The 144,179-nt window shown below is 39.3% G+C and overlaps 1 protein-coding gene across 1 annotated transcript; it reads left to right on the top strand.

Annotated features, from left to right (window-relative positions):
- The first annotated feature begins 44,288 nt into the window (after nucleotides 1-44,288).
- cpxm2 (carboxypeptidase X, M14 family member 2) lies at nucleotides 44,289-141,993 on the top strand. Its single transcript, XM_003218602.4, has 14 exons — nucleotides 44,289-44,847; nucleotides 56,114-56,215; nucleotides 72,772-72,881; nucleotides 76,315-76,454; nucleotides 89,549-89,633; nucleotides 90,770-90,920; nucleotides 96,511-96,599; nucleotides 103,087-103,210; nucleotides 110,512-110,708; nucleotides 115,398-115,577; nucleotides 121,916-122,213; nucleotides 138,085-138,224; nucleotides 139,515-139,614; nucleotides 140,917-141,993. The coding sequence occupies exons 1-14, from the start codon at nucleotides 44,523-44,525 to the stop codon at nucleotides 141,186-141,188; spliced, it is 2,313 nt and encodes a 770-aa protein (XP_003218650.3). The 5' UTR covers nucleotides 44,289-44,522; the 3' UTR covers nucleotides 141,189-141,993.
- The last annotated feature ends 2,186 nt before the right edge of the window (nucleotides 141,994-144,179 follow it).

The following is a 144,179-nucleotide window of genomic DNA, read 5'->3' as shown; positions in this document are numbered from 1 at the left end:
ATTCCGCCCTTCTCACCCTGAAGGGGACTCAGGGCGGATCACATTACACATATAAGGCAAACATTCAATGCCTTAACATAGAACAAAGACAAGACAAACACGGGGCTCCGAGCTGGCCACGAACTCATGACCTCTTGGTCAGAGTGATTTGTTGCAGCTGGTTGCTCAACAGCCTGTGCCACAGCCCGGCCCAAAAAATCCCAGAATGGTGCTTAGTGTGAGGCAGGGCTTGTACACAAAACACAAGACTGTATGATCCTGTGATTTTTTACTTTTATAGAACTTACATTTTTACAGGTACAAACCTGCCCAATTTCTTGTCTGCAGCTATTTATAACGTCCCTCTGTAGATTAGTCTGCATGTGAGTTTGCTTCCATTTTGGGACTTGTTTTCATATGTATCGACATTTGTGTGCATCTTTGTAGACATTTCTTTTAGTACAAATTTTTGGTATGCATATTTTGATGGGAAACTGCATTGCAAAATTCACATCTGTGTGAAATCAAAGGACAAATATCTTCTGGTTTGTACATTAATTTAGGAAGTGCAATTCAGGTCAGATCATGGCAAACCAAACAAATATCTTTCCAATATCAGGAGGAATCTTTCTTCTCCAGCCCAGTAACTATTATCCTCTCTTCCCCTGAGAGTTACATTGGCATAAGTGACTGGCAAAATCTTCTGGTTCTACATCTATATATCATGACTGCCCCTCAAAACTTTCTCTTTATCCTTGCATAACTGTTGCCTGAGAAATCTGGCGTCTCTGTCTTGTCCCTGCCAACTGTCATATTTGTGTCCAATATAGAAATTCACTTCTGGCTAGAACTGACCCTGATTTATATTCTCTGCCAGTTTCACATCACCCTTTGACTTTGTAGTCAAGAATTCATCTGGGTTTGACTGGCATCTTTCTCCAGCACTGCCTTACAAAACCACTCTGAAATTGCGAGTGTCTGTTTGCCTTTTCTAACATTGTATCTTTCTAACATCCTAAAGTTGTTGCCCGTTGAATTTAGTCCTAATCTTGGCATGCTCCTTAATGAGATTATAGACAACCGTGAAAAATCTATTAACTAAAAAAGATGTAGTTTTATATGGTTGCCCAGGGACGGAGGTTGGAAAGAGGTTCGGCCACCTCAGGCTTCTCCTTGTGCTCACGCAAAGATAGGCTGGACATGGAACTTTCTAGATCAGGGGTCCCCAAACTAAGGCCGGGGGCTGGATGCGGCCCTTCAAGGTAATTTACCTGGCCCCCGCCCTCAGTTTTATAATATATTTTTATATCAGTTTTAATAATATAATATATTGTATATACATATAATATGGATACTAATATTATGTTACACAATCTAATACTAATAATAATACCATATAATAATATTAATTATATGTTATATATTACATATAATATTACAGTATAGTGGCATAGTTCAATATAGTAATATATAATGCTAATATTGTGCTATGCTAATAATATAATATATTGTATGTACATACAGCTGCTCTGAGTCCCCTTCAGAGTGAGAAGGGTGGGATATAAATGTAGTAAATAAATGCAGTAAATAAATAATTAATTTTAGACTTAAGCTCGACCAAAGTCTGAAATGACTTGAAGGCATACAACAACAACAATCCTAATTAACTTGACTATCTCATTGGCCAGAAGCAGGCCCACATTTTCCATTGAAATCCTGATAGGTTTATGTTGGTTAAAATTGTTTTCATTTTAAAATATTGTATTGTTCTTTCATTGTTGTTGTTGCTGTTTTGCACTACAAAAAATAAGACATGTGCAGTGTGCATAGGAATTTGTTCGTTTTTTTTTTCTTCAAATGATAATTCAGCCCCTCAACAGTCTGAAGGATTGTGGACCAGCCCTCTGATTCAAAAGTTTGAGGACCTCTGTTCTAGAGACTGCTTGCCCTGCATCACTAATTTATTTCCTAGCAGAGGATGTGGAGTTTATTTAATTATATGTTTACAAGTATCAGCTCTCATACACATTGCACTTAACTGTGTCATAATGCATCTAGGCCAACACAGGTTAAGATATCTGACTGTAGCTTGAGAGGCAGAATAACAGATTGATTTCCCCAGTTTCCATTTCCATGGCATGTTCCTCCAGTACTCTAAATTATAGGGCAAGGAAAAGCAGGATGAATCAAGCAAATGTAGCAACAGAGGCTGCGGAAAGGAAGAAGAGGACTTCCCTATTTCAGATGGATTTATCTACTGTGAGTTCTGCTCCCCACATCAAATGCATACTGAATCCACACCATTATTTCTGACTTCAAACACACAAAGAGAGCAAAATTTGTTTATTGACCTTGAGTAATAAAAAGTCAGACCCCTTCAAACCTCAGTACAAATAAACATCAATCTGCACTGCAATTATCATTTATTATGAAGGCAGATACATACCATGAACATGTGCTCAGTTACCCAGGATACCGTATGGTTCCTCTTGGAAATCACTGTGTGAGATGCTAAAGCAGGGGCAACATGCTGTTTTAAATTAATTAGTCCAATATGTGAAAGCATCTACAGAGTAGGATAATAGAGGGACAAAAATGAAATCTTCTCTTGTCTCACTTGATGACTATGAAATTGATTATTAAAAGTTTTAATAGATATAGATATAGATATAGGTAAAGATAAAAGTTTCCCCTGACATTAAGTCCAATCGTGTTCGACTCATGGGCTTGGTGCTCATCTCCATTTCTAAGCTGAAGAGCCGGCGTTGTCCATAGACCCCTCCTAGGTCATGTGGCCAGCATGACTGCATGGAGCGCCATTACCTTCCCACAAAAGCAGTACCTATTGACCTACTCACATTTGCATGTTTTTGAACTGCTAGGCAGAAACTCGGGCTAATAGTGGGAGCTCACTCCGCTCCCTGGATTTGAACCACCAACCTTTTGGTCTGCAAGTTCAGCAGCTCAGAGGTTTAACCTGCTGTGCCACCGGGGGCTCCATATGCCCCAAGACAAATGGCCTGACATCATCTTGGGCAGGAGTGGGAATCATACAGATTCCCAAATATTGCAGGACGGCATCCCTCACCGTCAGTTATGAAGCCTAGTAATCTTTTACAAGAGCTATAGGCCAACAGCCTAGGTTTTCCAACCCAATGCATGCCTTCTCAGCAGTCTCATCCACTGAAATCAACAGGTATAGATTTGATTAAAGCATCCACTTTGTTTATGTGTAACTCAAATGAGGAATGTTCAGATGATGAAACAGCAGTAGGGATGTACTGCTAGAGTCTCATAACTAATATCCTGTTTCTGGGGAAACATCCTGTCTCTAACACCATGCATTTGGACTGCTCTGCTCCAGCCACAAACTTTTCTTGTTTAGGGGTTCCTTTGCTGACATTTGTACTCAAGGTGTGGGCAGCAGAAGACAAGAACAGCCACATAGACCTGATCCTTCACTATATGAGTGTCCAATAGGCCTATGCGATCAATGAAAACAATGTTTAAATTGTAATTTAATTTAATTTAATGGTTGAAGGCTTTCATGGTCGGAATCACTGGGTTGCTGTGAGTCTTTCGGGCTGTATGGCCATTTTCCAGAAGCGTTCTCTCCTGATGTTTCTCCCACATCTGTGGCAGGTATCCATCCCCGAGGATGCCAGCCACAGATGTGGGCGAAACGTTAGGAGAGAAAGCTTTTGGAACATGACCATACAGCCTGAAAGACTCACAGAAACCCAATGTTTAAATTCTGATTGCTAAATTAAGGGGGAACAGCAAATTGTTTCTAAAGTGTTTCTAAAATATCTGTTGGGGTCTGTATCTTAATTATAATGATATAATGACATTTTTGATACTTTTCATGAAGTAACTGTGCAAGGGACGGAGCTTCCAGGGCTCCTTTCTCCTTCATTTTTAGAGCTATCAGGATGACACTTGCTACAATGGTAGAACACACTTACCACTTTTACATACTGAAGTTTCAGATTGTTTTACTCATCCACTGATTTTTGGGAATTTAAAAAAGTTTTCTTAACAACAATTTAAAAAAACTAACTAAAAGAACTATCTCATTGAATTTCTATTTTCAATGATACAATATAACCAGGGCATCATTCCCTCCCAAGTTTCAGAAAGATTTGCACACCCATGGATTTTTAGGGAATTTTAACCAACATTATTATTTCCCTGGAAGAACCCAGAGGCCATGCAGTCCAACACCTTTTTGCCAGGCAGGAAAAGCACAGTCAATTCTGGGAAATGTAGTTTTGGAAGCTGAGGACCTATGTGGCAGATAATTCAAAAGGCCCAGCACTACACTATATTTTCCAGAATTTTGCTCGCTTCCCGAGTTGAAGCAGTTTCTATGAGAAGTGCTGGGAGTGACACTGATGAGGTTGTGGATGAGATGGATTGGACAAAAGTAACAGAAGTGGGTGAGGAGCCTACAAGTAGTGGCACATTCAGAAGATCTGTTGAGAATGAAACTTGGAGGGAAGATTATTTGTCTACTGTTTGGGAGGATGTAAGTAGAAGCAAGAGAAGGGCTGCTTGGCAGGCAAGGCAAAGAGAAGCTCGGGTAGCACAACTGGCAGCTGAGCGTGGGGTGTTGTCTGATTCTAGTCTGGAGGAGAATGCAGGAGCAGCTGAGGGTCGGGCATTGGCTGATTGCAACTCTGAGGAAGGTTTGTAATAAAAGGAAAGTTGGTTGCAATAGGGACCTTGCGACTGGCAAAGTGTATGCTGGGTTGCATGTTATGCTGGGTTGTGATTCCTGTGAGCCCTGTGATTCCTGAACTTGGTGGATTCTTTGGGATGTGCTACTGTTCTTGGTTTGGACCTCGGATCACTTCTGGACATCGTGTTTATTCTTGTGCCTTGACTTTGGATTGGACGTTTGGCGCTGCTGCTGTTTCCTGTTTGTTGTGGATGACCCCTGGACTGCCTTGACCATGACTTTACTTCATCTTGGAGTTTGTTTGCTGAAACGATAGCGAGTGTTTCTCCTCTGACGGGTATTTTGGTTAGTGGTGTTGTAGATGAAGGGAGAGATAACGCAAAGAGAGATCCTTCTGAGAGGCCAAAAAGTCCGGTTTATTATTTCAGCTGAGTCTTTGGAAGTGGAATCTCTTCCAAAAAGCAAAAACAGAGAGACGATCAAGGCGTGGACTTGCCTTTTATACATTTTCAGACAAAGAACATGCTTTTACATACATCTCGTCGTTAGTACGTCACTTCACATGCTTACATACATGGACATAAATATGCACAATCAGCATTTTCCTATCTTAAGTAATCTTAAAAGCATGTAATAAGTCACAGACACCAAAAGAGAGATCCATCAAGAGGTCACTCTTTTGAGCTGTATCTTTATTAAACTATTGTTACTTTGTACCTGGGACTGACTTGGTGGTATCTGTACCTTGACACTTTGTATGTACTAAACGTATGAAATACATATGACAAACAAATTACAAAGTTTTGCACAGCGCTAGTGCCCAATATATGAGTAAATGATGGGTGAGTGAAAAGTTGCTGAAGAAAAAATTCAACCCAAATACACCTACTCATTTTTATCTCAGAGTGCACAGGGCAAATCTCTGCATGGTATATTTTATTTTTATCCTCCACAGCCCAGCCCAGTGAATTAGTTAATAGCTGAATGAGCAGCTTCGTATCAGCTTGAGATCATCCAATGAGTGTTGTGGCTATTCAGAATATTCAATCAAATTGGCCATAAAATCATACTGGAAGCACAGAGGGAAGACTTCACTAGGCATTTTCTCTGCCCCATATATGCTTCAAGTAAGAAAAGTAAAATTCTGCATTATGCAAATAATATTTTATGTGAAGGATCCCAAAATGGATCCCTTGGCTAATATGTGTGCCTACCACATTGTATAACTGAGTGCATGCTAGAATGTGCAACCATGTGCACATATACATTACATGCACATTAGGATTGCAAGTATCACTCTGCTTCTGTAAACTGAACACATGCATCCCATATTGGACTCAATTACCCAACAGTTCCTTTTGGGGGACCTATGTATGTGTAAGAAACTAGCAGGACTCCAATCACTGAAGTCAGAATGTGGACTGCTGAGCGAATATCACGGTTTGAAGAAATATCACACCACCATTTGGACAGAAAAGGGGAAAAGGAAGGAAAAAAGAAGAGGGGCCGACCAAGGGCAAGATGGATGGATGTTATCCTTGAAGTGACTGGCTTGACCTTAAAGGAGCTGGGGGTGGTGACGGCCAACAGGGAGCTCTGGTGTGGGTGGTCCATGAGGTCACGAAGAGTCAGAAGTGACTGAACAAATAAACAACAACAACAACATATTTCATTTGTACTCCCATAGCAGCACCCTCTGGGGTTGGTAGCTTGGTGATGCCCTAACCTTTTTGTTTCAGAATTCTGAATATTTCTCTTCAAATCTATGGATTCTATAGGATGTTGCCATGGCAGATAAAATGGAATCATAGTGTCCCAACTGTGTAATACAAAAGGGCTCAAGGTATTACTATCTAGAGTGCTGCTTTTTAAACTGTGGGTTCTGACCCCAAATGGGCTCCCTTTAGCTCAATGTTGGCTTCTCAAAATTAGCAACAATAAAAGGTTTCTGGTCTGGAGAAACTGCATAGACTGACCTCTAGGCGAGCTATAGTCCCTGCATGTTGATATTTCACTTCTTTTTCTTCAAGTCCCTCTTTTCATAATGCCTGAAGGTGCTGGGCTTTCCTGTAACAACAAAATTGTCTCTTGAGCTAAGGTTTCTGTCATTTGGCTTCAGTTGTCATGACTATGTTCCAAGATTAATGCTGGGCATATTCTCTGGTAGTGAAAGCTGACCCCTTGTTGTTTTCTAGCTTTAAATAAGCTAACTAAAATGTTATGTCTATTAAACCTACTGTATATGAAGGGAATGACGAGTTGGTTAAGCCCTTATTAAATAGAGGTTTATGCACAGAAAGCTACAGCTGTAAATGAGGCTTTAAGACCATGATTTGAGGTTCCTTTTCTCCAACTTGCAACATTTCAACAGATGTATTTTTAAAGAAAGCACATGGGCTGAAGACATAATAAAATGACTTCCCTGCAGCAGAGATTCCAGATTTTCAAAATCCCCATGGACATGTTCAATGAGGAGTGCAAAAGTAATCTAAACTATGTTTCATTTGTTAATCCATGTAATTCAAGATTTAAAATACCATCTGTCCAGTGTTTACATTCCATGCAGTGCTCTGAAGTGAAGCCCTATTAATTTAGGTGCATAGTTGAGGAAAAAGGAAACAAGACTTGGAAGTTATACCGAAACAAATGAGACTGTTTATAGGATGAAGACAGTTATAAATAGTAACTCGTAATGGTGGATTTTGTGTGTCCACATGGCATATTGGTCACCTGAGATTTGTCCTAAAGCAATAAGATGAAAATCAGATTTTCCATTCTAGTGATCTAAAATTATTTATTTATCTATTTGTCTGATTTACATCTCACCTTTCTCCAATGAATTAGACACTAGAAAAGTTGTAATTATATGGTACAAATACATTTAAAGCATAAAATGAATAAAAGCATAAAAACACTAAAACCTAATTACAAAACACAGAAATGAAAGAAAATGTACATTACCACCAAGAAGGAAAAACATTTCTATAGCAGGAAAAATAAAAACCTGGATTAGAAAAAAGTATTTGTCTGCCATGAAGATCCCACGATTCCATAGCATCGAGTCATGGCATTTAATGTGGTGTCAACATGCATTAATTCTACAGTGTATTAGAGTCCTGCATGGCACTTATTTTCATCTGGCACTCAGATGCAGTGTTTCAGGTCTGAGTCTGATCTAATTTGAATGAATTCAAACAGCAAGCCTGAAGTGAGTTTTTGGAATCCGGATCATTAATCCTGACTTGCACTTGGAAACAAAAAACTACTATTACTTAATCATTTATTTTATTTTCTCATACACTCACGTGAAGACACAACATATCCTAAAGAGATTAATCCAATTGTTGAAATCTCTCAATATCATTTTAATTGACAATATATCAGACAGAATATAAGCCTATGACTCTATCACAAGCATAGATGGGCAAACTTGGGCCCTCCAGGTGTTTTGGACTTCAATTCTCATAATTCCTAATGGCTGGTAGGCTGTTAGGAATTGTGGGAGTTGAAGTCCAAAACACCCGGAGGGCCCAAGTTTGCCCATGCCTGCTCTATCATCATCATCACCATTTTTTCTCCTGTATGACTTTTAACATCTTAATAGCAAAACTTTGAAAGTTAGCATTTTTTAACGCTTTGTAGTTGGCCCAATAAAGACATCAGTGCTTGTAGCCTTTGTATTTTATAATCAAATATCTGTTTTTCTTGGTACATCATTTTCAAATATTAATTACCTGTGATACATAGTACACCCTCTGGAATTAATTTGACATACAGTGTTCCCTCACTTATTGCTGGGGTTAGGTTCCAGGACCACCCACAATAAGTGAAAATCCGTGACGTAGGGACACTATATTTATTTTAATATTTATACATTATTTTAGTAGTTATACACTATTTTAAGTCTTTATCAACTAATCGTGTGTTGATAAATAGCCTCCTTCTCCTCCTGTTGCCGCTTGGGCTCCTTTTCTCTCCCTTTGACTTCTTCCTCCTTTCCTTAGGCTGTAAATTATAATTTTTTATGATTTATAATAGTCTTTTAGAGTTTATTAAAAAACCGCAAAACAGCGAATCCTCAAAAAGTGAACCGCGAAGTAGTGAGGGAACACTGTATCTAATTATTGGCATATTAGCATGAGATTATATTTGCTGATGAATCCCAAAAGGAGTTTTTAATTCTGATAATATTTTACATATGTTTTAAGCATCCAGTAGAGGCATACCAATATCAGGAAAAAAAGTTACATACATTAAGGGTGACTATACACACACACACACACACACACAGTGCCCATATTTCACTTGGCTCCTCCGCTGTTGGTTGTGATCTAGTTCCAATTCAGTTTGGATTGGGTTATAGTGGATCTAAGCTTCACATCTAAATTGAACATTGGGAATTCAGATCACTAGGGCCGGTTCCACACAGGGGAAAAGTCCAGTCTGACCAGGGTTTAAAAAAGCCGGGACAGGCTGGGCTTCTGTCCCACACAGGCAAAAACTCATGCTTTCCTAGGGGGGAATGTCCAGATACCCTGACAGACCTTCAGGCAGGGCACCCAGACACCACCAAATCCCCCCATAAACACCTTATAAAGCCTTAAAAAGTAAACAAAAAATTATTTACCTGGCCACCATTAACCTGTTGCCGGTCCTCTCCTGGTACACAGAAATGATGTGTCAGGAGAAGGGGGGTCAAGAAGTGATTTTCTTCCTTCTTTCTACATGCCAGGAGGGGGCTGGCAGCAGGATAATGGTGTCTGATAAGTATTTTTTTTTAACTTTTTAAGGCTTTTAAAATGAGTTTTGGGGAGGGGGTGGGTTTGTCTTGAGTTTTCCAGGCTCCAGGAGCCTATAAATCCAGAGACAGCTGTGTGGATTGGGCCTGGAAGCTATGCATCATGATACCCGGGCCCAATCCACACAGTGCCCACAGCTGGAAAAACCTGGGTCTTCTGAAAGACCTGGGTCTTTCCACGTGTCAGATTAATTCAGCACAAAGTAGAGTTTTCCTGCTTTGTGCCAAATTAATTTGCTTTTACCTGAGGCGTTATTTATCCGTAATTTGTCTCTTAATTAAAGATCATAATGTAAATAACAGGCAATTGCAGACGGTATGGAAGCTATTTCATCCAGATGAGCCCACTTTCTCGGCCACATCAGATCATTTGAGGCACTATTTCAGCTAGGGGGAGAGAGGTTGATGTCAGGTTTGGGAATGAAAAATCTCCTGAAAATCACCCCATTTCATTTCAAATTTTGGTGAAACTTAGGGCTTCCATGACATTCTGATGCTGTACCTAGGAATCTCATGGACAACATGTGGACCATGGACCATACTCTGCCCATTTCCAAGATATAAAAACAACAGCACTAGTATTTACTGCTTTGTTGAATCAAAATGTGAGTGCTGTTTACTTGATAGAAGAACTGAATGCATACACATGTACACAATTATCTTCTCACCTAGGCTGAGGGGCATCTTGTGATACTGAACCCAAAAGCCTTGAAGGTATTGAACCATTTCGCAATCATTATTAAGACTAAGTAGAGATGCATGCTTCCCAGTTCTGAGGATGCCTTAACTTACCTTCATTTTCTGGAGACCATGAATTCCGACCTCAGATGACCCAGAGGAAAACAGGTGGAATTTGTAAAGATACAGACAGGATAAATAAAAGGAAGACCTAATCATGCAATCTGTCTCTGCTTCTATTATTGAATGCTTTCTCTCTTTCCCACAGCACAACTCCCTTCACTTATATTTGAAATTAAGACAGAATGTACAAGGCTGAAAAAGTTTTCTGCATTATCGAAGATGAACTTTCACAGAATGGGAAGTCTTCTGAACAAAACAGTAAGTCTCTGTGCATTTGTTTCAGCAACTAGAAAGAACCATGCTTATCCGGATTGGTTTCCATGCTCAAAATACAGAAAAGCTACTTAATTAAAAGCAGCTTCAAGAAAATAATTCAACAAACACTACAGCTAAGAAATCATTAAAGATCCCAATATAATAAACATAGGAATGTTTTGTGGTTTTCGGGCTGTATGTTCTAGCAGCATTCTTTCCTGACGTTTTGCCTGCATTTGTGGCTGGCGTCTTCAGAGGATAAATCCTCACTAAGCCTAGAGGGACATTTTGACATCTAAACACTGGTTTGTTCTACAAATAGTGCAACCACACAACACTCCAGTGATTCCAGCCGTGAAAGTCTTCAACAAACTATACACATAAGGTAAAAGTTTTCCCCAGACGTTAAGTCCAGTTGTGACCGACTCTGGGGGTTGGTGCTCATCTCCATTTCTAAGCTGAAGAGCCAGCGTTGTCCGTAGACACCTCCAAGGTCATGCCAGCATGACTGCATGGAGCGCCGTTACCTTCCCCCCGGAGCGGTACCTACTGATCTACTCACATTTGCATGTTTTCGAACTGCTATACACATAATAAAAGTGAAAATATGTATGTGTGTATGTGGCAGGGGTGCCCACTTACACAGATTTCCTTCGGCCTCCACAAACAGCTTTAACCCACAGTGCTGGAGAGCATTAAAGTCCTCCTTCCACCGACATTGCAGGTTACAGTGATCACCACATCCCAGGGTTCCTTTCTCTCTCCATTGGTGTGGAATTTATATGAGCTCGCCCACTGCCTCCCCCTTAATCCATTCCTAATGTTTTTTATGGCACACAGCAACTGAACATACTAGGGAGTGAGGTTTGGGGAGAATTCACCATGATGTACAGGAGCTGTAGGAACTGGGATGTATAGTTCACCTGCAATCCACCAACATTATGAACCTTACCAACGATGGACCTGGAACTAACTTGGCACTCAAACCCTACATGGCTAACTTTGCATATTGGCGGGGTTTGGGGGTGATTGACATCCAGGAGTTATAGTTCACCCGTATTCAGAGAACACTGAACCCATCTGATGACGGGTCTGGACCAAATTTGGCGCACAAATTCAACATGGCCAATTGGGAATACTGATAGACTTTGGGGGTGATTGACTGTTAGCTGTGGGAATTATACAGCTCACCTGTATTCCGTGAGATCTCTGAACCCCAACAATGACAGATCTGGACCAAACTTGGCACATGGACCCAACACTGCCTACTTTACGTACTGGTGGAGTTTGGGTGCTTGACCTTGGCATCAGAGAGTTATAGTTCACCCATATTCAGAGAACAATGAATCCAGCAAGTGATGGATCTGGACCAAACTTGGCACACAGACCCAACATGGCCAACTGTGTATACAGGTGGGATTTGGGGTGATTGGCCCATGGTTTTCAGAAAAGAGTTTTAAAGATGGGGTTAAAGCTAACCTTAAAAACTGAGCCCTTGAGTGCTCTAACTGGGGGTCAGCTGTGACCAGCAGTGCAGTGGAATTCGAAGAGGCATGAATGGAGGGCAAAAGGGAGAAACGTGCCAAGAGGAAGGCGTGTCAAGCCAACCCTGACCAGGACCGCCTTCCATCTGGAATCTGATGTCCTCACTGTGGAAGAACATGCGGGTCAAGAATAGGACTTCACAGTCACCTACATACCCATTGCCAAGACATTACACCTGGAGGACCATCATACTCGGATAACGAGGGATCGCCTTAGTGAAGTGAATACATTATTAACACCCATTGGCACACAGCAGATGTAATGAGGAGGCATTCCTCTCCCAGACACAGCTTAGATTCCCACAGTAGCTATCATTATTAATATATATATATTAATCTAGGGTTTGGGATGAGTTTGGGAGAGGAATGCCTCCGCATTACATCTGATGTGTGCCAATGGGTGTTTTTATATATATATATATATATATATATATATATATATATATATATATAGTGTGTGTGTGTGTGTGTGTGTACACACACACACACATATATATATATATATACATACACACATATATATACATAAAACACTGATTGGTACACATCAGCTGTAATAGGAAAGCAGCCCTCTGTCAGTACCTGCTTATTGTTACGGGGCAGAAACTAAAAGAAAACGAAAGCAAGCACGATGACTGACGATAGCATGAAGGTAATGAAGGAAAAAAATTGTATTACATCTCTAGTAACTATATCTTTGAAAAAAAATGCCAAAAGAGAATGGAGACACCCTAATAGCAGCAAATATAATAAATTTTATCCAAAGTTTATTTTGCCAACTACTCACTTCAAATGTTTGATGCACTTTTGACCCTGCCTCCCACCAATTACCCAAACCAGTCTAGATCCAATTGCTATTCCCAAAGCAGAGATCAATTCAATCTATTGGATCTCATAATTTCCAATTGATGCAATAGGTATAATCAAGCTGGTACTAGCTACTGAATTTAGGTAAGTTTCTGCACCTCCCCAGCGTTCATGACTCACCCAAGTATTAGTGAAACAGTACATCCCTTTTCAGCTGCGTTGATTCTTTTTCAGGGGACGCTTGTCCTTATAGATGTTTTTAATTTCAAACAATTTGCTTGGGAATTGACATTAAGCTAATACAGAAAATCCATTTTTAATTGAATCCACCACTTGTTTTATTAACTGTGTCTATTCAGACATTATCATAATAGAGTATTATAAGAGCATTACAACAGACTCTGCTGGCCAATTTGGGATTTGTGTTTGGGACCTCTCATTTTAAATGTTTGAACTGATTCATGCTTTAATTGTTTTTTAATGATATATGCTGTGATGTTTTATTTAAAACATTTTAATATTTTTCAAAATAAATATTTTGTTTATTTGAAGAAGTTTCCATTGTAAGTGGTATAAAAACCAAGGAATAAAAAATAAGACATAAAATCTGATGGTGATTGTTTCCAGGTAGTTTTGTGTGGTGTTTCTACAAATGGCGATATTTCCAGGTTCCAATGATATAACTAAAGAAGTCAACCATTTAGATTGTTACTTGGATAAGATACTGCCATTTATCTTCTGATATGCTCCCCTTCCTGCAACTCAAGTGTTCTTTTCCAATTACAGAAGTCAAAGTTGCCCACTTAAGCGTTAGACACAAATAGATCAGCGTAGAAAGTATCAAAAGCAGAAAGCATAGAGCCTGTTGAAGCTAAAATGAGAAAATATAAAATAAAGCATATTTGTCTATAACTGCTAAAGCTGTGATTTCAGTATCCCAGTGGAGTATTTCAGAAGAATTCATGGATGGAGAGAAAAGATTGTCCACAAATGTTGTAAATTGTCACATAACATTTATGGCCTGATTTTAATTACATATATTTCTTGTGAAAAAATATGAAATCAATGTTATTTTAGCCTACTTCAGTCAACGTGGTCACCTTTCAATTAGATTAGCCTTGTGACTGGATTCTTATTGGCGACATACATGTGTGAAACTGGCAGAGTGACTTCATTTTTTCTTGGCTGACTGTAGATCTTCAGCTGGACACTGTCTGGTTGCTTTCTTGTCTCTGCCTTTACCATAAATGATCATGATTGTGCCCTTGAGAGTGAAGGTGAGCAAAACAGAAGCGCAGAAAGTTATACTTGATTTGTCCTGATGCAGGATTGTAGCCTGTATAATTTCATGCAATTGTGATGGTATGGAGATTAGAAATATAGATTAAGCACACCACCTCCAAACCTTTCCTCGACATTACCTCCCATGATTTCTCACCATGATCCCAATCAATCAGAAATCAAATTATGAACATAGCACTATGACTGTATTAGGTAGCTAAGAGTTGTTTACATAATGCTAGAACCAATCATTGGTAATTTTTGCTTAGACATTTTATGGTGTGTCCCCCCTGGACAGGTAGGACAGGAAGGGAATAAAAATCTGTGTGAAATTCCACCACCTGTTTCTACTATTCCTTGTTTTCGATTAATATAACCATCAAGATGTCTGAAACATCATTGTGGACTTCATTGTGGGGAAACATGATTCTCTTATAAGGCACCCTCCATACACAAGTGTGTACACATCTTGTAAGGCCTCACCACATATGAAATCTGGTACATGGAGCCAAAATACAAGTAGCTAGCTGCAGTGTGCTTAGGCCTGGGAACATGTTCATCTGCCCATAAATGAAATTTATGAGCCAGCAACATGGCATTTTACTTTTCAAAAGGAATTGTTCAAGTCTTCCTAGAAATCCAACTACTCTTGAAGGCAAGAAAATACATGTATGAATAGAATTAATTTTGACCTCATCCAAAATTTGCCTCTTGGTCACGAACTATTCATCTGGTTTCTCTTACTATAGTATTTCAGGACATTTGTCTTGTTTTTCTGCTTTGAAAATGAAACGCAGCATCTTCTATGGAATCTTAGTAGATCTTTGATGTTCAAATAAATAACAGCAGGCTCTGTCTTATGGCGGGGAACCAACAAACATTAAGCCAATTAACAGCCCGAATCTATTACTTGTAGGGATTGGCTATGTTTCCATATGAGTTCTACTATTCTTTAATAAGCAGTAAAGATCACACCAGGAAATGTTTTGCTTTCAAGGCATCTGATCCATCGAGTCTGTAATTTCACCTTTCCAGACAACATTTTTCAACATGATGGCACAAGTCCATGTTTAATGACTGTTAAGTCAGATTTGAGCCATTTGCTACACAGCTGTGAAATCATATTGCTATATGTAAACTTGGAATCTATTTTCAGTGCTTGTTGCCAGACATGTAAAAACGTATCTGAAAGGAACTGTAGCATTAAAACAAAACTGAGAATATTATATTTCTTGTTGTTGGTGTGTCTTCATTTTATTGCTTATCCTAAGGGAAACGTATCATGGGGTTTTCTGGGGTTTAGAATGTGTGCCTTGCCTAGGCTCTGCTAGCAGGCTTTCATGCTCAAATGAGGATTTGAACCCTAGTTGTCAGATGTGTAGTCCAACATCCATGGCTCCCAGCATGGTGAATCATTGCACAAATTTACAACATATGCAATGATTCTATTTGCTGAAAATATTTGCAAAGGTTGGAATTGATGGGGTTGTTGTGAGTTTTCTGGGCTTTATGGCCACGTTCCAGAAGCATTATCTTCTGACATTTTGCCCACATCTATGGCAGGCATCCTCAGAGATAGTGAAGTATATGTTAGAGATGTGCACAGATTTTTTTCTTTGTTTCCTTCGTGCTATCATTTTGTTTCGACTGTTTGTCTACACAAAACGAATGATGACATTTTCATAGGAAACAAGAGGTGACATGAAAATGAAAGCCGCACAGTCATTTAATTTTCCTTTCTTTTCTGCCCCGTAACAATAAGCAGGTACTGACAGAGGGATGTTTTCCCATTACAGCTGATGTGTACAATGGGTGTTAATTATATCTATCTATCTATCTATCTATCTATCTATCTATCTATCTATCTATGGTAGCTAGCTACTGTGGGAATCTAAGCTGAGCCTGGGAGATGAAAGCCTTTGCATTACATGGAAATGGCTGATAATATAATATAATATAATATAATATAATATAATATAATATAATATAATATAATATAATACACTAGCTAGTTACTCTGGGAATCTAAGCTGAGCCTGGGAGAGGAAAGCCTCTGCATTACATCTGATGTGTGTGCCAATGGGTGTTAATAATAATAATATTAATAAGAATAGTACTCTGGGGAAGATCCAAATGTTTTAAAAGTTGGTGGGCTAAAAGGGATCGAAATGCCCTCTGTGTATGGTGATTTTCACCCCTATAGCCCAAAAACCGAGGGGGGGGGGTGAGCCTCGGAAGCCCTCCCATTTCCGCCAATGGCACAAAAATTTTCATGTTTTTCAAAAATTCGTGTCGTATAGGTCGTATTTTTGTTAGTGGGAACCAAATACGAAAATGAGACGACACGAATGAAACTACAAAAAACAAACAGCAATTCCATACAAAAGCACAACACTAGTATATACCTCACAACCTCTGAGGATGCTGCCATAGATGTGGGCGAAACATGGCCATGCAGTCTGGAAAACTCACAGAGAACATACAGAGAAAATGGCAATACAGCCTGGAAAACTCACAACAACCCTGTGATTCTGGCCATGAAAGCCTTTGACAACATGCTGGAATTGATCTTGATAAGCATACTCATTTGATTCATAAACATTTTTAAAAAATGTAATGGTAGATAGGGCAAGTGTTGTCATCATGATGGAAAGTGAAAGGGTCTGACTGGCATCCTGTTCATTACATATGGGACCACAAATTGGACTTAGGAGCTTTTGGAATTCACATATATGGTTGCTAACAAATGAATATAATCCCTCCAATCTATATTTTTTTCAGCCAAGCAAAAAATTTCTGAGGAGCTATGGATCAGGACGATGGGAAATGTTGCATCAGTGCTCTCCCTGTCACAATGTAGGATGAGAGAAGCATTTGTGTCAAAAGCCCCAAGGGGTCTCTGTTGATTCCTGTCCTTAATATACCTTCCAACTCGGAGAGTACTGCAAGCATCATTTCCCACTGCTTTGAGATCTGTTGTCATAGTTACAGGCTCTCAGCCTATGCTTCTTTCTTTATATCTGATTTGTATCAGCATAGTTCTCAAAGTAGCTTACAGTCAAGGAAAAATGCAATATCCTTCAAAACAGAGCCTGGATACCAATTGCACAGCCACCTAGAGTCACCTTTTGTTGCAGAATACACACAGACCTAAAGGTAAAATGTAGGCATTTGATCACATTGCCAACTCAGGAGTGTGAAACCATATCAACAAATTTCAGCATCCTGTCATGTACAGATTTTTTAGTCCCAACAAATAGTTATATTTTGCTATTGGGGTGCATTTTTGTCCCAGTCAAGCAATTCATTATCTTTTGTGGTCAAGACGAAGCTAGTGTGAATGTTTATAGGGAAAAGAACACCATTCCCTTCTCAAGTAGAGGAAAAATGGAAAAGCAACTATAAATTGAAATGGCATCACCAACATAAACAATCTATTGTTTTCTAATACTGGGATCCTGTTGGTGCACTAAAAGGGCATAACTATACTGGTGTAAAGAGTGGTAATGGGAAGGAAAAGACTGTATGTGTGTGTATGTATGTATGTATGTATGTATGTATGTATTTATTTATTTACAGCACTTCTACCCCGCCTTTCTTAACCCTGAAGGGGACTCAAGGCAACTTTACAACATAGGCAACAATTCAATGCCTTTAGAAAATGGTGTACAATAAAAACATTTAGAATAGAGTTGTAAAATACAATTAAAACAATTAGAAGTATTTAACACAATACAACGTAATAAAGCAGGTTTCAAAGCAGGTATTGAAGAGAACCAGCATTACTGGAGATTAAGTCCTTGACGGTACAATAGCTTATCCAACCTTCGCTTATCTAATTTACTGGATTATCCAATGCAGTCTGCCTTCTGCCCGGATCCATAGCTGTTTCTCTAGGCGGCAAGGACAGAACTTTTTACAGATTTAACTTCCGACAATGTTGTTTATTTTATGCAATTCTATCTTTATTTGTAGTCAATTTGTTAGTAGCCAATGTTTTTATAGTCAATGTTTTCAAACATTGCAATGTTTTGGTGCTAAATTCATAAATACAGCAATTACTACATACCTTTACCATGTTTTGAACTGCTTTTTCTTTCAATGATGTTTTTATGCTTAATTTGTAAAATTATTAATGTAATTTGACATTTAATAGGCTTTTCCTTATTTATTTATTTATTTATTTATTTACATCACTTTTACCCCGCCTTTCTCTCCAAGGAGACTCAAAGCGGCTTACAGTAAATAGGCAAAAATTCAATGCCTAAAAACAATGTACAAACAACAATTCATATAAAACAATCTACAAAACAAAAGTTCATATAAAACAGGTACCATTACAAAATAAAATCACATTATATAAAATTTTAAGATTAAAATGTCCAAGATTCCTTAATCCCGCCTTGTTATCCAACATTTTCACTATCCAACATGTTGCCACCCCCCCTCCCCCGGTTGTGCATGAAATCCACAGGGATAATAAACATGGCCTCACATTAGTGTTGCTTCATAGTGAGTGAGGAAAGTAATAGATCAGTGTCGTAGCCACAGTTGCTTTTGCATTTTGAGTTCTGATTTCTGAAAGGGTTATTAAGTGAAAATGCTCAGAGGAAGCTCAGGATTGAGTCTTTCAGAGGATCTTTGAAAGTGATCATAATCTAATGATGACGCATCATGAAAGCTGATCAGAATCTTAAGACAATTTACCCTTAATAATAATAATAATAATAATAATAATAATAATAATAATAATAATAACTTTATTTTTATACCCCGCCCCATCTCCCCGAAGGGACTCGGGACGGCTTACATGGGGCCTTGCCCGATAAAACAATCAAAAATCAAAACACAGCAATAAAACAGTTATCCAATAAAAACATCAATTACAGTAAAAACAATCGTTAAAATCAACATAAAACATACAATATTAACACTAATTCATAGAACCCAGGTAACGTGCAACATGTGCCGAAATGGGCCGAAATGGGGAAGGTAATTTCACAGTTAAAATGGACAAAGTGCAATATAGCATTGGCAACACCTCAAGAATGGGGCTATTATAAAATGGGCAGATCGATCAGTCCAACACCAGATTAAGTATCAAAGGCCTTTTGAAAGAGCCAGGTTTTTAAGCTCCTACGGAAGGAGAGGAGGGTGGGGGCCTGCCTGATCTCTCTAGGAAGCGGGTTCCAAAGCTGGGGGGCCACGACGGAGAAGGCCCTCTCTCTCGTCCCCACCAACCACGACTGCGAGGGTGGTGGGAGTGAGAGGAGGGCCTCCCCCGATGAGCGAAGAGAACGTGCGGGTTCGTAGGGGGAGATGCGGTCTCTAAGGTAGGTGGGTCCCAAACCGTTTAGGGCTTTGTAGGTGATAACCTGCACCTTGAATTGGGCCCGGAAAGTAAACGGCAGCCAGTGGAGCTCCTTAAACAGAGGCGTTGAACGTGCCCTGTAATTCGCTCCAGTTAGAAGCCTGGCTGCCGATCGCTGTACTAGTTGTAATTTCCGGGCGGTCTTCAAAGGCAGCCCCACGTAGAGCGCATTGCAATAGTCCAGTCTAGAGGTAACTAAGGCATGGACCACCATGGTCAGATCAGACTTCTCGAGGTATGGTCGCAACTGGCACACAAGTTTTAGTTGTGCAAAGGCCCTCCCGGCCACGGCTGACACCTGATCCTCAAGCGTCAGCCCCGAATCCAGGAGGACCCCCAAGCTGCGGACCTGCACCTTCAGGGGGAGTGTGACCCCGTCAAGCACAGGTTGCCACCCAATACCCCGATCGGCCGCACGACTGACCTGGAGGACCTCTGTCTTGTCAGGATTAAGTCTCAGTTTGTTCACCCTCATCCAGGCCAACACAGCGGCCAGACACTGGTCCAGAATCCGAGGGGCTTCCTTGGATTTAGGTGGAAAAGAGTAGTAGAGTTGGGTGTCATCCGCGTAGAGATGGCACCGTACTCCAAAACTCCGGATGACCTCTCCCAGCGGTTTCATGTAGATGTTAAAAAGCATGGGGGACAAAATAGAACCTTGTGGGACCCCACAGGTCAATGGCCAGGGGTCCGAGCAGGTGTCCCCCAGCTTCACCAACTGGGAACGACCCTCCAGAAAGGACTGGAGCCACTGGAGTGCAGTACCCCCAAGGCCCATCCCAGAGAGCCGCCCCAGAAGGATACCATGGTCGATGGTATCGAAAGCCGCTGAGATGTCCAAGAGAACCAGCTGTCCAGCTCCCTGCGGAGGTAATCCACCAAGGCGACCAAAGCCGTCTCGGTACTGAACCCAGGCCTGAAGCCAGACTGCGATTGGTCCAGAAAATCCGTATCTTCCAAGAATCCCTGGAGCTGAGAGGCAACCACTCGCTCCAAGACCTTGCCCAAGAATGGTAGGTTAGAGATTGGCCTGTAGTTACACGGATTGGTCGGATCCAATGAGGCCTTCTTCAGAATAGGCCTTACCACTGCTTGTTTTAGGCTAGATGGAAATTTGCCCTGCCCCAAAGAGGCATTAATTATTGCCACAAACCAATCAACTAACCCACCACTGGCCTGTTTTAAAAGCCAAGATGGGCAGGAATCTAGGGCACAGGTAGTCGCCCTCACCGCTCCAAGAATCTTGTCCACATCATCAGGTTGCACAAACTGAAACGAATCCCACAAGATCGAACAGACAGATGCCTCGGTTACCTCACCTGGCAATGCATCAAGACTGGTGTCCAAGTCGGAACGAATCTGAGTGACTTTGTCTGCAAAATGGTGAGCGAACTCGCTACACCGAGTTGCCAAGGAGTCAGGTGCCCCCCCCCACCCTGAGAAGGGTGGAGGAGCTCCCCAACAACTCGGAACAACTCAGAAGATCTATTTGTTGCAGACGCGATGCAGGCAGTCGTGAAAACCTTCCTGGCTGCCCGCAACGCTGCGGAATAAGCCCTAATAGCGGCTTTAGACCATGCTCGGTCAGAAACGTTGCAAGTTCTCCGCCAGCGCCACTCTAGTCTCCTCCCACATTTCATCTCTGCCAGCTCCCTGGTGAACCAGGGAGCCGGGGCAACTCCACGCAGCGAGAGGGGACGTTCGGGAGCGATCATGTCAATAGCCCTGGACAACTCGGTATTATAACTAGCGACCAAGGCATCGACGGGATCGTCAGCCTCCATAGCAGACAGAACCCCAAGAGACGTCAGGAGTCCCTCAGGATCCATAAGTCTCCTGGGGCGGACCATCTTAATGGGTCCACCACCCCTGCAGAGGTTTGAGGACACGGTGAGTTTTAAACTGATCAGATAATGGTCAGACCATGACAATGGAAGAATAGTTTGCTCTTCCACTCTGACCAAACCGTCGCCCACAACAAAGACCAGGTCGAGTGTATGACCAGCTTGATGGGTGGGACCCGATATTACTTGGGACAGCCCCATGGTCGTCATGGCGGCCATGAATTCCTGAGCCGCACCTGTCAAGGTGGCCTCAGCGTGGATATTGAAGTCACCCAATACCAAAAGGCGCTGGGAGCCCAACACCACGCTAGAGACCACCTCAGCTAGCTCAGGTAGGGAGACTGCTGTGTCGCGGGGTGGACGGTACACCAGCAGAATCCCCAAACTGTCCCGGGTACCCACCTTCAAGTGGAGACACTCAAACCCAGCAGATTGCGGAACGGCGCATCTGACCAGGGCGATGGACTGCCGAAAGACCACCGCAACCCCACCTCCCCGCCCTCCAGGCCTGGCCTGCTGATGCACCCCGAAACCCGGAGGACAAAGCTGGGTAAGGTTTACCCCACCCAGTTCATCCAACCAGGTCTCGGTGATGCAAGCCAGATCCGCCTGCCTATCAAAGGAGGGAGATCTCTCGAAGCAGCTTGACAAGGTGTTAAAAAGCAGGGCTTGTGGGCAGGGTATGGAGAGGGGTTGAGCAGATTTAACTGAAAGCGAATTTACAGGGGAAGAGGACCTGCACAAAGGGTTAAACATCCTGTTTGACTTAGCCGGGGCTCGGGTATGTGAGGGCAGGTTGGGCATAAGAGGGCGAGTCGAGGGGTCTACAATTACCCTTCTGATGGTGATACCCCAAGAGTTCAGCCGGGATCTGAGAGCCCATAGTTCTTCTATTAACTGCTTGTCCTCAAAGGTGGTAATGAGGTGAGTCGAGTGATCATAGGATTGGAAGTCCTTGTAAAGCCAAGAGATGGTCTTAATCTTAATTTCTTTCAGGCTCCTAGAAAGAATTTGGGCCAAGGACCTCCGAATCCCTCTTTTTGAGGTCCATCTGCCTCTATTCAGTTGAAAGTCTTTGATATCAAATGCCAGTTGTTCCACTTGAAACGGATGGTCATAATGGCATCCTGCAGACCAGAGGGGAAAGTCCATCCCCAACGAAGTGTTCATTATCTGCTTTGGTGCTCCCGTTTCAAAATCCATACTCTTATCTTTTCCCTGTCCATGTTGTTCACCAGACAGATCTCCTCGTCCCTCAGCTTCCCCATTGTCTAGTATTTCATCCTTGCTACCCTTATGTTGTCCAATCTCTCCCTCTCTGATCATATCTGAGGGCCAACTGATCTCCATTGAGTTATGTCCAATGATATTAATTCCCTCCCCAGGGGTATCATGCTGAGGAAGGTTATTTGCCATCAACGAGAATCCTTTAAGAAGAAGATCTACTTTAGGTGTTGTCTTAAGTTCAAGCGTAATTAAGAAATGGCTTCTGGAAGGGCCTCTAGGTACACAAAATGGGCCACGGTTCTCCAAAGGGCAGAAGACTAGAAAAACGAAGACAGCAAGGTCATTCTTAGCTGATCATATCAAAGAAGGATGAAGAGACCACCCACAATACAGAATTATTCCACCACATTTCCTAGCTACAGTCTATGGAATTCTGGACTTTTTAGTTTTCTATGTCAACAAATTTGTAGTTTGTAGTAGCTTCAGAGCTCTCTGATAGCTCTGTCACAATATGACAAATACTAGAATTCCATAGCATTGGGCCATGGCAGTTAATATGGTGTCAAACTGTCATCCGGGCTGGGCTGTGGCGCAGCTGGTTAGTAGCCAGCTGCAATAAATCACTACCCCACCCCCTCTTCCCTACCCGCCACTTCCCTCTCCCATTTTTTGAACCCCACTATTTTAAACCTGTATGCAAAAATACTTAATAAAAATTATTTTAAAAAAATAAATAAATCACTACTGACCAAGAGGTCATGAGTTCGAAGCCTGGGTCGGATCGAGTGCCCGACCATTAAATAGCCTAGCTTGTTGTTTACCTAAGCAACCCAATTGCTTATGCAGGGAGGCTAATTTAACTAATTTACATCACCATAAAAATGTCCAGCAGCATGCGTGTGGAAGATGAGGAAGTACTCCATCAAGGACTCGGTGTCAGAGTGAATGATGAATCAGCAGCTTTCCTGTGGCCGGAATTGAGCATACCCTCATGAAGCTGGAAAATGTTAAATAGCCTCTGTGTCTTTGTCTGTGTGTGTCGTATGTCCAATGGCATTGAATGTTTGCCATGTATATGTACATTGTGATCTGCCCTGAGTCCCCTTCGGGTTGAGAAGGGCGGAATATAAATACTGTAAATAAATACATAAACTGTTATAATTCTGCAGTGTAGACACAACTTAGAGAGATCCTGATGTTGTAAGTAGCAAGGATAGGTAGATCTGGTAGACATCCATAGATGTTTCACTAGAAAGCAGTAAGACAGTTCTGTCCCCTCAGCTAACTCTCTTGGGTGCCCTATTCTCAGCAAGAACAGAGTTGGAAACTCACAACAAAATAGTAATAATAAACAAAAAAGGAATGTAATTGTATTGAAGATGAGTAACCTAACTTCTTCCAGGGTCTGACTAACAAATGATTGCTTGAAAGAACTGATGGAATCTTGGAACTTAACTGGTTTTCTCTTGATTTCTTCTGAAGAGATCCTTTTTTCTAGCCTCTTTTCTAATAATAATAATAATAGTAAAAAAAGGTAAAGGTTTTCCCCTGACGTTAAGTCCAGTCATGTCTGACTCTGGGGGTTGGTGCTCATCTCCATTACTAAGCCGAAGAGCTGCCGTTGTCTGTAGACACCTCCAAGGTCATGTGGCCGGCATGACTGCATGGAGTGCCGTTACCTTCCCGCCGGAGCGGTACCTATTGATCTACTCACATTGGAGCTAACAGCGGCCGTTCACGCCGCTCCCGGGGTTTGAACCTGGGACCTTTCTAATAAAAATAATAATAACAATAACAACAACAACAACAATAATAATAATAATAATAATAATAATAATAATAAAATTATATCCCACTTCCTCTCCCCAAAGGGACTCAGAGCAGCTCACAACAGTATAAAATTACAGAATACACAATAAAACAAATAAAAAAAAAGATATTTCAAATTAAATAGATATTTCTGTGTCCTTTGTCTGGCTTTGACTTCTGTTAACACCTCCTGTTAAGTCTCTTTTCTTCTTTAAACTGCAGACTTGGTTTCTCAATACTTAACCTTGTTTCTCCGACTCTCAAACTTAATTTCTTCAATCTTTGGCTTCTTAAACTTTTGATGGAGTTTCTTTAATTTTAGACTAAGTCTCCTAAATTTTAGACTTCACCCTTAGACTTCAACCTAAAACTTTGAACGTGAAAGATATTGTAGTCTCCAGGCTCCTTAGATTGACATAGGCGTTGCTAAGGAGGACTGCAATGTGTTGTCGAAGGCTTTCATGGTCGAGATCACAAGGTTGTTGTATGTTTTCCGGTCTGTATGGCCATGTTCTAAAGTATTCTAGAGAATACTTCTAGAACATGGCTATACAGCTTGGAAAACATATAACAACCCCGAGGACTGCAATCTCTGCCTCTGGGGGATTTCTTAAAGGAACAGAGTCTAATTAAGATTCCCTCCCACAGAAAACTATACAAAAAGGAACTAGACCCATTCTAGTTATCTTGGTCAGATCTTCAAAGTCTTAATACTTTAGTTTTCTTTAGAAACAAAATATGGTCTTCGGCTTATCTTACGTTTGTTTATGTAAACCTCAGCCCTGATATTGGGACCTTGCACATGACAGCTGCTCAATGAAAGCATTCTGATGACCATTCAAGTAATGGAATAGAATAAGAGGAATTCTACCAAAAACTGAGGTATGGAAGTATTATCACTGAGCTAAAAATATATTTTCCTAGATAATATATCATCCAGAACAGGAATTACTGGACAACCTGTGGCAACAAAATCATAAGGCACAAGCACGGAAGTGTAAGAATGAAATGGAAATTTACAAATTCAGCTTATTCTTTTTGAACCAATTTGAATAATTGCAGTTCTCCCCCTTAGTAAAGGTAAAGGTTTTCCTCTAACATTAAGTGTAGTCATGTCCGACTCTGGAGGGCGATGCTCATCTCCATTTCTAAGAGCTGGCATTGTCAGTAGACATCTCCTAGGTCATGTGGTCAGCATGTCTGCATGGAGCACCATTACTTTCTCGCTGAAGCAGTACCTATTGATCTACTCACATTTGCATGTTTTCAAATTGCTAGGTTGGCAGAAACTGGGACTAACAATGGGAGCTCACCTCGTCCGTGAATTCGAACTTACGATCTTTTGATCAGCAAGTTCTGCAGCTTAGCAGTTAAATCCACTGCGTCACCATGGCCCCTTGTCTCCTCCTTAATGAAAGTAATTCCATTCAAAAGTGATGGAACTGCACCTGTGGTAGTGAGAGTTAACCGTACTGCATCCAGCATAAGGTAATTCTAAATACTTTCTTTTTCATGAGAATGTGGAATTGGCGCATAGCTCTAACAAAATATATTCCTACTTAGAAACATCTGGACAAAATAGTTCTGTAGTATTTGTTGGCAGTTGGCAGAGGGGCATCTATTTCTGTGTACTGGTATTTTTTTGATTTGGGAATATCGTAACATGTACTTAAAAGAATGGTTTTAAATGGTTTGAAGTTGCTCCGAGTCTGTAAATATATAAGGGCAAAAATGAAATAAGTGTCAGACAATCTGTAAACTTAGGTCTCCAAACAGATATATATTTTCTGCTGCTGCAGCTTTCTTCTGGCAAGTCTGTATTGTGGAAGGAGATTTTGAGTGGCATTAATTAAGTCGGGTCAGTGTGTTGGGTGGCATTCAGCCCTTGAAACATACCACTTTGTAGAGGAATTTGCTTCTCTTGGGATCCTAAAATAGAACTGCTATATTCTTTCAAATATGCCAGAAGAAATGTTAACTGCATTTACAGCCTTTGTGAGTACATCACATGCACCCCAAAGAGTGGAATGTTCCCACTTTTTAAAACACTTGTTTATCAACATGGGTTGTCTAAAAATTTGTGGAAAAATTACATATAAAAATAGGGTAGTGCTGTAAAATATTCAGTCTACCTGTCCCTCAACTATTTGCTGCAGGCTGACTCAAAACACCTATGAGCTCTTTCCCTTAGGCATTCTGAGCTATTAAAAATAATTGCTCAAATTATGCAATCCAAGCTCTTTCTTTCTCTCTTTTAAAAAATTCAGATGGTGATGGTATCATTGCATAGGAAAAATTTCAAAGAACCAGGACAGGATATTTTTGTTTCCATGGCAATTGGGCTCCTTCATTATGTGCAAGTAAAAAGACAATAGAATGACTCACTGTATAGGTCAAGAAATGTTAAAATAGAGGGAACCCGCAATATAATTTCCCCCGTCAGGGTTTGTGTACACTTGTGAATAATAAATGAATGTCAAGGTTAATCTGGAAGCATAGTGGGTGCACCGGATATGCATCATTACCCCTCAGAAGAGTTACAATTTTTAAAAGATGGGTCTCCTCCTTCATTTTCAACCCCACAATGGAAATCTACACATGCAAATATACTAGTGCATCAAAAATTGCTGGTCGAAAGCAGGACTGGGGCAAGTTACATTTTGGGCCACAATTCCCAGAATCCAGAGCTGTTAGATAGGGATTTGGAGATTAATAATCAAAACATTTTTATTTTATTTTATTTTAGCACCACCCACAGATGCAGGTGAAACATGAGGAGAAAATGTTGCTAGAACATGGCCGTACGGCTTGGAAACTACAAAACATCCCAACCTTTTTATAATCTGGGCCAAAAGTGAGCTAAACATTGTTCTTCCAGCTAGGGCAGGAATTCAAGATATCATTTAGTAGTTTTGTTCTATTAGCACTGACATTACTTGAACTGAGATCTAGACTGGATCTACATTGCCAAATAATGAAGTTTGATGGTTAGCATAGACCAGTGGTTCTCAACCTGGGGTCCCCAGATGTTTTTGGCCTACAACTCCCAGAAATCCCTGCCAGTTTACCAGGTGTTAGGATTTCTGGGAGTTGAAGGCCAAAAGCATCTGGGGTCTCAGGTTGAGAACACTGGCGTAGACCCATATGATGCAGTTCAATGCAGTTCAAACATGGGTCTACACCAGTGGTTCCCAACTTTTGGTGCTCCAGTTGTTTTGGAAGTCAACTCCCAGAAATCCCAGCCATCTTACCAGTTCTTGGGAATTGTGGGAACTTAAGTCCAAAACACCTGGAGGACCAAAGGTTGGGAACCACTGGACATAGATCACATAATACAGTTAAACTGTATTATTTGACCATGTGGATCCAGCCATATAATAATATAGATTTCTTTCCATTCTGAAGCGAGTTGGGTTTCAGCCACCAGGAAAATTGATTTTAGAGTCCTAGTTAGTACCATGCCCAAAAGTTAACAGGCACCCAGTGGCATGAAATAGTTACCTTGTATTAATGACCTTTTGCATTCACTTTGCAGTTTGGGACTGGAACCAAATGAAGATATGCGTTTTTTCTGAACCTTGAATAAAGAAGTTGCTACAGTAGAGTCTCACTTATCCAAGCTAAACGGGCTGGCAGAAGCTTGGATAAGCGAATATATTGGATAATAAGGAGGGTTTAAGGAAAAGTCTATTAAACATCAAATTAGGTTATGATTTTACAAATTAAGCACCAAAACTTCATGTTATACAACAAATTTGACAGAAAAAGTAGTTCAATACATAATAATGTTATGTAGTAATTACTGTATTTACGGATTTAGCACCAAAATATCACGATATATTGAAAACATTTACTACAAATATGCGTTGGATAATCCAGAACGTTGGATAAGCGAGTGTTGGATAAGTGAGACTCTACTGTATTTGTCTTACCTGTTAGTACAGACTTCTAGGCATTTCTAGGGCCCCTTCCACACAACTGAATAAAATCCCATATTATCTGCTTTGAACTGGAATATATGGTAGTGTGAACTCAGATAACCCAGTTCAAAGCAGATATTGTGGGATTTTTTTGCCTTGATATTCTGGATTATGATTCACTTCCATTGGATGCTGGCCACACAATTGCATTGGTGAACCTAGAGATTCTTAGGAATCTTCCAGACAAGACCTATATTCCAGGATCTGATCTCAGGTTTTCTGCTTTAAACTGGATTATATGAGTCCACACTGCCAGATAATCTGGGATAAACAAAACCTGGAATCAGATCCTGGGATATAGGGCCTGTCTGGAAGGGCCCTTAGAGGAGTGTTGTCTCTCAAACTTCCTAGGACCTGTAGCTTGACCAGAGGAAGTTGAAAATAAAGTCATACTGGAGGACCTAGATGTTCCTAGAGAGATTATTTTAATTCCATGAATAATCAAATCCGCTAAAATCAAAACTGCAAATGTGGAGGGACGATTATACTAATAGCGAGGTGTGGGAAGATGGGGCTCAAGCTTGCACGCTTTGATTTTCTTGATTTGCTTCTGCACTTTAGAGTCCCGTCTTTGACTTGCCTTGCTTTGTGGGAAGACCAAGGACTCCTCATATATCCAGCTATGGGAAATTTGTTGTCTGTGAAGGGAGAGTCTGGGTAGAAATTGTTTTGTGTCCCAATTTTACCTTTGTTTGTGTGCCCTTCCACACAACCATATCACCCAGAATATCAAGGCAGATAATCCACAACATCTGCTTTGAACTGGATTATCTGAGTCTACATTGCCATATAATCCAGTTCAATGTGGATTTTATACAGCTGTGTGGAAGGGGGCAATATCTGCTTTGAATTGGGTTATCTGAGCCCACACTGCCATATAATCCACTTGAACATTGATTTTATACAGCTGTGTGGAAGGGGCCTGTGATGAGATATTGGACCCTTTCAGCAAAAGTGTAGGCATGCTTTTCAGCTTTGTACCACCTATCTGATCATTCACCATCAATAAATCCTTAGTGATAGCAGCAAAGTATGTGAGTGTTTGGTACTAAAAGAACCCTTGGAGAAGCCTGGAACTAACAGCCACTTCAAGAACAAGAACCTTTATTGTTTTTGTGGATCTACTTTGCCCTTTAGGGCAGTGGTTCTCAACCTGGGATCCCCAGATGTTTTTGGCCTTCAACTCCCAGAAATCCCAACAGCTGGTAAACTGGCTGGGATTTCTGGGAATTGTAGGCCAAAAACATCTGGGGACCCCAGGTTGAGAACCACTGCTTTAGGGGAAATCAAGAAAGTCCTTCAGAAATTGATGCTTACCTACTTCCAAACTTGCAGTTCCTTTGATTCCTTTGAAGGTCCTTTCTTACTTCTGAGCAAAGCAACAGAAAATATTGCAAAATAAGTGCAAACTTGGTGTGATTGTTTGCATCAAGATACTTTTCATGTGCAATTGAAGAGGACCACAGGTGTTTCTGTAAATCTGTAAAAATGACTGTACATTGGCAAATTTCCACAGAAAAGTCTGGTGTGGTAGTTAAGTGTGTGACTGTGGGACTTTGTCCACTGAGTTCATGTTTCTCTTGAGCCATGAAACTATTTAGATGACCTTGGGCCAGACACACATTTAGCCTGATCTACCTGAGAGAGTTCTTGTGAAAATAAAGTTAGAAAGACCATGTGTACTGCCTATAGTTTAATGAAGGAACATCGGGATATAAATATATCCCTCCCTCCCTCCCTATTTTATCAATAAATGTGTATATTAATAATAAAAGGAGAAATTGCATAAATATTATTAATCATGGGCCCAGAATCCATCTTTCCCCCTTAAGCTAGGATGTTTAGAAACTATATCATTCTCTATAAATAAAAAAATCCCAAATAATTTTGGTAGTTTTTGAATCGGTCCTCCAGGATACCTCTAAAGTATGCTGAGACTGGAAATCATGTAATTGAATGCTATTTGGTTATATTTGCAGTTTCAGGTAATCACGGTCCTGCTGGAAATGTACTACCTGCATATATTTGGGGGAGGGATGTCTATTTGTATTGGGCTATTACAGTTGCTATCTCTGACAGAATGGGGTTAAGTAGGATACTTCTGTACTTTACATTGCTATTCCCATTGCCAGCTCTGGGGAGAATGGTCTTTCCTATCATGCTCACTGTCACTTGCCTACACTATTTCAAAATGTTATGGCATAGTCCAAAGCAAGCACCGAAGATCTTTTAATACTTTTCTGAGTTCGATGATCCTCCTGGAGTCAGGCCACATCAAACTATGTATTTATCCTCGCATTGCATTCCAGTAGATAAGAAGACATGAGATCGTACGGCAGCTTTCCTGTGAGAAATTAATCATAGAATCATAGAGTTGGAAGAAACCTTGTGGGCCATCCGGTCCAATCCCCTGGCAAAAAGCAGGGAAATTGCATTCCAAGCTATCCTGACAGATGGCCATCCAGCCTCTGCTTAAAAGCCTCCAAAGAAGGAGCCTCCACCACACTCCGAGGCAGGGAGTTCCACTGCTGAACAGCTCTCACAGTTAGGAAGTTCTTCCTAATGTTCAGGTGGAATCTCCTTTCCTGTAGTTTGAAGTCATTGTTCCATGTCCTAGTCTTCAGGGCAGCAGAAAACAAGCCTGCTCCCTCCTCTCCTTCTTCTCACATATATTTATACATGGCTATCATGTCTCCTCTCAGCCTTCTCTTCTGCAGGCTAAACATGTCCAGCTCTTTCAGCCACTTCTGATAGGACTTGTTCTCCAGACTCTTGATAATTTTAGTCACCCTCCTCTGGACACATTCCAGCTTGTCAACATCTCCCTTAAATTGTGGTGCCTAGAATTGGACACAGTATTCCAGGTGTGGTCTGATCAAGGCAGAATAGAAGGGTAGCATGACTTCCCTGGATCTAGACACTATACTCCTATTTATGCAGGCCAAAATCCCAGTGGCATTTTTAGCTGCCACATGACATTGTTGGCTTATGCTTAACTTGTTGTCCATGAGGACTCCAAGATCTTTTTCACACGTACTGCTGTCGAGCCAGGCGTCCCTCATTCTGTATCTTTGCATTTCATTTTTTCTGCCTCAGTGGAGTATCTTGCATTTGTCCTTGTTGAACTTCATTTTGTTAGTTTCGGCCCATCTCTCTAATCTGTTAAGATTGTTTTGAATTCTGCTCTTGTCTTCTGGAGTATTGGCTATCCCTCCCAGTTTGGTGTCATCTGCAAACTTGATGATCATCATGGCTCATAACCCTTCATCTAAGACAATAATAAAGATGTTGAACAGAACTGGACTCAGGATGGAACCCTGCGGCACTCCACTTGTCACTTCCATGGCCATAACTTGGGGGGGGGGAGGGCTCAACCCCCCCAAAAGTATCCACCCCCTGCCCGAAACCTGGTTTACTTATGAGTTTTAACTGGTTAACCAATCTATGAATAAGTCAGGTTTTTTTTTAACCTGATACCTTTCGGAGGGATTTTGAACTTTTAACTCCACCCTGTCTCTAGGGCCCTGGTCACTTCTTTCCAGGATGAAGACAAAGCATTGGTGAGCACCCTCTGGGTTCATTTACTCAACCAATTACAGATCTCCCTAACCATAGTTTTGCCTAGCCCACATTTGACTAGTTTATTTTGCCAGTAGGTCATAGGGGACCTTGTTGAAGGCCTTACTGAAATCCAGGTATGCTACATCCACGGCATTCCCTGCATCTACCCATGTTGTAACTATCTAAAAAAGAGATCACATTAGTCTGGCATGTCTTGTTTTTGATAAATCCATGTTGATTATTAGCGATGACTGCATTCATTTCTAAGTGTTTGCTGACCACTTCCTTAATTATCTTTTCCAGAATCTTGCCTGGTATTGACGTGAGGCTGATCAGATGGTAATTGTATGGGTCATCCTTTTTTCCCTTCTTGAAGATAGGGACCACATTTGACCTCCTTCAGTTTTCTGGGACTTCTCCTGTTTTCCAAGAACTCTCAAAGATTATTGCCAGTGGTTCCAAAATGACTTCTGCTAATTCTTTCAATACTCTTGGGTCTCACCACGAGAAACAGTGCAATATTTTTTAAAAAATAGCTGCTTGGTCTCTCTAAAAGTGGGATGGGGAGACTTTGCTTTTGTACAATTAAGAATTCTTCATCCAAGCTATTGAAACAAGCTGTCGAAATGCCAACTTTTGATGATACCTTGCCTCATCTATTCTGGGGAGTATACATTTATTACCAAGAGCTATGTTGGCTTATGGGAGGGAAATCATCTAGGAAACACGAATAAATACTTTGTATCTATAGCTTTGTCTCATTTTTAACATTCTTGAATCTGCTTTGGTGCATTGATCACTTTTGCTATAATCGTGAAGGCATTCTTCAAAATTTAGAATCAGGATTTCAAGCACACCTAACTAACATTGGGTCAAAATCCCAACCTTAGTTTCTCTTCTGTTAGGGTGGGGAATAGAAAAGTGGTTGTATTTTTCAGGGGCATGTCAGTTCCTGGTGCTCAGTGACTCAATCTTTCTCCCTCAGCTTTTAAAACTCTTTTAAAAAGAAAAAGTCCTGCACTTGCTTACAGAAGCTCAAAGTTCTCACAACAGCATAGCTCACAAGACATTCCAGGAACTGTGCCTGGTGAGAAGCTGAAGAGAACAACAACTTCATACAGCTCCCACCAACCACATACATTTCCCAGAATGCTGCAGAACTGATGCAATGTGACATGTCATAATGTGGCATTGTTCCCAGCCCCAAGTGTGATTGGTGGGAAAGTACAGACAGGCAGACAGACAGACAGACACACACACAGCTACATGCCACTGTGAGCAACTTGGGACCTTTTATTTATTTTTTAAAAGTTAAATAAAAAAACCCCTCAGTTTAAATTACATCAATTTGTGATATATGGAGTGTGGAAACTACCTTTTCAGCCTTTGACTCATAACAGCTGGAGGTAGCTTTTAAGTCCTCAGAATAATAAAGAAAGAATACTTAGTGTCATTTGGACTTTTAAAAGGCATGGTCCTGATGCTTAAACACAGATTACTCTGTATTCTTCAAAAGCACTTTGGAGGCTTCCTACCTCTGCAGTTGTAAATTTTGCTCTTGTTGACAGCAGGTAGAAATGGTTATTGTGGGAAAGAAAGAAACGATGTTCAAAAATATAATTCTATTTTCTTGCCTCATTTTATGATGCACAATTAACAGATTTTAAACACTGCAATACAAAAACCTTCCTGGGGCTTCTTGCTCCTTCTCTGTTTTATTTTAGGAACATCTTGTTGCCAAAGTCTATATAAAAGCTTACATGTTACTTCAAAAAAGTAGGGACTATTGCAGTGTAAATTCTCACTTAGCCAAATGACCTATAGTAAAGATAAACTAAATATAACAATTTAAAATATCTTACCAGTTTATAAGAAAATTATATATACCACCATTCTCCATATTATTCTATAGACTTCCACTAATATTTGGGAACACATATATGTAATTTAAAAAATATTTTGATAAGTTGGGAGTAAATATTGAAGTACATCTGGCACAAATGAACTATGTTCTGCTTGAAAAAAGTACCATTTCTGTTTGGGTGTGTCTATTGTCCAGCAGGATTCCAAGTCAAGGCCCAACTATGTTAGTGGAGGAGGCCACTAACAGGACGCCACTACAGGAATAGCTCACTGAGAAGCAGGACCATGCCTAAATAGATGAGCATTCTTGGCCATGCATGCTTGTCTTCTTGAGGTAGAGTCTTTTGCGTGGTTATGTAAAATAATAAATAAATATGTTACCTGCCCCTCAGCATGGTAACATACACCATCAGCCAGAGAAACCTTTGCACATTCAAGTTTTTCAAGATTACAAATTAGCTCTCTCTTATTTACAATATGTTGAGAGCACCCAAAGTCAATGAAGAAAAATGTCCTCATCTTCTTTACTTACTTTGGACTGGACCACGTTGGCATGCAATGAGCCCCTCCTCTGGTTCATCTTCTTTCTCTGTGACTGTAGGCAGTCTCTTTTTAGATGTCCTGAAGATCCGCAGATGCAGCACTTCTTTCTGACTGCATACACTTTCTCGGTCTCCCTCTCAGGCTCTGCCACAACTGCTTCTGGTGATCACCTTCCCTGACACTCCACATCACAGTCTATCCTCCGTTCCCAATCAGCTGCCAGTCTGCTACATATATATTGCAGGTTCAGCTGACTCTGAGGTAACAACTCTAAGGTGTTGATGATACCTTCCGATGCATCGTCCAATGATGACAGAACAATATAAAATTTGTTCTCTTCAGAAAGATAGAACCCTCTCTCATCCAGCTGTAAAAATAACTTCTGTATTGTTTGCAAGTGTTCTTTTAAATTCGCATTCCTTTGCAAACGGGTCGTGTACAGCTTCATGTCTAAGCTGTATAGCTGTCAAGGCTGCCAAATTTGAGGCATGCATTTCCTTTAGTTTGGCCCAAATCTCATGAGCTGTTGCCAGGCTGGCAATGTGAATCAATTCACTGTCATCCATACACAAAATCAGTATCGATTTGGCCCTCTCATCTTCTTTCTGATGCTCTTCTGCATGTTGCTCTTGTATAAGAACCACTGTGCACTCCCATAATGACTGTTGCTTTAAATAACTTTCCATCCTAATTTTCCATGTGGAGTAGTTACTTCCTCCAAGCCTTGCCATGGGGAATTCAACAAGATTCACCGCCATTTCTGAGGTAATTTGTCTTCCTGCCGATGCACAGCCTTGTAAAAATTATGCCACTGCCTCTTTAAAGTGACATTCACACACAAGCAGGTGTTTAAATGGTTTAAACTGGTGATAATCTGGGCATTCTGGGCCCATAACCTGTTGTGTGGTTATGAAAAATAAAAAGTAAATATGTCAATGTAAACAGAAGGTTTATCACCATCTTTAAATTAAAATAAATTGCTGTGTAATAAGGCTGCCACGCAGGCTTGAATAAAACAATAACAGTATCTTTATTCAGGTTCAAGAGTTCAAACACATATATAGGGCAACAATATGCAACAGTCCTTTTAAATATGCCTCATCTCTTTTTTAAATAGTCAAACTTTGGAGAGCACGACAGCCATTACATTCCTGACCAAAAATTCCTGACAGCCTCTTTCCTCCACTTTCCAGAAGAGCACAATATGAAATGTAATGTCAGTTAGAAAAACCGTTGGTCTGCCTCTGCCAAGCCAGAGGCAGCAACCAATCAGAATGCTGGCTGGCTCAGCAGCTGTTGCCATAGCAACCCTTTCCAGTGAACTCATCACAATATGGAGTCTTTATTTCATATTCCCTCACAGAGTCTTAGTGGTGGGGCTGTAAATGACTACAGGACATATCCATCCACCATTCACCATCTGCTCTTCCATACAAAGCCACAATAACTATATTTAAGAAACTAGAACTGATGCGGTCTATCCAATGCAATTTTCTGAATCAGTACCCCCCCTGAAAAAAACCCCCAAAACCCTAAAAACCAAGAGACTAAGAAAATTTTGTTGTTGTTGGGCTGTGTAATAATACAAGATGATAACACCCACCTGAAAGACCTTCAACAGATAATATTCATTGGCTTAGTAAACAGAAATCTATTCAATGACTTTCCAAAAAAGAACAGAAAGAGGTCAACCTAGTCTCCCATGGCAAGGAATTCCATGTTCTGGGAGTAGCTACAAAGAAGGCTATCTGCCATGTCTTCACAGAACATATATGTCGTGGTGGTGATGGTGGAGGAGGAGGAATTGAGAGAAAGTCATTACCAAGAAATATTAAAATTTATGTAGGTTGATACTGAGATATTGTATTTCATGATTGTTTGAGACTGCTCCAACACTGCTTCAGACTTGCTCAGACAATGGATATAAGGATATTGATCTGAAACCTTAGGCGTGATTTAAGGATTGTTTTATTTTTTTTTCCTTCAGAGTCATAGGATTTGTTGCCTAGGCAAACATCGTTTTGAGCCTGTTACTTTAGAAAACTGAAGGTTAAAAATTGTTCCAAGTAACACACAGGAAAGAGCTTTAAAATAGGAATGTGCTGCCAAGTAGCCATTCCAGCACTTGTGCTGGTCCCATTAAACATCTTCCATCTATTTCCCAACATACTATTTCATTCTCCAAAAGAGACAATCTAGCTATACTCCCAGTCAGCCAAGCAGGAAAGGAAATCGCTTTGACTCTTTTGATGTTTCCTTTTCACTGGCAGGAATATACAAATTTGATGGAATCAGGAGTGTTTGCCAAATGCTTACTCTTTTTTCTTTCTTTCTTCTAAATGTTAGTGGACTTCTAATCATCCCACACCACTGGCAACATTTGCCATGCTAATAGGAGTTAGTTTCCACCATGCCAACTCATGTGCTTTAGGTATCGAATAGTGTGAGTGTTGAAAGTGGCCTAAAGTTGTCAATTTTCCATCCAAAATGTGGACTGAACTTGCCTGGATTGGAGGATATGTGTGTTGGCACATGACCAGCAATGCATGTAGAGACACATATCAAAAAAGTAAGACACTGGTTTCTTTTGAAGCAGAAAACTGAAACTGGTCCCTCTCAAAATGCATGCAGGTATACACAAGAATCAGAAACTGAAACCGTATGTGTATAAATACACATATTTTATTTCTTCATTTGGTAAATGCATGTAAGAAAGGCATTCATCTCCATGTAATTCACTACCACCATGGAGCTGATACAAAATGAGAGCTGAATTAGATGACTCTCTTTTGAATTTGAGTTCAAGAAAAAAAAATCAAGAGCATCCTTGCTTACAGATGGATTTTCCCCTTTCATGCTTTTCAGTCTGTGTTGTAAACATGCATCAAGGAGCTGCTTTCAAGATCTTTTCCAGCTGGCAACAACTTCCATGAATAATGTAAGGTTACTGTACAGCCAATAAGGTTCTTGATTTGAAAAATACTGATTTTTATATACTAACGTAAGTTGGAAAGGCAACAAATAAGGGAACACATACATTTAAGATGATTATGCAATTAAAATCTGATGTCACCTGACTTAATTGCAAGACTTACACCTTGGAAGGCATTTTATTCTGAATTAATATCAGTAAAACTTATCAAGTATTTGGGGGTGGAAAGGGAATGAAAATATACATAAATTGACATCCTGTTAATGAGTTACAATAGCATAAATTAGGCTTATACCATTGCAACACACTTTTTTGATTGTTATAGAGATTGCATTTTTCTGCTGACCATACAATGACCAACCTTTTCCAACTCACCTTTTCTTGAGTAAAGCCCCTTCAACCATTTCCTGGTGGGTGAGAAGGGGGCACTCATCTGGACGTTCAGCATTGGGAACCTCATGAGGATTCCTGGAGGTGCCAGGGGATTCCCATTGCTATGCATTCAGCTAGAAGAAGACTGCTGGATGCTTGTCTGCTGTTACTCTGATTCCCCAGTGGTTAGGAAATGGTTGTCTTTGGGGGGGGGGGGGGTACAGCTAAGAAAAGTAGGTTGGGGTTGGATGGGAGATGCATCACAGTCAAATATTTTAGCTACATTTTAGGATCCGAGATCTTGGCCAGAACTTGGTTTTTGGCAATCATAAGTCAATGCCAAGTTCTAAGCACTGGACTCTAATTCTGGAGATCGACTCTCAAATCCCTGCTCAGCTTTCGAAAACCATTGGACAATCTTGGGCAAATCAGCCCCTGTGATTGGCTTGTCTTGTAGTCAATGTATATGTCATCATATGCTGGAATTAATATGAATATGAACATGGGAAAGTACTATTTTTGGCTTAGCCAGAAAAATGCAATGACGTTTATTTTCCTTCTTAAAACAGCTGTAAAATTTTTGTTCCCCAACAAATAAGTAACATATATAGTAAAAGGTATTTTAGAAACTAAGGACTTCATCACATGCAATAAAATCAGCATTTCTACACATTTAAGAAATGGCTGCAGGCAGAACCCATCATATAACGCAGGTTCGTGCAGTCAGTTCCAGGTATTTCATCATTTCTAAAGTATGTCTTTTCCTACACTTCCTAAGTCCACTGACAATCAATTTCTTTTTCAATTCTTCACGTAGAGATATGTAAAAATGCTCAGTTTTCCATGAGATGGGCATTCTCCCTTGCTTGCTTGTAAATATAAAGATGATGTCATCATGGAGGGAGGAGCTGAGATGGGCAGCATTGATTCCTTTCTTTTACAATTACTGTTTTGGGACCAAGGAGGAAGAAATTGTAGTTTTTATATATTTTAAAATGTAAAATAAACAGACTTACCTTTTGAATTGAGAACTCTCTGTAGTTACAAAAACGAGAAATTGTAATATCCAAAGAAAATGGGTGAGGAGACAGTGGGAGGAGAAATATGTCTCCCATGTGATGAGAAGGCAAACAGATAATGAGAAAAGTAAGTGGAAAGAGGGAAACTATGTGATGGGAGAGGACAATCATCCATTTAATTTTAAAATGGGGCTTTGCAAAGTTTAAGGGAAAAACAACAATCCCAAATGCTTTACTTTTCCTATGGGGTGAAGTTCTTAGGGATATTTCCAACATTTTAATTAATATTTCTTTGTTGAAAGCCTCAGAAACAGCTGAGATAGCAAAATGAAGGCTTTGGGTGTCCAGATATATTATCGAGGACCACAGGATAAGAAGAGGAACAACATTAAATGGAAGTCATCCATAACATACCGTGTTTCCCCGAAAATAAGACAGTGTCTTATATTATTTTTTGCTCCCAAAGATGCGCTAGGTCTTATTTTCAGGGGATGTCTTATTTTTCCATGAAGAAGAATTCACATTTATTGTTGCACAAAAAAAGAACATTTATTATATACTATATAGTAGTTGTGATCACAAACCAACATAACCAAACCAGACAAACTGACTCCTGTCAAGAATTTCTTGTTACTACCATTATTTCCAAATACAACTGGTATGTACATTTACCAATCCTGCATGCTATGGTGTTTTGTTTGGCGGGTGCTGGGCATGCTTCCAAATAAAAACTTTGCTAGGTCTTACTTTCGGGGGAGGCCTTATATTGAGCAATTCAGCAAAACCTATACTAGGTCTTATTTTTTGGGGATGTCTTATTTTCGGGGAAACAGGGTAGCTGTCTGAAAATGGCTTCTCAACAGTTGCCATCTCAAATGTAGACAGAAAAATGTGTAGCTCAATTTCATCGAGATTCTCCAAACAACAACAACAGCAACAAAACTTTATTTATATACCGCTCTATCTCCCCGGAAGGGACTCAGAGCGGCTTGCAACAAAGGTAAGCATTCAATAACAACATAAAAATATACAACACCACTATAATAAAAACATAAACATAATTACAATTAAAACAAATATACCAATTTAAAATAGAACTAGTTTCAGGATTACTACATTGGGTGAGATTTGGCTACCAATGGACAGTGTTCCAGGATGAACCAGGACAACTGTGAGGACTGGGATAGGGCTAATGCAACAAAGTAACATAGAGCCAGTGGGTAAATAAAGTTCAACTGATCACAAGGATAGGGCCTGGGTTACTCGACTTCAAGGCCTGCTGAGTAGCTATAGGATGGCTAGGCTAGCGCAATATAGTATCAAAGGGCCGGGGAAGTGGGTAAAGTGCATGGCAGGGTCCTATCTGGTGGCCAAGGTAGGAACTGGGACCTGGGATTAATCACTTTCAAAGGCCTGCTGAAACCACCAGGTTTTCAGGTCCCTGCAGAAGGAGGATAGTGATGGGGCTTGCCTTTTCTCTTTGGGGAGGACATTCCAAAGGCGGGGGGGGGGGCATCATCGAGAAGGCCCTTGAGACAATGGTGGGAGGGAGGGCCTCCAAAGGTTCAAATGAAGTGTGTTTGTCACTTCTGTTTCTGCTCATCTCACTGGCAGGAATAACTGCAGGAGCCAATCTTTTAACCACACGTCCACCATCCACCATATTGCATCAGACCTAGTATCATTCCAGGAAAACTGTAGGACAGAAATATGGTTGTCAAAAGTAATTAAAATCATATAAATTAAGAAATGTACGAGGGCTACCCAGAAAGTAGATTATGTTTTGGAATTAAAAATGAACAAAGTATAGAAGAAAACATTTACCATATGCAGTTGAAAGCCATATCCAAATACCACATCTCAACATAGTTGACATTCAAATCTAGGCAGTTATCATAGCAATGAATGAGCTTGGAAAGTTTTTCCCCACAAAACTTTCTCGCTTGCATCTTCAACCTGTTGTCGACCGCGCTTTAGGGGATCGGGCCCTTAAGGAGAGTCCCGATCCGGTCCTGAGAGAACGGACCTTGGCGGAGCCAATAGGAAAATATGAGCCGCAATACAACCTGAAGCCGAAATGAAGAAGGTCCGCCAAAGTTGAAGGAAAATCCGCCAAGGAGTCTTTATTGAGCGATTCAGCTGAAAAGGACTCTAGTAGTGATCATTCAGTCTACTAGGGTACCATATAACCAAAATAAAGCCATATTTATACAAAGTTCCAGTCTGACAGCCCTTTGAATTTCCCGCCCCACTCCCCCGCCCATCTGATCGCTGGTAGGCTAGAAGGTTGAACGAGGCGGGCTTTCGTTTCCCGCCTTCCTCTGTTGGCCCAATAGGGAGCTGCTTTTTGTCCCCACTCGAGCCAATCAGGAAGGAGAAGGCGGGAGTTACTGAAACAATGAAGTGACAGGGCAGGAAATATCAGATTAATTCCTGCTAGACCGATTTCTAAAGGGATTAATGGCAGCAATCATGGGTGTCCGGGTTTCTGTCACGTATACAGATTTTAGATATGCCTTGGGGTGTCAGAGGCGGAAGTAAAGGATGGGTGGTAATGAGCCATATTTACAGGCTCTGCAGGGCGCCTTCCTGAGGTGTCCTGGTTTTTCCTTTGGATGAGGTATGACAATGTTTGCCTTGGGGCGAATCACCTTTAGGTCAATACTCCGAATTCGGCGACTCAAGCCCTATATTGTCCATGCAATCTGAATTTGATTGGGTTAAGTGGTGTCGGATTATCCTTTTGTTTTTAGGAAGGGAAGCCTGGGTCATAGGATCTGGGGTTCAGGTTGGGTTCAAAATATTTCCTATTTGATTTCATGATTTGACAATTATATGAAATAAAATGAAAAATAAAATAAAGTTGGAATATAAACCCTGCTGGGAAAAATACATATTTTCCGGGGATCCCAAAGAGTACAAATACATATAGGCAGATAGATAGATTTCAAGGAAATAAGGGAGAATCCATAAAGGTGGGTTACATTGCATAAAGGGGAATCATGAATGATATAAACAATTGAAAACATTTGATAAGAACGAAGTTCACAACATCTGGGGAACCCAATATGGAAATTCATAAAAGTGGAGTTTTAGCAGCATGATTTCACAATTCATGAAGTTAGCCCAACGATTAGAAATTCATACAACAGTGATTCATGAGGGTGTCCAGGTACATAGAATATGAAAATTCACGGATACATTGGGAAAAGAGTTCATCTGTGGTGGAAGGAATTCATAGAAATAGCATGGGGAAGAGGTACATGTGGGTTGCAGTCTTTGGAAATATAGGATTTCATAAGTTCAGGGGTAGGTCTGGGAAGAGTGTCCCTTTCATTCATAAAATTATGAAGGTATGAATGAAACGTGGAGGGCGCCCGTCCAGGCACCCTCCTGGCAGCTGTAGAGAGGGTGAAGGTCCTTGGAGAACTATATCTCCCCAGCGGGAGAGCGATCCCCCATCCACAGTTCGCAGAAAGGGACCAGTGATCTCTTAAAACCATCCCGCGGGTCGCGGGGAGAGGAAAGTCCGGGATAAGGCTGGAAGAGAGCAGTCTGGCTTGAAAAGAGCAATCGGTTCCGTTTGACAGTCAGCTGATGAGGTGCCGAGAACTGGACCGATTTTGGTTCCGCTGGTGGTCCTTGAGTCAGGAGCCTTAGAAAGGGTTAGGACTAAAAGAAGAGCGTGCTAGGGGTAATTTTGATAAAGATATGAGCCAATTTGTATCGTCCACCGTATTAATCTATGGCGGAGGAGCCTCAGCCAGAGTTAAAAGGACGGACGGGTTAGAGAGAGAGAGAGAGAGGAGATTTCGTGCAAAGAAGGAGTCAGGGAAAGACACAAAATAACCAGATAGAGAGTGTTACTGTTAAAAATGAATGCTACTTTTATTGGGGGGATTTGTTACATAGTTCAGGGAAGGGGAAAGGGAAGAAGAAAAGTTCTTTTAATAATAGTCTGCTGCGGTCCCGCTCCGTTCCTTTGGTGATGGATCTGCGGAACTCTCCGCTGCGGGTTCAAATCAATTTGAAAGCTGGCGCCTCGGTCATCAAACCCTTTCCCACAGCATCGACAAAATGCTGCATTGCCACTTGGTTGAGGACACTACCATTAGCCCAGAAAAGCCACGCCACTTGGAGGAGTGGAGGAGGCGTGTGGTTGGGGCGATCCCTCCCTCCCCTCTGTCCTGTGCACCTCCTCCACACCACCTGTTCTTTGCCTCGGACGGACCCGGCCGCCTGGCCCCCTTCCTCCTGCCGCCGTGAGTGGCTCCTGTGACAAAGAACAGGCAAAGTGGAGGAGGCACGCAGGACAGAGGGGCTGGAGGGATCACTCCAACCAAATGGACCTTCTTCTCCCTTGGACTGCGCCAGGACTAGAAAGGCGAGTGGCAGGCCCTAGAGGGAGGGGCCCCACATGGGGATTGGCCTCTGAGGGTGCAGGGACTAGGCCCTTTCTGGGCTTCGCCCCTCTTCTCATCTCAGCCCTGCCTCCCAATAATCAAGCTCTTTTTGGGAAGTGGTGTGGCTTTTCTAGGCTAATGGTAGCATCCTCAACCAAGCGGCAATGCAGCGTTTTGGCGACGCTGATCAGCTATGGGAAAGGGTTGAGGTGGGAAAGTGGGAAAGTTTTGTGGGGGAAAACTTTCCAAGCTCATTCATTGCTATGATAACTGCCTAGATTTGAATGGCAACTATGTTGAGCTGTGGTATTTGGATGTGGCTTTCAACTGCATATGGTAAATGTTTTCTCCTATACTTTGTTCATTTTTAATTCCAAAATGTAATCTACTTTCTGGATAGCCCTTGTAATACAAAATAGTCAGAGAAATGTTTTATTCCCTGATTCTTCCCCTGCATCCCTCTGTATGTGTGGATGTAGAGAGAGAAAGATGGGGGGCAGGAGAACAAAATATCAATTTTTGGGGGGAGGGAAAGGGAGATTTTTGAGAAGTTTAAGCTGAGTTTTAAAAGTAATAAACAGAAGGGAAGAAATTGATATAAATCTAGAAGAGAAAAGGCAGTGGTGGATTGCTGTTCAAATAGGCCAAATATCCTGATTGTTAACCTCTTAATCCTGCAAGGGTTTCTAGGGGGCAATTCAAAATATAAAGTTTCTATGCTCTTGACAGTCTGCACCTGTTTTCTATCAAGTGCTGGAGGAGGAGAAGGAATTTTCACAAGCATGTTTTCCTCTTCTTTCCATGGAATCTGGATGACGACGGCCATCTAATTTTCTGTAGAGGGGGAGGGAAAAGAAACCAGAGGAGAATTTTTTTTTCTCTTTCCACACTTTCATCTGCACATATTAACCCTGCATTATAATCCCAGCAAGAGAAAAGATGCATTTCTAAAAGAGATTTGGGGAAGTAGTCCTGTGACCAATAGTTCATTTCTGTGAATAAACAGCATGTTCAGACTCGGCATTCTAGCTGCGTTCATTTGTAAGCACCACAAATCTTGTAAGCCAAGAGCTTTATTAAAGTTTTTATAAAGCAAGGAGGGGGGGGGGAAGAGAAAGAGGGGAGGAATTTCAGAGATTTGGCCAGAGAATCACACCTGCCAAGTGCTAGCTCTCTTCTCTCCTATATGTCTGCATATGTGTCTGGCTGGGGAGCTCTAGTGATCACATGAAGCGCAGGCAACAGCTCCCTCCTTTCATTTCCAGTCCTCACTCCCACTTCACTTCTTGCAACTTTTGCAAACTCATCCAAAGCAGAAGCACTTATCCCAGACTCTGCTCTTGATCTTGGGAGTCACTAACAGCCAAGTTCTCTGTTTTTCCTTGCTGCTGAAACTTGACTGGATATTCACAAGGGAGCTTTTTTGGTGCAATAAAAGAAAAGGAATTGAAAATGAGTTCCTTTCTCAAGCAAGCCTCTTGTGCTCAGTTCTGTCTTGTGATATGTGTTTTTGATCTGACACTGCTTGGGGACACGATTTGGGGTCTCCCTATGGAAGACCAAGATTACTACCTGCAGGAGATTATCAACAGGGATCATTATTATTCCTTCCCTGATCCTAATGAGGAATTTTCACCTTTCACAGAACAGCCAAGGGAGGAAGAAGTGGAGCCTCCCGCAGAGACCGAAGAACCCCCAAGAATAAAACCAGTCAAGAAGGAGTTAAAATCAAAGAAAGCCAACAAAAAAGATAAATCCAGTCTGGAGACCCCATCAGGTAACTTTCTTTTTTCAGTTCCAAACTTTGAGCTTCCAAATAAGCTAATATCCCCAGGATAAAAGCTATGCTTCAAATGACGTTAAACACCCTCATACTAACAGCAGCTGTTACATTAATAGAGTTAGTGATCACGATGGTCTGAAAATCTAAATTTATCCTGAATCCATTATTTTGGGAAGACAGGATTGCTTTTGCTTTTCTTTCTCTCGTCATCTAAATTCTTTTAAGAAAAGTTTTCATATTATAACACCTTGCAGGTAGTTTGTAGGATTTTTCCTAGATAATTACAGGTGACATCTGAGTTGTTTGCTGTGTAAAATGGTCTTATTAAAACCAACGATAGAGTTGGACTGTATTCCGTGCTTAGATTACTTCATTTCATATGGATAATTTGTGATTTATCTTTTGGGGCAGACTGTGAACTACTGTTGAACTTCAAAACAAATCCTTCCAAAAAAACAGAACTAGAGATATTAAGGGATGGACAGTTTTATTTTGATTTTGTTTTAAATTACATTCTTGATTGTACCCTGTCCTGAAATCTTTAGCTACAGGGCAGAATATATGTGTTTCAGTAAAAGAAATGAACTTACTAAAATCATATTGTGATTTTTTTGAGGAAGATAATTAATGTAACCTAGTGGATAGTATGACTGTTCCTATTTGGGAGGTTGTATGTTTTCCGAGCTGTATGGTCATGTTCCAGAAGTATTCTCTCCTGACGTTTCGCCCACATCTATGGCAGGCATCCTCTGAGGAAAACATACAACCATCCTTTGATTCCAGCCATGAAAGCCTTCAACAACACATTGTTCCTATTTGGTTTCAACAAAGTTGTAGTTGCTGCTGCTTCTTTGCCTATACATACTGAGTATTTCTCATGTTTTGAATTTTGCTTTTGAAGGGATTTTGGAATACAAGTATTTACATATACATTTATATTTGCATATAAATGTCTTAGGAGTAGGACCCAAGTCTAAACATGAAATTCATTTATTTTTCCTACTCATCTTATCCCTATAGTCTTAAGGTAATTTTATACACAATATTTTACATGATTTTATGCATGAAGCAAAGCTTATGTACATTAAACTATTAGAAAACAAAGCTGTCATTCTCTCAGGCATCCATAGAGATAATTTGAGATTTTGGTGTATTTTGGATTTTGGGATGTCAGAGAAGGGATGCTAAACCTGTATTAAAAGTAGTTTTAGAGGTATTTGTCATTTGCACTTGTACTGTTTTCAGAGGGCTGTCATAATTGAATATAATGATTTCTCCAGAACTTCTTCAGGCACATTGCAATTTATGATTGAGTGGGAATTTGTGCCAGATTTTTTTTTCTTTTCAAAATCCATCTTTAGATGCCTTGTTGCTTGGGAAGCAAACAGTGACCTCCCTCCAAGTTACAGAAGTCATTTCTGACATCTGTGGTTAAAAATTGCACACATATTTTCACTATTTCGGATAGGAACCATATAGTGATGTCAAATGAAATAACTAAAATGTGTCACAACACATAATTTAGTGGCTTCGTTCTGGGTAATTACAAGGTATCATGTATGCCTTCTTCCTATTGGGACCTGAAATGTGAACACACTTCTTATCACCACTCCCACTTAGTATTTGGTTGGTGAGTTTTTTTGGGAGGCTACTACATTTTTGGTGTTACACATGGAATATAAAGGACTTGGATTTTTGCAGTTCTGTTAGAGCCGGCCCTAGGTATTTTTCAAGTGTAGGCGAACAGAATGTTGGCGCCCCCCCCCCCCCCAAATTTGTAATTTTACAAATTAAGCACCAAAACATCATGTTTTACAACAAATCAACAGAAAAAGCAGTCTCAACTGCGCCCCCATATGTTTTGTGCCCGAAATGACTGCTTAATTCACCTCATTGTTGGACCGGCTCTGAGTTATGTACACTGAGAAATATTTTTCTTAGATATAATTGATGGACCATGGAGAAGTATGCAGATTCTTTTTCTGTTGTGAAACACTTGCTCGAGGCTCACCTTGCTGAAATGTAACACTGGGATGGTTGTCTTTCCTTACCATGTTGTGTCTTCATGAAATATCTTTTTGGATATGATGATAATGATGGAGCATGGAAGTGTGGGAAGATGGGGTTGTGAGGGTATATGGAAATGCGCTCATGGGACTCTGGGTTGGTGAATCAGCACAAGTGCATGAATGGAGAAAGGGGTAATAACATGGGTTTTTCATGCCAGTACATATCTGGTTGCAATGATAGCATGACTGCCATGGAATAGAGCAGTGTGGTCCAACCTTCAGTTACCCGAGGGCCAATGAAACTGTAGTATAGGAATGTGAGGACCAGAGACATTCCAGAAAAAAAATTCTTAAAAACTTAAAGCAGTAAGAAGGGTAAACAATTTTTTCCAAATGTTAAATTAAAATATTTTTTCCAATTGGAAGGGCAAGGGCCAACAAAAATGAATTGGTGGGCTGCATATGGCCTGTGGGATGTGGGTTGGACCACACTGGAATAGAGGCTTTGTCTGATAAAGTACTTGGTGTACAGAAGGTTTAAGTTGAACGCTGTGTGAGGTGTTCTCACTGTATGAGTCCCTTTATACAAATTAACTACACAGGTTCCCCAAGGTGTTAATTTAACTATAAACAGAGCTTGGAAAAAAACTTCTAGGAAAATCCAAGTCTAGGAATTCCACTACCAACATGATAGGTTAACCATAGCAAAGAGTGGTCCATGATAATTTGGGATTCTGGGAATAGTAGTCCAAAAACAAACAAGCTAACAAACAAAATGAACATAATTAATATTTCTAACTGTTCTGACTAAGGGCAGAAAAGTATAGAACAAATACAGTTAACAATAATTAACCTTGATTTACAGCTATGAATATAGCTTTGGGGTTAACTCTCTATCATGGCATCCAAGAAAATGTTGATATAGTATACAGAAGACAATTTAACTGGCATTTTGTTTTCATTTTGCTTTGGCTCAATGGAGCTAAAGGCATGTTGGATTAATTAGGTGTTTGTAGCCCACAATCAGTGGGCCTGACTCTGAGCTGGAATGAAGGAAAGCCAAAGGATAAGAATTAGGAACATGTGATCTACCCGTTGGCTGAGCAGCTGGTTTCAATCAGTACTTGCTTTGAATAAACAGTTGGAACCAAAATTCATAATAGTCTGAAAGCTACAGCCAGTTACATATGCCACACACTTTTGATTAATTCAAACTAATAGGGATGGAGAGTTCGAATGCAGTTGATTCCAGCACTGTCACCGCAAAAAAGGGCACATCTTGTTTTTCTTCTATTTCTCTTGCTTCCAAATGAAAATCAGTTGTGACAGAGTTTTGTTCTACACAAATGAAGGCTTGCAAATCCAAAAAGATGAACTGACAGAACCACACCCTCCCCATCAACTAAATATTGACAGTGCCATTGTGAAGGAAATACATGCCCATGTATTTTCTAGGGCAGTGCAACTCAAAGGGCTTGTCCAGAGGCCGATGTTGGTCATGAGGTCATCGGTTTTGGGGCCTTGGTAAGTTTCCATGGATGAATGAAACAAGTGCAGCCAATGGGTAGAAATATAGGACTTGTACCTGGCAAATAGAGGGAGAAAACCTGGAGGCAGTGACAGACTTTATATTTCTAGGTGCGAAGATCACTGCAGATGCAGACTGCAGCCAGGAAATCAGAAGACGTTTACTTCTTGGGAGGAGAGCAATGGCCAACTTTGACAAAATAGTGAAGAGCAGAGACATCACACTGGCAACGAAGGTCCGCATAGTCAAAGCAATGGTATTCCACATAGTAACCTATGGATGCAAGAGCTGGACCATAAGGAAGGCTGAGCAAAGGAAGATAGATGCTTTTGAACTCTGGTGCTGGAGGAAATCCTGAGAGTGCCTTGGAGTGCAAGAAGATCCAACCAGTCCATCCGCCAGGAAATAATGCCCGGCTGCTCACTGGAGGGGAGGATATTAGAGGCAAAGCTGAAGTATTTTGGCCACATCATGAGGAGACAGGAAAACTTGGAAAAGATCACAATGCTGGGGAAAATGGAAGGAAAAAGGAAGAGAGGCCGACCAAGGGCAAGATGGATGGACGGTATCCTTGCAGTGACTGGCTTGACCTTGAAGGAACTGGGGGCGGTGACGGCCGACAGGGAGCTCTGGCGTGGACTGGTCCATGAGGTCACGAAGAGTCAGAGACGATTAAATGACTGAGCAGCAGCAACCTGGCACATTGGGAGAAAAGTCTTAGTAGTCCTTTACATCAAAAACTTTAGATGTGCTGCACTGGTGCATAAATTTTATGTGGTAGCCTTATGTAATGGTTAGGAAGTAGAAGTAGAACTTGGGAAATGCAGGTTCAAGCTCCCCAAGCTATCAAACTTCTTCTTTCATACATTTATATCCCATCCTTCTCACCCCCGAGGGGAGGGGGAGGGGAGACTCAGGACGGCTTCAGAACTGGCAACCATTAAATTCGAAACACAAATATAAAACAATAACAGTTTAAACAAATAAATAAAAACATCAGTTATAAAAGCATCATTTAAAATTACCCAAATTCAAGTCATAATCCAGATCTGTCCATTGTCAGTCACATAAATCATTCTCATTATCACTGCATCTGCTGCTCAAATGCTTGGTCCCACATCGATGTTTTAAGTTTTGTCCTAAAGGACAGGACAGAGGGGGCTGCCCTGATTTCATTAGGGGAAAAGCTCCAGAGACGAGGCACCACCACTGAGAAGACTCTGTCTCTCATCCCCACCAATCGCACTTGCAAGGGTGGTGGGACCGAGAGCAGGGCCTCCCCCGATGATCTTAACCTCCGAGGTGGATCATAGAGAGAGATATGTTCGGACAAGTAAGCTGGACCAGAACCATTTAGGGCTTTATAGGCTAAAGCCAGCACTGGCAGCCAGTGGAGTTGATGTATCAGGGGGTGTTATGCTCTCTGAACGCCACTCCAGTTAGCAATCTGGCTGCTGCCCGCTAAACTAATTGAAGGTTTTGAATAGACTTCAAAGGCAGATTTCCCAAGTTATAGTCACAACTGGTGCACAAGTTTTAATTGTACAAAAAAAAACCCTAGCTACTGCCGAGACCTGGGGTTCCAGGCTCAACAATGAATCTAGGATCACTCCCAAGCTACAAGTCTTGTGTCTCTGTGTGTCAGTCCAGCCTACCTTGCAGAAAGCTGAAGTAGAGAAGAGGAGAACTTTGAATGCAAAGGAGGGAGACTGCAATATGGGTAACTACTACTTAATTAATAAAAAGATAAGTATGCTTGTGGATGGATAAGTTGCTGGGAAGCAACTTGTACAATATCCACATGTGTAATATACCATGTGAAGTGCAAGTGGCAATTATAATTTAAAAACATAGATACTGTGACCATTTTGGTGATAGGATCAGTATTATTCATATAATTGGGACTCATATGTTGCTATGAAATACTGTGAGTATTCCATAGCAATTTTTCCAGTCTACAGCCTCAGGATGTTGTTGGACTAAAACCATAAGTACTCAAGGCCATTTCTCACTCTGGTTGGATAGTCCACCCTCTGAATGTTGCCTCTGACAAAGGCTGTGTCTAAAGCAGTAAAAAAAATCCAGGTTTTATAATTATTACACACCTCCTACCCTGTCCTTATTGTAGCATAAAACAAAATGTGCATCCTCTATTCCCAATATAAAGATCTTTTTTGGCAGAAGAAGGTGCCATATGAAGCTGTTTAAAATGAGAACTAAGTTTTCCTTCCAAGTAAGGCTAGGATAAAAATATCTAGCCATGGTTGCCAGATGTACTTTATTTAAGGGAACATTCCTTACTATGCAATGTCTCCTGGCCAAATGTCACTTTTCCATAACATTCCTAGGAGAAAGTGGGCATTTCAAGATGGATTATGTTTCTAATTTTTCAAATGGTGATGTGCCAAACCTACAAATCTTAAAGTACCTTTTTGAGTTTTATGTGCAATTTCCTTTCTTGAACTAAAACTACTTCCCCTATATTTGTGTTTGTTTTTATAACAGTCAAACAAATACAGTTCATTTCTGCTCATTTCCTGTTGTACTCTGAGATTGTAATAATGTGCAGTATTAACACTTTTGTGAGTAATCTTGTTCAACTTATGATATTGCCAGTTTAAATGTCATCCTTAGACCTATAATGAGTGCAAAAAAAAAGAGATGATCTTCTTTGTGCCTATTTAGGATACCACCCTGTTGTGCCCCTTAAATAAATAAAGACGTAGAACTATATTACAGCGGGCCCATGGACCTGCTGGAATTTTGTTCCAGGATTCTCCTTGTATGACAAAATCTATGGATGTTCAAATTTCTTTATATATAATGGCAAAGTAAAATTGTGTCTCTTATATAAAATGCCAAATTCAAAGGATAGTCAGGGATAGTAAAATCCATGGGTGCAGAATCCATAGATTTGAAGGGCTAGCCGTACATGTACCACATATACCCATGTATAAGTCGACATCACCTTATATATCTGGATTTTATTAGTGGATTTTAACTTGTATTTTAACTGTGTATCTTATATGTCTTTTAATAATGTTTTATTTCCTTTTTATTGATGTATCCTGCCTCAAGTCGCAGGGAGAGGCGGGTAATAAATTCATTATTATTATTGTTATTATTTTTATTATTATTGACACAACAACATTGTATGACACAGCAAACAAGATAGATATGCTGGATTTCATATCACAAAATCACAAGTTGAACACTTCCCAAGCGTCTAGGACTGTGTGATGTATTTTCGGATGATGCGCGCAGATCCCAGTAGGGTGACCTTTTGCAGTTGGCAGATCGTAATTTTGTCAATGTCTTATTGTTTCCAAATGCCAGCTGAGATCTTTTGGCATGGCACCCAATGTGCCAATCACCACCGGGACCACTTGTACTGGTTTCTGCCAGAGTCTTTGAAGTTCAATCTTGAGGTCCTGGTAGCGGCTGAGTTTTTCCTGTTATTTTTTGTCAATGCGACTGTCACCTGGGATGGCAACATAAATGATCCAAACCTTTTTCTTTTCCACAACTGTGATGTCTGATATGTTGTGTTCTAGAACTTTGTCAGTCTGGATTCGGAAGTCCCACAGTATCTTACTATTATGATTATTAGATATGAATATAAAATGAAGGCTAGTTTTGAGGTTAAAATTATGGATTTTATATGGGGCCTCTGCCATTTCCCCACCCACACATTCAAAAGGACAGAAGATGTGCCATGAGGGAGAGAATGGGGCAGGTAGATCAGTGCTTCTTTTAGGTTCTCCTAGGATACTCGAAGCTCTTGTCTTTTGCTGATCTACTTCTCAGTTGATGTTAACCAAATGTTTTGGTTATTGATACCAATACCAATTGAATGATGGGGAATTCTGAAAGGATATGAAATGAGGGCCACGAGGAAAAGAGTGCAAAGCTGGACTGAGAATTGGCAGTAGAGCTTTCTTACAATACCTTTGGTACGTTTGGGAGCCTGTAACGGTAAGATCCCCCCCCCCCCCAGTACGAAATCCATCCGCAATGAAAGCAAGTGGGAGCAGGTCTCAGCTCCTCCTCCCCATTTGGCATCACAGATTAATCTTTTTGATTTTCCGTTACTTTCCTGATTCTTTTTATTTGGTGGGACTGACTGGGAGTTGGGGACCTGAGGGACGGTGGGTGGGGTGTGCGCGTGTTTAGGGGCTTTCACCCTTTTGGCTTCTTTGTCTCTTTCCCTTCCTCTCCTTCAGGACATACTCCTAAAATATTACTATTGATAATAGTAATCCCAACAAACAAAAGAGAAGCCTACCTCTCATATAGAGTAGAAAGTAAAAACAGCTTTAAGGAAGCAAAACCACAAGCAGAAAGGAGATTACAGGCAAGAGAGGGGATTTTTAAGGTAGTCCAGGGATGATAGCTCCACTGAGCTCCAGGTCATCGCTCTTCCTTCCTTGTGCCTCTTTAAAATGCCTTGGAAATCTCTGTGGAGTGCTGCTGGTGCTGGGAGAGAAAGCACACATGCTTGCCTCTCCTCTAGTGTAGAACAGCTTTAAGAAGCATTAAACCTGGTCTCTTCCTTTACAAACAGAAGGGAAAGGGAAAGGGGAAGGGAAAGAATGGTAACTCTGATGCTTTTTAAAATCCATATCTTATTGAAGGATATGGAAGGGGAGCCTGTGGAAAAGTCCACCTTCCCCAGTAATGGGCTGGATAGGATGCTTTCTTAACCCCGTTGCTGACACCCAGGCTTCCTTGAAGGGAAAAAAAAGAAAGGCTCCCAGAGGAAAGAGGGCCTTGTAAGTTCCCCATTGCCACCAATGGGCAGAAAAGAACTGTTGTTTTTTTTCGGCTGCAGGATGAAAATGCCCACTTGGCAGCACACCCATTTTCGGGAGGGGCTGGAAAATGGATATGGCTGGCTTCCGGTATCCAGAAAGCAGAAACTGATAGTGATTTACCAAAAATGCACAAACCTAATAGCAGTACGAATGGAATGGGTAGAGATAGAATATTTGGCAATCAATAGTTTAAAATAACTTGAAATGCTTTGTCTAAGGTCAGTCTAAATTGCTGGAATAAAGTGAGGTAAAAATTAGAGGAACTAGATAAACAGGATGTTGCAACCAAGTGCCTGCATGTTCTCTATTATTCATTTAAAATGTCCCACATGTATGTTCTCTCACTATGTTGCCCTAGGCTGGTTCCTGTGGAGTACTTATGAATGCATGCACTAGATTTATGCATTCATAACTGTTCAATATTCATGTTTATACTTGTGGTACTATTACCATAATATCAGTCTTCCACACATACTTTAACATTCAGCTCTCCCACCTGGTAACTGAGGTGTCCTCTGATGACAACTGGGATATGGCAAGATGGCTTTTTCAATGTTAGCAATCTGCAGGATGAAAATCAGAAGCAGGATGCCTATCACAACTCCTCATCCTACTGCAGATAATTGACTAAGAGGAGTAAGTAAACTTCATCCTGCTGCACCACAGTCACCAGAAGAATAGATCCCATTACTCAGTGTGGTTGCTGGTCATTAAGGTAGATTTGTGGAGTTGAATCAAGATACCATACAGACATCTCTGATGTAGAATCTTTGCCAGTATTTTTTTAAAAAGATAGTTCAGCAAAATTTACTCCTAACTGTATCCATAGACCTGACATCTTTATTTCTAGATTTGAAGGATGCCATTAGTTTTGAATCACATGCCAATCTTGAATCTCTAGATAAGTGCCAAATACATCTCAATCTCTTGCAGTTTTTTAGGTGTCCAGGTTCTGTGTGCATAGTCTATAATATGTCAAAGATAAACTGCCTTCTTGTTTGCTGTTCCTGATGGAATCCACACTAACTTTCTGGCTGTCTATGGAAGAAAAAAATAGGAAACATGCCATGTTATTCTACTTGCCAGTGGTAGGCAAAGTTTCCAACTCACAAATTGTTCTGATTTCACAACCATTATTAATGTTACTCCCTTAGAAGTAAGTAGCCACTATATTCATAAGAAGATTGATTGCACACTTAGGAGAAGAGCTGCTTGATTGAATCAAGAACTTTTTTTATCAAACTGTCAGGCTTAATTAGAGTCATGACATGTACTCCTGTGGTCCTATTGCCCATAAGAATTTATGGTGCAATGAATCATTTGATTCTTACTAGAGTTTTATCTTCTGTATAGTTGCTAATACACAAATGTAGGTATCTAGTGCATACATCTTGTCTCATACTAGACTTTAAAGGTAAGGATAAATTGGCAGTTTTATTTTCTCTCAATATTTTCGTTTTTTAAATCACATTTTTTCTGGCATGTTTGTGAAATAATTTGAAATTTTTGGTAAGTTCTTATTAAAACAGAATTAAATTTGATCTGACAAAATTCAGCTATTCCTAATGTGGAGATGACAATGTGCAGCCAGCCTGTTACACCTCTATTAACATTAACAATCTGTTTGAAGAAAAGACGTAGAGCAAGCCTAATTCATCAACACAAAAATCATTGCATAGACACGTACAAGGATTCAAATCCTAAACTTCAAGAATAGAGGACACAACAGCCTTTTCCTAGCTAGGCAAATCTGTCAGTTTTGCTTTCTCTCTCATTCCAACTGCAGTCCAGCTTTTAGTGTCTTTACTTGCAATATCTTAAAGAAAATGTGGGGTTCAATGTAGTGCAATAGTTTGAGTGATGGATTGGGACTCCAGAATATGAGAAACCAACATTTGAATCCCCATTTAGCCATGGGGCTACACTGGATGACCTTGGGTATGTCATACCATTTTATTCAAAAGGAGAGTAATGGCAAATCTGAAGAAACCTTACAAGAAAATTCTGTGGTAGGGATGTCATAAGTTGGAGTTGAGTTGAAAGCAAATAACAACAACAACAACAACAACAACAACAACAACAACAACAACAACACCTTTCCCAATCATGACTTACCAGATGTTGTAGCTTGTGTTGGGGAGAGTTAATTCTTTCTTTTGTTCCTTTTGATCAATAAGAACCAATTCTTGTTGAAACTAGTGGCACTTTGTCAGCAATCCTGTTTATACTTACTGAGGAGTAACCCCACTGAAGACTGTGGAATTGACTTTTAAGGAAACATGGACAGGATTGTATTGCATTAATAATAATGAAATTGTTAAGACCTATTCAATTATGTCTGAAGGAAACCCCATATTTATATAATTTGTGGATCATTCGGAAAGAAATAGAAATTAGATGTTTGCCGTACCAGTTTACAGTGAGGGTGGGTGATGATGGGATTTTTCCCTTTTGTCTTCATTTATTGACTTGCGACCTCATCAGGTGGGCCTTCAGAATTGCCACACATTGTGGCAAATCTGGTAATGCCATTCGGGGGGTATGGGGAACCAGTCATCTCATGCCCCACATCGCCCGGCTTACTCGTGGCCCCATCCCACGAGAGAAGTGTTGGCTGCCCAGCTTGCTCCCACTGAGCCAATACAACATGGGAGGCTTACTATGTTGTTGCCATGGCAGCATGCACCAATTAGTCTATATTTTTGCGACAGCCCCCCCCCCTCCCTCCCGGAAGTTTCACTACATCGTGGTATGGGAACTGGTGAGCTCCATTGCAAAAGTATAGATGAACTGGAATATGCCGCTGAAAAGTACCTCATCTGATGAGGTCATTAGTTTTGTGATATGTTACGATACTTATATTTGGGGGGAAATAACGTAATATGTTTGTTTCTCTTTTCTTCTGTCAGCTAAAAATGGCAACAAGAAAGGCGAGAAAAACAAGAAGAGCAGTGAAAGAACCCTAGATGGTGACTTTGAAAGGCGAAGCACTTATGAAGATAGCCGAGAAAGTAAGCTAAAATGCTATCTATGCTCACTCTTTCCTTGAAACCAGTAGGCTGGGATCCTCTTGAAGCAGTTCAATGGCATGTTTCTTGGTTACAGTGACAATTACACTTTCTACATTCTTGCATATGGAGGTATCTAGTATCCACTTAAACAAGCAGTTTCTCATATACAGTGCAATGGGCTAGCGGTATTCTTCCATGATCTGAAATTCCCTCCAGAATTTTGCCTAGAAAATTGCTGCTGTGTGTATGTTGATTTAGCTTTATATGGTCCTGATGTTCAATGGGATTTTGGTTGCAATAATAAAAAAAAGCTGCCCTGAAGAAAGTACTGCATGATTTTATTTTTCACTTTAGGTTAGGGTAAAGGTTTTCCCTTGATGTTAAGTCTAGTCGTGACCGACTCTGGGGGTTGGTGCTCATCTCCATTTCTAAGCCGAAGAGCCGGCGTTGTCTGTAGACACCTCCAAGATCATGTGGCCAGCATGACTGCATGGAGCGCCATTACCTTCCCGCCGGAGCGGTACCTATTGATCTACTCACATTTGCATGTTTTCAAACTGCTAGGTTGGCAGGCGCTGGGGCTAACAGCGGGTGCTCATTCCGCTCCCGGGATTTGAACCTGGGACCTTTCGGCCTGCAAGGTCAGCAGCTCAGCGCTTTAACACACTGCGCCACCACCACTTTAAAATGCATGGATTCTGGATAAATGGATTTTAATCTTGGACATTCTTAAAATTTTATATAATGTGACTTTATTTTGTAATGGTATCTGTTTTATATGAACTGTTGTTTTGTAGATTGTTTTATATGAATTGTTGTTTTTACATTGTTTTTAGGCATTGAATTTTTGCCTATTTACTGTAAGCCGCTTTGAGTCTCCTCGGAGTGAAAGGCGGGGTAAAAGTGATGTAAATAAATAAATAAATAAATAAATAAATAAATAATATGATCAGTATAGATTCATATAATGCAGTTCAATTCAGTTAATGTTTTAAAAAAGATTTGTATTTGTGTTGTTTTAAATTGTGACCAAATTGTGTGATTGTTAGCCGCCCTGAGTCCCCATGGTGAGAGAGAGGGAGTATAAATAAAATAAATAAATCACAATTTGCAGAAATAAATCAATGATTCAGTAACAAACTTGACTCTATGTGTCTAATTCACCTGTTATTACATGTAAAGAAATGAGAGTCTGAACAAAGTTAAAGGGTGTCAATCCTATTCATAGCAATTCCCTAAATTATTATCTATTGTATGCTTTGACTAGATTGGTCTAAGGAAGTTCATTACCCACATTTGTATAACTACCCAACTCGTCGAGTATAAGATGACCAGAATATAAGCCGAGGCACCTAATTTTACCACAAAAACTGGGAAAACTTATTGACTCGAGTATAAGATGAGGGTGGGAAATCTAGCAGCTACTGGTAAATTTCAAAAATAAAAATAGATACCAATAAAATTACATTAATTGAGGCATCAGTAGGTTAAATGTTTTTGAATATTGACATAAAACTGTAATAATAAGATGATAATAAGACTGTCCAACTCTGATTACCTATATACTTGAGTATAAGCCAAACCGAACATGAGCCAATCAGGACCCTCACTCAAGAATAAGTCGAGGGGGACTTTATCAGCCCTAAAAAGAGCTGAAAAACTTGGCTTATACTCAAGTATATATGGTATTTAATGTCAACACATTTTACAATTTCAGCCTTAGAAATTTTACCAAATTAAGTTGCAATTTCATACATAGCTGTAGATGCCCATTCCAAAAATGAGCTGTTTCTGATATCTGTTTCTTTATTTAAAATGTTTTTGTGATTGATAAACTCTAAAGAAAGTGCGATGAACTAAAGTGACTTCAACTGCCTGTGTTTAACATTAGACACATTGAAAAAGATTTATAAGGTCTTGTGCTTACAAAGATAGATGATTCCTGCTTGAATATGAAGTTCCTCCATATTGTTTTAAGTTATTTAAAAGCCATATTCATTTTTTTATGCACATGCTCATTTGTCATCAGGAATAGTAGTGTTGTTAACTATTAACACTACAGAACTATTTGATATAATTCAATCCTGGCTGCTGTTCAGAATTTTCCATGCCAATTGCTGAACTTTCTGCAAGATGGTACCAAAATGACACTGATCTTTGAGAACACAGGAAGCCAGAATCAGTGACACCCATGGGTGTGGGGAGACTCCATGATCCATGGGGACTACTTATATGAAGCAGAACCCTGTAAAACCAGGATTTCAGCTCAGTCTGAGAGCATCTATAGACAGTCAAGAATCTGCCTTTACAATTTTATGATTTCCATGTCCAGGAGATACTGAATCCAGGATTGGAGGATTCAGTTTAGTGTGTTCTCATCTCATGTGTTGGCAGAATACATGAAACTAATGAGTGAGTAAGACTCAAGTGAATCTGAATTGTAAGAAGTTCATCCAATGTTCTTCACACAGGATGTAACCTTTGGAATTCTCTGCCAAAAAGTGCAGCCAGGGATACTAACCTACCTGGCCATGGAAAGGGATTGGACACAATAACAGTAACATCTCTAGGGTTGATGTTCTCAGAAGGGTGTTTCACCCAGAGACTGACATACCTGAACATCAGGTATGGAAAAAAGAGGCTCTTGCTAATAGGAACTCAGTTGTATCTGAACTGAATCTCCTTGTATTAGTTATAGAAAGAATATCTTTAAAATGTTTTTTAAAAAACAAGAAGAATAATTGATGTATATGAATCTTCACAATTTGGGACTTATTCTGCACAAACTTCTTTTGTTTCTTTTCACAAAAAACCCCAGTGGCTAGAATCTTGTTGGACAGTTATGAATACATAATGTATACTTACAAATTTAAGTGCCATGTATTCACAATCCTTATGTGGCCCTTACTCTAGTAGCTCCATCATATCTAGACTGAGTCTTTAGGGGCTATGTAGGGACTTTGAAACTCCCTCAAATTCCATTAACCAATAAGCAGCTGCTGGGATTGACACAGCTCTGTTCCTCTGTTGATCAAGAAGCGACTACCTAATGTAACCACTTTGAGTCTACTTGTGGAGAGAAAAAGTGTGGTATAAATAAACACAATGAAAATAATAATAATAATAATAATAATAATAATAATAAATAATAATAATAATAATGTTTCCCCCATTCTTGTGACTGATTTGTGGCACATGGTTATTTGCAACGGAGGTCCTTTTTCTACGTGTCATGTCAGAGGTTGCTGAAAGGAATGAATTGATAGGGTTAAGTTTTTAAACAAATCTTAGACTGCAAATGAGTCAATTTTTAATAGAAACTGATGAGCTAACCTCATGATTTCACAAGTTATAGAAAGCATGTGTTATAAAAGAATCTTCTCCATTTTGCTTTGCCATTGGAATAATGTAACTTTGCTCTTCATGGAGAGATATAGGTCAACATCCTTGAGCTGGAACAGCCGTTGAGTTGTGCATATTTCTAAGAGCCTACTTGTATAAGTATCTGTTAATTTATTAATGTAAAGGAGAGATATTTTTATCACTCTAGATTGTTCTATGGGAAGTTAGAATAAATCTTTCCTTATTGCTCTTGGCAATGCTGAAACTTTGTGGAGGTGACACAAATAAGGAAGCATTTGCTGGCAGAAGGCAAATGGAAATGCCGATAAGCTGCCAGTCCCAATTCTGGCAAAAGCCCTCCTCTTGCTCCCACCACTGTCACAAGCATGACTGGTGGGGACGAGGGGGAGGGCCTTTTTGGTGGTGGCCCCCCGACTCTGGAACGTTCTTCTTAGAGAGATCAGGCAAGTGCCTACATTGTCCTCTTTCCACAAGGAACTGAAAACCTGGTGGTTCCTGCAGGTTTTCGAGTAGGATTAGTCCTTAGTCATCCCCCCCCCCCCCCCGGTTGTAAGCTAGGACCTTGCTCTGCACTTTATCCACTTCCTGGCCCTATGATATTCTGATGCACTAGTCTTTGCCTACCCCTTATAGTTGACCATGTCCATTCTGAAGTTCTGGTTACTGGCACTTTGAATGCATTGATGGAGCATATTGAACTAGAATTTAATTTTTGTGATTGTTTTAGTAGACTTGTTTTTTATGATGTTTACTATGTTTATTATGTTTAACTTTGTTGTATGGTTTTGTTGTGACAATTGAGGTCTCCCATATTCCATAAGGAATCACAGGGGCAGTGTGGGGGGAAGCCATGCAGCGACACTTCCCCGTGTGTGATGGGAAAGCATTGCTCATCAACAGAGCCAGCCCTAGGTATTTTTCAAGTGTAGGTGAACAGAATTTTGGCGCCCCCCCAACCAATCACTGAAAAATAAAAGTGTTGGATAAGCGAAAATGTTGGATAATAAGGAGGGATTAAGGAAAAGCCTATTAAACATCAAATTAAGATTTTACAAATTAAGCACCAAAATATCATGTTTTACAAGAAATCAACAGAAAAAGTAGTCTCGACTGTGCCCCCGTATGTTTTGCGCCCCAAGCGACCGCTTAATTCGCCTCATTGTTGGACCGGCTCTCCTCATCAATGTCATGAGGTCCTTAGTCTCTCCTGCCACTTTTCTCTCACACATGAACTCTCACTGTCTCTGGAACACCCCAAACAATGATAGCAGACTAGGTGCAAGAGATTATGCCTAAAGGTGTGATAGACTGCAGATAGGCAAGAGAGTGATGAAATGGCAGATTCATTACATTCTCTTTCCTGTTCCCATTCCTTTTGTTATTTAGCTATCTTTTTTGTCCTATGGTCAGCAGGATCGAATATATGCTGCACAGTGGGAGAACAGAATGGTCAAACAGAGATGCAATGGCTAAATCTCTCATTTCAACATGTATAGCAGTGTGACAAACAGGCAGTCTCACTTTGACTTAGGAATGAATCTATTTATTTTCAGTGATGTCTATTCTACATTGGTTGTACTGGATAAGGCTGCTAAGAGTTGTAGTAGATGGCCACATACCATTTTCTTCAGAAAGCATTTCTGGCCCTGGTTTTAAAAGTAATGCTGTGGTAGCAGACAAGATATCACATACATTTTTATTGAGCAATGAATGACAGGTAAGAAAATGGTGGCTCACCCCAAAGGGGAACTCAAAATGGAATGGGTTCCCTAAAATATGCCATAGGAACAATGCGTTCAATTGAGATACACAATTTGAAAGTGGTTTGTAGTCCAAAAATTTAATTTTCCAAGCTTTGCTTGGATTATTATTATTCTCATCTTCAACATCATCATCTTTATTTCAATACTACCTTTCTCCCCCTAGGAACTCAAGGAAGCTAACAATAACATGACACAATCCACTAAATTTTAAAAACAAGGAAATACAAAAATTAAGGAACATGTCTGGAAAGTTAAAATACAATTAAATTTTCAGCTAAACATCTGACCCAACATCCTACCCATAACAGCCCTAGCAGCGTGCCTCTTATTTCCCCCCAATTGCATATAACCATCAGCATATTGGATTTTCTTGCCCTCTGAAGCTTTTATCATAGCTCCAGACTCTGCTTTGGAGAATTGTTGGAGAATCTTGAAGAACATCAGAGAGAAGAGAAGGAGGAAATCTCATTGTGCAAGTAGAAGTTCACTTATTCTGTATTGATGTCACTCAGATGATTCACTGGTTGCTTTGATGATAGAGTTCCATTTTTATTGGCATCATACAATTATATGCTGAGACAAGATATGGGAGCAGTAGCAATCTCAAAAATACCAATTTCTAACTTATCTTGTAATATGTTATCTAAAGCTTAACTGAACCTATTGAGTCTGAAAACTTGGATGGGAAATCTCATGAGAACAGATTTACTGGAATTCCTCCTTTCAACTCTGCCAAAATAACAGAAACATAGCATTAAATGGTTTAAAAAAAAAAGAAGGGGAAAAAAGATTGGCACCCACACAGCAAGCTGAAACCTAGAAGTCATTTAAGTAATTTAAAGACTGACAAATAAACAACCAAGCTTTTCTAAATATCCAAAATGTTTAGTTCAACATTTTCATGTTTGGAATAGAAGGACCACAGTGATCATTATCTGAGTGTTGTTTTACCATCATACTAAGCAATGATACAAATGGGAAGGAAACAGGGTCCTTTCCTTAGATAATGATAGTGTACTCCACAAATGTTTTCAACAAACTAAAGTGCTCAGTTCTGTCACTGTGAAGAGAATACGTTGCAGCTGTGTTCAGGAATTAAATGATATTTTTCATCCTTTAAAATAGGGAGAGACAAGAAGGAATGGCTACAAAATTTGAAGGATAAATTTGATAAGTCGGAGCAACAAGGTTTTTTGAATTGGTTTGAAAGGCAGCAGTTATATAAATGGAAAAATGACTTTTTAGGTAAAACCCCTGTATGTAGAGAGTTAAATAAATATGAAGAATGGCTATGTAAACTTAAAAAGCAAGAATTATCTGGGAAAGGGCTAATTGGGAAAATATACAATGGTTTAGTAGTTGAGGAAATAGGGTTGAAATTGTTGGAAAAGGTATGGGAAGGAGATCTAGGATTTTGACTGGAAAAGGGTACTAAAGCGGAGAGTAGTCAAGAATCTGTTGATAAGATTAAAAGAAATGTGTATAAAGCCAAATGGAGATAATATACCACACCGGTTAAATTACACCAACTCAATAAGAAGCACAGTAGCCACTGCTGGAGATGTGACATGCATAAAGGGGCATGTTTTCATTTATGGTGGGAATGTCCCCAGCTGAAGAATTTTTGAAAAAAGATAGTTAAGAAAATTGGTAATATTATAGGGCTAAACATTGCCCCAGATGCTAGGTTAGCATTACTAATGAATTATACAAAGTTGAATTTAGAAATGGAAAAGTAAGAATTGGTGATTATTCTACTTACAGTGGGAAGGCTTATAATTGTAAGGAGTTGAAAGATAGTAACCAATCTCATACTGGAGGCATGGTATGGGGAGATATGGAACATAGCTTTAAATGGCAAATTATCAATGGAATTGAGGGTGCTTAGAGGGGAAATTAAAAGATTGAAATTAGATTCATACTGGTTGGTTTCGGGTTGTGGCGCAGGCTGGAGAGCAAGCCAGCTGTAACCAGCTGCAATGAATCACTCTGACCAGGAGGTCATGAGTTCGAGGCCCGCTCGGAGCCTATGTTTGTCTTGTCTTTGTTCTACGTTAAAAAGGCATTGAATGTTTGCCTATTTGTGTAATGTGATCCGCCCTGAGTCCTCTTTGGGGTGAGAAGGGCAGAATATAAATGCTGTAAATAAATAAATAAATAAATAAATAAATGCATTTTAGAGAGTGACAAGGGAAAACAATACAACCTCACTGGAGAGGAATTCTGGATATGACATTTGTTTATTTTTTATTTATATATTTATGACAACGAAAATAATACTTGTCCAGGCTTAGATGGTGGGTCTAAGTGTATAATGAACATTCTTTCATATACTGTTTATACTGAATCTTGTTAATTTAAGTGTAAAGCAAATTAAAGTTAAAATAAAATTTAAAAAGGGAAAGACAAAGAGTCGCCCTCCAGATGTTGTGCTCGATACAAACTCCAATCACTTGTCACCATTGGCTACAGCGGCTGGGTCTTCCATGTGTTGCAGTCCAATAACATCTGAAGGGCCACATCCTCCCCACCATGGCAGTAGGAAAAACGGTTTTGCAAAGAAAATCTAGAGGATTACAAGGACCTGGAGTCAAAACAGGCCTCCATACCAGTACTTTATCAAACTGCATTTACTCATAATCTGCTTCTGATCTGAAGTCTAGAAGCTGGCAATGGCATTTTAAGCCTTAAATGGTTTGAGATCTTAGTACGTGAAGGAGTGCCTCATTATATGTCTGTGTCTGAGATCTACTGGAAAGGTCTTCTATCATTCAGGGCAATGTGATATCAGAGGATGTGGGGGAATTATACTTTTCCAAAAGAGACCCAATTGATGCCTACATTGTTCTCATTCCAGTGCCAGATTACATGACTACAATACCAGCTGTGGATTGGGCTATGTTTCCAGAGTTATCAACACCATAGGTCTTGCTGTTAACTCACACTATGTTGCCTTTAATTTACAATGACCCTATAAAGCTCATATGGTCACCTTGAGATAGTCATAGCCTCTCAGTTTAATCTACTTCAGCTAACAGTAAAGGTAACAAAAGTGATGGATGCGGGCAGGTATTTTACAATACGTTCAGCCCCAGGGGATAAATGGTATAGAATAAATTCAAATAAAAGATAGTTGAGAAAAGCATGATTGCCATAACCAATCTGATGCATTTCACACAAAAGCACATAAGCCAGTAAACTCTTTCTCAGCTCACCCACATGGATAAACAAAAAAGTCCCCACAGTGTTCTTAAATAAAAGACATATAAAGGATTGAGGAAAACCTTTAATCCACACTTTGGTTCGTGTCTGAGTCTTTCTCTCTTCCTTTTCTTTCCTCATTGTTCAATAGCGTCTGCTGGAGCCCCCAGTGACGTAGTGGATTAAAGCCTTGTGACTTAAAGGTTGGGTTGCTGATCTGAAAGTTGCCAGGTTCAAATCCCACCCGGGGAGAGCGCGAATGAGCTCCCTCTATCAGCTCCAGCTCCATGTGGGGACATGAGAGAAGCCTCTCACAAGGATGGTAAAAACATCAAAACATCCAGGCATCCCCTGGGCAATGTCCTTGCAGACAGCCAATTCTCTCACACCAGAAGCGACTTGCAGTTTCTCAAGTAGCTCTTGACATGAAAAAAAAGTAGCTCCTGCTGATAAGGTGACAGGAAATAGACGGTGTCTATCCCACCCACATGCCATTGGTTGTTAGGCTTGAACAATTGCTGTATCGTTTTCCAGAAGGCTTTGGGTCCCTCCCAAATTGACTTGGTTCTGAGGAGACTCCTCAGGGGCATTCACCTGGCTAAGAATTGTAATGTTTTAAAAATTGACCAGGATCTTACTGAAAGGTTACAAATGCATAAACACCATAGTTACGCAGCACCACCCTTCCCAATTCTCCCTGTCATGCCCCATGAAGACCCTCACTGTTTACCCCTAGTTAAGTCCTTTTTATTTAAAGGATTAATACTTTATGTACAGTTTCTGGGCGATCAGTCTAGACACAGCCTCTTTGCATCTGTCGCCCTGCCCCTTTAAGAATCCCCTCAGTGGCAGAGCCTCAGGCAAGGCACTTTATTAATTTATTTATTTATTTATTTCCAACATTTATATCCCGCCCTTTTCACCCGAAGGGACTCAGGGCGGCGTACAAAATTGGCAACAATTTGATGCCTACACATAATTAATACACAATTCGGTGCCTACACATAATTCCATAACTTTTGGAAGAGTCAGCCATTTCATGACTGCAGGGGGAAGACTGAGGAAGGTCGGAAAGTCTAAAAAATAGCATGTCCAGTCAGAGCTGTATTCAAGTCCAGTCAGAGTTAAATATTGAGACCATCTTAGATACAGTTGAACACCATACCAAAAAGAAACAATAAGAAGAAATAAAGATTCAAGAGCCTCAATTCGGCTAAAACTGTGTCCATCTCTCAAAGACTTTACCTTTCCTCATAAAGACTTTGTAGTGAGACTCAGGAGGAGGAAAAGTATAAAATTCTTGTCAGCTAATAAGTTCTTGTTTGATTCAACTATATTGTCTCCAGTCTGTTCCCTGAGCAGCCAGTTCACCTTTCAAGTACAGTAGAATCTCACTTATCCAACATTCGCTTATCCAACGTTCTAGATTATCCAACGCATTTTTGTAGTCAATGGCCCGGGCTGTGGAGCAGGCGGGAGACCAAGCCAGCTGCAATTAACTGCAATGAATCACTCTGACCAGGAGGTCATGAGTTCGAGGCCCGCTCGGAGCCTATATTTGTCTTTGTTCTGTGTTAAAAGGCATTGAATGTTTGCCTGTATGTGTAATGTGATCCGCCCTGAGTCCCCTTCGGGGTGAGAAGGGCGGAATATAAATGCTGTAAATAAAATGTTTTCAATACATCATGATATTTTGGTGCTAAATTCGTAAATACAGTAATTACTACATAGCATTACTAAGTATTGAACTTCTTTTTCTGTCAAATTTGTTGTATAACATGATGTTTTGGTGCTTAATTTGTAAAATCATAACCTAATTTGATGTTTAATAGGCTTTTCCTTAATCCCTCCTTATTATCCAACATTCTGCCGGATATGTTGGATAATTGAGACTCTACTGTAGTTAAGATAGTGTGGGGGCAGAACACTCTCAATGCCCCTTATCAGTGGGAATCTGTTTCCTTTTCATTGGGAAATAGTCAACAGATATTCCGATCCCCTATAATGGAGCATTTTTTGCAAATGGGGGAGAAAATTGTATCTTTTGCAAATTCTTTTTTGCAAGAATTAAACAAAAAAAGGTTTGAATCCCTAGTTCAGACCTGACTGCCTATGTGTCCTGTTGCCACCACTGCTGCCACTGCCTTTGCAAGCAAGGAGAAAATCAAATCACATATGTAGCAGATTGTTACACAAGCAGTTTGTCACTAGGTATGTAATTCTTCATCAAGGTGGTTCTCAAAGAAAGCAACAAGTAATTTTAGCAATTTTCTTCCCATTTTTTAATTCCTTTTTTTAAATTCCTATCTGAAGTCAATTGAAATTCAGGACTTATTCTGCACAGGGCTAGCTGCACAAAAATATTATTTTATAGGCAGAAAGTACATTTTTTCTTGTCAGTATAGTGTTCTCACCAGAGTTTCACAACATTTGACACAGCTTTCTTTTAATATTTACCATTGCAGAATGCCAAACTAATGAAAATGTTCTCCCTATGATTGAGAAATATAAAACCACACAACTTAGAGAATTATGTCAATATTTTTTAAATCTAAATCTGCACTTGAATACTTCTCTAAAAGTTTAAGAAGTTTAAGTATTTGGGGGCATGTTAGGAAATTCATAAAATATCATCCCAGTTGCCACATAGATACTGAAGAAGTCAACTAACTACATAGTATTAATGTAGATATTAACATTATTGTCTATAGTGCATATTTTCTAGGTGATTTGTAATATGTGTTGAAGAGCCTCCTCAACTCAAGCTATATGTCTATACTCTGGATCATCTGCATTAACATAGCAAGGATATTATGTATGGTTGAGAAAAAATGTGGAAAAGTCACATTTTGATGACTGGATACATCCTCCAGGCTGCAGAATATAACTGTAATTCACTCTGTGCCAACTGTCAGCAACTATAAATAATACAGCATATTACAGAAGACGTTTGAACAAAATATGTTGTTCAGTCTCATCCAACTTCCAGAAAGGCTGACCGTGGCAATGTTTAACATCACTGAATAATCAAAACATATTTTCAATCAAAAGAGAAAAGATTCTTGGCTGGAAAGGTGCATTTATTGTTTGCGCTACAGAGAAAATGGCTTTTGGGCACATGGTAAGATTCAAATGCATTCCAAATGTGTCTTATTTTTGTGTTTGAGTGAGCCAAAAAGGCTCCCAGAGTAACTTGCATAAAGCAATAAAAGATTCAACAGTTTTCCAGTCTGCAGGTTTACAATGCGATCCTTATTATAAATGTAAAGGGTGAGGATTAGGCACAAGCTTCTTCAGTGGCAGAAATATCCTTCTGTGGAAAAATTCTCTTCTGATGGATTATTTCAGAGCTATATCAACAGAATAACCTGCCAGTTAAAAAAAAAAGGAACAGGGAAGGGGCAAGAAAAGTGAGAAGCCAGGTTATGTGAAATTCAAACTTGCTCCATGCCAAGGATGCAGCCACAATGCCAGCGCACAGTTAGGAGAGGTTGGAGATAATCATGAGTACTTTCCAACTTTGCTAACCTTGGATGGATTTAGACACAGCACAGCTTCAACTGGCTTAGTGCCAGCTCTCCCAGCCCTTGGCCATCTTGGCCAATGAATATTGCCTTCTAACAAGACAGGACACAAAAGTGAAAAGAGATGCGACTAAAAATGGAGAGAGGGAAGTTCTCTTTATTTAGATTATCCCAAATGTGGGTTTCATAGTATGTTTTAATGAGATTAAAATGGTTGAACAGAAACTCTCTAAAACTTTAAGTGCTCTCACTGCCTATTACAAGGAAAAAACAGCTGTTTCCTAATCCATATAAAACACAGACATATGCTTTTCACCTTAAGAACAGACAATCATCGAGAGCTCTGAGGGTTACCTGGGAAGAATCCCACTGGAGCATTGCAGCACACCAAAATACTTGGGAGTTACCCTGGACCGTGCTCTGATTTACAAGAAGCACTGCTTGTCTATCAAGCAAAAAGTGGGTGCTAGAAATAATATTATACGAAAGAAATAAAATTATACGAAAGCTGACTGGCACAACCTGGGGATCACAACCAGATACAGTAAAGACATCTGCCCTTGTGCTTTGCTACTCTGCTGCTGAATACGCATGCCCAGTATGGAATGCATCTCACCACATTAAAACAGTGGATGTGGGTCTTAATGAGACATGCCACATTATCACAGGATGTCTACACTCCACACCACTGGAGAAATTATACTGTTTAGCCAGCATTGCAGCATCTGACATCCACTGGGAAGTAGCAGCCAACAATGAAAGGACTAAAGCAGTGATATCTTCGGCCCATCCCCTGTTTAGATATCAGCCAGTACACCAACGTCTTAAAACAAGAAATGGGGCTATACAGTAGAGTCCACAACACGCGAGTGCAGAAAAGAGCAAACCACAGACCACCTATTACAATGCAGTCTAAGCCCTGCCACGTGCACTGTAGAGGACCTTCTTATAGCAACACCAGAGGCACTCCAAGTGGCCAGCTACTCGTCAAAGGACCCTTAGTATAATGCCAAGTTTTTAAACTTTATCTTTTGAGATACATTACAACTGTACCCTTGGTCCGCTTCTGACACGATAAAAATAAATGAGATAATGTTAGCAAGCCATTTAAAAAGACACTCATTGTGAATCCAGACCGTAATGTTCTTTGAAACGTAGGGTAATGAGAATTACACTACATTACTATCATATTATTAACATTGTATTAACAAATTGCATACAAAATATAATAGACATTCAAAGCACATCACCTTATATTGCAGGTGAGAATCTTTTCAATTCAGAAATAATGACCAGAAATAGAATTTTGAAGTAAGGATTAGCTTAGGTGTGGATCCCCCAGTGGCACAGGAGCTCTGAGCTGCTGAACTTGCAGACTGAAAGGTCGCAGGTTCAAATCCGGGGAGCGGAGTGAGCTCCTGCTGTTAGTCCCATCTTCTGCCAACCTAGCAGTTCGAAAGACATGCAAATGTGAGTAGATCAATAGGTACCGCTCCGGCGGGAAGGTAACAGCACTCCATGCAGTCATGCTGGCCACATGACCTTGGAGGTGTCTATAGACAACGCCGGCTCTTTGGCTTAGAAATGGAGATGAGCACCAACCCCCAGAGTCGGACGCTACTGGACTTAACGTCAGGGGAAACCTTTACCTTTACCTTAGCTTAGGTGTATTTTTAAGTAATTAGGTAAAGTTAGTATCAAGCATTATATTTTTAAAAATCAAGGAGAGATCAGTCTAATTGTCTCTGAATTAGTCCTATGACATATTTGAGGGCCAGAAAGGGTCATATTGGGCAATCAGGTTGAGATCATTAGCTGACATTCTATATTTATGGCTTAATTTTTTTTAATTTTGAGCAATTAGATATTGCCAGCATAGAGCTTTATAGCTTTAAAAATGATTTTAAAAAACCCTTTCCTTAGGTCTAAAGACCTTGAATAATTCTGTGCCATTTTTGGGTGTCAAAAAGCAGAAAAGGTTTGTTGTTAAAGGTGTTTTGGAAGAAGTGAAAGTGCCTGTTTACTAGTCATGGGCCCAAAATTTGTTTCATTCATGTTTTTGTTTCATGCCGTTCATTAGTTTGGCACAATACAAGAGACCCCTCGCCAAACGGAAAAAGCAGTGACATGAAAGGAAAGTGGGAACGGTAACTGATCACCTAATTTTCATCCCATTGGCAGCAATGGGAGGGCTTCTCATGCTCCCGTTCCCCTAGAAGGTCTCACCATTTCACTGATTCTCATGCTCTCTCCAGCATTGATTTGAATTGTTAGGGTTAATGTGATAAACCCCTGTCTCTGAATCAGGATAGGCAAAATGCAGTGTGTGGTTCATTGATGCTGTTTTTGCAGCCCTTGGCTCTTCTTCAGGCTCCATTATCTTTTTAAATGGGTAGCAAGCCCCCCCCCCCCCATACTTTTCAACATATAGTAACTTGGAAAGATACTTTCTTTAAGAGTTGTGTGTGTGTGGCCTGCAAGCCCAAAGCATAGTTCTTAACTATGTGTTGTTTGTAAGTTGGCTGTTTTTAAGTGGGGACTGCCTGTATATCCATAATGAGATATCTTTGAGATGTGACCCAAGACTAAGCATAACATTCATTTTGGTTTCATATACGTATTATATACATGGCTTGAAGATAATTATATATACAATATTTTTAAATGAGCTGTCAGAATTAACGATCTCTTTCTTCTGGAAGGCCTACCTGATTAATCTTAAACTATGAATTCTAAATTAACATTTCACTGGTATTGGTTTTTAAATCTTTGTTCTATGACAAATTAATATTTGTAATGCTCTTGTGTTTGTACCCCACTTGAAGCTGTGAGAAATGGGGGGTAACAAATAAAATGATGATGATGATGATGATGATGATGATGATGATGATGATGATGATGACTGATGCTATTAAGAAAACTAACATGCAGACATAGTTTGGAACTGATGTCTATTGAATATGTGGCTGGTAGCAGTGCTCTCAGTGACCCAACATACAGGTTGCCTCTAACAATATATTGAAGGCAGGGCAGACATATCTAGTGGGTAGTAGGAGCAAGAACTTTCTTGTTGCCCTCTTTATATATGGGACAGATCAAATGTTGTCTGATTAGTCTCAATAACTATTTATAATTCAGGAAGTAGAATTGTTTTGTAGAAGAATGTAATTATGGCTCTAGTGATCTCAGGAGGCCCTCTTGTGTATAAATTATGGATAATGACATTGGCAAAAAAAACCCAAAAACCCTCAGATTGTGTCACACATCTCCTTTATTGAAAAGCCTTTCAAACAAGGTTCTTTGTTTTTCCTCCAATATATCTTTATCTACTTAAAGACTCAATCCCTCTATTTAGAGAGCTCTGTAATTAGAATAAATCTACTTTTAATGGTTTGTTGATAGAACTGGCCCACACACAGAACTAATAATGACTTTGCTATAGATTTTAAATAGTTTTTATTAGCATAGACTGAAGATACACAGTTTTAAATTATTGCTTACATTTGGCAATTGACCGAAAAGAATCCGGATGCTGTTGTTGCTTTTGACACAAAAATTATTTTGAGTACTTTAATAAATGATCACTCAATAACTGGAGCCAGAAACCAGAGATTAAAAATGATATACAGGCAGTCTCCGAGTTACAAACATCTGACTTAGAAACAACTCCTAGTTAAGAATGGAGGTGAAACAACAGGAAGAGAGAGAAATCTACCCCTAGGAAGGAGCCTCCGGTGGCCTAGGGGATAAAAGCCTTGTGACTTGAAGGTTGGGTTGCTGACCTGAAAGCTGCCAGGTTCGAATCCCACCTGGGTAGAGTGTGGATGAGCTCCCTCTATCAGCTCCAGCTCCATGCAGGGACATGAGAGAAGCCTCCCACAAGGATGGTAAAACATCAAAACATCCGGGCGTCCCCTGGGCAACGTCCTTGCAGACGGCCAATTCTCTCACTCCAGCAGCAACTCCGGTTGCTCCTGATACACACACACACACACACACACACACACACAAAACCCCTAGGAAGGGAAATTCACTCCTGGAAGAGTTATCATGGGGAAAAGGTGTCTCAAGTGAAGCTTTATCATCAATCATTGTATCCACAACAAGCCACATTTTGCAAAATCCAATTATCACAGAGACAGAAAATGAGGTGAAATCTTCTGAACAGGGGCACAGACAGCAAAACTAACACCACAGGGGTGGTTAGTCCTTCCCTTGCTATTCAAAGTTAAATGTATATTTATATTTGGCTGGAGTTACCTTGTTCCAATTTACATCCAAATGTACATGTTCCAACCTACATACAAAGTAAACTTAAGAACAAACCTACCAAACTTCTCTTTTTGTAACTTGGAGACTATTCATATAACGTGTCTTCTCACTTCCAGACTTGGTTCAAAGTCATAAAAATGTGTGAATAGAAGTCATTAAAGTGTTTTGGCTGATTTTAAGATTTTTAATTTAAATCTGGATAGATTTGACTTCATTCATTTAGAAGGTGGGTCAAAAAATAGTTAACTAGATCTTATGATGGTATTAAAACAAAACGTAAAAATATAAAACAATAGGAATTTTTTTTCATGGAAAATATTTGTTTTACAGTTCTGTGAATGTATGCATACACACATCCGCATACACACAGAAGCAAATATAGTGATTTGCCTAACTGTTTTTGCATTATAAATGGTATATTCTTGTTTTCTAGGTTGCCCTCCCTTGGGTCTGGAAACATTAAAAATTACTGATTTCCAGCTCCATGCTTCCACAGTGAAGCGATATGGCCTTGGGGCCCACAGAGCACGGTTGAATATTCAGGTAAGCTCATTTTTCTAACTGGTCTAGGCTTGCTCAGCAGTGAGGGTGGCTTCCGCTTTTAATCAGCTTGTTGGGTAACACAAGGGCTTTTTAAAAAAGTTACCATGTTGGTTACTTTTGTTTCCTTGATTTGAATGTTCTGATATTAATTTTTGATTGGAAAATCTTTACTGTATCTTGTAGAATCAGGAGAATGAAAACCAAATTACACATTATCTTACTACAACTGGGAGACCTTCCCTGAGCAATTTTTAGGTGCCTATTCCTAACCTTAAAGGGAAACAAAATGGAGAGGTGGACTCTTTATGCTGTATTGTGTTTTAAAGGAAATAATGAAATAACATTGTAATATAATTATAATGATATTAAAAATGCAGTTGTTTCAAAATAATAGGTGCCTGGCTTGTTTTTTATACTAGTGGAAGTGTTAAATCTGTCGTTGCCTTTCCTCTTGTTGTTTCCTTAAAGTTAATGTTTTAGACATAGATGACTGTTCATTGACACTATTTGATGAACACACATGGAGGATAAATACCTGAGGAAGCCTCCATAATGTCATCTGGTCTCTGCCATTTCACTAGTTTTTGCTGCCTTTAACTAATATATCTTTTTCGTATTTTTCTGAACACGGGGTTCCTATTTTCAGCAGTTTTCAGAATGAATGCATTTTTATTTCATCACTAAAGAAGAAACATCACCAAATCACAGCTGAGTTCATAATCAACTGGAGCTAATCATCTTGCTTTTTCCTGTCCTTACACTACTTATTTTCCTGATCCAACTTTATCTATAATGGATGTAGCAAAGATAGAGCCACAATTTTCATGCTGTGTAGCATCCAGATAACCCTCTGCTAATCCCATAATTCAGATCAGACATTCATATGACCCATCATGACTCACAGTTGGTGTCAATGGGTGGTTTTGCCTCTGTTTCTTTTGGATATATCCGAGTTAAGAGCTTCCTGCTGTAAAAATAATATTTTTCCTGGCATTTTCAGATTAGAAAAATAGAAAAGCTCTGTGCCATGTTTAGTACTCAAGTATAATTTCAGGGCCTGAAATGTACTGAAAACTGTCTTTTTTCCATGTCCATTTAATTATTATGGCTGCAGACCAATGCTTTTAGAAGAAGCTTAAACTAGGGATTGGGAACATTCTTTTTTAAAACAAAAACAAAAAATACAAAAATCAATTCGCTTTTTTTTTTCAGCCAGCATTTTCTCAGGTCTGGTTTAACACTGCAGTAACTATAAATAGCTCAAACTCATTACATTACATAAGTGTGTGCATTTGTTTATATAGCAAATTTATGTTTGAGTCTTCTATGGAAAGAACCTCCCTGTATTGTTTTTCATTATTTAATAACAATAAAGAGCATGATGCTGTCTTAAACACTAACAAATGTCTTATGCCATAAGATTTCATGTGTCCCCAAAGCCTACGTCATCATATGCATGGTATGTTATTCTCCGGTATACATGCACCCTCATATGGAAGAATGTAGGGTCCACTACAGAGGACAGCCTGCAATATGCAACAATACTCCCTATAATTCTTTCTTGTCAATTATTATAATGATAGGTCCACTTATGTGGGCACCTAAATCCAGGGCCAGCCTGAAGCACTGCTGCTTTGGACTGGTCCCAGATTATGAGAAGCTGATCATACGTTCTGCTCCTGAATTGTGTTTTGGGGAAGTTTCAGAGGATTCCCTGACTGGCAATGCAGAGTAAAATTGGTTTCACCCTGCATTAAAGGCTAGAAGTCCCTGAACATTGTAAAGACATGCATGAGTGAATGAATACGTGGTTAGTGGTCTGTGTAGACATATCCAAAGTGAAGTACCTAAGGATCTAACATTGTTCTAGCTAAGAAGTCCTCATTTGGTAAGTCAATTCTAAAAAATCCTAATTTAAGCATTATACTTGCTACTTCATGCCTTTAGACAAGGGTCTCATCTACACTGACCAGTTAGGTGAGTGTAGATGAGGATCAGCTCTGTGGTGGTCAAGCGCCATATGAGGCTAATATGGGGGTAACATTAAAGACTAATGTGATTTTGCATTCACCAAAGTTAAGGCAAAGTCCAAATTCTGCTACAGAATTTGGACTTTAACCCAACTTAAGACCAGTGGGTTCAGTTGGGACATTTTCCAAGCAGAACCTGATATAACCCAATTTACATGTTACCCATGTTCACTGCTCCAGGTGCCTAGTCCTAGAGTCTAGCCTTGGCCCAGCCTCTTATAGTTGGTTAAGCCCACCTTGGAATCTTGTCCATTGGTAGTTTAACCTCACCCAATATATTAGCACTGAAATTGATAAATTTTAAATGAATATGTGGTGTTAAATAGTAATTGTGTTGATGTTTTATCATGGTTGTGTTATATGTTCTTGTTTTGATAACTGAATGTTTTACCTATGGTGGAAACCTCCCTGAGTCCCTTTGGGGAGATAGAGTGGTATACAAATAAAATGTGTATGTGTGTGTTTGTGTATCCCCTTCCCCATTGCCATCCTACATTTAAAAGCAATGCTTTTGGGTTTGGAGAAATAAGGTTGAACACCATGAAAACCATCCACTGCATGGTTATCAATCTCCTCCCAGTAGACTCAAATCAAGGAAAAGCTTCATAAAAACCACCACTCCTCTTGATGTTCCCCCAGCAACAATGAGGGCATCCCTTTGGGCAGCTAAGGCAGGAAGTCCCAGCTGGATGGTCCTCCACGAAGGTCTGCCTTCAAGGGCAAACCAAGAATGGACAACTTGGAAGTTCCTGAACAGACTCAGAAATTGAGTGGGCAGATCAAAAGACAACTTGGCAAAATGGCACTACCTAAAAGAATCCTCCACCTTGTGTGACTGTGTAGCAGAGCAAACAATTCCGCATCTGTATGCTTGTCTGCAGTGTCCTGCCTCATGGAGAGAGGAAGAATTGTTTGAGGCTACAGACAATGCGATCGCTGTTGCCTGTTTTAGGTCAAAAGATATTTAGTCACTTGTGCTCCTTCTATTTTTTATCAGTTTTATAATAATTCATGCAATGCTTTTGATACGAAATAATCAAATAAAATCCTGCATTTCCTGGGCTTGGACAGTCTGAAGACACTGGATGGCTGTCCATGCTTCCTTCTCCACTCTCTGACTGAGGCACTGGGGAGCAGGGCAGGAGGGAGTTTTTGCCTCTCTCCCTCCCTCAGCACACCATTGTCACCACCGCATGCTACAGCAAACAGGTAAGACCTTTGTTGTAGACAGAGACCACTGCTGCAGGGAGGACACGGGGACAGTTAGAGTGGCTGCCCAGTGGCACCAAGCCATGTCAAGCACTGCTGGGCAATGGTTAGCATATGCTATCGCTTGTGTACTTGTTTCTTTTTAAAAGTTGATTTGTTCCAGACTTATCAAGACAGCTTTGCCTTCTTTTTAGGCAGGTGTTAATGAAAATGATTTTTATGATGGTGCTTGGTGTGCAGGACGGAATGATCCTTATCAGTGGATTGAAGTCGATGCTCGGAGGCTAACAAAGTTCACAGGAGTTATCACACAGGGAAGGAATTCTCTGTGGCTGTGAGTACATGTTTTTCTTTCTTTCTGCTGAAAATCCAGGAAATTTGGGTGATGTTTTATGATATTTACGGGGCCTAGTGGGATAATACAGCCATAATTTAAGAAAGCAAACTAAAACATGATTTACTGGGGAAATACAAAATTAGCACTAGCTGTCATGGATCGGGAGTAGTCAACTATTCTTTTGAGCAGAGACTTGCTGTGCATGCATTAGAGAGAATAGATGTTCCACAAACCCTCTCCCCAGAACCTTAAATGTATAGCCCAATTAAAGGCAAAAAGAACAAAGTGAAAGCCATCTACTTAATTGGGTAATAAAGGTCAGCCAAGGGAGACTCTGGAAGCCTGGAGGAGAGGAGGAGAGGTGGGTAAGAAATATAATAATAATAATAATAATAATCATCATCATCATCATCATCATCATCATCTCAGCTGCTGTAAGAAAATCACCCAGACAGACTACAAACAGAGGCACAACTATGTGGCTCAAATGATTCATTGGAACTTATGCCTCAAGTACCACCTCCCAGCAGCAAAGAACTGGTGGGATCACAAACCTGCAAAAGTATTGGAAAATGAGCACGCAAAGATACTGTGAGACTTCCAAATCCAGACTGACAAAGTTCTAGAACACAACACACCAGACATCACAGTTGTGGAAAAGAAAAAGCTTTGGATCATTGATGTTGCCATCCCAGGTGACAGTCGCATTGACAAAAACAACAGGAAAAACTCAGCCATGCGTCCATAGGGTTTTTGCCTTAATGTTATGGTGAAAACGAAAGGAAATTAAAATAAATGTCTCAACAGCAGAAATGTTAAGTACAAATGCTTAATTTGTTTGACATCAGTTCTAGGACAAGAACATTTAACCATTAAAAGGTTAAAGCCATCTATGATAACTGAATTCTCAGAAATTGTTTGCACTGTCAGTCTACAATAATGAGTTTCTAAGGAATTGTAACAAGCCAGATGTTCAGCAGTGAAACTCTCTGCTTCGGACTGTAGTGGAGGATCTTTCTTTGGAGGCTTAAACAGAGGCTGGATAGCCATCTGTCGGGGATACTTTGGATGTGTTTTCCTGCATGGCAGGGGGTTGGACTAGAAGACCCATGCCATCTCTTCCAACTCTACGATTCTATGTAATCTATTACATTTTATTGTAGAGCCTGGATGGTGTAGTCGTTTAAGTGCTGAACTATGTTGCCAGGGTTCAAATTTCCCATTGGCTATTTAAACCCCCAAGGTGACGTTGGGCAAGTTGAACTCCTCTAGAGATGTATCATGACGATACATCTCTAGAACATTGGTTCCCCAACTCTGGTCTTACAGGCATTTGGATTTTAACTCCTAAAATCTTGGATAATTGGCCAAGGAAGGTAAGGCTTCTGAGATTTGCAGTCCAAAACACCTGTAGGACTAAAGTTGGGAATAGTTGCTCTGGAAAATCTGAATGGATCTCACAATTGAGTATCTACTAAAATGAATGTCTACTACCGCTCTGAGTCTCCTTTGAGGTGAGAAGGGTGGGGTATAAATATAGAATAAATAAATACTTAATCACAAGTAGAAACATCTATCATTTGGCTAAAAAGAATTGCCTGGTATTTAAGGACCTGATTTTTTCAAAAATGCTAGTAGCTTTCTGAACCATGCTGTGTAGTTGTACCCCATAGCTGAAAGATACTCCTTTAAATGTTGATGAATCCTGTCACCTGAAAAATATATTTGACTATATATTTAACGGCGCTCCATGCAGTCATGCCGGCCACATGACCTTGGAGGTGTCTACGGACAACGCCGGCTCTTCGGCTTAGAAATGGAGATGAGCACCAACCCCCAGAGTCAGACATGACTGGACTTAATGTCAGGGGAAACCTTTACCTTTATATATATATAAAGAATGAAAGGGGTTTTGAGGAACAATCTTTGTTTTAGATATTAAACTTTTCCATATATTGAGTTCAATTTGATATCAAGGCATAAGAATATTTCAATGTGATTTTTATTTATAGAATAACAGTTGCAGGCTAAGTTAGAATTCAGAGAAGTACATTGGTATAATGGGAAAAATGATCTGGCAGTTTTTATCAACACTTGGTATAATTCATCATGAGGTATTCTCTGAGGTTATTAAAAGCTGAAAATGGTCTTGGTTTTATCCTTTCTGCTTTATCATGTAGCCATATCTCTAAAGAATCAAAGTATTCCATAATTATCTTTGAGATGAAAGGGCTTAAAATTAAGTCAGGACTTTGTCGCATGAAGCCACTTGGCAGGCACACTATTATAGATAGCAAGTATGTCCCATATAAACACCCCAGTTTTCAGCTTCTCTTTATTTGTGCAATTACACCAATTTGCCCATCTGTTGTTCCATGATTGCATGCCCTTGTAACTCCACCTTCCCTCACTTCTTCTGCTTTGTAATTATTTTTATTTTATTTCGAGAAACTTTGCAGTTTAAACAATGGGTAACAAAAATGGCAATATAGTTCTTAAAAATTAACAAAACAGGCAGTTTGGAAATAGTGTGTGTGTGTGCTGGGGAAAAAAATTGCTCCCAGTGACCCTTCAGTGCCGATATGCCAGCACAGAAGCAGAACAGGTTCATCACACAAGGTAGATGATGGGAACATGTTGGAATTGGTTATTGACACGAGGTGGGAGACTGGCGTCATGCTATAGTGACTGTCACCATGCCTCATTCAATAAAGTCCTCAGTATCTATCTATCTATCTATCTATCTATCTATATACTAGCTGTGCCCGGCCACGCGTTGCTGTGGCGAAGTATGGTGGTATGGGAAATAAAGTATTGAGGAATTTGTGGTAGTTAAGGTCAAGGGTCAAGGTTTTCCCCAGACATTAAGTCCAGTCGTGTCTTGCTCTGGAGGTTGGTGCTCATCTCCATTTCTAAGCCGAAGAGCCGGCGTTGTCCGTAGACTCCTCCAAGGTCACGTGGGATGACTACATGGAGCGGCGTTACCTTCCCGCCGGAGCAGTACCTATTGATGCACTCACATTTGCATGTTTTCGAACTTCTGGGTTGGCAGAAGCTGGAGCTAACAGTGGGGGCTCTCTCCGCTCCCCCAATTCAAACCTGTGGCCTTTCAGTCCAGAAGTTCAGCAGCTGAGCGCTTTAACATGCTGCGCCATCAGGGGATATTATTTCCTAAAGGTTGTGAATATACAATATTTCTGATTGGTTTTGTTTGTTTGTTGGAGGCAAGTATGAATGCTGCAATTAGGAAAAATGATTAGGATGTAATGGCCTTGCAGCTTTAAAGCCTGGCTGTTTCCTCCCTGAGTGAATTTTTTGTTGGGAGGTGTTAGCTGGCCCTGATTGTTTCCTGTCTGGAATTCCCTTGTTTTCAGAGTGGTGTTGTTTGCGATATTTTATGTGCTTCTACTGTCTGTGGCCCTGAGAAAACAGAGGATTTTCCAGACTTTGATGATGGGAATACTTTGTTGGGAGGGGTTAGCTGGCCCTGATTGTTTCCTGTGTGGAATTCCCCTGTTTATTTACTGTCCTGGTTTTAGAGATTATATTGTTCTGCGTTATTCTATCCCAGTAATTATTTCATATTAAAGAAGAATCTCACTTATCCAACATTTGCTTATACAATGTTCTGGATTATCCAACGCAGTCTGCCTTTTCATAATCAATGCTTTTGTAGTCAGTGTTTTAAATTCATTGTGATATTTTAGTGGTAAATTTGTAAATACAGTACAGTAGAGTCTCACTTATCCAACAAAAACGGGCCGGCAGAACGTTGGATAAGCGAATATGTTGGATAATGAGGAATTAAGGATAACCCTATTAAACATCAAATTAAGTTATGATTTTACAAATTAAGCACCAAAACATCATGTTAGACAACAAATTCAGTACACAGTAATGCTATATAGTAATTACTGTATTTATGAAAATAGCACCAAAATATCACGATATATTGAAAGCATTGACTACAAAAATGCGTTGGATAATCCAGAACGTTGGATAAGCAAGTGTTGGATAAGTGAGACTCTACTGTAAATACTACATAGCATCACTGCGCATGGAACTACTTTTTCTGTCAAATTTGTTGTATAATATGATGTTTTGGTACTTAATTTGTATAACGATTACCTAATTTGATGTTTAATTGGCTTTTCCTGAATCCCTTCTTATTATCCAACATATTCACTTATCCTGCCGACCTGTTCACGTTGGATAAGTGAGACTCTACTGTATATTTCTAATCTTATATTATCTGCTCAGAATTGGATTATCTGAGGCCCCTTCTTCACAGCTGTATAAAATGCACACTGAAGTGGATTATATGGTAGTGTGGAGTCAAGATAATCCAGTGCAAAGCAGATAATATAAGATTATAAATGGGTTATATAGCTGTGTGGAAGGGCCTTGAGTCTACACTGCCATATAATCCAGTGCAAATTAGATAATCTGTGGAAGAAGTCTAAGTGAGGCCTAAATCTGCCTGTCCCCTAACTGAAACCTGGCTGTCCCTTGGTTGCTAGGCAACCAAGTGGGCAGAGATTAGCCCTCTAAACTGGCAGCAATTGGATAAAAAAAAATTATTGCTCTCCCTCTAATTAGGACTTTATTTTTCTTTTCTTTTTGTTGTATCAACCTTGAGGCGTGGATGATGGGTTGTGTTGTCAAATTTTGAGGTTGGGGGGCCTGTACTTTTGTTGTTTTGTGAATTGCCGTGATGCCATCACTCTTTTATATATATAGATATATTAAAATCTGTCTAAAAGTGCTACGTTACTTCACCCAAATGGAAAGAGAACTAGATTTCCCTAGGCATTGAACACCAGTGGCATATCTGCTGTGCTTATTTATTTATTTATTTATTTCTGTAATGTGTTAAGATTAAAATTTTTGAAAAGTCTAGGATGGAAAGAGGGGAGATGACATATAACTGGGATGATGTAGTTTCTGTTTTCTTTTTAGTGATTTTTTTTCTTTGCATAGAGATAGTAGCTACTATTTGTATAGAACTGGCAATTGTTTCTCATTGAGAGACTTAATGCCTGCTAGTGGCTCCAGTAGAGATCAATACTGGCTGCACACCAACATTACTTTTCTTCTGGAGGTTAAACCTGAGAAGGCCAGCTGAAATGTGTAAGCATCAATGAAAATCAAACATATGTTCATAAACTGCATCAGTGATGTAAGTGGCAGCCAACATGGGAGTAATTTTGTTCTTTCAAATTCCAGCCCACCTGCCATTCACTTCAATTGAGCTGATTTTTAAGTAACAAAGCAATTAAAACTAAATAAAATACAAAAGCCAAAGAAATGAAAATGTGTTGGCAATTGGCATGAAAACAGAAAAATGACTTAAGAATTGCCACTTTCTGCCTAACTTCAAAAGAAAAAGAAAGTTCCTATGCTGCTTTGGTCATTATAGCTATCAATAGGTACTCAGGAATGCATGTATTGTTAGCCAGAAGAAGACTTTGAGGTCTACTGAGAACAGTTGTGCAAGCTTAAGCAAAAGGTTTTACAAGCAGGGAACAGATACATGGTGTGCATTTGTAGAGCAAATAGCAAATGTCCTCAGCTATATTCACCTGGTATTATGTGGAAGGATATGTGCAGAATTCAGCACTGAGCAATTGTAAGATAATAATAAAAGCCAAATGGCATTGTTATGTGAAAGTGGCTAACCTAAATTACTGTATGTGAACAATGTGATTATATAATTTAATCACTAGGCATATATCCAGACAGAGATTTATTTCAATTTCACTCCATTTTATTTGTCAGGACCCCTTGTCATGGAATCTTAGGATTGGTAGTTTCAGGGAAGTACTTATCCAACATAAACGGGCCGGCAGTATGTTGGATAAGCGAATATGTTGGATAATAAGGAGGCATTAAGGAAAAGCCTGTTAAACATCAAATTAGGTTATGATTTTACAAATGAAGCACCAAAACATCATGTTAGACAACAAATTTGGCAGAAAAAGTAGTTCAATGCGCAGTAATGCTATGTAGTAATTACTGTATTTATGAATTTAGCACCAAAATATCACGATATATTGAAAACATTGACTACAAAAATGCGTTGGATAATCCAGAACGTTGGATAAGTGAGACTCTACTGTACTTAGAATTGTCTGTGAGAGAGTTCCAGCCCAAAACTTTTTTGTACCATTGGGATTTCTTAGTATCTCTCGAACTACAAGTACTATGATTACATTGGATTGATCCAATATAGCTGGAGTGTTCGTTCATGAAGCTGTTGTATCTGTGTAGCATTGATATACTTTATGAGAAACTGAGTTCAATTTCAGCTTGGTGGAGTAACAGGTTTTCTTTAATTAAGTCTTTTTAACAGAGACAGTAAAGTTCTGGTTTGACTTTCAGATTGGTGTATTTGCTAAATCAATCTCCATAACCGGGTGCTCTCTAATGGTTTTGGGCTACACTGTTATGGATGAAGGGAATTGTAGTCCCAACATACCTGGCTTCATTGTTCAGTACTCACTGAATTATTGCAGGATATTTTTCCTCCTTTGATGGGCTTTTAATTTTGATTTTATTATATTTGGCACATTTTCCCAAGGCTACTAGTACCATCATTTTATGTGTGAGTAATAGTGCTATTTTGAGACTTTTGAGACAGTTTATGTTTCTAAACACTAGTTTGTTGCCAGTATATAAGTTGCTTTCTCATACTGAGTACACAACAATACAATATAAAGAACAACCTTGTAGTGGAGCTTTTCCCAATGCTATTCATGGATTAGTCAACAGTGGTCCCTATCGTCCTGTTCAAATTTTTCCTCCAACTGTGTAGATAGGCAGCAGGATCCCCCTGGCAGCTTGTTACACAGGCACAGTGTGATCATTTTTCCTGAAGCAAAGCTGTTTGACAAAAGAAAAGAATGTAAAAGAGAAAAAACATCAAGACGAATAAAATGTTATTTATAGCAAATGCCTGAATTTAGATGGATTCCAAATGTGCACAGTTGGCCAGATAGGAGGATTTAAATTCATAGTTTCCTTTTTATGTTTCATTTTTCATCAGACAAAAAGCGAAGCCTACATCTTGCGCATGAGCATAACTGACTTAAGCATTCTGAGCTTAAAAATAGCTTTGATAATATGTTCATTATTTCTGTGCAGATGGTTGAGTTTCCAACTAATTCTACTTGGGCTTCTAGAATGATTTTTCTATTGCTCTAATGTCTGTAATTTTAAAATGCTCTTTTACACTTTATTTACATTTTTATAATATAAAATTACATATAAGTGATAAATTGAAAAAAGAAGTTAGGGCCCTTCTACGCAGCCATATAACCCAGAATGTCAAAGCAGAATAACCCACAATATCTGCTTTGAACTGGAATATCTGAGTCCATACTGCCATACATCCCAGTTCAAAGTAAATAATGTGGGATTGTATTCAGCTGGGTGGAAGGGACCTTAGAGCAGTGATTCTCAACCTTCCTAATGCTTCCTAATGTGGTGACACCCAACCATAAAATTGTTTTCATCGCTACTTCATAACTGTAAATCATAACTGTTATGAATTGTAATGTAAATACAGTAGAGTCTCACTTATCCAACACTCGCTTATCCAACATTCTGGATTATCCAACACATTTTTGTAGTCAATGTTTTCAATATATCATGATATTTTGGTGTTAAATTCATAAATACAGTATAGCATTACTGCGTATTGAACTACTTTTTCTGTCAAATTTGTTGTATAACATGATGTTTTGGTGCTTAATTTGTAAAATCATTACCTAATTTGATGTTTAATATACTTTTCCTTTATTGCTCCTTATTATCCAACATATTCGCTTATCCAATGTTCTGCCAGCCCATTTACATTGGATAAGCGAGACTCTACTATATCTGATATGCAGGATGTATTTTCATTCATTGGACCAAATTTGACACAAATACCCGATACGGCCAAATTTGAATACTGGTGAGGTTGGGGGGGATTGATTTTGTCATTTGGGAGTTATAGTTGCTGGGATTTATAATTAACCTACAATCAAAGAGCATTCTGAACCCTACCAACTATGAAATTGAACCAATCTTGGCATACAGAACTCCGATGACCAACAGAAAATACTGGAAGAGTTTGGTGAGCATTGACCTTGAGTTTTGGAGTTGTAGTTCACATATATCCAGAGAGCACATAGACTCAAAAAACAATGGATCTGGACCAAACTTGGCACACAGAACTCCCATGTCCAACAGAAAATACTGGAAGAGTTTGGTGAGCACTGACCTTGAGTTTTGGAATTGTAGTTCACATATATCCAGAAAGCACATAGACTCAAAAAACAATGGATCTGGACCAAACTTGGCACACAGAACTCCCATGTCCAACAGAAAATACTGGAAGAGTTTGGTGAGCACTGACCTTGAGTTTTGGAGTTGTAGTTCACATATATCCAGAGAGCACATAGACTCAAAAAACAATGGATCTGGGCCAAACTTGGCGCACAGAACTCCCATGTCCAACAGAAAATACTGGAAGAGTTTGGTGAGCACTGATCTTGAGTTTTGGAGTTGTAGTTCACATATATCCAGAGAGCACATAGACTCAAAAAACAATGGATCTGGGCCAAACTTGGCGCACAGAACTCCCATGTCCAACAGAAAATACTGGAAGAGTTTGGTGAGCACTGATCTTGAGTTTTGGAGTTGTAGTTCACATATATCCAGAGAGCACATAGACTCAAAAAACAATGGATCTGGACCAAACTTGGCACACAGAACTCCCATGTCCAACAGAAAATACTGGAAGAGTTTGGTGAGCATTGACCTTGAGTTTTGGAGTTGTAGCTCACATATATCCAGAGAGCACATAGACTCAAAAAACAATGGATCTGGACCAAACTTGGCACACAGACCCAACATGGCCAACTGTGAATACTGGTGGGATTTGGGGATGATTGACCCACAATTTTGGGAGTTGTAGTTCACCCACATCCTTATGCATTTTCCAAAAGGGAAGACTGACTTTTTCTAATAAACAGCATTACAAATTACCTAAGGTGCTTCTGCTGCTCTTCCTCCTCCTGATGCTGTTGGGCCACGCTCAGTCCCACATTGTGTAGGTAACTTTTTCGCCTGCCTTAAAGAGACTTGCTGGTGCAAGCCTCCCTCCAGCCTTGTGTGCTCTCCCACACATGCGCACCATGCTGTAATGCACCAAGAATGCCTGCTCTCCCCTCCCTGCTTGTAGTCTTAGAAACAGCCCTCCCTTTAGCTGAGAGGCCGGCCAATCACAGCAGGAGGAGGGCTTTGGGTGGGGGGATTTGTCGTCTGTTTCCAAAAAGGAAGAGAAGGACAGGCGGAAGGATTTTCAGCCTTCTCTGCCAAAGGGGTTCCTAAGACCATCAGAAGTATGTGTTATTGGTGACCCCTCTGACACTCCTCTCATGACCCCCCAGAGGTCCTGACCCCCTGGTTGAGAAACACTGTTCTAGCAGATGTTTCTCAAGGCTTAGGTAACTCATTATTCTGCAGGAAAGTGAATAGTAACACATATTATTTCCACCATTGAAGTCCAGCTCCATATAAGGCAAGTTTTTGTGCGCCTGCTTGAGGAACAATTAGGTAGTGAATTACACAGGGTGGTTTCCCAACTAATTCAACAGAACAATATTTACAAAAAGTGCAACACCATTAATAAACATGAATGCTAGCAAAAACATTGGAATAAAGAAATGAAACTCACTAGAAGGTGTGTGAATAGAAAGAGAAAGAGAGTTAGACAGCTAAGCTGGACAACAGTCTACAAGCACAAGAGTTAAGTGAAGGAAGATTCGGGGCAGCAGGTGCCTAAGGGAAAGTCAGATGGAGAAGACAAAAGATCTAAGGGAAAGATGAACAGAGAAATTATAGAGATAACAAGAAGAACAGTCCATAAAAAGATAGACTCAGGAGGAAGGAAAATCACACAAGAGATGAAGGAACAAGAGGAGCTTTGTGCTTGACAGTGAGGGAGTGAAAAAGTGTTGGAATTCCACTAGAAAGGGCAGTCAGACCAGCAACACAGTGATTTGAACTGACTGGTCTGTTGAAAATGAATGTATTATTGCAGAAACACTATGTATTTTTTACTGTTATTTTACCAGAGCTTGGAAGAATGACCTGTTTGGATTACAGAGCTCCACTGATTGATATTCCTAATTTATGATATTAATTTTAATATTTATAGGCAGTGCAGGTGTTTATTGCAATTGTATAGAGTTTGAAAAAGCCCCTTTTTGGTTTACTGTATAACTCTGAAACCCTGCAGCCAACATTGTGTAATTGTAAAAAAAAAACTTTTCCAAATTGCAGTAATCACATTGCAGTAAGAACTACTTGCCATTCTGATTCTGGGAAGTTTTGTCCACAAAAGGAACTTTGCCAAACTCTAGAATATGATTTTTTATAATAAATAACAAAATAAGATTTAATTCACACCAGAAATTCTATGTTAAAACAAGTTCTTGTGTTTTGCATACCAAGGCTGAATTTGAGCATCACCAATGATGGAGTGGGGCATTAGCCTTTGGCCATTTTAGCCTTTTCTCTTCCCTTCTGTAACCATTTCCATCCCATTCTACATAGTACAAGGGAATGAAATTTGCCAGCTTTAACACGGTTTAAAAGGTCAATAAGATAGATTAATAATGAATTAAAAGATCTTCTAAAATGGCCAGTAGAGAGTTAAAAGGCCTAACTAAACAAGAAAGTTTGCCTACTGGTGAAAAGACAACTAATTTCAGCCATCTTCTTAATGTCCACAGCTTCTGAGAAATCTCTCTTTCCTTTGTTCTCACCAAATATGCCAAAATAGCAGTCAGACTGGATAAAAGCTTCCATGCAAGGATCTTAAAAACCTACTGTTGGGAGATGTGGTCTATGAGACAGATTGGACTCAAGCTCTATTGTGCTTTATAAGTCACAACTAAGTAGTACTTTGTATTGTGCCCATGTTCATGTAGATCAAGTGTTTACACACTGAATTTGGTTCAAAAGAAAATTTGGGGAGCAGATGTTGGTGGGCTGATGCTCTCCAATGTCTCCTGAGATGGTAATGCAACCCACTCCCCTTTACCAGTTGCCTCTGCTGAAGACCAACCAAGTCAATATGATTTACGTAAATGATAATCCAACAATCAGACTACTGGGTTGTTGTATGTCTTTCGGGCTGTGTGGCCATGTTCCAGAAGTATTCTCTCCTGACGTTTCGCCCACATCTATGGCAGGCATCCTCAGAGGCTGTGAGGTATGGAAAAACTAAGCAAGGATTGTTTATATATATCTGTGGAAAGTCCAGAGTGAGGGAAGAACTCTTGTCAGTTGGAAGCCAGCTTAAATGTTCCAGTTAATCACCCTAATTTGCATTGAATGGCTACATCTACTAGTTACTTTCTGCCTGGGGGCATTCTTTGTTAACTGCCCCTAGTTCCCATGTCTCAGAGTGTTGCTTCTAATTTACTGTTCTGATTTATGAGTTTTTTAATACTGGTAGTCAGATTTTGTTCATTTTCATGGTTTCCTCCTTTCTGTTGAAATTGTCCACATGTTTGTGAATTTCAATGGCTTCTCTGTGTAGTCTGACATGATAGAGTGGTCAAGCATTTCTGTGTTCTCAAATAATATACTGTGTCCAGGTTGGTTCATCAAGTGCTCTGCTATGGCTGATTTCTCTGGTTGAATTAGTCTGCAGAGCCTTTCATGTTCTTTGACTCGTGTTTGTGTGTTGCGTTTGGTGGTCCCTATGTATACTTTTCCACAGCTACATGGTATCCGGTGGACTCCTGCAGAGGAGAGAGGATCCCTCTTGTCTTTCGCTGACCGTAGCATTTGTTGGATTTTCTTTGTAGGTCTGTAGATAGTTTGTAGGTTGTGCTTCATCAGTTTGCCTATGCGGTCAGTGGTTCCCTTAATGTATGGTAAGAACACCTTTCCTCTGGGTGGATCTTTGTCTTGACTCTCATGGCTTGTTCTTGGCCTTGCAGCTCTTCTGATGTCTGTAGTGGAGTATCCATTGGCCTGTAGAGCCCAGTTTAGGTGGTTTAGTTCACCTTGGATGAGGTGAGGTTCGCAGATTCTTTGTGCACGGTCTGTCAGGGCTTTGATTGTGCTTCTTTTTTTGACTTGGGTGATGGTTGGAGTTTTTATGAAGGTATCTATCTGTGTGTGTAGGTTTTCTGTAAACTGTGTGGTCCAATTGTTGATTGGGTTTGCGGATGACCATCAGAACATCTAGAAATGGCAGTTTTCCTTGCTTTTCTTTTTCCATGGTGAATTGGATGTTTGGGTGGATGCTGTTAAGGTGGTCCAGGAACTTGCTGAGTTCTTCCTCTCCATGGCTCCAAATTGTGAAGGTGTCATCTACGTATCTGAACCAAACAGTTGGCTTTTTTGGTGCTGTTTCTAGGGCTTGTTTTTCAAAGTGTTCGATATAGAAATTTGCTACTACTGGGCTGAGCAGGCTCCCCATGGCCACTCCATCTTTCTGTTCATAGAATCCATTGCCCTACTGAAAGTAGCTAGTGGTGAGGCAATGGTGAAACAGGGCTGTGATGTCTTCTGGGAAGTTTTGTTTGATTAGTGTGAGGGTGTTAGCTACCGGAACCTTGGTAAATAGGGACACCACATCGAAGCTGATCAGGATGTCCTTGGTGCTTAGCTTGAGGTTGCTGATCTTTTCTATGAAGTTGCTGATCTTTTCTATGAAATCAGACTACTGTATTTCATGGAAACTAGCAATTGGATTCAGCATAATGTATAAAAGTCTATTTTCTGTGCAGAGATTAGAGTGTCTCATTACAAACAGCTTTCCCCAAATAAATTGATTTCAGGAAAGGGTTGTCTTCTGTTTCCTGTTCTCTTTGGCTAAGCTTCAGTGGAAGAATTTCCTCAAGGAATCTGTCTAATATTTGTTATTTTATTTTTTTCAGGTATTTTCTGCTAAATCTAATTTTTTAATAATGTTTTCCTAGCATTGCATTTCAGGTCCCCCCACCCCCAACTGAATTGTGTGAGTTGGTGTATGTGTGTGTGTGTGTGCTCAGTTTAAAAAGCTCTTTTTTCCTTTTTTCTAGGAGTGATTGGGTAACATCTTATAAAGTTATGGTGAGCAATGACAGCCATGCATGGGTGACAGTCAAAAACATTTCTGGAGACATGGTTAGTATCAGAAAATATAATATTTTCAAAACCATAGCCATCTAGTTATAGCTTAATAAATGGACCTGCTGCCTTAAAACAAGGTCTTAATGAGAAGTCCCTAGACAACTAAAATGTGCATGAAATACTACTTGTAGTCTGGTGACACATTACTTCCATACAAGTCCTATCTTTTTTTAAAAAAACTCCCTCAATCTTACCTCATTCGTCCTGGATTCGTCCTCTTCTAAGGTTTTGCAAGAAGCACACCTTTCCTGTCCCAAAAAACGGTCACCATAACCTTCCTTGCAAGCATTTGCAAAACAGAAGAGCAATCCAGGACAGTGTGGGGAAAATTTGAGCGCATGCAGCTGCGCAGCTGCGGGTAGGGACGCCCGCCTGGTTGAGGATGCAAGCCAAGCGGCAAAGTTTGGTGGGGAATGACTTTCCAAACTCTTTTAGCGCTATGAGAAGTGCCTAGATTTCAATGGGGACTACGTTGAGAAGTGATATTTGGTCTGGCTTTCAACTGCATATGGTAAATGTTTTCTCCTATACTTTGTTCATTTTTAATACCAAAACGTAATCTACTTTCTGGATAGCCCTCGTATATGGGGCTGCATGAAAAACTTTTGCTTCAAAAAGGTCTTTGCATCTGAAAAGGTTTGAGAACCCCTGGTTTAGAGGGGTCAGTTGTGTGTAACATATATGGCAGTATTCTCCTAACTCTTCTACGCTCTCAAATTATGCGGCTGAAAGTACAGACTATAATCTTGTCAGAACAACTTTAAATTCAGCCTGTTCAACTTTTTTGACATTCCATGAAGAGATTGAAATGCATCGAAATGCATTGAAATACAAAGGAATAACTGAGGCCCACTGATAAGACTAGCTTCCCTTTAAATTCCCAAGCTTTGCTATACTGCCTTGAAAGAATCAGAAAGCAAGTGAAGTTCTCCTTCCTGTTCTCATCCTTTTACTCCTTTGTGCCTCAAAGGAGACAATTATGCTGCATTGAGGCAAAACAAAATATGAACCTCATTTTTCATGTGTTCCTGCTTTCTTTTTCCAGTTGTCAAGGTTGCGATCAAATCTCATCTTTGGACTTGTTTCAGGTGTTGTTATTAATGCTGCCCACTACTTGTGTGTTGAATTAGATTTTCGAAGGCAATAGTGAAAAGGAAATCCCAGTCCTCAATGAGCTGCCCGTTCCTCTTGTTGCACGTTACATTCGGATAAACCCTCGAACATGGTATGAAGAAGGAAGCATATGTATGAGAATGGAAATCCTTGGTTGTCCTCTCCCAGGTAAAATAATAATAATTATAAATCTATATTTATAACCCACTTTTCTCCCACAAAGGAACCCAAAGCAGCTTCCAACATATTAAGCATTCTTTAAAATAGCAGCAATCAAACACATATATAAAACATATAAAACAGGCAATAAACATAAATAAGCATTTTTAAAACAACATACATTAATGTGGTATTTTGTCAGGTTATATTGCACTTTGCTCCAGTCGATAAAAAATAGCCTTCCTGACACTTCAGTCTAGGTGTCTTCGCTGAAAGCTTGCCTAAACAGAAAGCTTTTCAGCTGCTTTTTGAAAGAAGAAAGAGAGGGTATTTCAAAGGCTTGGGCCGGCCACTAAGAAGGCCCCAACCACATTTGTGATGGTGGCAGATGTGAGAGTAGGGCCTCTCCTGATGATCTTGGTGATTGATCAGGTTGGGTATGAGGAGATGCCGTTGGATAAGTAAGTTGGACCTGAACCGTTTAGGGCTTTAAAAGTCAAAACCAACTCTTTGAATCAGGGTTGGAAACAAATAGGCAGCCAGTGAAGGTGCTGTAGCACTCCCTAGGTCCAGCACCTGTGAGTAGCTTGGCTGCAGCTTTTTGAACTACTTGAAATTTCCGGTCACTCTTCAAGGGCAGTCCTATGTAGGGCCATTACAGTAGTCTAGGTTGGATGTAACCAAGGCATAGACTACCATGGTCAAGTCTGGTTTCTCAAGGTATTGTTGCAGCTAGTGCACAAGTTTTAATTGTGCAAAGGCCCTCCTGGCCACCGCCAAAACCTGGGCCTCCAGATTTAGCAATGAGTGAAGGAGGACCCCTTGTGATTTCAGGGGGAGTGTTATCCCATCCAACACAGATTGCTACCCTATACCCTGATCTGCCCTATGACTGACCAGGAGGACTTCTGTCTTGTCTGGATTCAATTTCAATTTTTTTGTCCTCTTCCAGTCCATTACAGCGGACAGGCACTGGTCCAGGATCTGGGCTGCTTCCTTGGCTTTTGGTGGAAATGAATAATAGTTGAGTGTCATCTGCATACAGGTGGCACCAAACTCCAAACCTCTGGATGATCTCTCCCAGTGGCTTCATGTAGATGTTCAACAACACAGGGGAGAGTACAGAGCCCCGTAGGAACCCACAGGCTATGGGGTCAAGCACCACCTTCTGGGTGCGTCCTTCCAGAAGGGACCAGAACCACTGTAAAACAGTGCCACTGAGTCCCATCCCAGCCAGGCAACCCAAAAGGATATCATGATCGATGGTATTGACTGAGAGGTCCAGGAGAACAACAGGGATACATTCCCCCTATCTAGTTCTCTGCATAGACCAAGACAACCAAAACTGTCTCAGTCCTGTAGCTGGGTCTAAAACGAAACTGGAATGGATCTAGATAATCCATTTCCTCCAGGAATCCCTGGAGTTGTGAGGTCACTACATACTCCAGGACTTTGCCCAGGAAGGGGAGGTTAGCAACTGGGTGGTAATTATCCATTATGGACAGGTCCAATGATAATTTATTTAATAATGGTCTTACTACATCCATGTTCAGGCTGGATGGAAACTTGCCTTTTACCTGTCTTGCTCTAATGTAGGTGAAAGAACCAAAGGAAGGCTCCTAGACTGATGCCAATAAATTATCAGCACCACAGTATCTGGTTGCAAAGATTATGAACTAATCCAACCGCTGATCACTTCTTGAACTGCTCTATTGAATTATAGATTTTATATAAGTGTTGACTTATGAATCAGCATTGGATTCAATTAATATACACTCAAATGTTACTAGAAATTGAATGTTGGCCTCTGTACCTCTTTTGTTTCAGAGATTCCCTGAAGTTTCCCATAATTCAAATTGAATGGTTCTTCTGTGTTACTTTGTTGAAGGTTAATAAGGCATCTTTCCTAAATAGTCCCTGGAAGCTTATCTGAATATAAATAATTTGTGAACTCCTGAACAGATCATTTTGTTAGCTAAAATTAATTTAGCATTTGGGTTTGTGGGGGACCTTCATCCACTTCAAGAGATAACAGAAAAGGGAAAGTAAATAGAAGAAGGAGATAAAGAATGTGGGGAGATAAGTAAACATGTATGCACATGTGCATTCTCTCTCATTCTTTACCTTTCCTTTCCAGTTTGCAGAATACTGCTGTGCAGATGGATACAAAATGACACATAGGGATTAGTTGTTGCCTGAAAGGGATAAATGTACTTTTTTCTAGTTCTTTTGCAAATCAAACACAAAGGGAAAATGTGTGTGTGTTTACATGTGTGTATCTTGAGTCAGGGAGAGAAGAAAATGCCTTTAAGCACAGACAGTGTTTATTTATTTATGACTTGTCACAGAATGGTCATTGCAAGGCAGGATCACATTTTTTTAAACAGAAAGATGATCATTATTTGCTTGCAGATGCTTAATGGTTCATCTTCTAGATTAGATTCAAGTCCCTTTGCAGCCATAGACTCCTTTGGGCAACACTGTCTTAAAACTGTTTTTGTTGTTTGAAATGACTAGCATCATTTTCCTTTGCCTGCTGCATAGTCCCTTTGATGTAAATGAAAGTTGCTTTGAATTACTGGTATTACGAGTGAAATGGAAGCATTGAAATGGGAGTTGCATCAAATTATTGGCATTTCTGGTCCATTAGCTATTTCTCAGGATTTTCGCCCACATCTATGTCAGGCATTCTTTCTTTGTCCCACGTTTAATGTTGTTAATTGCCATCAAGTCGAGTTTTATTTTTGATAACCCTATGATTATAAAGGTCACCCTTTAACAGGTCTTACAAACTCAGGGGCATGGCTTCTTTCATTGAATCAGTAGCTACCCAGTTTAATTCTTGACATGTGTTTATTATGTGTTGTCAAAAGCTTTCATGGCCAGAATCATAGGGTTGTTGTGTGTTTTCCGGGCTGTATGGCCATGTTCCTGAAGCATTCTCTCTTAACATTTGGCCCACATCTATGGCAGGCATCCTCAGAGGTTGTGAGATATATACCTCACAACCTCTGAGGATGCCTGCCATAGATGTGGGCCAAACGTCAGGAAATAATGCTTCTGGAACATGGCCATACAGCCCGGAAAACACATAACAACCCTGTTTATTACGTCGTTAATATATCTAGCAATGGACATTCTTTGAAAAAATTGTTGTTATCTCCTTCCAATTCTGATTTATAGCAACTATATCAAATAATTTATTTTACAAGATTTGTTGGGTTTGCCATCACTTTCTTCCAAAGCTGAGAGAATGTGACTTGCCAAAGGCCACGCAGTGGGTATTTGAAACCTGGTCTTCCAGAGTCCTGATTCAACACTCAAATCAACTACACAACACTCTCCTTCTGTAATTTGTAATCTGAGTAGATTACAAAGAGCTAAAAGAATACTAGAGTGCAATGCAATGCTGTGTAGAAAAATTTCATGTCGAACAAGAGGATGCATGAAAACAGCCACAAAATCTAAAATCTAAGAAGCCTTGGAGGAATGCCTGAGGACATTTTGATTGCATGCATTCTATTGAAAAATGCTCTGAAGATTTTGCTTGTCACTTGAACGAGCAGCAACTGGCATAAAGAACTTGCAGATGTTACCTGCCCTCCTGCTGATTCAGCATGCTAAACTTTCCTAAGGGTATATTGTTTTCAGTAATGCATAAGAAGGAGGAGAAAAAGTAATCTCCAGAGCTTTATATGTTTAACACAAGGATGCATCATTTATCTCAAATAGTATTCCTAGCAATTTGCTATTTAGATTAGTCCTCTCTGTGGAGTGGAGGTCATATTTAGGCAGGATTGTTGTATGTTTTCCGGGCTGTATGGCCATGTTCCAGACATGTTCCAGACATGAGGAGAGAATACTTCTGGAACATGGCCATACAGCCCAGAAAACATACAACAACTCTGTGATCCCTGCCATGAAAGCCTTCAACAACACATATTTAGGCAGTTTCCAAATTACAAATGACTCATAGTTAAGAATGGGGATGAGACAATGGGGAGTGGGAGAAATCTAATAATAATAACACTTTATTTATATTCCACCCTTCTCCCCATGGGAACTCAGAGCAGATTACAGCTTATAGACAGACACAGGCAATATTCAGTGCCTTGTTAGATTGAAATACAATGAGACACTCAAATACACAAACAAAGGCAAAGATTTCTTTCATTTCTGGCTCTGGAGGTGGTGCTCATCTCTGGTTTTGGGATAGGTGCTCTTTTCTCCATTTCCAAGCTGAGGAGCCTGTGTTGTCCATAGACACCTCCTTGTTGTGTGGCCGGCATGACTGCTGGGAGCATCTTTTTGTATTTTCCTGCCAAAGCAGTATATATTTATCTACTCACATTTGCATGTTTTTGAACTGCTAGGTTGGCAGGAGCTAGGGCTAACAGTGGGAGCTCACTCCATCCTGCGGATTCAATCTGTCAACCTTCATGTAAGCAGTTCGACAACACAAGGGTTTAACCCATTGCGCCATGCCTTATCCACCCCTCAGAAGGGAAATTCACTCCTGGAAAAGTTATCATGGGAAAAAGATGCCTCCAGTGAAGCATTCTCACAAATCCTTGTTTCTACAAGAAGCCATTTTTTTTCAAAATTTAATTATCACGGACAGAAATTGAGGTGAAATCTGAACAGGAAAAAAAACCCCCAAAACCCATAAGGGCACTCTGCATTCATCCCACTATTGTGGCCATTTTTGTATGTTTCATGCCACTCACAGACTCACAGATGACTGTACAAGAGTGAACTTTATCCGCATCCTGAGGGCACATGAGGAGATGAATTTGTGCTCTTGGCACACCTTCTGCCAACAAAAAGCATATGATAGAACACTGTTCCACTTTGGTGCAATTTATAAGTTTCATGGCCATCTTCACCATGTTATGACAACTCTTACACTAAACTGCAAGGTCAGCCGCCTTGCCAGACAGACCAGTTACATGTCACTCTCAGCCATGCAATTACTACTGCTCCCACCCTCACCATTTCCAATGAAAATATAACAGTATGGAATCTTTTTGAAAACACCTTGTATAAATAATACACAAATAATACATATACATAAATCCATAGTTGTAACATGTATGTATTCAGGCCTACCAAAATATAGCAGAAGTGTCCTTCTGAGTTCCCCTAATTGATGGCAATTAACAACAACCTGGGACAAAGAAAGATAGGATTAGGAGTTATAAAAGTGGAATTGGAAGAAATAGAAAACTCCAACTGGGCAGACCAATAAGCAGTAACCATAGCAGTGCAATAATTGAGAACCTTAAGATGACAGACTAATGGATCTATCCTGGACTTCGATATGGAACTTGCATGATTTTAACTGTTGTTTTAATTAATTTATGTTTAATGTTTGGTGTTAATTGTAATTCTTATTTTTGGAATTGTATGTTGGGCATCAAATTGCTGCCAATTGTGAGGCCGCCCAGAGTCCCCCTCGAGGTGAGAAAGGCGGGATACAAGTATGGGAAATAAATAAAGATGAAATCAGCTTTGTACCCTAAAGGTTTTTAAATTTTTATTCCACCATTGTGTAGTTTTTCTATACCCTCATGAAAAATGTATTTTATTTTTACTACAGACCCAAATAATTATTATCACAGAAGAAATGAAATGACAACGACAGACAACCTTGATTTTAAACATCACAACTACAAAGAAATGAGGCAGGTAGGACACAAAGAGCAGAATTTTGGGTGAGAACTTGTATGAAAGGAGAATTATGTATGTGTACTGACTTTTATAAGAAAGGATGGTGAAAACTGCAGAAATGTTCACCTATGGTTTTTCAACTGCCATAGGTGAACCTTCAGAAGATAATTAAAAGAAATTCTCTTGTATTAATAATATAACATTTAGATTCCCCCTCTTGACATTAACTTCTGCCAAATCTTTTATCCCACTGAAATCCCAATTTCATAAATGAACCCTTCTGATTCAACCATACTGATACAGAAATTTCAACCTGTAGTGCTCAAAAATTTGGAGTTGATGCCCTTTTAGCTATGTTGGTGATAATGAATTTGTCTTTCCGTTGCTTTAAAAGAAAGGTTCCTTTGGTTCAACAGTTTTTCATGCTGGCAATATGTATACCTATTGAATTTGGTTAATACAGATAAGTGAGAATTATGCTGAACTGAGTCAAATTTCCCTGAAACTTCAGTCTCCATCAAGCAGATTTTGGATTAAAGCACCTTACTTGTTCTTTCCCAAGAGGGCTTAAAGAATTTCATCTTTGTGAATTCAATGCAAACTGATCCAGTCTGCAGCCCTGATGTGTAAATTAAAAGCTAGCCATCCGGCTAATTTCACACTTTCTAAATGTTATAATTCCCAAAAATGTGCTTCGATAGTCATATTTTGAGAGAAAATTTTAGAATATCTCTGTAACCACAGAACCAATATCTGTGATTTTACTCATCTGTGCCTGGGGTGGAAATAGTCTCTCTGGGCACTTTCTAGGTCAGGGGTTCTCAACTCATGGGTCCCCAGCTGTTATGACCTTCAACTCCTAAAAATTCTAACAGCTGGTAGACTGGCTAAAATTTCTGGGATTTGTAGGCCAAAACACACGGGGACCCACAGGTTGAGAACCACTGTTCTAGGTTCTCCAAGTGATTCCATAGTATGCTTCCCCTTGAAAGTGCCACAGACTTGTGTTGGAGAACTTAGCAAATTCCTGGAGAGAACTTTATTAGGATTTTTAGGTCCTCCAATGCAATGTTATAGTATGCTTGGACTGGAAGAGACGTGGAAGAGAGTGGGCTGGGCTTAGCACAGCAGGCTAAATCACTGTGCTGCAGAAAAATCCTGCCGATCAAAAGTTCGGCAGTTTGATCCCGGGTCGGGGTGAACACCCGCCATTATCCCCAGATCACCTGCCCACCTAGCAGGTCGAAAGCAGAAATGCAAGTACACAAATATTTATCTATTTATTTATTTAAAACATTTATATTCCACTCTTCTCATCCCGAAGGGGACTCAGGGCAGAGCACAACAAATATACGGCAAACACTTCATGCTGGAACATAAAATAATTATAAATAGGTACCACTTTTAGCGGGAAGGTAATAAAAGTGCCCTTAAGGACATCAATCAGAGGAAAGCTTCTTGGCCTGGAAGATGGAGCAACAGCAACCCCCTCAAGATGCCGGAAAACAGTCTTTACCTTTGTTTGTGTTGTCTGTCTTCGTTAATTGTATAATTGGCATTGAAAGTTTGCTGTATGTGTGTTCTGTAAGCAATCTGAGTCTCCTTCGGGGTGAGAAGGGTGGGGTGTAAATACTGCAAATAAATAATTTACTGCCATTCAGTCATATCCACACAGAATCACGATCTGGTCAGAAGCATTAACCCCTTCCCTCCCAGAAACAGTGTGTGTGTGTGTGTGTGTGTGTGTGTTACTGTATATTTCTCTCCCTTTCTCTATATGTATATTTATACAGTGTTCCCTCACTTATCGCTGTGTTTAAGTTCCAGGACCACACGCAATACGTGAAAATCCCGAAGTAGGGACACTATATTTATTTTAATATTTATACATTATTTTAGTAGTTATACACTATTTTAGTCTTTATCAACCAATCGTGTGTTGATAAATTGCTTCCTTCTCCTCCCATTGCCACTTGGGCTCCTTTCTCTCCTTTTGGCTTCTCCTTCCTCCCTTCCTTAGGCTGTAACTTGTAATTTTTTATGATTTATAATAGTCTTTTAAAGTTTATTGAAAAACCACGAAACAGTGAATCCACGAAAAGTGAACCGCGAAGTAGTGAGGGAACACTGTATATGGAGAGAGCAAGAGAGAGTGAGAGCAAATGCCCATAAACTGTTTAAATGTTCAGTTTTTTTTAAAAAAAACAGTGTTTGTGAGTTGGGAAGCAAAATATTCATAGGTAAATATAAATGCAAAAATAATCGGAAACGGAAACAAAAAGATTTTCCATATCTTTTCTCTGCTTGCAGGACACTATAATAACAAGCTGCGACAATGAAGTATGGTGTAAAGTGGGTTACTGTATGGAATATATTAGGTGTCCCTCAGAAAACTTTCTGTCTTAAATTTCTGTAGCCATAATTTTATACTGTAAATAGGAGCAATATTTCATTCTGAGATGACAGGTAGTAAGACTAGAAACAGACGGTTTGTGCCACACAAATGGCCAAGATTTACATGAGCATTAATCCTTGCTGGTCTAAGTTTAGAACCAACAGCTATAATTATATTCCTTTAGCTTCAATCTCACAGCAGGAAAAATGTCTAGATTTATATCACTCTAGGTGTAGGTGTAGAATGTGCTAAAGATATTTCTTCCCTATCTTATCCTTCAAATATATAAAGATAATACCTTTGGACATGAAGTATGTGAATCACTTTGAGTGTGCTGAATCTTCAGCGTGCTTATACTGAGTGAGTCATCATTCATTTTTTATTGAGCAATTGTGTACTGAGTCACACAGTGTGCTCACAAGAGATTTCATGGCCTATATTTCCAGCAGACAGATTAGATGAGTAGAAACTCAATTGGCATAATTAGTGTCAAGAACAATAAAGTTAAATGAATTTAGGTCCTAATTGTGCAAAGACAAGTTGATCAGGTTTGGACTATATCTGGGGGAAACAAACTGCTTAAAGCAGGACAAAATTATTTCCTCTGATCTTGTATAAGGATGAAAAAGAGACGTGATAAAACGATGGCAGTAGCTGTAACTGATCAGTGGAGAGCTCAATCCTTCATCATGGTCTCTAATATCATCTGCTTCTCCAATCACTGCGTGATTGGAGAGCATTATTGTAATGGTGCCATTGAGCAGTGTTTAGTTGTTCATTTTCAATGATAAGCCCAAATGTGATTCAACAAGTCTAAGAAATGTCTGTATTGGGATTGGATGAATTGTTAGCTTTTTCTGCCCATACTCATACATGCACACATGCACATTAAAAGGCTAATATATATACCTCAAATTATTTTATATTAAGTCTTTAAAATGATTACCCAAATCCTATATCAGTTGCTTAATTAAGGAGAGGTAAATTCAAAAATATGCAAATGTGAGTAGATCAATAGGTACCACTCCAGCAGGAGGGTAACAGTGCTCCATGCAGTCATGCCGGCCACATGACCTTGGAGGTGTCTATGGACAATGCTGGCTTTTTGGCTTAGAAATGGAGATTAACACCAACCCCCAGAGTCAATATGACTAAACTTAACATCAGGGGAAAACCTTTACTTTTACCTTATTATGATGAGGTAGTATGAATCTATAGCTGTAATACTAAATACTGGCCCAATATTTCTTGGGCTGACATTATTTTTCTTCTCTCTGCTGATATAATTCCTCTATTTTTTTCTGCAATATTGCTTCCTCTTCCTCCTTATTTAAATGTGTCTGTGAGACCATCCAAATAAAGATCAAATAACCACATGTAAAAGACACAGTGATTTCTTCCTTCCCAGTCCTGGCATGTCTCTATATTTCATTCCCCAAACAGGCAAGTTTTATTCAAACAGTCTTTTGAATACTCAGAAATGAGGCAGTGCTGCCTAGTACCTAGCTCCATTTCTAGCATGGTCTCCATCACATAAGGTTCCCTGTAGCATTTTCATATTTATTACAAAACCCTGAAGTCCGAAGCACATAATGCTGTATGTGTATTGGAAGTCATGTCATCTGGGATCCACATTTGGCACTGCAATTGACATGCACATACTGACTTGTGAATGGCTGTTACTGATAACCCAAATTTTGAAATGCAGATCATTGGGTCAGGTAACCATACAGTTGCACTAGAGTAAATGGATTCCATCTACACTACATTATGTGGAGTTTACACTGACCACATAATGCCATTTGAAATGGCATTATATGTCTGCTTAGATGTGGCATTAGAAATGCCTAAAGAGACCATAAGAATGAAATCTGCAGAAATTAAATCCACAAATGTGGAAGGCTAAATGGAGATGATTATTTTAAAAAGTCTCTGAATAATTTCAGGTTCTAGCCTTTGGAACAATCACACCTAAAAAGAAGATTCAAAATAGTTTCAGCTTTCTACCATCACTGAAGAAACTGGAAAAGTAGCACAGTACAACATTTTATTGTAGGGCTATCTTCTCAGAAGGATGATGGACTAAATTACTAAAGAATCAGATGGGCAGCAAATCTGAGTGTAGCAGCAGCGATGTAGATGATAATAATTTACCATAGAGTCTCACTTATCCAACATAAACGGGCCTGCAGAATGTTGGATAAGTGTAAATGTTGGATTATAAGGAGGGATTAAGGAAAATCCTATTAAACATCAAATTATGTTATGATTTTACAAATTAAGCATCAAAAATCATGTTTTACAACAAATTGACAGAAAAAGCAGTTCAATACATAGTAACATTATGTAGTAATTACTGTATTTACAAATTTAGCTCTAAAACATCGCAATGTATTGAAAACATTGACTATTAAAAAATCAGAGGGAGCTGATCTAATCTCACCAGGGAGGAGGTTCCATTTTTTTTCCATGTCAGGAGCAACTGGAGTTGCTTCTGGAGTGAGAGAATTGGCCGTCTGCAAGGACATTGCCCAGGGGACACCCGGATGTTTTGATGTTTTACCATCCTTGTGGGAGGCTTGTCTCATGTCCCCGCATGGAGCTGGAGCTGGAGCTGATAGAGGGAGCTCATCCGCGCTCTCCCTGGGTGGGATTCGAACCTGGCAGCCTTCAGGTCAGCAACCCAACCTTCAAATCACATGGCTTTTATCCCCTAGGCCACCAGAGGCTCCTAGGTTCCATAGCCAAGGGGCAATTACTGAGAAGGTTCTCTCTCTCATCCCCACCAATTGCACTTGTAACAGTGGTGGGACAGAGAGCAGGGTTTTCCTGGAAGATTTTAAACTCTGTGGTGGTTCATAAAGGGAGATGCATTTGGACAGGTAAACTGGGCTGGGGCCATTTAGGGCTTTATAGGCCAAAGCCAGCACTTTGAATTGTGCTTGGTAGCTAACTGGCAGCCAGTGGAGCTAACACAACATGGGAGTTGTGTGCTCCCTGTATGCCATCCCAGTTATTAACCTGGCTGCCTCTCGTTGGACTATTTGAGTATCCGAACAGTCTTCAAAGGCAACCCCATGTAGAGCGTGTTGAAGTAGTCTATCCTAGATGTAATGAGATTGTGGACCACTGTGGCCAAGTCTGACTTCCCAAAGTATGGGCGCAACTGGCGCACAAGTTTTAATTGTGCGAAAGCCCCCTTAGCCACTGCCGAAACCTGAGGTTCCAGGCTCAGCAATGGGTTCAGGAGGACTCCCAAGCTGTGAACCTGCACCTTTAAGGGGAGTGTGATCCCATCCAGCACAGGCTGTAACTCTATACCCTGTTCAGCCTTATGACTGACCAGAAGGACCTCTGTCTTGTCTGGATTCAATTTCAATTTATTTGCCCTCATCCAGACCATCATAGTGGCCAGGCACCGATTCATAATAACAACAACAATACAGTGATAAATAACATTGGGATGTTTTTTGAAAGAGAAAACAAAAAATTAAAATTAAATCAATAAACAGATGAATCGGTTGTGGCAAAGACCATAAGACAATAATATGGAAGAGAATTAACCTTAAATTGGCCCCAAAGCAACAAAGTCTTCTGAAAAACTGGAACTGCCTTTTGTAACCACAGGCACTATGCAAATTGAGATTCAATCTAATGGATTGTTTTAGGAAATTTATGCAGTTTTTTGCCAAGATGCAAATGGAAGAAAAAAATGCTACATAAGACTCATAATAACAATCTATTCACAATTTTTCTCTGGACATGATTTATAAGCCCTCTGGTTTTTATTAACTGTGACTGCAGCTTTAACAGAGAATTAACATTTCCCATGACCTAATATGCACCTTGTATTTTGATGCTTCTGAAATGAAACATACATGTAAAATATGCAGAATACAGAATTCCTGAAGAAAATCCAACACCATTTTAAGAAATGCAGATTAACAGTTTGTCATTTCTTAGATTTTTAAAAAAATCCTCCCCTCTCTCTCATTGTTTTTATGCTTAGCCAAAACCAATATAGTTGTTAGCATGCACTGAGGCAAAAGCTTATATCTGTTTCTCAACTTACCACTTTTTATAAGTAACTATAATTCCTTCTTTTTGCAGCTGATGAAAGTGGTGAATGAGATGTGTCCAAATATCACAAGAATTTACAATATTGGAAAGAGTCACCAAGGGCTAAAGCTGTATGCTGTTGAGATCTCGGACAATCCAGGAGAACACGAAGTTGGTTAGAATTATATTCTGATAAATTTAGGATCTAGCTAATTGTTCTTGTAGTAGTAGTAGTTTAATAATTTAAAATGTTAATATTCTACTTGGCTACAGCAGCTGTTAGTGAGGGCATATGCCAAAAGCAATCATGGTATTGAATAAATGTGGGTGGGATTCTGACGATACTTTTCTAATTAGAAAAAGAGAACAAGAATATACATAGAAGTCATCCAAAGAGTGGGATACAATTCCTGGATGCTAATTATAAGTCTTCTTCTAAAATGGAACAAATATTAATAGAAAAGTCCTCTTTCCTGATATCGTCTATCTATCTAAATCAAAGATTTCCAAACTGTGTGTCATGACATGTTAGTGTGTTGACTGCAGTGCATAGGTGTGTTGTGCAAACCAAACAAGCCTATGTGAAATAAGCAATAAACTATATATTTTTTAAAAATATAAATCATAGGTTTTCATAAAGTACGTTGTGTCCCGATACATTTTGTTATTACAGTTTATGTGTGTGTTGATATCTCTTATAAGGTGTTGGTTTAACTTCTGGTGTGCTAGTAAAACTGAATTACTGTGTCATGAAAAGATGCATGTCCAAAAATGCTGTGTCATCAACATCAAATGTTTGGAAAGCTTTGATCTAGAGAATAAACAGCGAAAGGCAGAAGAAGTTGCTCATTACAACTATATGTATGAAAATCTTAGTGTTGTATTTTATGTCATTTTTCACCAATGGCAGGTGGGAGGACTTAAAAAACCCCACTATCTTATCTGTCTGTCTATCTATCTATCTATCTATCTATCTATCTATCTATCTATCTATCTATCTACCTATGTAAACAATAATGTGGGGAAAAGCTTTTCTTAAAAATCTCTCTCATTTTATCACATTCTCAAAAGAACTCAGCTCCTGCACCATATATTTATTGATTTAAATGGTCTGGTGAACCAAGTCTAGAATGGCAAATAAGATAACTTCTTATAGTCTTCAGAAACAGGGATGCCAAAAACACCGAAGATGTGTTTTGGGTAGAAATCAGTATGGTTCTTTCCAACATGACTTGTGGTTCCTGTCATGGGAGGTAAAACAGGTCCACATCTTGTCTACCCTAGCTATTCCCTCTTCTAGCCAAAATAAAACATTAGATTAACAAAAAAAGTTCCCTCTTTTGGTTCGCTGTGTTAAGATATATTCATTTTCAGTCAAGTTCCAAGGAAAGTGTTAAGATGGAGATCATCCATTAAGGTGACCATAGCAGTGTCAACTTGATATCCTGCTCTGACACAGGTTTGAAATGAGTCAGTGAAGTGTGTTGTCATCCAAGACTGCCTGGAGTTGGAGGGCAACTGCCTTCTCAATCACCTTGCCAAAAAAAGGAAGGTTAGACACTGGTCTAGTCCAGGAGATCTGCAGAGGGCTTTTTTTGCAGTGGTGTAACTACTGCTTCTTTTAAAAAGGATTGAAAGTTCCCCTCTGTGAGATATGCAGCAACAATGTTTTGCATTTGAGACTGAATTGCATTCTGTCACTGGACAACCAACCAAGAGAGCAAGAAAACAAGTTGTCCTCCTTATTTGCCCCATCAGCAGTACTCACCAATTGAAACCAATCCAGTGTAATCGCACTCACAGAGCTCCTGGACACCTCTTGGTCCATAGAATAGAAACTACCATACAATTTAAGTTAGTGTTCCATGTTAGAAGCACCAAACTTCTGTCAATGTACTATTAAAAGCAAATTAGTTTTAATTATTAAAAAATGCAGACTAATTATGTATTAATAGAATGAACTGAATACTAAGTACTGACTAAACATTGTCTCTAAACTAACTTAACAAAGTTTCCAGAAGATGCTGTATAAAGAAATAAGGCTGCAAATTTTAACTCCAGCCAAGTATACGGGGGCAGACAGTGCCTGTTAAACTGCTAGAAATCATTTGTCAAACTTTAGAGTTCTATAAATAAGGCATTTCTTAATGTTTTCTATCTCAAAACTAGCACAGACCATCCTTAAATCCATCTGGTGAGTCATATTCTGATTATAAGATATAGAACCTACTTTACCCCTCAGTTTAAGTTGTGATGGTGAACTGTGACCCTCATGATCACTCATAATATAGGGCTGTGACAGTAGATCTATAATTTGGTTTGAAATTTAACTGCCAAGTATTATAAAGCTTGGTTACTATGCTGGGAAGAGAAGGATATTTAATGATTTGTATTATGGAGTGAGGTATCTTTTAAAACAAATGCTACATGTATAAATATATTTTATATTTTTGAATGAATTTGGTTCATGGTTTATGATAATCACAGATACTTATGCATATTACAGATATTTTAGTACAATATGTGTATTTTGATATAGATTTTAATAGAGCTCAAAGTAACATTTTGTTGGGGGAGCATAAATTAGTTGCCTACAACAAATTGTGCTGTGTAAAATATTCTGACAGCTCAACATTTCTTGTAGGTAAATTAAAAGGAATGGATTGTGATGGATTGTTGATAGTCACATTACAGTATTATTGAATATTTTGGAGACCAATGAAGTGCGTACTTTAATTTTTGAAAAAATATTTTTACTCAAATGTTTGTAGTCTTTGATCTAGGAGGTTACAATTATTATTTTTTGAAAAAATCATTTTTATTGTCAAATAACATAAATTACACAAAACAAACAACTGTAGGTTGAAAAAAGTGGAAATAACTATGATACTGATTTCCTTATACAATGAATGTGAGTGAACATAGTTGCAGAATAAAGCAATAACTGATTGTTACTAATATTTCAACCCGAAAAACAAAAAATGTAAGAAAAGACCAAAAATGAAAGAAAACAAACAAACAAAAAAACCCCAAACAAACACATGCATTATTCATATTACTTCCAGATCACTCAACGTGGCACTACTTATTCTTTTACCCAACACTCTTTTCCTGTGATATATGTCTTTTTACATATATCCTATTTTGACCCTTGGGGCTTCTTTATTCAATTTTTATATACATTTTGAATTGTTCTTTTTTAAGAAAGCTTATAAAGTTGTTCCAATCCATTTTGTTTGATATTGATCTGTTCTGAGCAAGCTTTTGTGTTAACAGGTCCATATTTATAATATCTACAGCTTTCTCAATCCATTTATCCATTGTTACTGCTTCTTTTGCTTTCCATATATGGGCTAAGCTTATTCTTGCAGCTATAGCAAGGTAGAAAAAAAATCTCTATTTCTGTCCATTTGGAAGTCTGTGACTCCCAGTAGAAGGTATTCAGGTTTGAACTTAAATTTTATTTGTAGAATTTCTTCAACTTTTTATATATCTTGTACCAGAACTTTTTTACAACTTTACATTCCCACTTCATGTGCATGTAAGTACCCGTGTTTTTCCCACATTTCCAGCACTTTTTGCTAATCCTTTCCTTACTGTATTTACCTAATTTTTCAGGCATTAGGCAACACATGTAGAATATTTTATACCAATTCTCCTTAATCTCTATAACGTATGCATACTTTAATTTCCTTGTCCACATTTCTTCCCACTTTGCCATATTAATTGTGTGGCCTACTGCCTTTGCCCATCTTACCATTACTTCTTAACCTGTTCTTCCTTTGTTGCCCACAGTAGTAGTTGTTGGTATAATGTTTAAATTAATTTTGTATCTATCTTTATAATTTTAACATTTTGTTTATCTCAAACATCAACAGTTCTTAATTTTATAAATGATACATCAAGATGGGACAGAATTTATAGTTTTAGTCAGCAACGTATTATCAACTGAGCATGAACTGAAGAGACAAAAACATTGATTCCATCCACTCACTTGGTGCCACGTGGTGTGAGAAAGAAGCAGAGATTTAACCTTCTGCTTTCCAGCGTAGACAACAATGAAAATCATATTGAGGCCGTTTTAGACACTGTAGTGATTCACTGATTTTCCCTGTTGTTGTTGGTCAGAATGAACAGCGGGTGGGAATTACAAAGGGGTGGCTCTGGCAAAACCTCTTGCTATTAAAAAAGGGTATGCCAACTATTTTGAGAACCACTTTTTAGTTAATGGGGCCAAAATGAAGCTAAAGATTTTAGGGAAGAAGAAATATCACAGAAATTGGGGATGGAGAGAAAGATGCTACTTAAATTACAATGTATGATGCCCAAGGATTCCCTGCCTTTAGTATTTAATTTTAAAAGGAGTTCTCTTGGTGCATGGTTCTTTTGTCACTTTGCACTTGTTGCCCTTCCAGGGACTCATCTACACTAGCTGTTTATTGTGGGGTCAGTCTGAAACAAAAATGATCTGGAGTGGTCACTGAGGTCTCAGAGGCAACCACACACTCTGTCTTCAACTTGCAGCAGTGGTGGGGTAGAGACTGAGTCTACATGTTTAAGCGAGGCAAGGACAACTTTGGCCTGTCTGGACAATGACCTAAATGTCCCTGCCCCCCCCCCCCCCATTGCCCTTGCTGAACAGGCATAGAGCTCCATTTGAATATCTGGCTATTCCTAGCACCCCAATGTTGGCATCAGCATGGGTGTCTGCACAACTGGGAAAAAGGGGTAGGGCTCCTCTACTGATATCAGCACTGGGTGCTTGTGATGGTTAGGAGTGCTCATGGAGCTCTGAGGCACCCAGCAGCAAGATAGCAACACAAGCCCAATCCATCCTCTTTTCCCTGTGCTGCTGAAGGAAAGGGGATAGTGATAGCACCTGAGGACAGTTGAATGGTTCATATCATACCTGGTTGTGCTCTCCACACTGTGCCCAAACTGCAGTGTTGTTGCAGAGTTTCAGTTAAACTCTGCAGTATTTCCTGAATTTCCTTAACATGGGGATAAACTGGGTTAACCTGGGTTACACCACAATAACGTCCAGAAGTGTCTGAATGTCACAAGGACAGCCAAAAACAACTTCATGGCTAGTCTTTGTAGAGAAAGTCTAGAGCAGTGGTTCTCAACCTGGGGTCTCCAGATGTTTTTGGCCTACAACTCCTAGAAATCCCAGCCAGTTTACAAGCTATTAGGATTCCTGGGAGTTGAAGGCCAAAAACATCTGGAGACCCCCAGGCTGAGAACCACTGGTCTAGAGTTCCTAGAGTGATGTCAGGTCATGATGCATTGTGTCTCTTCAAAGGTATTCTGAGAGGTGTTGCTGGCAGTAAGTGGCACCAGGCTCCCTCACAGCTCCCTGTTGGAAACAATTTCTGGAATACCTTAAGCTATCCAACATCTGCAGCAAATGAGAATCTGCAGAAATAGCCTTGAATCACTGAAAATGATTTATTTTCAACATTTAAAATTCATGAACAGAATCTGATAGTGGATGGAACAGTTTGTTTAAGGACACAGTGCTGCTGAATAGATTCTGTCTTGGTTGTCCAGAGTTCTACATACCGAAAAAAACAATTAAACCCACTTAATGTAAAAATTTCACGGAAACATGAAGTAGCAGCAATAGAGCAACAGGAGTCTATGGCATACAAACGCACTTATAAAGAACAAGCACTGTTTCTGAATTTTGTACATCACACTTGTTCTTTTTATCTTATCTTATGTCAAGATGTTTTGGAACATGGCTCAAAATGTTTTGTACATATTTGACTTAAACTGAAATCACTAGAAATCTGTGTCTAAGCAAACTGTTCTATTCAGCATGTCTCTACCTCATCAGGGTCTCACAGTGAGGATTTATATGTCAGAAAACGGAAAAAAAGAACACTTTATTACCTTGGTAGGTTAAGTGGGATACATGGTTCCTCTGAACATTTCAGTTCATTTCGGTTCCTCTGAACATTTCAGTGAAATCCCATTCCCATAAGAATTCAGTAGGAAACTAATAGTCATCTTCTAGAGAAATAACAGTTGTATTTTGCCCCAGACTTAGTCCAGATCACAAATGTCCATCTCAATATAAACTTGTTAAAAATGTTTGCAAATTTTCTTATTCTTGGAGGAAGGTTTTTTGACATGTTGAAACACACTATCAGAATTTGTTAACCACCATGAGATTTTGCATTTTGTGTGGGGGGTTTTGGTAGTGTATTTGTCAGTGTTATTTGCTCCAAACAAAATGTGCAAGACTTTTTACTAAAAAGTTCCAATACATAAAGAATAATTAAAAATAAAATGGGGAGAAGTTATGTAATTCTTTGTTGTTGTTGTTGTTGTTGTTGTTGTTGTTGTTGTTTTGAGTGAGTATGAAATAAACAGACATTGACATCCTTAATGAAAGGAGATACTTTCTTTAGAACCCTGACAGATCAAAGCCTACTGCGTTTTAGCACCAAATTGCTATCCTATTGTATGGTAATGAAGAGTTTCAAAAATTACATTACACTGCCATTTAGCAGTCTGTTTTATCTTGTTTTAGAGCCAGATTAAAAGATTTGCATTACATTCTATTCATTAAATGTTTAGATTTAATAACAGGGAATAGTTTTGTTGTTCTTTTCCTTGTAAGGCACCATGTACAGTCAGTACATGACAAAATATAAATAAATGGTGACAACGATGATCAGGATAATATCAAAATGTTGAATTCATTTTTGGTGTGCTACTTCAATGATTGAAGAATTACTTAAACGGGTAGCATATTAGAAAACTTCCCATGTAACTCTTGCTGTTCATGCTTTGAAAATTATGTCAGAAATTCACCTTAAAAGATAAGAAATTGACTAAGCATTTGAACAGAAGTCCCTTCAAAATGCCTCAACAGATCTTTTTCACCTCCCTGAAGTGGAGCACCTGGTGGTGAAGTGGATTAAACCTTTGTGCCAGCAGGACTGATGATTTGAAGGTTGCTGAAGGTCGCCAGTTCGAATCCAACCTGGGGAGGTTGCCAGTCGAATTCAACCCGAGGAGAGCATGGATGAGCTCCCTCTATCAGCTCCAGCTCCATACGGGGACATGAGAGAAGCCTCCCACAAGGATGGTAAAAACATCAAAACATCCAGGCGTCCCCTAGGCAATATCCTTGAAGACGGTCAATTATCTCACATCAGAAGTGACGTGCAGTTTCTCAAGTCACTCCTGACATGGAAAAAACCTCCCTGAAATAATGGGAAAAAGTCACAAGTGAGCATTACTTCTTACCTAGAGGAAAAAATGACAGGTAATATATTTTTTTCTTTCCTCTTTGAAAGAAGTACTTGTGTCTTTTTCCCCTCATTATTTAAAAATGATTTGTTGAGACATTTTGAAGAGACTTTTCTTTAAATGTTGGGTTATTTTCATATGCATTGTTATTTATAATGTGTTATTTCCAAGGCTTGTGCTCTTTTGATCTCACTCTTCTTTGTTTTTGACCAGGTGAACCAGAATTTCGATATATGGCAGGGGCTCATGGGAATGAGGTGCTTGGACGTGAGCTGTTGCTTTTCTTAATGCAGTTTATGTGCCAGGAATACCTGGCTGGAAATTCACGTATTATACGTCTTGTTGAGGATACCAGAATTCATCTTCTTCCTTCAGTCAATCCTGATGGATATGAAAAGGCCTATGAAGTGGTAAGAAGGCTTGTCATTTTACTTTATTACTATAGTCAGATATAAGAATTGATGAACTATGTTCATTATATTACCCAATTAACTGATTAGTCAATTGACACTAGAGAAACTCATTTATAAGAGAAACTATACTAGACTTTTAATGCCTGAATGATTGTTTTAATATTTTTGTTTTAATTATGTTTTATTTAAATTATGACTTGTTTTAACATTGATATTTGTCTTAACTGTTCATTTTACGATATTATATGATGTGTTGGGCTTGGCCCCATGTGAGCCGCTCCAAGTCCCCAATGGTTGTTATTATTATTATTATTATTATTATTATTATTATTATTATTATTATTATTATTAAAAAGAACTAAAAAACTGTGTTCATAAAAATTCCATAATTTGTTTTGCGGTCAATTTGTGATACAAGAAAGTAGCTTGCAAACCTTAAAGTTTTATGTAATCTAACATCAGAATTAATCATTAATAGAATCATGTTTGTATTCTAGTCTAGACTGGAAGAAAAAAAGCTTATTCCATCTTCTGTGTGGCATCCTTTCAGCTATTAAATTGCTATTTTTGTCATGTCTCAGTCTTCCTTTCTCCAAGCTAACCACCATACCAACTTTGAGAGTTGTTCCTTATAAGATCTTTGATCATCTTGGTCAAGCTTATCTGGACCATGCTCCAGCTAGGCAATATCCTTTTTGAACTTGAATTTAGATCATAGGTCTGCTGGAAACCATTTGAAAAACCACTCTGTTCTCAAGTCCAAAGGCTGGAAACAACCCAACTGCGTCCTGGGTCATCTGGTTGTAAAATAAGGTTGGCATGGTACTCATCTGGCATTAATTGAAAGACTGCACAGCAGAAAATCTTATATGACATACAGCAGAACAGAACAACATGGCCTTTTATATTCAATTCAGCAGCTTCAATAGCCATTCCTCCATCATAATTCTTGTTTTTCTTCCATGTTCATATAATATGGTTATCTTTGATGCCTCTTTTCTAGTTATACTTCCATAATTCAAAAAGTGCGTAACACCAGTTTTAATCTATTATGCTTTCCACCTTCATGTTACCATATTTCCTACAAACATTAAATATACTGTATAATAAAATATATTTACACATTCTAAACAAGCATTCTAACATCTCATCAAAACAATGCATTTTGATAGAATTGTGATTCACAAAAAGTTTCTTTAAAGTTATAACACAAACAAAAACCACTATTTTTTCCCAATAGACCATTCATATGTTATTATCAAAATTCTTAATCCATTCTAACCTACATTCTTTAACTTGTTCTTCACATTGCATTTAACTTTTGACTTTTCCCTCTGTCTTAACACACCTGGATATGGACATTTCCCACAGCCATTGTTTAAGTAGTATAGCATATATCCGCTCAGAAATTTCCCCAGAAATGTCAAATTTAGTCTGTCTCATCCTAACATATCCTTTTAAATTTCAGTCCATATCATAACATAATTGTTTTGAATCAACAATCCACATTCATCTTAGCAACATTCCAATACACAACTTTCTTACCTGTTTTGAAAACCATTCCATCCATCAACTGATCTTGGTTTTCTATATTCATATCTTTTGTTAACATAGAGATTGATATAACACCAGAACCTTTTGACTATATCAGGTCATCCAGATCTTTCCTCATTTTATTTGTGTCTTCAAAACTCTCCTCTTATGGTCACTGTGTTTTGGAATCCCAACAAAATGTTCATCTGCTTTCTGACCACTGAAATTTCCTTGTTCAGAGAGACAGTTGCCAGTTGGAACTTGCCTCCCTGCTGGTTATTTTTGCCACCTAAGCTTTATTTGCTGTGGACCGTTTCAGAGAGACATCAACCCTCAATAATTTCTCATGCAGAAGTCACATTCATAAGTGGCTTAATGAATTCTGGTCAGATTGTGTTCTATGACAAGCAGTGACTATCCGTATTTATGCCGTCACACCCAGGCACCTTTTAAAGCTTTAAGATGTGCTTCTTCCTTTGCCCAGGTGAATTGCGGGGGCCTTACTTAGAAGCTCTGGAAATCCCAGTAACCAAAGGCACTTCAAGTTGACTCAGGGCGGATCACAATGTAGAATTATAGAATCATAGAATAGTAGAGTTGGAAGAGACCTCATGGGCCATCCAGTCCTACCCCCTGCCAAGAAGCAGGAAATCGCATTCAAAGCACCCCCGACAGATGGCCATCCAGCCTCTGCTTAAAAACCTCCAAAGAAGGAGCCTCCACCACAGTCCGGGGCAAAGAGTTCCACTGCCGAACAGCTCTCACAGTGAGGAAGTTCTTCCTGATGTTCAGGTGGAATCTCCTTTCCTGTAGTTTGAAGCCATTGTTCCGTGTCCTAGTCTGCAGGGCAGCAGAAAACAAGCTTGCTCCCTCCTCCCTATGACTTCCCCTCACATATTTGTACATGGCTATCATGTCTCCTCTTAGCCTTCTTCTTCTGCAGGCTAAACATGCCCAGTTCTTTAAGCCGCTCCTCATAGGGCTTGTTCTCCAGACCTTTGATCATTTTAGTTGCCCTCCTCTGGAAGCATTCCAGCTTGTCAACATCTCCCTTCAACTGTGGTGCCCAGAATTGGACGCAGTATTCCAGGTGTGGTCTGACCAGGGCAGAATACAGGGGGAGCATGACTTCCCTGGATCTAGACACTATACCCCTATTGATGCAGGCCAAAATCCCATTGGCTTTCTTAGCAGCCGCATCACATTGCTGGCTCATGTTTAACTTGTTGTCCATGTACATATAAATGGCAAACATTCAATGCCATTAGACATTTAACTTATAGACAGAGACAAAGACACAGAAGCAATTTAACATTTTCCAGCTTCTGGCTCTCTGAGGGTAAGCTTGATTCCAGCCACAGGGGGAGCTGCTACTTCATCATCCACTGTGACAATGGGTCCTTGATGGAGTACTTTCTCATTTTTCTGCACGGTGCTTGACACTTGTTATGGTGTCGTAAATTAGTTAAATTAGCTCACCTGCATAAGCAGTGCCTAAATTTCCTACTTGATAGATGCAACTATCTTTCAGGTTGCTTAGGTCAACAACGAGCTAGGCTATTTTAATGGTCGGGCACTCAATCTGACCCGGGCTGGTTCGAACTCATGACCTCTCGGTCAGTAGTGATTTAGTGCAGCTGGCTACTAACCAGCTGCACCACTGTGTGCCTTCTGGTTGTTTCTGAGTTGTTGCAACTCTGAGGTAACACATTCACAAGCTCTTTTTTTTTTTTTTTGCAAGATGTAGAGGGCATTTGCACTATCTTCTTCTGAAAGCCGAGGGAGTGTGGCTTGCCCAAAACTACTCAGTCCCCTGCATGGGTAACAGTTAATACATTTGGCCTAGGTTCATTTTACTTCTGTTGTCTAATCTCTTTATTTCTCTGGTTTTTCAGCAATTTGCACTTACTAAAACAGCAAGTTTTGCAGAGGAAGCAGCATTACCTAGGCAAAACAAGCTGGGTTTATTTTGCTGCAGTTGGTCAATTTGCACAGAAAATAGTGGGCTTTTGGCAGAGTAAAGCATATTTTTCCATATAAATATTTCCTGAATATTTTCCAAATGTTGTATGCAGATTTTGTACAGAATTAAACACAAATTGAGAATAAGCCTTAAAAACTCAGTAGACTGGAATTCTGTTGGGCAGTTAAAATCCTTAACTACAATAATTATGGAGTTATGCAGCATGTCAGTGTTATTCTTTCCTATTTTCAATTAGCAGAAAGTAAGAAATAAATCTAAGTAACAGCAGCATAATCATGAATCCTTTCCTTCCTTGGCATGATTTTCCTTGTCAGTCTTACTATATGCTAATATAGGAAAAACTTCAGATATAAAGATTTTAAAAAGCTGTGCTTGAATTAGAGTCACAGCAATAGACATGCTTTTAGGAAGATTAGAAAGAGTAATGAGATACCAATTAAATATGGCATTAAAACCTTTCTCCTCACTTTTGTTTGATCTCCCCTGATGATCTGATTATAGCCAAACATGAGAGAAAGTTCAGATATGAAAACTGTAAAAAGGAATGCTTGAATTCACAGAGCTTGTAATGGTATTTTTAATGTAAATGGTTAGTACTTGGGGGTGTAAATCTTTGTGTTCCTTGCCCCTGCAGGCAAGAACAAATAATTCCTGCAAGGTTCTCCCTATTGGATGGAAACAAAGCTTCCTGTGAAGTTCTTATTCACACTTTGGAAGTATTTGTCTGTGAAGAAATACATATTTTGTTGTGATTTTTTGTTCCTTTGCTTAGATGAATGGGAGAGGGTGTGTGAAAATGCATGTTTGTTTCCAACACATTGAATATGCTGCCACTTTCCATATGCATTGGAGGGATTTTTTAATTTAAGAAATAAAGAGTGTTTCTACTGCATTTTCCAGTTTGTAGAAGTGGAATTGAATGTGTGTGATTCTTTCTTCCTTCCTCGGCCCTTTTAATGCCCTAAGATTGGCAAGCCATGAAACCTCCTGAAGTATAGTTTAAGTGCCACCAAAGGCTGAGAGGAGAAGGGAAGTCCTGGGCTTTTGGAAGCAATAGAATCCAGTGGAAATACACTTTTGGATCCTGGCCTAAGGCTAACACTAGAAGAACTATTCAGTTGTTGCTATCATGGCAGAGTGTGCTAAATAATTTGAGAACTGTCTTACAGGGTTCAGAATTAGGAGGCTGGTCTTTGGGTCGATGGACTCAGGATGGCATCGATATCAACAATAACTTCCCTGACTTGAATACTTTGCTTTGGGAAGCTGAAGATCGGAGGAGGATTCAGAGAAAGGTCCCAAATCATCACATTCCAATTCCAGAATGGTATCTATCTGAAAATGCTACCGTAAGTAGAACTGAAGCAGAGAACCATCTCTGTGTGAAATGGCTGAAAGTGGTTCTTCATTTTATTGGGAGAAACCAAATGAAATGTGAGTGAAAATATGTCTGTTTTAAAGTTAAACAAATACAAATCCTTTTTAGTTTTGTACTCACATTCATGGATGAGAAGACACGAAGCTAATCTTCTTTTTTTATAAATAATAATAATAATAATTTTATTTCTTATTTGTCTCTCCTTGTGGCTTGAGGTGGGTTACAGCATAATCAAACACACAAACATTGTAAAAATTCTATAAATATACATATTTATATAAAAGATACATATTAAAATCTATTTATATAAAATAAAAAATAAAAATACACAGAACAGAGATTAAACAGAAGACATGAGTTTAAAATTCATGCTTAAAGTTGGCTGGGTAGGACTGCTGGAAGAGATAGGTCTTTAGATGGTTTTTAAATTCCAACAGATGATCCTCTGAGTGATGGTTGGCAGGTGGGTTCTGGCTGTCTACAGCAGACATCCTCAGAAGACCTAACTGTTCGGGGCAGATTGTACAGGAGAAGGTAATCCTGTAGGTAATCTGGACCCAAACCCTGTAGGGCTTCAACGGTCAAAACCAATGATGGCAGGATTGAGGAGAAACAACTGGAAAAGTTGACACAATATGAGGATTTAAAGATCGAACTACGAAGACTCTGGCACAAGCCAGTCAAGGTGGTCCCAGTGGTGATCAGCACACTGGGTGCAGTGCCTAAAGGCCTTGGCCTGCACTTGAACACAATCGGCGCTGACAAAATTACCATCTGCCAGCTGCAGAAGGCCACCTTACTGGGATCTGCTCGCATTATTTGCCAATACATCACACAGTCCTAGATACTTGGGAAGGGTCCGACGTGTGATCCAATTCTACAGCCAGCAGAGTGTCTGCTGTGGACTAATAATAATAATAATAACAACAACTTTATTTTTATAACTCACCTCCATCTCCCTAAAGGGACTCAGAGTGGCTCATAAGGGGACCAAGCCCAAAAGTCAACAGAGATATAATTAAAAACACAACAACAATACAATTAAAACAGCTGAGCAATACGATAAAATATCATAAAATCCATCAGGAGGTATCAAACTAAAAGGTGGGGCTATTAAAATTACAAGGGAGGGGGAGGCATGTGCAAAATGCAGGACAGAATTATCAAAAGTGGGAGTAAGGTGCTGAAGATCAGGGCAGTACACAAATAAGACTGGGCAATAATAAATTATGAACTGACCTATTGCTCAAAAGCACATTGAAACATCCATATCTTCAAGTCTTTGCAGAATATGGACAGGGTGGGAGCTAATCTGATCTTCCTGGGGAAAGACTTCCAGAGCCGGGCCACCACTGAGAAACCAACACCAACACCTTGTACTTTGCCTGGAAACTAATTGGCAGCCAGCAGAGTGACTTTAGAATTCCTAATTCAGTAGCAGAACTTAGCTGGCATTAAAAATCTAGTAATAATAATGCTATTAATAAAATATCAAAGTTCAATCCAACTGGTTTATTGAGAAGAAGACTACTGCTGACCTCATTGAAAAGCATTCTACAATTAAGCTAATAATCTGGAAAATGGATTTAGATTTTCCTTTTACCTTTTAAGATTCTGAGACTTCCGAATGGTCAAAAGGCTTAGGTATGGTTGAAAATTTTCCATTACTGGGAAGGAGGGTGTAGTGACTTTTTACATAATAAACCAAGTAACAAACGAGCAGGCTAATGTGGGTTGTGTAAATTGCATTGTTAATTAATGCAACAAAATTACAGCATTTCTGCTTGTTGTCTATGGATGTTGAGCATTTTTTTTCCAGTGGCTTAACATAACCAACTTGAGGTGAAATGAGGAGAAAGCACTTAAATAAACCCTGCTTACAGGGTATTACTTCAGACAACATAGCTAGATTTTTTTATAATACATTAATTTAATTTGGTACCTTTTCTTTTTAGCTGTTTACTATTCCACCTTCTTTAGTGAGAATCCCATCAGTCTAAAGGCATTAGCATAAATCCAGCAGTATTTGGAAGATAGACTGCAAAAGTGTAGCAGTGTCTCTGTTTTTGCCTGTGTGGATGATGACTGATAGAGAAAGGGAAAGGCTGTCCTTTGTAATCAGCTATATAGAGTACTTCTATCAGGTGCCAGTGACAGTTGTGTACATAACAGAGGGGGCATATACACTGTAGAATTAATGCAGTTTGACATCACTTTAACTGCCATGACTCAATGCTATGACTTAAAACTCATCTAGTTGCTGTATTCCCCTTTTTTTGGTCACCTGGCCTCCTGTTTTGTTCTGGGTTTTGTGTGTGTGTGTGTGTGTGTGTGTAAAGAAATCCTTGCAAAGAAGTTTGCAGGAAATCTCTGCAAAAGAGCTCAGCTTTGCAGAGGCAAAGCCACGCCTAAAACAATGTATCGGTTTGATGGCAGATGGCTGGATTTGTCAGTTGGATTCGTCAGTTGGGATTTGAGCTTGGAGGGAGAGCACAGAAATGGAGACAGGCTCTCTGGCTACGGTCAAGTAGCTGATTTAAATATGCTATGCTGTATATATATTGAACGCTGATTGATTAGTTATTGATCTTATGCAACTACATGGACATTGTATGATTGCTGAACTGTTTATTTGAATTTGACTTCAACTCAACAAGTAAAGTTTCCTTTTTGTTCTTTCAATTCCTCTGCCTGGTCTGAGTCTTTTGCACATGGTGTTAACTGCACGTTGCTGATTCTGCTGTACACTCACCTGGTAACAATATACACTGTAGAATTAATGCAGTTTGACATCACTTTAACTGCCATGACTCAATGCTATGACTTAAAACTCATCTAGCTGCTGTATTCCCTTTTTTTGGTCACCTGGCCTCCTGTTTTGTTCTGTTTTTTGTTTTGTTTTTTTAAATTCTGAGGCCCAAAGCATGTCACTTGCCCAAAATCACCCAGCAGGTTTCCACAGTCGAGTGAGGTTTGCAGCCCTGCTCTCCAGAGTTGTCGTCCAACTTTTTAAACCATTACATCATGCTGACTCTCTTTCAAATGCCTATGCTATATCTCTAATTCCTCAACTGAAATTTTAAATTCCTGCAAGGCTAAGAATTTGTTAACTTAAACACATTCACAAGAGGCATATAGTCAGGGAGGCAATATCCCCATAGCTACATCCTTGATTTCTGCCATCTTGGAAGGTGCATGACTCCTCATCAGTGCCTTCATTGTACCACTTGATTCATTGGGCTTGCAAAAACAACAAACTTTGTTCATAGATATACAGACGGTTGCAATGCCATTGTTGGCATTCACCAGAAAAGTTATGTAAGACCATCACCAGTTGACTTCAAGAATAAAGATTATGCTAACACATTGTAAGATCTCAACTCTACTGTTGTAGCTCATGTGAGTCTGAGGCTCTGGCCTTATCTGTCCTGAGGTAGTATAGTATCATGACTATAAATGTGGAAATCTCTTTTCAAATCTCACAAAGTGCCAGTGGTAGCTTGTGATTCGTGATTTCCATGTCAATGGAGTCATGAATGTGCTCCTGGTTTTAATGCGAACTGCCAATAGGCCGTTCAAAGTTCTAAACCTATTTGGGGATGCATATCAGTTTCCTAGAATCTTTCAAAGCATTTGGACTAAAACTAGAGCGAATTTCTCTCTGTGTTCCCATAAAATCAACAGCTACTATTAAGCAAGGCATTCTTAGTCATCTTCAGCCTCACCATCTGTCATATGGATAATAACTTCTATTACTAATTTAGTAAAACATCACAAATTAACATTTATTTAAAACAGAAGAATAATTTACCTTATGAGGTTGTAAGACTGTTGTAACAAGACTGTTATAAGTACAACAGCTGGATAGGTGATGTCATGTGATGTCATGGGCTTTGAAACCTGTAAAACACTACACAAATTCGAATGGTGGTGAGGATTACACCACATACACTTCCTTATTAATTGTTATATTTATCATCAAAGTGCACACTTTGCATAATACATGCTCAAGCGGCTTGAGCATGTAAATAGCTTTAAACTTCTTGAAAAAGTTTCCTTTTTAGATTGCAGTTCTCAGAATACAAGCTACTAGTGGCTGAAGGATTCAAGAGTTTTAGTAAATTTTCTGAGCTCTGTCTACAAAGGTGTTCTTTTGTTGCCATAAAAAAATACAAAAGAAAGATTGAATGTACTGCTGCTTTTTAGTGATTTTATGCTCTTGCGTTGGACTGTAAATTCTACTTTGTTGTAGTCTTTCAAATTTTAATTAGTTTTGTATACATGAGTATGTGATTCACTTTTGCATAATACTCTGGGCACATTTTAAACAAGGTAACAACAATAGATGCAACACAATGCAAATAAATATAGAAAAATAATCACTTGTTAATACTTAGTCTGCATTGAATATTCTAATATCTAAAATAGTTGTTTCAGAAATAACTATTGGTGGATAGAAACATTGTGATTGTATGAGCATTCCCTATTATTTAAATACAGTGTTCCCTCACTTATCGCTGGGGTTAGGTTCTAGGACCACCTGCAATAAGTGAAAATTTGCCAAGTAGGGACACTATATTTATTTTAAGAGTTATACACTACTTTAAGACTTTATCAACCAATCATGTGTTGATAAATCGCCTCCTCCTCCTCCCATTGCCGCCTGGGCTTCTTTTCTCTCCCTTTGGCTTCTTCTTACTCCCTTAGGCTGTAAATTGTAATTTTTTATGATTTATAATACTCTTTTTTATTGAAAAACCGCAAAACAGCGAATCCGCGAAAAGTGAGGGAACACTGTATTCTAAATCCATAACTTATTTCAGCATCTTAATGTTGACTGTTGAAACAAAAAATAGCAATACTAAGAGTACATAAGATCGAACGGTTTTTACTACTGTTTTATAATATTGTTTTTGTTATATTTGTTTGTCCATGCCGTTGTATGTTGTTTTGATAACTGACTGTTTTTTACATGCTGGAAACTGCCCTGAGTCCTCTCGAGGAGATGGAGTGGTATATAAATAAAGTTTTATTATTATTATTGACACAAAGACATAGTATGACACAGCAAATGAGATATGTATGATGGAATTCATATCACAAGGTTTATTATTATTATTATTATTATTATTATTACAGTAGAGTCTCACTTATCCAACATAAATGGGCCAGCAAAACATTGGATAAGCGAATATGTTGGATAATAAGGAGAGATTAAGAAAAAGCCTATTAAACATCAAGATAGGTTATGATTTTACAAATTAATCACCAAAACATCATGTTATACAACAAATTTGACAAAAAAGTAGTTCAATACGCAGTAATGCTATGTAGTAATTACTGTATTTACGAATTTAGTACCAAAATATCATGATATATTGAAAACATTGACTACAAAAATGCGTTGGATAATCCAGAATGTTGGATAAGCGAGTGTTGGATAAGTGAGACTCTACTGTATTATTAAATAACAGTAATCAGGTATGAGTAAACTTTGGCCCTCCAGGTGTTTTGGACTTCAACTCACAGAAATCCCAGCCAGCTTACCTGCTGTTAGGAAAGGTGGGAGTTGAAGTCCAAAACCTGGAGGGCCGAAGATTGCCTATGCCCGGTGTATATGTTCAGTATATAACAGAAAGAAATGGAAGAAGGAATCAAGCAATCCCTTTGAGACTGACTGATGTATTTTTACCACATGGCTCAGGTCTAGATTATCAGAAGGATTGCATTCTTCCAAATGAGCCTGGCCATATGTTAAGATCTCCCAGGAAGGCACTTCTCAATCTTTTATCACCCGCATAGATATATCTGGAAAGGGTCTCCCCAATGTGTGTTCCTAGGCTTTGAAATTCTCTCCCTCGAGAAATTATACTAGCACTCTCTTTGCTATCCCTTTGTAGGCTTTCTGGTTTCAGTAGGACTTAGAAATCTAATTAATTAGAGAAAGGAACTTTACTCAGGAGAAAATTCACATCACACAGCCATTGCTATATGACAGAACCAAATTATTCATCAATATAGAGCCATGAAAATTAGATATTGCAGATGTTTATCTTGATGGATACAATTAAACCAGCATTACTATTAATTTTGGCAGTACTCCTAATATTTGGCAGCCCAGGAAAGCACATTACTTATGCAGGGACTGATTCCTACTCCTTGATATACTAGAAAAAGGTTAAAAATATCTTCATCATTATTTTTGTACCTTGATTTGACCAGCTTGTGATAAATGTGTCCTGCTAAGGACTTCCTGAAATGACTTTATTGCTGTTCTTCTTGCTCTCATTTTGCTCTCCTTCCTGCTAGGTGGCAGTTGAAACGCGAGCAGTGATAGCGTGGATGGAAAAAAACCCATTTGTGCTTGGGGGTAACTTACAAGGGGGAGAACTTGTTGTTGCTTATCCTTACGATATGGTCCGGTCAACATGGAAAACTCAGGAGCATACCCCAACTCCTGATGATCATGTTTTTAGGTGGCTGGCATATTCCTATGCTTCCACCCATCGTCTAATGACAGATGCTCGAAGGAGGGTATGCCATACAGAGGACTTCCAGAAGGAAGATGGAACTGTAAATGGAGCTTCATGGCATACCGTCGCTGGAAGTAAGTATACTTCTTTTAAAAAATCTACTAAAACTTCTAAAGGTCATACTTGTTATTTTTCTCTTCACCATAATGGCTGTCATCCACCTACACAGCAGGGAAACAACACTCTAATGACTGTCCTTTTGTGTTTTGCAAGATGTCCCTGGATTGACATTGAGCTGCCAGATTTTCATCACCAAGGACTCATTTTCTATTAGTGCTCTTCCTGTTGTTGCTTGCCACTCTCTTTTTATAGTGCTATGCATTTGAGTAGCACCTGGACCAGGTTAGAGAGAGAAATTCAAGCAGCTGGTACAGTGTTTGGTGTGAATTGAAGAGATGTAATTTTGAAAGGAAAGATATATAATCCACTGAAGTGTTTCAATAGCAAGAGCAACTTTGTATGAGATCAAAGTTGGGAAAGATAGAACAGGAAGAAAAATAAGCCACAAAAAATATCAACAGGTGTGGGAATAATAATAATAATAATAATAATAATAATAATAATAATAATAATAACAACAACAACAACAACAATCTGCCAACTGCAAAAGGCCACCCTACTGGGATCTGTGCGCATCATCCGAAAATACATCACATAGTCCTAAACGCTTGGGAAGTGTTTGACTTGTGATTTTGTGATATGAAATCCAGCATGTCTATCTTGTTTGCTGTGTCATACAATATAATAATAATAATAATAATAATAATAATAATAATAATAATAATAATAATAATAATAATAATTCTACTCCCCCATGATCTCCCTGAAGGGACACAGGGCAGCCAACAAAATACAGTGAAGTGCCGCATATGGATAATACATAAATCTGAAATGATAAAATGATAAAAACCATGAAATTACAACCACACACATACATAATTAAAATGTAAAACATTAAAATTCATAAAATTCAGTTATAGCTGTGGAAAAATACAAGTTGTTTCAATGGACATAGCCCAGCTGCTGTAGAATAGAGCAGTTGTAGAAATCATCATCTCCAGCCTCTTCTACACCGCCATATAATCCAGATTGTTAAAGCAGATAATCCACATTTTCTGCTTTGAACTGGGTGTCTACACTACCATATAATCTAGTTCAAAGGAGATAATCTGGATTTTATATGGCAGTGTAGAAGGTGCCTCAGTTTAATGGACTGTGGTATAGATGATGCATAGAAAATAGTCAACCTCTTTTACTTAAGGGACTTGGATGTATTAGCTCTGCAGAGATAGTACTTCAGCCTTGTGAAGACTGAAATAGTAGGCAGATAGAATGGTGGCTTCTGCCATTCTGGTTAATAGTGAAAACAGTCAATGGTGATCAGATGTAGGGGTGACAGGCAGACCAAGACAGATTATCTTGAAGCCTAATCAGAATGTCAGATTCCGGGTTGGATCTGGAATTGTTCTCCAGCTCCTGTTGGGAAGAGGTCCTCGCCATTCATCTCCTGTTCTCATTGTAGTGGCAATGACTGGGTGTGAAATGGCTGGTGGCTGTTTCTCATCACTTGGAGTACTGTTGGCTGGGCTCCTGAGAAACATAGGAGAGGGGTACAGGAAATGAGAAATCACCGCCTCCTTTCTCTGAGTGCCATTGGTACTCCAGACAATGATTAATGGACACCAGCCATTTTGCACCTATTAGTCGCTGCTATGACAATAACAGGTAAGTGCCTTCCTGTGTCCCTATGTAACCCAAATCCTGGAACTTGGGGTGGTCATGTAAACAATTGCAGCTGGTTCTGTCTAGGAACTGACACAACTGTTTTTAGGGGCCCAAACTCATGGTTTCTCAGGGAAGCTCTGTAGCAACTCACAACCAGGGTTAACATCAACCTGAATCACCGCCATGATTTTGTAGGCCATCATGCTGATTCCCTTCCAGGTTAAATGTCTGTGCAGATGTGCCCAGAGGAAGGCAAGCAAGCATTAAATCAGAAGTATGAGGCCCCTTCTATACTACCATATAAAATCCAGATTACCTGCTTTGAACTGGATTATATAACAGGAGTAGACTCATATAATCCAGTTCAAAACATATAATGTGGATTTTCTGCTTTTATAATCTGAATTATATAGCAGTGTAGAAGGAGCCTGAGTAGTGTAAAACTGAGGTGGTCATCATCTCATTTGTCCTAATATAATGATTCCAGATATTTGGGATTTGACCTCTTAAAATCCCAAGATGGTATATGGCCAATATTTAGGAATTCTGGGGACTGAAATGTCAAACATCTAAAAAACTGCTTCTTAAACAGTTGGCCCTGACCCCAAATGGGATCCCCTCAGCTCAGTGTTGGGTTCCTGAAAAATTGGGCAGTGGTAAAAGTTTTATGAATATCACCTAGTACAGTGGTTCTCAGGCTGGCGTTCCCAGATGTTTTTGACCTACAATTCCCATAAATCCCAGCCAGTTTACCAGCTGTTAGGATTTCTGGGAGCTGAAGGCCAAAAACACTGACCTAGTAGCTGTTTTAGGCATTTACACTAATCTTTTGTGCCGCATTTACAGTGGACTCTGCTTTAGATGCTTCAGATGTACATTAAAAGAGGGAAAATTGGCCTATTAAGCAAACCTTGCAAATACTTATTCTTATACCTATTTTATTACATACCTATATATCTGGGGCTACGTAAAAATTTCTCAGGCCCCAAAAGGGGATGAGTGGAAAAGTTTAAGAAACTCTGATATAAAGAAACAAAGTATAAGAAGCACTGACCTAATCATTGCTTTTTCACTGAATAGCCTTGCCCTGTGGAGCAAGAATTTGGTATTTAAAGCATCCAAGACTAAGTAACCCATGGATACCCACAAAACCATGTAGCAGCCACATAGAAATGGACCCAATTTCATGAATACCTTGAAGATCTCTCTGACATGTGTTGTCTCTCCATTGATGCAGGTCACTACTATTTCATGCCCAGTTTCCGAGGCTAATTTGTCATCTGTTGGCAATCCTTTGCTGACATGCCTCTTTGTTCTTAGGCTGCATTTCAGATGACAGACACAGTTATAATGCTCCAGGGCTCTACTCAAAGTATAATTAGTCTAGTAAAATCTGCTAGAGCGTATGTTTTGAGATCTCTGGGTCAGCTCCACAATATGAGATTCGATGCCTTGTGAAGTGTTCGCCCTCTTTGTCTTTTCTACATTTTATTGTCCTACAGCCTGGAATTGAAGTGGTTTTAATTGGCATCACTATCACTTGATACTTACAATAAAATTCATGCTGTGAAGAGGCAAATATTTTTTATTGTGGCTTAAAAATTAAGTAAACAAAAGCAAACTGTCATTTATCAGTTACTTAAGTATTCATTTCTTTTGCTGTGACATGCCTAAATAAAATCCCATGCAAGCCACTGCCTGTAGGAGCTGAACAGAGCCCACCTTGGAGCAATTCCAGGCACCTTATTTTGGAAAGCTTCAGAGTTTCTTAGAGGGCATAGCTAAATGAAAACAGCATCATGAAGATCAAGGACTTGTCAAAACAAGTCCACAATAAACATGTGCAGAAACACTAATTGGGGCTGATATAATATAGACAGGGATATAACATTAGCAAACAGAACTAAAAAAAACCTACAAGAGCAAAGCATTTTAGTTTCAACCTTCTTTAGTTACTAAAGATGAAACTGAATTGCATTTGTTATTAACTGTTGTCAAGTTTAATTTGATTTATGATGACCCTATGAATGAAAGACCTCCAAGTCATCCTGCCATTGCAGACTCACTCTTGCAGACTCAACCGTGTCTTCCTTGACTGAATCAATTCATTTGTGATGTTGTTGTACTCTTTTCTTCTGCCTTCTGCCTTAGCAAAAAGAAGAATTCAATGTCTTAGAATCACCCAGTCAATGCTCAAACACTACTGTGACAAATCTGTGGCAAGAACTTCATGTACACAGCAAAGATTCCCAAAATGTGTAGGATATAGATAAGCAATTCAGAGTCTCACCTAAATTAATACCAAAGGCGCTCCTGTGTGCAAAGAAGGATGGGGGTTTACTACGCAACCAAGAAATGCCCCTTTACTTTTGTTTACTTAGCTTTTGACACAGTAAAACAAAATTGTAATTTCACATTGTAGACTATATTGGGTACTCCAAATTATTCTAATTTCAATTACATCAATTGCATTCCAGGTTGTAAGACAACAAAATGTGAAAATATGTGGGTGTATATATGTATGTATGTTTGTGTATTTACACACACACACACACACACACACACACACACACACATATCTTCTACACAACACAGTATATATTGGGCACATACCGTGTTTCCCCGAAAATAAGACAGTGTCTCATATTAATTTTTGCTCCCAAAGATGCTCTAGGTCTTATTTTCAGGGGATGTCTTATTTTTCCATGAAGAATTCACATTTATTGTTGAACAAAAAACAAACATTTATTATATAATGTACAGTAGTTGTCATCACAAAGCAACATAACCAGACAAACTGTGAATCCTATCAAGAATTTCTTGTCACTACCATTATTTCCATGTACAACACTCTATGGTATGTACATTTACCGATCTTACATGCTCTGGTGTTCTGTTTGGCGGGCATGCTTCCAAACAAAACCTTTGCTAGGTCTTTCTTTCAGGGGATGCCTTATATTTAGCAATTCAGCAAAACCTCTACTAGGTCTTATTTTCTGGGGATGTCTTATTTTAGGGGAAACAGGGTATATGCTTCTGTGCAATTATCTGGGCAATTTATAAATTACCTTTTAAAAAGTAACATACAATATATGATTAGAACAGGGACATTTAAAGTCAGAGCAAGAAAAAAACACCAGATGCATATACATTTAAAATGGTCACCTATCTGTTTCCAAAATATACCTTGTTGTCTAGGCTGAATACATATATGTTCAAAGAATTATGAAATGTTTAGAAAGAAAGAAATTCTACTGGATACTGATTGTGTTATTAGTAAAATAATCAGATGGCTTGGAATACAGACCATAAGACGATAGTAAAAGGTTCTGCTTTTTTCTTATGTTTAAAGGTCTTTCTATTTCCTTCTTTTCAATTGCTTTTTAGATATTCTATAATTGATCTCGGTTGCTTAATCAACTCCCTTTCCACTTTCTGAAAAAGAGACATTCTGCAATGTGTTTGGTCTACAGATCAATTGGGAAGCAATTAGGAGCACATTAGGCTGCAAACAGGCCCTAGCAGATACTGCTGTTGGTAGAGCCCTCATTGTCAAGAAGTACTACAGAGATGTTAAGGGCCTTCCTTTAAGTTCAGCTTGCTGTGAATCTCATGATAACAATCCCTCCAAAAAAACTAAGAACATGTCAGTAATATTTGTTTGCTCTAAGCCATCCCTTCTTCACTTAAAGGATCAATCAGTGATGCTCCTAGACAATTAAAGAGAGAATCATTGAATCATAGTTAGAAGAGAACCAAAGTGATGTCCTTTCCAACCTCCTTGCCATGTAGGAAAACACAATCAGGGCACTCTGGACAGATGGCCATTCAGCCTCCATTTAAAAATCTCTAAAAGACTTCCCCAGGATAGAATTGAGACTCCCGATTTTGGCTAACATGAAGAGGGTCAAGCCTAGGGGATAGTCTGAATTCTCTCCTACATGGTATGTTGTTCTGCATTTAAAAAAATTGCTATCTCGGGCACATTCTGATGTTTCTTGGCCACTAGGCTGGATCTGTACTGCCATAAAGTGAAGTTTTGGAATGTAGATAAACTTCACTGAGCTGGATTACTGTATATGAGTTTACACTGCCATATAATCCAGTTCAATAGCTCTAGATGTCTTCCTCTAGAATTATGGAGATTTAGCTTTCCTGGAGTTAAATGAGGAGTTAAGGGAGGATAGTAAATCCTCATTTTTTGCTTGTGTTGTTGTTGTGTTGTTATTGTTGTTGTTATCCATATTTAAACAATAAACTATTAATAATTTAAAACCCTTCAGTAAAAATCATCTGGATTTTAAAATCATCTGCAGTGGCACAATGGGTTAACCCCTTGTACTTGGTGGACTGCTGACCTGAAGGTTGGGTTGTTGATCTTAAGGTTGCTGATTTGAATCTGCGAGATGGAGTGAGCTCCCGTCTGTCAGCTCTAGCTTGCAGGGACATGAGAGAAGCCTCCCAGCAGGATGGTAACACATCCAGGCATCCCCTGGGCAACGTCTCTGTAGAGGGCCAATTCTCTCACACCAAAAACAACTTGTTCTCAAGTTGCTTCTGACACGATAAAAAAATCTGGATAGATCTGCTTGAAGAGAATAGTCTCTATTGGTATTTTTTTTCTTATTGTTAACCACTGGCAAGCTGACTTTGACATATGGCAACCCTATGAATGAGAGACCAAACCACCCTATCTTCAACATTTCTGCTCAGGTTTAACAGACCTGGGGCCCTGGCTTCCTTGCTTGAGTCTTTCCATCTGGAATGACATCTTTCTCTTTTTCTGCCATCATCCACCTTACCAAGCTTTATGTTGTTTTCTAGTGAGTCAAGTATTCTCATTATATGGCCAAAGACATGTCTAGCTGACAAATCTCTACCAGCTCATTACACAATCACGAAGCAGCTAAAGAAAATGTTCTCTGGGTAATGGTTGCCAACCTAGTTTTGGTTGACTGAAGTAAATGTCCCCCAGAAGATTTGAGTATAAAGGGTGGATTTCATGGAAGATGGTGATTGCATATTAGCATACTGAAAACACTTTACCCCATGTCTCTGGATGATCTCTCCCAACAGATTCAATGGATGTTAAACAGTACGGAGTATAGAAGAGCACCTTGGGGAATGTTCTATAACAGTTCAGTTTTTGAGGAGCTGCTATCCCCAAGCAGATGTATCTAAAACCTCTCTGAGAGATAGGACCAGAACCACTGAAGCACAGGGCCCTCAATTCCCCAAATTCCCCAGTGTTCCAAAAGAATATCATGGAATGTGGTTGAAAAGTCCAAAAGCACCAGCAGATGAAAAATTCCATTCAGGGCAAAATAACTGCTCTTCCTCCTTCTTCAAATTTGTATTGTTTAGACTCCCATCATGAGCCTATAATGAATAAGAGGGTAGACATAGAAAATATAATACATCATTTACACATCATGTTAAAGCTCTTACATGGTATGTTCAGAAGGGAGGGCAACAGAGACGCTTTAGAATAGAGTAAGGCGCCCCAGGAATAGATACAACAGCATTTCTGCCCGGAATCTCCTGGTTTTTCTTTCTTCGATAGCCATCTTGAACTGTCATCTCCAGAACTGGACACATCCTGTTCTACTTCCATTCATCTGGACTCTTCACTCTTGTTCTACAAGATTTTCAAAGATGATTGACAGTAGCTCTCAGATTACATCATCAAAATTCTTTAGTATGCCTGTATGCAATTCTTTGAGACCTGGGCACATCAGTTAATTTAGAATACTAAAATATACCTATATTACCTCATTATCTACTTTGATCTGCAGTCTCCTTACCACGTCATTTGTTCTATTTACACCAGTTAGAACATTGCTTCCCCTTTGGGAGAAAGCTAAGGCAAACTAGGTCTTGGACAGTTCCACTTTTATTATGTCCCCATTAACATCTTTTCCATCCAATGGTCCTTTTCTATGGATGAGCTTGAGCCACCCTGAGATAACTTTAACCCGAGTCCTAAACCAACAGCTTTATTTTGTCAATGAACATTGATAACAATTTTATAGCAACAAATGAACTTGTGGAGCCCTTGAGCTGTCATCTCAAGATGGCCTGTTTCGTTGTTAATTTTTGAGAAGTTCCTCTATTAAATAAACAGCACATAACTCAAAAACAAGTTTTATAATGTTTGCTCTGGATCACACAATATTACCCTTAGCTTGGAACATAATGATTCAGATGTCAGAGTACAAATATTTCTGTTTTTCAGTCTACAAAAACATTTAAATCAGGAAGTAGAGAAAAAAATCCTAAGCTTATATTGCAGTATTGTTTAATTTTTAAAATAAACAGTCTTTTGAAAAATGTGATTAACATATGTCTAAGTTTTGCTTAGAGTGTACATTTCAATGCCTAAGTAAATGTACAATCATTGCACTGAAATGCTGTGAAAATTTGAATTGACCCAACTGCCCTATGATATTGTCAACTCTCATTGGCTTCCCTCAAAATGTCAAAGTATTATCTATTTCTATAGCGGCACTTATTATTTTGGATTTGGTATATCACATTTTTTTGCTATATTATACTCAGAATTATCTTTCAGAAGCTCAATTCCAGGGCTTTAATATATTCTGGAACACTGTGCAAAGGACAGGTCTAAATGACTCATTCTGGTTTCCCACTCCTCAACTATTTGCTCTGACATTCCTAAGTATTCATCTGAGATGAATGAACATAAAATAGAGTGAGTTAAAAGTGTTAATTGAATCAGAGCAGCTTTTACACAGCATGTGTTCAATAAATATCTAAATCTATTATTCCTCCAGCATCACTGCTGCATTAACCCATGGACTGCTCAGTAATAAAATACAAAGGGTAATAAAATTAGTTGTATTTCTTTTTTATTGTGAACAGCTTGGGTTCATAGATCATAGTCTATGTCTTGAGCAACATTAAGCATGCCAAATCCAATTAACTAAAATGCTTTCATGGTATGGATGCAGGTGATGGTTTCTTTGTTTTTATTCTGGAGGTGGGAAAAGTGCAATCTAGTCTGATTTGTATACTGCCAAAGCGTGACGGTATTATTATGACATCTGAGAAAGGGATGGAAATAATTAAGTGACAAAAGAATAATTAGACGAAAAGAAATTTTATTTCTGTTGCAGATCAAAGTAGGAAACAAAGTAGAAGTAGTGTTTGAAGAAGGCCATAGTTTTATTGATATTCTCTTTCTATTACCGAGAGATATTTCCCAAGAAGATGGGAGGAAAATTCAGTTTGTTCACACAGAATAGTGGGGGGAAATCAAGTTCTTTCAAGTTACACAAAAATCAGGTTAAATTTAGTTTTAAATGTTTCCTTCTACCATTGCTTAGCTGGGGAAATTGTGTCTTAACAAATTCATGCTATCAGATAATCCAAAGTGCACTGTATTTATAACTAATTTTATCACCCAAAGCTTCATGCTATTTTAACACGAACTATGGAGCCCCCGATGGTGTAGTGGGTTAAAGCCTTGCTGACCTGAAGGCTGCCAGGTTCGAATCCAATCTGGGGAGAGCGTGGATGAGCTCCCTCTATCAGCTCCAGCTCCATGCGGGGACATGAGAGAAGCCTCTCATAAGGATGGTAAAAACATCAAAACATCCGGGCGTCCCATGGGCAATGTCCTTGCAGATGGCCAATTCTCTCACACCAGAAGCGACTTGCAGTTTCTCAAGTCACTCCTGACATGAAAAAAAACACACGAACTAACACAATGAATCTACATGCTGTGTTCCCTTTCATGTGTTTTACCATGATTCAATACCAGAAAGAGAAGGGAAATTGCATAAGCCATTTTATAGTCCTTCAGGATTTTCAGATTTTGGGGTGTTATGGTCTCACATTGATTCGTCTGTTGTTCACACACAGGAGTGTGTTCATACATCAACATAAATCTAAAATGAGCACTAGAAGGGGACTTGCAGGCCTATTTCATGTTGTGGTAAATGATATTTCTATGCAAGCATAGGAAGTGTCATTCCAACTTAGGACCTGGGCATGCAAGATGGAAGCATGCAAATTGGTGAGAAACGCTTTGGTCATTTTCATAAGATGGTGTACAAGGTCTGCATTGTTTCCTTCTTCTTATCCACTCAACTTTTACAAGTACTTGAAAATGCTTGTGCAAAACTGGGAATGTTCATCTCTAAACCAAGCTTTTGGTTAGTGTTGATGTTAGAATTTCATGAACTCAGCCAATGGCTTTGTTTGATAAAGGGGTACCAATCACTTTATTTTGCCTCAAGTGAAATGGAGGGAAATGATTCACCAAATAGCATGGATTCGTATGTCAGCTTTCCCAGGTTAAAAAAAAAAGGTCTGAGTTCTGCAGTAGAAATGATAAGGGGTGACAATGGTAGACTCCTGAATTGGTAGAATGAACTATATGCATTTCAAGCTATGGATAAGGGATATATATACACACACACATATAGTCCTCCGGGTTTGTTTTTCAGTTGAATTTATATTTAAGTTGGAACAAGTACATTTTTCAAGTATAACTCCAGCCACCCATTTTTAAAAAATGTTTTGGATAGCATAGGCAAGGGTTAAACACCCCTGTGGTGTTTGTTTTGCTGTTTCTGCCCTTATTCAGATTTCACTTCACTTTCTGTCCCTGTGACAATTGGATTTTGAAAATTTTGGGTTGTCATGGAAATGAGGATTGATGATAAAGCTACAGTGGAGACACATTTTCCCCATGATAACTCCTACAGGTGTAAATTTCCCTTCCTTGGGGAAAATGTCTTTTCTCTTCCTGTTGTCTCCCCTGCCCCCATTTTGTAACTAGGAATCATATGTAAGTCAAATATTTAGAACTTGGGAGCTGCCTGCATGTGTGTGTGTGTATCCCCATGTAAAAAAAAAAAAAAAACTCTTCCAAAGGACAAGATAGATTTTTTTTGTCATTAACCATGATGTCCCATTGCTATTTCTTCTACATCAAGCATGATTTGTTTTCTGGTTGATCTTTTGAAGGTTAGCAGTGACATAGGACTTGATTCGCCAGCCTCCATAGCAAATCTGGGCAGTAGCATGGCAATCCTGGCACCAGAGCCAGTCCAACAATGAGGCGAATTAAGCAGTCGCTTCGGGCGCCAAACATACGGGGCGCGGTCGAGACTGCTTTTTCTGTTGATTTGTTGTAAAACATGATGTTTTGGTGCTTAATTTGTAAAATCTTAATGTAATTTGATGTTTGATAGGCTTTTCCTTAATCCCTCCTTATTATCCAACATTTTCGCTTATCCAACGCTTTTATTTTTCAGTGATTGTTTTTTTTTGGGGGGGGGGTGTGCCAAAATTCTGTTCGCCTACACTTGAAAAATACCTAGTGCTGGCTCTGCCTGGCACCCCAAGCTGATAGCTGACATTTTCCCATCCCACATGGGAAAGTGTTGCCACTCCTCCGAAGCCCCATGGTTTCTAATGGGCCAGCTTCTGTGTTGGTGATGGTGGCAGCATCATACCACTCTGCTGCCCCAGTTCGCCCACAGAACCCCATCAGAAATCACTTTACGTCATATGATGGGTAGTGTAGTACTCCAAAGGTGAACTGGGGCAGAAGTGTCCTAGGATGCTTCTTCCACCCTGTGTGATAAGGCTGTTAATTTGCTAGTTTGAATGCTGTCATATGTTTCTGAGGAAATCATATTGTGAAAAGGGAAAAAAAATTAATTATCAGATTTATTTCAGTCCTAGAAAACACTGATGGGTTACCAATACCATCTTAGAGTTGTCATAAGTTGCATTTGACTTTGAGGCACATAACCACAACACATACCCCTTAATATTTAGTGTGATCCTAAGAAACTGGTTCACATGATACATCCATGGTAAAATATAAACTGAAAATGTACAAACAATTTTGCTACTCATTTCTGGGAAAGGGAAACATTTTAAGAGAGCAGCATAGGCCAATGTTCTGTTATTTTAAACTTTCTCCATCAACAAGCTTAACATCTGTGTTATATAATCCTCCTACACAGAATCCAGAAGGTACTTTCAGGCTCATTAAATACTTGACTGCTGCTCCACAGTAATAGGATTTTTCTCCCTTCATTCTCTTCACTCAAACATATTAGTTGCATCCATTTTCTTCTATTTTTGGCCATTATGACATAAATGGATTAAGATTTTTCAGAATGCATTTGTCTATAAGCATATGATTTCCTTTTTAACTTGAAATGCAGTTTGCTAATGAACACGGCATTCTTCTTCCCACATGTCATGATAAGAGCTCTACACAGTTGTTATCTAAGCATGTTTAATCAACATGTGAAGAAGGAAATGAACTAATCCTTTCCATCTTCCATTCTGAGTAAAAGCACTTTCCTGATAATGGAGTGGTGATTCTAAATAGGAGAGCATTCCTTACACGTGGACACTGTCCTTCAAATGGGAAGGGGAGATATTTTGTTGTTCTTGATTATGATGATGATGATGATGATTTGGGTGTTCCTGAAGCTGATTACATAGGAAGCATCTTCTGTTCAGATTCATCATTTTTCAAAGGCCATTGCAAAATATGATAAAGATAGAAAAACATAAGCAGATAACATTAAATACAAAATACAGTAAAACATTTGTATCTGTGGGGGATATGTTCCTGGCCAGACTGCATGTACATGAGCCTCTCGGACATAACCAAATGCAATGAAATAACTTGACTTCTGGTCCCATTATATTAGAGATTTTTAGAAGAGTATCTTGCCCAAGAATTTCAAGATAACTTTCATATGAAACATACTATAGAATCATGTGGAGGACCTAGCAAATTCCTAAAGACCTTTTTTCTCTGGATGTGTAAGTGAAGTCTCAGATGTCGATTTTGCAGTTACAGAGGTCTTACTGTATATGATAAACAGCCAAAAGCATAACCAGATAATATTAAATATAATAAACTAGTTAAAATTAAATATATGCAAAAGCAAATATATAGTGTAAAACTAAAACTAGATCTTGCAACTTGAAACTCTCAAAACACACATCATTTTAGAAGAGATTTTAGTAACTGAAATGATTGCCTATAAATGTAACATTCTTTGCCAATTTTAGCTGTCTTCCAGATTAAGGGGGGGGGAAGGGTTCTTATGCTTCAGATTGATGGAATAATGAATAAGGAGATATACAATTTTGAGGATTATCATGGGGTTGTGTAGGGTTACTACATATTTAAGAGCCACTGTGGTATAATAGTTTAAGACTTGGACTATACAGCATATCTGACGGGGTGCTTTTAGCACCCTAGGATGCTTCCACCCCATTTGGAGGACTGGGTTTGCTGCCCATCAGAGGAGGCAAGGGAACTTCCTATGGAAGCCCACGCCCAACTGGGGTGAAAGTGTTGCCAGATGCTTCCCCGGCAACATGGGAGGCTTCCTGTGTTCTGTTCCAATGGAGCCAGCATGGAGCCTCCTCACAATGGCGAAACTTTCCCTATGTGGTGGAGAAAGCATTGTGAGAGGGAGCTTCACATGAAGTGACAAATTCACCCCAATGCTCCCTCTTTCCTCCCCAGAAGCACAGCAAACCTAGACATGTTGCCAAGGCTTTATGATATGGTCATATGACTCTGGACCAGGATTTAGTTCCCCACTTAGCCATGGAAACTCATTGAGTGACCTTAAGTGAGTCTCATACACTCAGCCCCAGAAAACCCCATGATAGTTTTGCCTTAGGGGCACCGTAAGTCAGAAATGACTTAATGGTGCATAATAGTGCAATGTCCTTCTTTTCCTGGACATGTGTGTTTATTCAAAGCTAAAATTTCTGTCTGGGCAGATTTTTTAAACATCCAAGAATTTTTAAAACACCATAGATCCTTTAGCTCCTGCTTGCCAATTAAGGTTGTGCATTTGTATGAAATTACTTACCGTTTCTATTTGTTCCATTAATATGCCCCCATTTCAGTTTCCATCCACTGCTGATGGAAATGGGTGACTATATGAATGGGCTTTTCCATCCAAGGTCCAAAAAAGAAACCACAAAAAAATTTCAGGGCTTGGGCGGCAAAGCACCAGGCCCTGTGAGCTGGGCCTACAAGCTATTGAGAGCTTGATGGCTCCTAGGCCCGGCTCACAGGGCTTACAGTCAAGTGCTTGATGCTATGATTTCTGTTCCAGGTTGATAACTGTCACTTCCTAATTGGTTCTGTCACAAAAACAGAACTGCCAGAACTTTGTCTTTGCGCAAGGTACATTGTGCTATAATAGCACATTATGGTTTTTTTCTGAGTATCCGCCAATTAACAGTTTCAGCCACAAAAAAAAGTTTCTGAAGTAGAACAATGACTTTCAAAGTAAAGACAACCCAATGAAACAGGAAATAACACTTTCAAACCAGGAACAGATTTCTGTAATTATTAAGAATGGTTTTTATATAAACTATGAAAATTCACCAAAAATCGAGGATAAGGGAAACGCTCTGAAATTTGGTGAGTGAAAAGTGGTAAATGTGTTCTACCACTGTAGTAAGTTTCACCAGGATAGCTCAAAAATGAAGGCAGGAGAGTCCCCTAAAGTCCCCCCATGCTGTTTTTCGCTATTCCACATGCACGTCCGCCATTCACGAATTAATTATGAATATTCGGAAGTTTTGGAAAGTTTTGATTTTTATTGCCTCAAAATTTGGAAATGACTTTAGAAATGAAGCACCAGCACCCCCTATTTTTGAACAGAGCTTAGAACCATTTTTTTTCTGGATCACACATGCCTAGTAGGCTCTGTGAACAAGGCCTATGAGCATTAATTGCTCCATGGCTCATAGGCCCTGGCTGCCAGGCCTACTGTTGAGCATTCAATGCTTGTAGGCCTGGCTTGCAGGGCCTACAAACATTGAGCGCTCAGCACTCGATTGTACGCTCTGCAAGCTGGGCCTACGAGCATCGAGTGCTCGATGGCTTGTAGGCCCTGGCTACTAGGCCTACAATCAAGCGCTTGAGCATAGGTTCAGCAGCCAGGGTCTTTGAGCATCAAGCACTCAATGTCTCCTAGGCCCGGCTCACAGGGCCTACACATGAGCGCCGAGTGCTCGATGCTCGAAGGACCTGCGAGGCGCGCTTATGAGCATTGAGCATTCGGTGCTTGACTGTAAACCCTGTGAGCCAGGCCTACAAGACATTGAGTGCTTCATGCTAGTAGGCACGGCAGGCAGGATCTATGAGCATCGAGCACTTGGTGCTTGGCTGAAGGCCCTGTGAGCCAGGGCCTTCAGCCAAGTGACAAAAATCAGCTGACCAAACAGCTACAGTTTTTTTTATTCGTTTCACTGTTTCTTTTGTTCCCGTGGGGTTGTACCTTTCCGTGCAATCCGAATGGACAAAACAGTACAAAACCAGGAATGAAACAGATGAAACAGAATTCGGGCCCAACCCTACTGCCAATGTGGCTTCCATGTTGGTATCTTGCCATCCCCATTGAGTACTCACTTGGATAAGGGGCAGTGGCAAGTCATACAGGGTATTCAGAGAGAGAAAGGTATATACTCAAGTACTCAGGTACTCATGTATGGTGATGTTGGAGTGGGGGCAAGAAGAAGGAAAACACACTGGAGAAGGAATGAGAGCTAGTCCAGCAAGGAAACTGAGAGAATCTTCAACTACAGGTGTAATGGAACAAGGTGGATTGATCGAGTGTGTTACATGACTATTGGAAGAGGCAGATAAGGGACAAAGGAGAGACAAAATAGTTGCTATTTAAATACAATGAAGGCAAGGAATGGTTCTAGTAGCAACTGTCACTGCTTATACATTAAAGGCATTCATCAGAGTGAAAGTCATCAAAGCAATCAGTGATTTGAAGTATTTGATATTCTTTTTTTTCTACTTCTCAAAGTATGGTAAGCCAAGATTTATGCATATTGCTTTTTGTACTTTTTGTAACCAGATGCAAAAGGAGGAAAGTGAACATACATCTTCACATCTAGAAAGGAAAGCCATTTTGCAAAAAGAATCTCAAACTTAATTTAATGTTCCACTCTGAAAACACTCAGACTGTCACAAATCTATGTGGGCTCATTTTAATTAAATTATTGATATCATTGTAAAATGCTTAGATTTTCCAGAAAGCTTTTTATTGAATCAAATCGAAACTCAACTATCATGACAATTTGATTATTGTAAAATGATTGTGATTAGTCTCAAGATTAAATAAATTCATTTTTGTTTCATCTTTCTTAAACTTATTCTCTTTATCACATTGACAGGTATAAATGACTTTAGTTACCTACATACAAATTGTTTTGAATTATCCATATATGTTGGATGTGATAAATATCCACATGAAAATGAATTGCCAGAAGAGTGGGAAAATAACCGGGAGTCCCTTATTGTTTTCATGGAACAGGTATGAAACTTTGGCTGATGAAGGTTTGGATCTGTTTCAGAGTATCATTTTAATTAAAGACACTCACTTTAATTACTCACTTTAGTTTTGATATGAGAAGGAGAGAGGGGGGAGCCATTTTTACGCTGTTTGAAATGATCATCTATTTTTCAATTATTAACATGGTGTTGAGCATTGATGGTGGTGGTGTTTTTGTTTTAGTGCCTGTGAGAGAAACCTAAGTCTTCAAAATTATTGTTGTGTGTGAGAGAGTGTGTGTACATGTCAGACTATTTTAGTTCAATCAACGGGCAAGAGAAGAATATTCATATCTCTAAAATGTTGTGTACTGTATAAAAAAAATCTGAAATTTAAAAAATAAGTATATTACTTATGTTTTGTTTTAATGGTTTTTATCTGGATCTCAAAAGTAAATGTAAGAGTAGTTTGATGCATCTGCAAATGTATTTAATTGTTTCTCATGCATCTGAGCTGGGCCAATTCATACTGATTTTTCCAAGCGTATGTTATTCATCGAGAATATACAGGCAGAAACCGATTCTGTTTACATACATATACATAAGACATTTGGTGATTGTATGCCCTTTAGCTGTCATAATAAGACACACTGGTGAGGATAAATCTGGGTCAAGCTCCAGTAACACAGAAAAGAAAGGGAAATAATTGACAGAACACATTCTGTATAGTAAGTGGTGCAATACAGATCTTCTGAAGCTTCATGACTTTCCTATTGCCTTAGAAGACATGTGGCAATACTACCACATCTTAAAATGGAAGGAGTTGTGCCATAGAAAGAGTAATGTAACACAGGGATTTGTTTCTGAGAGTAAACACATTTGTGGAAATGTTTAAGTAATCAAACACTTCTGTTTCATAACAGAGACAGATGTTGCTTTGCCAATCCCCTGCTAGAATTTCATGCACCTTATATCACAGGGGCATATTTTCAATTTCAAATTGAAATTACATTATATAAAGATTGTCCATGCATAATCCACAAGCTCCTAGCCATGCCTGATGCTGAAAATATAGGATTGTCCAAAACTAACATGCTCTATGAGGTCTTGGATAAAAGGATATAACTGATAGTTATTTCTCTCTGTCCCTGGTTTCTTTGGGTTTCATTGGGCTGGTTTTGGCTTTTGCCCTGAAATGAATTATGTAGGTTTGGACCAGAAAAAGTGAATATAATCCTTAGTAGTCTGTATTTCACCATAGTAAGAATACATTTCATTTTCTCTTCTAGTTATTGTCTAATTTGCACACATGTGCAATCAATTTTTTGAACAGGTTCACCGGGGAATTAAAGGCATGGTGAGGGATCTACATGGAAAAGGAATTCCAAATGCCATTATTTCTGTAGAAGGTGTTAATCATGATATTCGCACAGGTAATTATTATCACTGGTAACTCTGTTTTACTAGGCAAGGTTGAAAGAAGGATCAAAGGAACTGATAAAAAGTGAGATGAGCTAATGTTATCAAAGGGATATTTCAATGCATCAGTGAGTGGTCATCACATTACTATATATAGTTTTATCTAGGAGCATAAGATATGTGAACATTGTAATCCACATAGTAACACTTATAGGCTTATGATGGTAAGTATTAGTCATCTGCACAACATTCATTTCTCCCATTTAATCTGTTTATTTCATTTCTTTCTTCCCTTCGGAGGCACAGAACGGAAAGGCTCCTCCCGATACAGTAGAGTAGCCAGGATTTTGATTTGGGGGAGGGGGGGGCTGAGTCTGGGTGAGACAGGATCTACCCTAGCAAACTTTTCGTATTGTTATCCTATATCCCCATGCATATGGGATATATTGAGCATGGTGATCAGATCATTATATGAATAAACATAACAGTTTAAAAAATAAATGTAAGGCCTTCTCATGGACTGCCCTGAGAATTTCGGAGGGGGGCTGAAGCCCCTCACGCCCCCTCCTGGCTACATGCCTGGCAACGCAGTGTTTTGGCGATGATGTGCAGCTGCGGAAAGGGGTAACCGGCTGGTTGAGGATGCAAGTGGCAGAGTTTTGTGGGGAAGGAGTTGCCAAGCTCATTCATCGCTATGATAAGTGCCTAGATTTGAATGGTGACTATGTTGAGAAGTAGTATTTGGGTGTGGCTTTCAACTGCATATGGTAAATGTTTTCTCCTATACTTTGTTCATTTTTAATTCCAAAACGTAATCTACTTTCTGGATAACCCTCGTATTTAAGACAATTGCAAGAGCACATATTTTAAACTATGTCTAATGGAACAACCCTTTTCTCTAGCAAGATAGCATTTTGATGCCAATTAAAATCTGCCTATTTTATGCTATGTATTGTGTCTACCTGCATATATCCTAGATAAATGGCTGTGTATATATGCACCCACAAATAGCAAAACTGATGCATTTAGATCAGACACCTGAATCTCATGGAAATCAATGGATGTTAAATTATTCCCCATGGATACAGAGATTGCACTGTATACTTTATATCCAAAGATTACATGAAGTATCTCTTGGATTATGGGTAATCCAGTTTGAGATATAATTAAATCCTATACTAGTCCCTGATATCTAGTCCTAAAACAATAATGTAACATGTAATGAAAGACAAATTTTCAGATATTTTTTTGGAAAAAGGAAGAAAGGTAAAAGTGATGACATGTGTGGTAATCGTTATTTTTTTATCCTTCAACAGCAATTGATGGAGATTATTGGCGCCTTCTCAACCCAGGAGAATATGTGGTCACTGCAAAGGCAGAGGGCTACACTGCCGCCACCAAGAACTGTGCTGTGGGCTATGACATGGGTGCAACCCGGTGCGACTTTACCATCAGCAAAACCAACTTGGCCCGGATCAAAGAGATCATGGAGAAATTTGGAAAGCAACCCATTAGTCTCTCACTCCGACGGTACAGACAGCAAGGAAGGCAAAGACGCCAGCAGTATAGACGACTTTCTAGAGTGTAACAAATGTTATGCTATCATGTACTGCACCTAAACTGAAACCTACTCTAGTAGGAGAAAAATATATAGGAGATATTTATAAATATCCCTTTCTAACCATATTCCCATTAGCAATCTTGTACTGAAGAATATTTTTGGGACATCACTGTTCAATGTTTAGATTTATATTCTATTCTGAAAATATTGGAAAATAATATTGCTGCCTAAACAGAACATACAGAGTAGCATTTGAGTGTGGCATCTACACCCTTTGAGCTGGAGGGCAGACTCCATGTAATTGAGAGCTGGGGAAAAATTCTGTGCAGCTATGACATCAGGTAATCTGTTTCATTAGAAACCATTGCATTAGAGATGCTGTGAACATCAGTTTTGGATTGGGGGATGGGAATGAGATTTCATTTAACACTCAATTTATATGAATGTAAACCTTTGGGCTTGGCAACAGAATGTGGATTTTGGCCAAGATAACTACCCTTTCATCTATTGCCTATTAAAGTACAGCAAACCCCGAATAAAAAGCATCAGGGAGCAAAGAAGCATGTGTGAAAAGAGAATCAATTAAAGTCACATCTTTCTGTTATATAAAAGGAAACACTAGATGAAAGGGTTCATTCAAGGTTATTTTTAAGGTATCGGCTATGTGGCTTTGATTAGTCTACAGTGGCCTCACTTTAAAAATTATTTTCCCATGGTATGGTGATAGCTTGGTGGTAGATTTATAGTTCTGCCAAAACTAAGTGAATTTGAGTTCATGCCTAGCAATAACAAGCATCCTGTTGAATGTATAATAAATGCATCATTCATTGAAGTTGTGCTTTTGTTTAAAGAATCTTCATTGAATAGTCATATTATAATGTTAATATGAAATTTAAATACGTGTTCTATATGTTTTCATAGAATCATAGAGTTGGAAGAGCCCTCGTGGGCCATCCAGTCCAACCCCCTGCCAAGAAGCAGGAACTCACATTCAAAGCACCCCCGACAGATGGCCATCCAGCCTCTGTTTAAAAGCCTCCAAAGAAGGAGCCTCCACCACTGTCTGGGGCAGAGAGTTCCACTGCTTAACAGCCCCCACAGTGAGGAAGTTATTCCTAATGTTCTGGTGGAATCTCCTTTCCTGTAGTTTGAAGCCATTGTTCCGCACCCTAGTCTCCAGGGCAGCAGAAAAAAAGCTTATCATCCCTATGACTTCCCCTCACATATTTATAAATGGCTATAATGTCTCTTCTCAGCCTTCTCTTCTGCATACCCAGCTCTTTCAGCCGCTAAACATACACAGCTCTTTCAGCCACTCCTCGTAGGGCTTGTTCTCCAGATCCTTGATCATTTTAGTCGCCCTCCTCTGGACAAATTCCAGCTTGTCAACATCTCCCTTCAATTGCAGTGCCCAGAATTGGGCACAGTACTCCAGGTGTGGTCTAACCAATGCAGAATAGAAGGATAGCATGACTTCCCTGGACACTACTCCTATTGATGCAGGCCAAAATCCCATTGGCTTTTTTAGCTGCCACATTACATTGTTGGCTCATGTTTAACTTGTTGTTTTCTAAAATCAGCTTCATTGGACTCGTCTCAAAAAGACATCTTAATAAGACAGAATATTGAAAAAATGCTGCTTTGTTTATCAATGCTTAGACTGATTGTCCTGTTAGTTAATGTGCAGTAACTAGTCTAGTTATATTAGAGCAGTGGTTCTCAACCTGGGATCCCCAGATGTTTTTGGTCTACAACTCCCAGAAATCCCAGCCAGTTTACCAGCTGTTAGGATTTCTGAGAGTTGAAGGCCACAAACATCTGGGGATCCCAGGTTGAGAACCACTGTATTAGAGGGAAATCATGCTGACAATAGTTTAGAGGTTAAATTATGGTGGTCAAGGATGGCAACTTATTTAAATCAATGAATCCTATCTATCTCCTCTGCTGGGAAACCACTTTGCAAGTGACACTCACTCAGCCTCTGCTTCATTTTTACAAATAGGGATAATTATGTTTACTTAGGATTCCATCTCATTCAGTAAAATCAGCGTTTTGACACATTTAAAAAACGGCAACCCACTGTGTCCTTCACACGATATAAGCTTCAAGTGTGGGATTTCTCCAACAATTCCTAAGCTGGTTTACAACGACTTATTTTTAAATACCCCGTATAGAGATGGGCAACATGGCCAATTTCCCTGCGTGATGTCAATCCCTGTTGCCTGTTTGTAAATAAAATGCTGACACTGTGAATGAGAGGAGCCAAAATGCCAATTTCCTGAATTTTAAACCACTTCTTATGATTGACATTGCAGCGGCTTGAGTAAACATCAGAGTTAATTTAGAACCACTTCCTACGATCACCAATGCAGAGACTTGGGGAAAGATAAGGGTTCATTTTAAACCACTTTTTACAATCCAGAGTGGTGTTTTTGTTTTTGTTTTTGTTTTTTAAAGAAGAAGATAATCAAAATCCAGGGGAAGAATGAGAGGAAACAAATTTCTACTGTGTGATGGCAAATCGAATGGATAAATTCTAAAGAAAGAAGAAAATGAGAAGGTGTGATGGGGTAGGAAAATCATCAATTTAATTGCGAAGTTTAAAGAGAAACCAACAATCCCAAACACTTTGCTCATCCCGTGGGATGAAGTCCTATATTAGAGCTAGTGTGGTGTAATGGTTTAAATGTTGCGCAGTGAGCTTTGTTACATAGACCTGCTATTCCACTACAGTTGTTTTATCATTGATAGCAAATACATACTACATAGAGAACCTTGATAATTGCACTGATTCACCAATTCATAAAATATAACATTCACCAAAGCAAGAGACAGGAAGGTTGTGATATTGTGAACTATTGATGGGGTTTATTTATTAATAGCTAGGGACAGGAGAATCATGGGTGAGAGGCAGACCAGCTGATGCTTTATTCAGTAGGGAAGGTGAGCACAAAAATATGTACATTAGGAAAAATGCATATGGAATAGAATATCAATTTTCTGTTAGAAGAAAAAATA

The sequence above is a fragment of the Anolis carolinensis genome, chromosome 3, assembly GCF_035594765.1.
Source record: "Anolis carolinensis isolate JA03-04 chromosome 3, rAnoCar3.1.pri, whole genome shotgun sequence".
NCBI classification, from domain to species: Eukaryota; Metazoa; Chordata; class Lepidosauria; order Squamata; family Dactyloidae; genus Anolis; species Anolis carolinensis.
This window is presented reverse-complemented; position numbering and strand designations above follow the sequence as displayed.

Coding starts and splice junctions, on each gene's coding strand:
- cpxm2 (XM_003218602.4), top strand. CDS start 44,523: ATGAGTTCCTTTCTCAAGCAAGCCTCTTGTGCTCAGTTCTGTCTTGTG. Junction 89,634..90,769: donor AAAACATTTCTGGAGACATG/GTTAGTATCAGA, acceptor GTGTTGAATTAG/ATTTTCGAAGGCAATAGTGA. Junction 96,600..103,086: donor ACTACAAAGAAATGAGGCAG/GTAGGACACAAA, acceptor TTCTTTTTGCAG/CTGATGAAAGTGGTGAATGA.